This window comes from Lithobates pipiens, unplaced genomic scaffold (genome assembly GCF_037356315.1).
Source record: "Lithobates pipiens isolate NorthernLeopardFrog02 unplaced genomic scaffold, aLitPip1_a1.2 Scaffold_27, whole genome shotgun sequence".
Taxonomy (NCBI): domain Eukaryota; kingdom Metazoa; phylum Chordata; class Amphibia; order Anura; family Ranidae; genus Lithobates; species Lithobates pipiens.
The window spans coordinates 20,110,040-20,254,218 of NW_027507788.1; the positions used below are offsets into that span (position 1 = coordinate 20,110,040).

The 144,179-nt window shown below is 45.1% G+C and overlaps 1 protein-coding gene across 2 annotated transcripts in view; it reads right to left on the reverse strand.

Annotated features, from left to right (window-relative positions):
- The window catches only part of IGLON5 (IgLON family member 5), a 766,795-nt gene extending 764,158 nt beyond the window's left edge, over positions 1–2,637 (reverse strand). The window contains exon 1 of one of the 2 annotated variants that reach the window (XM_077456585.1): positions 2,271–2,637. In XM_077456585.1, the coding sequence (XP_077312711.1) occupies positions 2,271–2,334 (64 nt within the window). In that variant the 5' untranslated portion in view covers positions 2,335–2,637. The remainder of the gene's footprint in view (positions 1–2,270) is intronic. The other variant, XM_077456584.1, reaches the window with a different exon arrangement.
- Positions 2,638–144,179: the final 141,542 nt, after the last annotated feature.

Sequence of the window (144,179 nt, forward strand, 5' to 3'; positions counted from 1 at the left end):
ATTATTAATATTTATTTATTATTATTATTATTATTATTATTGCTATTTTTTATTATTTTTACTATTATTATTATTACTATTATTATGTATTATTATTATTATTATTATTATTAATTATTTTTATTGTTTTTATTATTAACATTATTGTTGATATTTTTATTATTTTCACAATTTTTATTATTGCTACTGTATTTTATATTTATTACACGTCTTCTTCTTGTCCATCTTCTTTTCTTTATTTTATTATTATTTTTATTATTATTATTATAACAATTATTATTATTATCATTACTATTTTTCTAGTTGTCACAATTCTTCTTCTTGTCTTTCATCTTCTTCTTCTTTTTATTTTCACTATTTTTATTATTACTACTATTCTTCTTCTTATTAGTTTTTATTAATAAACTACCAATGATCAACATGATCTATAAAGGGTTACAAGCCCAAAGAAGTATACATGGGAGGTCCCATAAAATATGTAAGTCTTGTCCAGCTTTGAGTCATCAACCTCTGTTTAAAAAAAATGTCCCCCTTCCCCGACCAAAAAAAAAAAAATCCCCCCCCCTTCCATTATCATCATCATCAGTAAATCTGGCATTTAAAGGGTCAGGCCCTGCAGCTCTTCGAACTACGCAGAATTGCTGATCTACACGCAACATTTTCTAATCACTTAGTATCCTCAGATTAACCCCTCGCTGTTGCAAATCAATGCCTTCCATATGCATGAAATCAGTTAAAGGATAAGAAAATATGAATCGGCACCCCGACATCAAATCCATCCAGATGCCAAGAGGCCATTGGAAACGCGTAGCCCTATGCAGGGGTGCACAGACACAACAAACACCAAACAAGCTGGATGGTAACGGGGCTGGATGTGTTGACATCCAAGCATGGGCTATAGGACCCTTTACTAGACAGGCCGTCCATTGTAGTCTACTCCATGTACAGGGTTGCAGAGACATCACTGTGAAAGCAGACAGCTGCAATAACTCAGTAGGATAGGGTAATGTATAGACACATATTGGAGTTGCAGATGGGAACTATACAGCTCTATAGATACGCCAGCCATTAATGTTCCCACTCCGGAACAGATGCTGTACACAGCAGGTCCTACATGCAGCTGCAATACATACATCCTATTAGGCATAACACCCCCCCACCCCCGCCAATCCATCCCCATCATCTCCTCCTCTGTCCCCCATCTAGGGTCTCTTAGCAGGATCAAAGGTCAGCGCAGACCCTGCCTATTTGTCTTCTGTCTCATTGATCCAACAGCATGTCATCAACACGGGGACTATGGAGGCATCACATTAACCCTTGCACCGCCTGGGGCCAAGGTACAGATCTGCAGGGAGAAAGGATAATTAGAATGTCAAGGAAGAGAAGAGGAGGGGACGGGGGGGGGGGGGGGGCTCAGTGATTGCAGAGGACCCCCCTTCCAAAGCCCCCCCCCCCCCCCAGTCCTTATGACTTCATTAATCCATTTATTTTATTTTAACCTTTGACTTATGATCAAACTGGTACGTGAGCTCTCCAAAACGCTTGACCCCCCCCCCTTCCCCCTCCAACCGCCCTCCCCAAAAGAAGGTACTTGGCAGAGGCTGTGTTGGAATCCCTACTGAGGCATCCCGGTGTTCACTGCATCAACTCCTCAAAGCCAACCATGTTATGGACCAAGAGACATTGACTCCTCAAAGCCAACCATGTTATGGACCACCAGACATTGACTCCTCAAACCCAACCATGTTATGGGCCATCAGACATTGACTCCTCAAAGCCAACCATGTTATGGACCATCAGACATTGACTCCTCAAAGCCAACCATGTTATGGACCACCAGACATTGACTCCTCAAACCCAACCATGTTATGGGCCATCAGACATTGACTCCTCAAAGCCAACCATGTTATGGACCATCAGACATTGACTCCTCAAACCCAACCATGTTATGGACCACCAGACATTGACTCCTCAAACCCAACCATGTTATGGACCATCAGAGTACCAACAAACCCCCCCCCCCCTCCCCACAATCATCACCCTCCTGCTCAACTTTCCAGCTAATGGCAAAAATGTGAATTGAAAAAAAAAATGGGGTCCCCCCCCCCTCCACCATCCGGAGATTTAACTACTGCCAGAAACTATTTCATTCACAAATCTAAAGGATGCCTGTGCCCGGGTCGTTGGACCGAGACAGGGGACGCCGCGGCGATAAATAAGCAACGCGGTCCCAAAAGCACTACATAAGAAGGGTCATTAAAATGTGGTACCTTCTGTCAGCATCACCGTGACCGCCAGGCTGGTCAGGATCGCTCGCAGGACTGTCGTCTTCATTTTTATTCCGCTTCTCCCTGTTCTCCGGCTGTCCTTCTTCTGTTCCCTGCTTTATTTTCGCTCTCTCTCCTTTTTTTTTTTTTTTAATAATTCGCTCCTCGTTAACCCAATCCCCCCTCCCCTCCCTCAATGTTCCAGTACGGTTGCTCTCAGCGATGGGAAGCGGCGAAGGACGGAGGAGAGTGCAAAGCCTCCGTGCAGGGATTGATGGAGGAGGATGGAAGGAATTGTAGACTGGGAATCTGTATCAAGCCCCCCCCCTTCCTTGCTCTCTCTCTCTCTCTCTCTCTCTCTCTCTTTTCCTCTGCTTCTCCTATTTTCCTCTCTCTCTCTCTCTCTCTCTCTCTGAAAGCCCCCTCCTCCGATTCCCCTTTCACCCCCCTTTAACACACACATACAAACAGACACACACACTCTTCCATTGCCTTCTGCAAACCATATGGGCTTTCTGACAGATGGAAGTTGAGTGGCAGGGCCAATGAGCCAATCAGGGCTTGCGTCGGACAGGGGCTTGCCTCTCCGATGGCAGTTGGTGGAACCAATGAGAAGGTGTTGAGGTTTTGGTTGGGAAAAAAAAAAAGAAAAAAAAGGGAAGTATGATTTGGTGGGCTTCCTGATGCTTTAACTTCATCCATCCACAAGGCTTTTGTTACTGCGGTACTGGAATGTGTAGGCTGCCCCCGGCCTCTCTCTCTCTTTTTTTTCTTTTTCTCTTTCTCCTTCCCTCTCTCCTCAGCATCTTATCCCCTCTCCATCCAATGCTGGAGACACAGCAGTGCTTCGCCTGCACAAAATCATAAAAGGTGATTTCTGTAGACGGATTGGAGTTTTGAGTTGCGAAGAACAAAGTTAAATTGCAACAATAATAAAGAAATACTATATGCTACTATTTTGCCATACTATATACAGTATATTTATATTTTAAATAAATATATATATATATATATATATATATATATATATATATATATATACATAAACACATACACATATATATATATATATATATATATATATATATATATATATATATATATATATATATATTTCATTTTCATTTCATTTTTGTCTTTTAACCACTTGCTTACTGGGCACTTAAACACCCTTCCTGCCCAGACCAATTTTCAGCTTTCGGTGCTCTCACACTTTGAATGACAATTACTCAGTCATGCAACACTGTACCCAAATGAATTTTGTGTCCTTTTTTTCCCACAAATAGAGCTTTCTTTTGGTGGTATTTGATCACCTCTGGGGTTTTTATTTTTTGCGCTATAAATGAAAAAAGACCGAAAATTTTGAAAAAAAACGCATATTTCTTTGTTTCTGTGACAGAATTATGCAAATTATTAATTTTTCTTCATAAATTTTGGCCACAATTTATACTGCTACATATCTTTGGTAAAAATAACCCAAATTAGTGGATATTATTTGGTCTTTGTGAAAGTTAGAGAGTCTACAAGGTGTGGTGCGAATCGCACAAAATTGATCACATCTGATGTACTGGTGGCCTATCTCGCTTCTTGTGACCCAAACAAGTCAGGAAAGTACAAATACCCCCCAAATGACCCCTTTTTGGAAAGTAGACATTCCAAGGTATTTAGTAAGAGGCATGGTGAGGTTTTTGATGTTGTCATTTTTTTCCCACAATTCTTTGCAAAATGAAGATTTTTCATTTTCTTTATTTTTCTCCACAAAATTGTCATTGTAATAGGTTATTTCTCTCACGTGGCATGTGTATACCACAAATGACACCCCCAAAAAATTCTGCTACTCCTCCTGAGTATTACAATACCACATGTGTGGGACTTTTTCGCAGCCTGGCCACATAGAGAGGCCCAACATGCAGGGAGCGCCATCACGTGTTCTAGGAGCATAAATTACACATTTAACTTGTTGACTACTTATTACACTTTTGAAATACCAGGACAATGACACGTGACACTGATGACAGATGGCACTGATACGTGGCAATGATGACACTTATACGTGGCACTGATGACACGTGGCACTGATGACAGATGACACTAATATGTGGCACTGATGACACGTGGCACTAATACGTGGCACTGATGACACGTGGCACTAATACGTGGCACTGATGACACGTGGCACTAATATGTGGCACTGATGACACGTGGCACTAATACGTGGCACTGATGACATGTGGCACTAATACGTGGCACTAATACGTGCCACCGGTGACAGATGGCACTAATACGTGGCACCAATGACACGTGACACTGATGACAGATGGCACTGATAAGTGGCATTGATGACACGTGACACTGACAACAGATGGCACGTGACACTGACAGGTGGCACTGATGACAAATGGCACTGATACGTGGCACTGATGACAGATGGCACTAATACGTGGCACTGATGACAGATGGCACTATGTGGCACTAATAACACGTGGCACTGATGACAGATGCCACTTATACGTGGCACTGATGACAGATGGCACTGGGGACAAATGGCACTGACAACAGGTGGCACTGGGGACAGATAGCACTGCGGGCAGGTGGCACTGGGGTGGGGTGGATTGCACTGGGGTGGATGGCACTGGGGCGGATGGCACTGGGGCGGATGGCACTGGGGCGGATGGCACTGGGGCAGGATGGCACTGGGGCGGATGGCACTGGGGCGGATGGCACTGGGGCAGGATGGCACTGGGGCAGGATGGCACTGGGGGGGGGGCATGGCACTGGGGGGGGGTGGCACTGGGGGAGGATGGCTCTGGGGGAGGATGGCACTTTTTATTAAACTTTTTTTTTACTTTTTTTTTTTTTTTTTTTCTTTTTTACACTGACGGCTGCTGCAGCCGTTCTTCTCTCCCCTCTCACACGCTGTCTGTGTGAGGAGGGAGAGCGGCGCTGAGAGATGATCTCATATGTTTACATATAAGATCATCTCCCATTGGACACGCCGATCACGCTGTAAACGGCCGCTGTGATTGGCCGTTTACAGCGATCTGTGTTTGCCTGTCCCCGGGGGACACGGCAAACACAGAACTTCCGCGATGCGCGCCCGCGGCGGCGCGCATTGCGGAAGTAAACACCAGGCCGTCCAGGGACGGCCAGGCACGGGAAGCCGCCCGCCCTAAGGCTGGCATTCGGCTATAGGGCGGGCAGGAAGCGGTTAAAGAGGATCTCCCACGTGAATTATATAGGTATTTATTTGCAATGTATATCAATTGACTGCTAACTATGTAACTATGCAATGTTTAATGTATATTCTGCTTACAGCAGACTATTTCTAGTACATTACAGTGCACTATGTATGGATATATATTCATGTTTGTCTTCCTTTTTATAATAGATAAATACCTTCTGAAGAAGACCCCCGAGAGGGTCGAAACGCGTAAAGGGTCCATATTATCCATTTTTTATTGCATCTACAGTTATATTAGGGTTTAAGTGTTATAATTGTACTCTGTTTGCATATGTAATATTATACATTTTTATTCACATAGTGGAGTCCAGTCCCTGACCATTGTGTCACCTGTTCAATCCTCTTTTTTTATTAATAAACATTTGTATTATTAATCCTCTGCTATATGTCAGCATTTATTTCAATTATATATACTTACTAGCCTCTACAGGTAATATATGCTGTCAAAAAACCCCACCTTGGGGATACTTTCTCTTTTTTTGTTTTCAATATATATATATATATATATATATATATATATATATATATATATATATATATATATATATATACACCGATCAGCCCAAACTTTTTGACCATGACCATCGACAGTTGACCATATGACCATCGACAGTTTAACTGAATAACATTATAGTGGTTCTAAAGGTAAATTATATACACTATATTGCCTTTACACGCACATGAACTGTAATGGCATCCCAGTCTTAGTCCGCAGGGTTCAATATTGAGTTGGCCCACCCTTTGCAGCTATAACAGCTTCAGATCTTCTAGGAAGGCTGTCCACAAGGTTTAGGAGTGTGTCTATGGGAATGTTTGACCATTCTTCCAAAAAATGCATTTGTGAGGTCAGGCACTGATGTTGGATGAGAAGGCCTGGTTCGCAGCCTCCTCTCTAATTAATCCTAACGGTGTTCTATTGTGTTGAGCCAGTCAAATTCCTCCACCCCAAACTCACTCATTTACACTATAGTGCCAAAAGTATTGGGCCACCCCTCCAAATCATTTGGTGGAGGGGGGATTATGGGGTGGGGTTGTTTTTCAGGGGTTGGGCTTAGATCCAGTGAAGGGAAATTTTAAGGTGTAAGCATACCAAGACATTTTGGACAATTACATGTGTAGGCCAGTCAAGTTCCTCCACTCCAAATTCGCTCATCCTTGTCTTTATGGACCTTACCTTGTGCACTGGTGTGCAGTCATGTTGGAACAGGAAGGGGCCATCCCCAAACCCACAAAGTTGGGAGAATGAAACTGTCCAAAATGTCTTGGTATGCTGTTGCCTTAAGAGTTTCCTTCACTGGAACTAAGGGGCCAAGGCCAACCCCTGAAAAACAACCCCCACACCATAATCCCCCCTCCATCAAATGATTTGGACCAGTGCACAAAGCAAGGTCCATAAAGACATGAATGAGCAAGTTTGGGGCTGTGATGTATTTAGGAAGCTATGTACTGCACCCTGCCGGCCCCTCCCAACAGCCAAGGTCTGCTTGCATTGCATAGAGAAGCACAGAGACCAGTGAAGACGTCAGTGGGTCTAAATCAAATAGATCAGATAGATTGTGTATGTATACATTTCTGCTTTTTTATGCACTTCACTCTCACTTTTTAAATTGATAACGCAAGCCCAAAATAAAATTCATTTATACAGTGCCTTTCAAAAGTATTCACCCCCCCCTCCCCCTTTGCCTTTTTACCTATATTGTTACATTACAGCCTTTAGTTCATGTTTTTTTTAATTTGAATTATATGTGATGGATCAGAACACAATAGTCTAAGTTGGTGAAGTAAAATTTGAAAAATATAAACATAAAACTATTTTTCAGAAATAAGAAACTGATAATTGGCATGTGTGTATGTATTCACCCCCTTTGTTATGAAGCCCATAAAAAGCTCAGGTGCCTCCAATTACCTTCAGAAGTCACATAATTAGTGAAATGATGTCCCCCCTGTGTGCAATTTAAGTGTCACATGATCTGTCGTTACATAGACACACCTTTTGAAAGGCCCCAGAGGCTGCAACACCTAAGCAAGAGGCACCACTAACCAAACACTGCCATGAAGACCAAGGAACTCTCCAAACAAGTAAGGGACAATGTTGTTGAGAAGTACAAGTCAGGGTTAGGTTATAAAAAAATTATCCAAATCTTTGATGATCCCTAGGAGCGCCATCACATATATCATAACCAAATGGAAAGAACATGGCACAACAGCAAACCTGCCAAGAGACGGCCGCACACCAAAACTCACGGAGCCGGCAAGGAGGGCATTAATCAGAGAGGAGCACAGAGACCTAAGGTAACCCTGGAGGAGCTGCAGAGTTACACAGCAGAGACTGGAGTATCTGTACATAGGAGGACAATAAGCCGTACGCTCCATAGAGTTGGGCTTTATGGCAGAGTGGCCAGAAGAAAGACATTACTTTCAGCAAAAAACAAAAAGGCACGTTTTGAGTTTGCGAAAAGGCATGTGGGAGACTCCCAAAATGTATGGAGGAAGGTGCTCTGGTCTGATGTATGGAGGAAAGTGCTCTGATCTGATGTATGGAGGAAAGTGCTCTGATCTGATGTATGGAGGAAGGAGCTGTGGTCTGATGTATGGAGGAAGGTGATCTGGTCTGATGAGACTAAAATTGAACTTTTTGGTCATCAAAGAAAATGCTGTCTGGTGCAAACCCAACACATCACATCACCCAAAGAACACCATCCCCACTGTGAAACATGGTGGTGGCAGCATCATGCTGTGGGGATGTTTTTCAGCAGTCGGGACTGGGAAACTGGTCAGAGTTGAGGGAAAGATGGATGGTGCTAAATACAGGGATATTCTTGAGCAAAACTTGTACCACTCTGTGTGCGATGAATCAGACTGGAATAGAAGTACAGTTAAATCACACTTGTTTAATAATAATAAAAAAAGGTAAACAGAGTAAACGTAGTCAAAACATAGACAGAGTTCAGGAACCGGAACGGATAATCAGACAAGCCAAAAATGTCAGGGAGCCAGAAATGAGAGTAGAACAGCAAGCAGGATCTGGAGCCAGAAGGGATGTCAGCCAAGCAAGTCTTTAACAGGCGAGCGTCTCTAGAGATGTGACCAGGGCGAAGGCAGAGATAATCTGGGCTGGGTGGCTTAAGTAGGCAGGACTGACGAGCAGGATATCATCAACAGGTGAATCACTGTGGAGAGATAGGAGCTGGCAATTAGCCAACAGCTGAGCGGCCAGTTCAGAGAAGGAAGGGCTGAGCCCAGCCCTGACAGTGCCATGTTGAACTTCCAGTGACCAGTAGTGATGGACGAACTTCCGACGGGACGTTTCGCGAACGCGAAATGCGAACGGACCCAAACGTTCGCGAAACAGAACGTTCGCCGCGGGCCCCATTGACTTCAATGGGAGGCGAACTTTGCAAACCTTCATGTCGAATTTGCGGCCACGTGGTAATTATTAGGGGGTAAAACGTAGTCCCACCATCTGGACAATGACATAATACATGTATGAGGTGAATTTGGGATCGATAACTACAAGCATTTTTATTTTATTTGGGAAATTGTTCTAACAATTCAGGACTATGGAGCTAATGAAGGCAATGGAGGAGAGGGAAGGTCAGGGACCAGGGTAGGCAAAGAAGAGGGTGCAGGAGATGATCACCAGCAGCGTGACATACCGGAATGACACATGCACCGTGATAGAGGCATCTGACAGCAGCACCGTAATACAGAGCACTGACAGCAGCACCGTGACATACAGCGCTGACAGCAGCACCGTGACATACAGCGCTGACAGCAGCACCGTGACATACAGCGCTGACAGCAGCACCGTGACATACAGCGCTGACAGCAGCACCGTGACATACAGCGCTGACAGCAGCACCGTGACATACAGCGCTGACAGCAGCACCGTGACATACAGCGCTGACAGCAGCACCGTGACATACAGCGCTGACAGCAGCACCGTGACATACAGCGCTGACAGCAGCACCGTGACATACAGCGCTGACAGCAGCACCGTGACATACAGCGCTGACAGCAGCACCGTGACATACAGCACTGACAGCAGCACCGTAAGCAGCCCCAGGAGGAAGTCAGCACAGCACAGGGATGGTGTGATCCCCTCATAATAAGAACCCCCAGGAGGAAGTCAGCACAGCACAGGGATAGTGTGATCCCTTCATAATAAGAACCCCCAGGAGGAAGTCAGCACAGCACAGGGATATCATAAGCAGCCCCAGTAGAAATATGACACCGCTCAACCTCTTCAAAGAGGAGGGTAGGGGCATATAGTACGGTGTGCTTTTTTGGGTCAAGGAAGTGAGCCAAATGAATTAAGAAGGTCTGTGTGCTTGATTAAAAAAATAGTTTATAGACATATACATGGTCTACTGGTCACATGTGTTGAATTCCTCCGAGATCCATGCCTCATTCATTTTTAGAAATGTGAGGTAGTTAACACTGTGGTGAGCTAGGCGAGTACGCTTATCGGTCACAATCCCCCCTGCTGCGCTGAACGTCCTTTCGGACAGGACACTGGATGAGGGGCAAGCCAACAGTTCGATTGCAAATTGGGCAAGCTCTGGCCAGAGGTCAAGCCTGCCCACCCAGTAGTCTAGGGGTTCATCACTCCTCAGAGCGTCCACATCGGCCGTTAACCCAATGTAGTCGGACACCTGACGGTCTAGGCGTTCCCTGATGCTGGATCCGGATGACACCTGTCGATGGGTCGGCTGAAAGAATGACCTCATATCCGAAGTCACCAACACATCTTCAAACCGGCCTCTTCTTGCAGGCGCTGTTGGATTGGTACCCGCAAATCCTTCTCTGGGAGTGGGAATTGCTCCTCTGCCAGCGCACGCAAAAGCAGAATGCAGCATTTCTCGAAGCAAGGCCTGGAAGTGCTGCATTCTGACAGCCCTCTGCGACGGCGGTAACATTTCCGCCATTTTGTGTTTGTACCGGGGGTCTAAGTACGTTGCCACCCAGTACTGGTCCTTGACCCTCATGCTTTTTATACGGGGGTCCCTATTAAAACACTGGAGCATGAAGGCCCCCATTTGCACTAAAGTGGAAGCGGTGTGGTGGCCTGGCTCCTGCTCATCATCCAGGATAATGTCGTCCTCTTCATTCTCCTCTCCCCATCCACGCACAACAGGGATCCCAGAAAGGTTTAAAGCATGCTCTTCTTGCTCCTGCTCATCCGCCCCGGCACCATCCTCCTCTGACTCCTCATCAGACTCCTGTTGTTGACTTGTCTCAGATAGAGTAGCCCCCCCTGGGAATTCATCCAGCATTGCGACTTCCTCATCTTCCCGCTCCTGCTCCTCCACAGCCTGATCAATGACACGACGCAATGCACGCTCCAGAAAGAAGGCATAAGGTACCATGTCACTGATGGCGCCATGGCTGCGACTGACCAGTTTGGTGATCTCCTCAAATGGCCGCAGAAGTCTGCATGTGTCGCGCATGAGCAGCCACTGGCGCGGTGAAAAAAAACCCAGCTCCCCAGAACCGTTTCTTTCGCAGAGTTCATACAGGTAGACGTTAACTGCACGTTTCTGCTGGAGCAGCCTATCAAGCATATAGAAGGTTGAGTTCCATCGCGTCGGGCAATCGCAAATAAGACGTCTGACCGGCAGATGGTGTCGCCGCTGAATGTCAGCAAGGCGAGCCATGGCCGTGTAAGATCTTCTGAAATGGGCCGAGATTTTCCTTGCCTGCCGCAAGATGTCCTGGACCCCAGGGTATTTGACAAGGAATCGCTGCACGACCAAGTTTAAGACGTGTGCCATGCACGGCACGTGCGTGATTTTGCCCTGTTTCAATGCGCTAAGCAGATTGGCACCGTTGTCACACACCACTTTACCAACTGTCAAATTGAGCGGTGTTAGCCACTCATCTGCCTGTGAACGCAAAGCTGAAAGGAGTGCCGGGCCAGTGTGGCTCTTTGCTTCCAGGCACAACAGACGCAGCACGGCATGGCAACGTCTCACCTGGCATGTGGAATAGGTTCTGGGGAGCTTGGGCGGTGCAGTGGAAGAGACGCTAGCAGCGGAAAAGGAGGAGGCAGCTGAGGAGGAGAGGGAGGAGGATGGAGTAGGAGGAGGAGAAGAAGAGTCAGGCCTGCATGCAATCCGTGGCGGTAAAACCAAATCTACACGGGTGCCACGGGTTACATGCTTGACGGCCGTCAGAAGGTTCACCCAGTGGGCAGTAAAACTGATATACCTTCCCTGCCCGTGTTTGCTAGACCACGTGTCTGTGGTCAGATGTATCTTGGCACCGACACTGTGTGCCAGAGATACATTCACTTGCCGCTGAACATGGCCATATAGCTCTGGGATGCCCTTCTCTGAGAAATACTTCCTTCCTGGGACCTTCCATTGTGGTGTTCCAATGGCCACAAATTTGCGAAAGGCCTCCGAGTCCACCAGTTTATATGGCAGTAGTTGGCGGGCTATGAGTTCTGACAAGCCAGCCGCCAACCGTTGGGCAAGAGGGTTATCCGGCATCATCATTTTTTTACGCTCAAACATTAGGCCCACGGAAGCCTGCCTTTTTGCAGAAAAATGTGAGCTTGGCGTGATGGAAGGTGGAGTGGAGGACAATTGTGAGGAGAGAGGAGAAGGAGAAGTAGAAGACGAGGCTGGACGGTGAGAGCCTGCAGTGTGGCTTTGTGTGTTCCGTTGCTCCCACTGGGCTCGGTGATGGCTGCTCATGTGCCTTCTTAAGGCGGTCGTCCCTAGGTGAGTATTGGGCTTACCGCGACTAACGCGTTGACTGCAAAGATTGCAGATGGCAACGCTATTGTCAGCAGCGGACACGTTAAAAAAAGCCCACACTGCGGAGCCATGTGCCGGTGTCCTGGGAGCGCCAGATGTGACCGTACATGGTCGATGACTCGCTCCTGATACATTTGCAGTCTGCTTTGTCCCTGCTGTGCAATGTAAGTCATTGCTGCTTCTCCTCCCTATCTGCTGGTCCATATCTCCCTCTGAACTCCCCTCCTCTTCCTCTCTTGTGGGCACCCACGTGACATCACTAGACACGTCATCATCAACGTCACCTTCCCCACCGCTATAAGTAGAGATCTCGGAGTAGGCAGCAACACCGGGGACCAACCTCCTCCTTGGGCTGATCTGGGTACTGGCGTCAGACTGCTGAGTAGCGCTTGTTGCTACCTCCTCTTCCTGATCCAATACCAAGAGTGGCTGCGCATCAGAAATGTCCTCTTGATATGGATCGGAAAATAATTCCAGTGACTCAAGCGGAAGGTATGTGGTGGTGGTGGTGGTGGTCGTGTTGTTGGTGGTAGTGTCTTTGGGGGTGCACATAGCAGAGAGTGAAGAAGAGGGTGCAGATCGAGAGGATGAGGAGGGTGCAGAAGAGTAAGGCTGAGCGAGCCACTCAACCAAGTCTGGTGCATCCTTTAAAGTAATTGAACGCACCTTCTGCAACTTCCCACTTTGGCTCAAGCCTGTTGCTCCTGCCCTACCCCTACCACCCCTGCGGAAGGGCCTGCCTCTTCCTCTGCATGTCATTTTTTAAATGACCCTGTGACAAAACTCTTAGTCCCTATACCGCTGAAGGACTGCTGCAGTATAGGTGAGCGGTCAGCAGTGGTGCACGTCAACCCTATCTATTGTGGACCTATAGCGGTCCTTACAGAACAGCAGACTGTACCGCACTCAAGCCTATGTACCGTAGCACCCTATACCAAGTTACCAGTCCTTATAAGAACTTTTGTGGACCAAGCAGGTTGTGTATTAGTGTTTAGCAGACTGTACGTCAGTCCCTATACCGCTGAAGGACTGCTGCAGTATAGGGCAGCGGTCAGCAGTGGTGCACGTCAACCCTATCTATTGTGGACCGATAGCGGTCCTTACAGAACAGCAGACTGTACCGCACTCAAGCCTATGTACCGTAGCACCCTATACCAAGTTACCAGTCCTTATAAGAACTTTTGTGGACCAAGCAGGTTGTGTATTAGTGTTTAGCAGACTGTACGTCAGTCCCTATACCGCTGAAGGACTGCTGCAGTATAGGGCAGCGGTCAGCAGTGGTGCACGTCAACCCTATCTATTGTGGACCGATAGCGGTCCTTACAGAACAGCAGACTGTACCGCACTCAAGCCTATGTACCGTAGCACCCTATACCAAGTTACCAGTCCTTATAAGAACTTTTGTGGACCAAGCAGGTTGTGTATTAGTGTTTAGCAGACTGTACGTCAGTCCCTATACCGCTGAAGGACTGCTGCAGTATAGGGCAGCGGTCAGCAGTGGTGCACGTCAACCCTATCTATTGTGGACCGATAGCGGTCCTTACAGAACAGCAGACTGTACCGCACTCAAGCCTATGTACCGTAGCACCCTATACCAAGTTACCAGTCCTTATAAGAACTTTTGTGGACCAAGCAGGTTGTGTATTAGTGTTTAGCAGACTGTACGTCAGTCCCTATACCGCTGAAGGACTGCTGCAGTATAGGGCAGCGGTCAGCAGTGGTGCACGTCAACCCTATCTATTGTGGACCGATAGCGGTCCTTACAGAACAGCAGACTGTACCGCACTCAAGCCTATGTACCGTAGCACCCTATACCAAGTTACCAGTCCTTATAAGAACTTTTGTGGACCAAGCAGGTTGTGTATTAGTGTTTAGCAGACTGTACGTCAGTCCCTATACCGCTGAAGGACTGCTGCAGTATAGGGCAGCGGTCAGCAGTGGTGCACGTCAACCCTATCTATTGTGGACCGATAGCGGTCCTTACAGAACAGCAGACTGTACCGCACTCAAGCCTATGTACCGTAGCACCCTATACCAAGTTACCAGTCCTTATAAGAACTTTTGTGGACCAAGCAGGTTGTGTATTAGTGTTTAGCAGACTGTACGTCAGTCCCTATACCGCTGAAGGACTGCTGCAGTATAGGGCAGCGGTCAGCAGTGGTGCACGTCAACCCTATCTATTGTGGACCGATAGCGGTCCTTACAGAACAGCAGACTGTACCGCACTCAAGCCTATGTACCGTAGCACCCTATACCAAGTTACCAGTCCTTATAAGAACTTTTGTGGACCAAGCAGGTTGTGTATTAGTGTTTAGCAGACTGTACGTCAGTCCCTATACCGCTGAAGGACTGCTGCAGTATAGGGCAGCGGTCAGCAGTGGTGCACGTCAACCCTATCTATTGTGGACCGATAGCGGTCCTTACAGAACAGCAGACTGTACCGCACTCAAGCCTATGTACCGTAGCACCCTATACCAAGTTACCAGTCCTTATAAGAACTTTTGTGGACCAAGCAGGTTGTGTATTAGTGTTTAGCAGACTGTACGTCAGTCCCTATACCGCTGAAGGACTGCTGCAGTATAGGGCAGCGGTCAGCAGTGGTGCACGTCAACCCTATCTATTGTGGACCGATAGCGGTCCTTACAGAACAGCAGACTGTACCGCACTCAAGCCTATGTACCGTAGCACCCTATACCAAGTTACCAGTCCTTATAAGAACTTTTGTGGAACAAGCAGGTTGTGTGTTAGTGATTAGCAGACTGTACGTCAGTCCCTATACCGCTGAAGGACTGCTGCAGTATAGGGCAGCGGTCAGCAGTGGTGCACGTCAACCCTATCTATTGTGGACCGATAGCGGTCCTTACAGAACAGCAGACTGTACCGCACTCAAGCCTATGTACCGTAGCACCCTATACCAAGTTACCAGTCCTTATAAGAACTTTTGTGGAACAAGCAGGTTGTGTGTTAGTGATTAGCAGACTGTACGTCAGTCCCTATACCGCTGAAGGACTGCTGCAGTATAGGTGAGCGGTCAGCAGTGGTGCACGTCAACCCTATCTATTGTGGACCTATAGCGGTCCTTACAGAACAGCAGACTGTACCGCACTCAAGCCTATGTACCGTAGCACCCTATACCAAGTTACCAGTCCTTATAAGAACTTTTGTGGACCAAGCAGGTTGTGTATTAGTGTTTAGCAGACTGTACGTCAGTCCCTATACCGCTGAAGGACTGCTGCAGTATAGGGCAGCGGTCAGCAGTGGTGCACGTCAACCCTATCTATTGTGGACCGATAGCGGTCCTTACAGAACAGCAGACTGTACCGCACTCAAGCCTATGTACCGTAGCACCCTATACCAAGTTACCAGTCCTTATAAGAACTTTTGTGGACCAAGCAGGTTGTGTATTAGTGTTTAGCAGACTGTACGTCAGTCCCTATACCGCTGAAGGACTGCTGCAGTATAGGGCAGCGGTCAGCAGTGGTGCACGTCAACCCTATCTATTGTGGACCGATAGCGGTCCTTACAGAACAGCAGACTGTACCGCACTCAAGCCTATGTACCGTAGCACCCTATACCAAGTTACCAGTCCTTATAAGAACTTTTGTGGACCAAGCAGGTTGTGTATTAGTGTTTAGCAGACTGTACGTCAGTCCCTATACCGCTGAAGGACTGCTGCAGTATAGGGCAGCGGTCAGCAGTGGTGCACGTCAACCCTATCTATTGTGGACCGATAGCGGTCCTTACAGAACAGCAGACTGTACCGCACTCAAGCCTATGTACCGTAGCACCCTATACCAAGTTACCAGTCCTTATAAGAACTTTTGTGGAACAAGCAGGTTGTGTGTTAGTGATTAGCAGACTGTACGTCAGTCCCTATACCGCTGAAGGACTGCTGCAGTATAGGGCAGCGGTCAGCAGTGGTGCACGTCAACCCTATCTATTGTGGACCGATAGCGGTCCTTACAGAACAGCAGACTGTACCGCACTCAAGCCTATGTACCGTAGCACCCTATACCAAGTTACCAGTCCTTATAAGAACTTTTGTGGAACAAGTGAGTTGTGAATGTTTAGCAGACTGCAGCAGAAGGGCAGCAGTCAAGTATAATATCCTTTCTATATTTGGAAGAAAGAATATTATACATGTACAAGCCTATTACTGTACCACTGATACCAGTCCTGAAAAGAACCTTTGTGGAACTAATAATAACAGCAAGTCTTTAAAATTACCCTCACTGCCTGACAACACTGCTTCCTTCCTGTCCCTATACAAATTGGCAAAAAAAGAGAACGATTAGTGGTTACTGGAACAGCTCTTTTGTGGACCTTGATAGTAACAGCTAATGATGATGATGATGATGATGATGATGAAAGACTAATCTGGCTGTCCCTGTAGCATACACCGTCCTTTCCCTTTCTCTAAACTAACAAAAGACACTCAGGCTGCTGCAAGAATCAGCAGCACAGCAAACCTATCAACACCTAACACCTATACCAGTCCTGAAAAGAACTTTTGTGTACCAAATAGCTAGTGGTTTATCTCTCCCTACTCCACACAGGAACCTGTCCCTATCGTAACAGAAGAAAGAATGTAAAATGGCCACCGGATCGGGTGTATTTATAGGTTAGGGGGAATGTACAAGTGTCCATGTGCTGTCATGTCTCAATTGGCTGTCCTGTATCACATGATAAACGTGTCACCAAAGGTTAAAGTTCTTGTATACATTAAACACGTAAGTCCGCCGCGGCGAACGACGGAAAAAGGCGTTCGAACGTGCGGACCGCGAATGTCGGAAATTCGCCGCGAAACGACCGCCGGGCGAACCGTTCGGCCATCACTAGTGACCAGTATGAGAGAGTGAGAGAGATAACACCAAATTTAACACACCTGCTCCCCATTCACACCTGAGAGCTTATAACACTAATAAGTCACATGACACCGGGGAGGGAAAATGGCTAGGGGTGTACTCACTTTTGTTGCCAGCGGTTTAGACATTAATGGCTGTGTGTTGAGTTATTTTGAGGGGACAAGCTGTACACTCACTACTTTACATTGTAGACAAGTGTCATTTCTTCAGTGTTGCCACATGAAAAGATACCGTATATACTCGAGTATAAGCCGAGATTTTCAGCCTCTTTTTTGAGGCTGAAAGTGCCCCCCTCGGCTTATACTCGAGTCATCGCCGTCTGACTGCTCGATCAGCGTATCGAGCAGACAGACGGCGGACATACTACAATTTGAAAGCCGCGCCTCCTTCTCCGCCTCCGCCTGTGATAGGCGGAACACTGAATTTCCCAGCAGCCTGTGTTCCGCCTATCACGGACATCGACTCATCCTCGTCCGTAGTACGAGGATGAGACGATATCGGTGATAGGCGGAACACAGGCTGCTGGGAAATTCAGTGTTCCGCCTATCACAGGCGGAGGCGGAGGCAGGGCTTTTGAATTTTAGAATGGCCGCCGAGGCGATCCTGGCAAGGCACGGGACGGAGGCAAGGCAAGGCACGGCACGGGACGGAGGCAAGGCACGACACGACACGGGACGGAGGCAAGGAGGCAAGGCACGGCACGGGACGGAGGCAAGGAGGCAAGGCACGGCATGGGACGGAGGCAAGGCACGGGACGGAGGCTCGGGACACAGGTAGGCTGGACACACACACACACACACACACACACACACACACACACACACACACACACACACACACACACACACACAGACACACACACATGGACACACACACACAGGGATGGATGGATGGAGACACACACACACAGGGATGGATGGATGGATGGAGACACACACACACAGGGATGGATGGATGGATGGAGACACACACACACAGGGATGGATGGATGGAGACACACACACACAGGGATGGATGGATGGATGGACACACACACACACAGGGATGGATGGATGGATGGACACACACACACACAGGGATGGATGGATGGATGGACACACACACACACAGGGATGGACGGACACACAGGGACGGACACACACACAGGGATGGACAGGCATGTCTCACCCTCGGCTTATACACGAGTCAATAAGTTTGCCAGTTTTTTTGGGGGTAAATTGGGGGCCTCGGCTTATATTCGGGTCGGCCTATACTCGAGAATATACGGTAGAATAAAATATTTACAAAAATGTGAGAGTGGTCCCGAACCTCGTCTTCTGGGATCCCCCGTTGGCTCTCGCAGCTCCTCCCCACATCAGATAACCCCCTAGGGGGGTTACCTTGGGGGCACGCTCCTGAGTCCATCATTCGGCGTCCATAGCCGCCAAATGTATGACTCGGCCCGCCCCCCAACACCCGCGTCATTGGATTTGATTGACAGCAGCAGGAGGCAATGGCTGCGCTGCTATCAGTCTATCCAATCAGGACATGAGACACCGGCCGGAGCTGGTGTGCTCATTCCCGTCATGCAAATTTCGGGGCTCAGGTAAGTATAAGGGGGGCTCGGGGGGGCTGCTGCATTAACAAATGTTTTTCACCTTAATGCATAGAATATACCTGCTCTAAAGAGTAAAAAATAAATAATCATATAATATTATATATAATTATGTTTCTTATTGCTAAAGGATCAGTGTCCAGTGCCTCCATTCTACTTTTCCTTAAGGCATCAGAATAAAGGCTTATTCACATTGGCAGATGAAGGGAGGTAAAACCCTGAAGCACGTTTTTACCGCCCTCCAACTGCTCCCACTTTAGCTGTATGGACAGCAGTTGGACTAGTGCATGTGCCGCAGCTGCAATGCTTTTCTCCACAACCACAGCAGGACTTATATCCGCTGTCCACTTTGCAAGCGCCCCGCAACCTTGTGCAATGCAATATTACGCCTTCCCACTTTCTGTCAAATGCTCTCTGAAGAACATTTCAAACACAGATCACTCACTCTTGAGAGATCAAAGCGGGGACATGTTGGACCTAGTGGTGGCTTGCCATAAGGGGCCCCCTTAGTGCTTGCGTCCGGCCCCTAATCTACATGCAGGGGCACAGGATACATGTATTCCAAATTGTTTTGCGCGTGATTGGAGCCAGAGGCTCTAATTGGCTTAAAAAAAGGGTGGGCTCGGGGTGCAGAGCAGAGTCCACCCAGTTGTGTGACAATAGCGAATTACTATATGCTATTGTCTTCCTGATTCTCCTCCCTGTCAATCAGGAAACGGGTCCTAAGACCCGATTGGATCGAAAAGGAGGAGGAGGAGAAGATGCAGAGGAAGCCTGATTCTCCTCCCGGCCAATCAGGAAACGAGTCCTGAGACCGGATTGGCCAAGGAGGAGGAGGAAAAGATGCAGGGGAAGCCTAATTCTCCTCCCTGCCAATCAAACGGGTCCTGAGACCTGATTGGATTGAGAAGGAGGAGGAGGAGAAGATGCAGGGAAAGCCTGATTCTCCTCCCGCTCAATCAGGAAACAGGTCCTGAGATCCGATTGGCCGAGGAGGAGGAGAAGATGCAGGAGAAGCCTGATTCTCCTCCCTGCCAATCAGGAAATGGGTGCTGAATCCCTATTGGCCAAGGAGGAGGGGGAGGAAGAGAAGATGCAGGGGAAGCCTGATTCTACTCCCAGCCAATTCAGGAAACGGGTGCTGAGACCCGATTGGCCGAGGAGGAGGAGAAGACGCATGGAAAGGCACTGTGAAGCCGAGGAGGAGGAGACACAGGGTGAAGCCAACAAGGAGGTAGCACTGCCCACAACCTAGATGGGGTAAGTGTGGGACTGGTGGGCTGATGATCATGGGACACACAGGGGGGGGGGGGTTCTGGTTTTGCCACCCCTCCCAAAAACAACGGAGCACCATTAGCCACTAGTTGTACCTTTGCAGAGAGACCACTACTTCCATGCAAGAATCCTACTCTGCATCATGCTGGCAGGGGTCAGGCTTTCTCTACTCAGGCTGTGGCTGCTTTCTAAAAAACAAAAAAAAAAAGCACCAAAACTGGAAGACTTTGCACTCCTTTTTGTTTTGATGTTCCTGTATTGTATTTAGCTTTAAACAGAATGTTCAGTTTGGGTTTTAAATCTGTGCCTTTAGATCTCCTTAAAAAAAAAAGAAAAAAAAAAAAAAAGAACAGAACGTATCTTTCAAATCAGTTTTTCTATTTTTTTTATTTATTTTTTTCCCTTTTCTTTTTAGCTCACCATTGTAGTCAGTGGAGCTATTTTAGGTCTGTACTCACAGATTACAAGTTTCATTACCTGTTTATGAGTCTCGCCGCTGACTTTACGAGATCCGACAACAAGCTCAATGTACTCCTTGCAAGATTATTAAAAAGGAACAATAACCAAAGACAGAGTAAATAGCTTTTTCAACTATATTTATTTATTTCTTTACTAATGCTTAGAAAAGGCTCCAGTCTCGTCCAGCAGCTGAAAGGAAAGAAGAGCTAAAACGCGTATACTTTTATATCTATTTTCATGGATACTTGCAGAGTATTTTTAGTGGAGGAAAAAAAACAATAGACAGGCACAGCTAGTGCTCAAACCAGTGCCTCTCGGAGGCTGCGATAATAGCGCTTAGATATAGAGGTGCGTAAAATCCAGAGGGCCACAGTGCTACATAAAAAAAAATATAAAATAATTGTAACTCAGCCTATTATCCTAACAGAAGCTAATTGATAATAGTCGCCAGGATCTGCTTCATTCTCAGTACAAAGTGCGAATACGGTCCCAGATAACGATGTGCACGACGGAAAAATGTGTTCCGATTAATTAGTTAAAGTGGAACTTCAGTCATTTTCGCAATCTTTCCATCTATTAAATCTTCTGCCCTCGTGGTTTTAACTTTGGCTAGTAAAACTTTTTTTTTTTTTGCCAGTAAATCCTTTATACAGCCCACTTCCTGTTTCTTGTCTGGTCATTAGCCTAGGCTTATGACATCATACACGGCTCTTTCTCTCACTCTTCTGAGAGTTTGCCAGGAAGCGAGGAGGGGATGAGTCATAAGAGGGCCAATGAGAGCTGGAGGTGTGTCTGTGTAAAACCAGGAAGTGAACAGGCAGCAGCTTCAGCTGCCCACAGTTAAAATGGCTGCAGCCAAACTCAGTGGAGGGAGATTTCTGCAGCATATTTGGCAAATACAGAATCAACAGTATGTATAAAATAATATGCAAAGTGGTTGGAGGGAAGCTTCAGAATGGCAAAGATGTTTTTATTACAAATTATGTGAGCAGACCGAAGTTCCTCTTTAAAGCGGAGTTCCACCAATTTTCTTTTTACATTTTTTATAAGCCTTTGGGTCCTTTCACACGGGGTGGATCAGTTCTGATCGGCCCCATGGATATCTGTTTGCTCAGCGGGGATCACTCCGTCGATCCCCGCTGAGCAGGGAAATGACAGGTCTGTCTCTGCACACTGCGCAGGGACGGATCTGTCACAGCGCCGCTCTCCCCTATGGGTGATCGGATGACGACGGGCCGCAGTGCCCGTCGTCACCCGATCCGATCCGCAGACGGATGGAAAAATAGCTTTTTCCTCCGTTACACTTTTTCGGATCGGAGCGGGTCGGATGTCAGCAGACATGTCACCGCTGACATCCGACGCTCCATAGAGCTCTATGGAGCATCCGTTCAGGTCCGTCTGAAAAATTGACAGGCGGGCCTGAACGGAACGTCAGTGTGAAAGGGGCCTAACTTTGGATCATGCCATACATTAATACCACTGACGATTTTAATAACATTCGCCCCTCTAATAAACATATTAGATTAAAAAATACCTTTTATTCCTTTGGCACCGGTACTCCTGATGAGTACCCGCTATGTATGTAAATTTAGTTTTTGCCCAAAACTGTAGTTGAGTTTTGGGGTTAATTGTGTGAAATTATGCTTTGGCATCAGTTTGGCTGGGCTGTATCAAGGTTCTGCTTGGTCCTAGGTGGGGTTCGCACCTGTGAGAGGCATTAGAATGCAGTCTGGTTGGATGCATTGGGTACCAATCTCTTTCTCGGAGCCAATCAGTGGGCGCGTTGGTTCCGCTGTGTATTCCGGGAGAGGGCACTTAAGGTGCTGAAGTCACGTGGTTCTGGGTTCCAGTCCAGAAGTTGTTGCTGACTCCATAGTCCTGGTCCTCCTGACCAGCCCCCAGAGGCCCTCATGGCCTGGGGTGTGTATCCATCCGTTTCCAGGCCTCGGAACTGGCTAGTCCGAGGTACAGTAACTGGAAGGGGGATTCTAAGGTGGTCTCTACAGTTACTGACCCATCAACCCTGGGAACCCCTAGACAAGAACGACGAGTTACGAGCTGGAGGAGGTAATCGGTAAGCCCAGAAAAATTTAAGCCGCTCCTTCTGGGGTCAGTGCTACATTCCACTTTGTTGTAAGTTCCCATTTTGCTTGTGGGCATGTGAAGCCCACAAGCATTGTCTTCCGGAATACGGTGCAGCTAAATGACCAGCATGCACCGCCCATTCTTGCACACACGCAGTAGGAAATTATCGCAGTGCTGTAAACTTTTGACGGTGCCATCACAACAGGCGTTGTCGGCGGGAGTGCCCGCCCCGTTGTGATGGCAACCCAAGCGGCGGCCATCCACACTGACTCCTGCAAAATAAGACACATCACTCCTAGGAGACAGTGCGGCGCCGGCTATGATGGACATATCCGCTGGTGGCAGAGGCTGGAAACTAGATAGAAAACACTGCTATCCAGGTAAGTTCTCATAAACAAAGAAAAAAATAATCCATTGCTTGATCTATATGCTGCAATATTGATTTTAAGAAATAGTTCTAAAAGTGGGTGGAACTCCGCTTTAAGTTAAACATTTTTTTTTGAATGATTCTTTCTAAATCAAAAAAAAAAAAAAATAATCCATTGCTTGATCTATATGCTGAAATAATTATTTTAAGAAATAGTGCTAAAAGTGGGTGGAACCATTCATTTTATCATAATCATTTTTTTTAGAATGATTAATTTTCATAATTTGTTTCGCATATTTGGATTCGTTTTATATGTTTGTTCTTCCGAATCGATTCGTATTTTCAGAAGTTTGTTTATTCTTTTGTTATCTCAGAAGATTGACTATATTCATTTTAACAAAAAAGGATAGAAAAACGAATTGTAGTTTCTCAAAACAACTTTCTTTCTTTCTTTCTTTCTTTCTTTCTTTCTTTCTTTCTTTCTTTCTTTCTTTCTTTCTTTCTTTCTCTTTCTTTTCCTCCTCTCTCCCTCCCTTTTACTTTTTTTCATTCTTTACTTCTTTCTCTCCCTCCCTTTCTTTTCTTCTTTCTTTCTTTCTTTCTTTCTTTCTTTCTTTCTTTCTTTCTTTCTTTCTTTTTTTCCTTCTTTCCTTCTCTCCCTCCCTTTTTCTTTCTTCCTTCCTGAGGGTTTGCCACCTCACCAAGGGATTCTGGGTTCCACAGGCCCCCCCGCCCAAAGTGACTCCTGTCACAAACGTGTATTCATTCGTTATGTTATTAAGTTGAGTTTATCTCATTATTCCCAACTGACTTTGTTTGTTGGGGCGCATGCATACAAATTAAAAGAATGGTCTTTCAAAATCACCACCAATACAAAAAAAATCTTATTAGAATATTCACACGATGCTCACTAGAATAAAAACAAATGTATTCAAATCACTTTGAATCATTCGTTATGTCGGTATGTTGTTTCAGGTCCTTCAAGCCAAAACAAAAGGCCCAAACTATTGCATCAAATCATCCAAATAAAACAAATAAATATGAATGAATTTGTTGTTTTTCTTATTATTATTATACAGGTTTTATATAGTGCCCACAATTTACACAGCGTTTGCAATATAAAGGGAGACAGTACAGTTACAACACCATAAAATACAAAAGGGTTAAGAGGGCCCCACACAAAAGAGCTTACAGCCCTTATCATTTATTTTTAGTTGAAATTAGTTACTATTTTGATTCATAGATTCAGATACATCTGAACCTCTGAATTGCACATGTCTAGTCCCAAAACAAGTAGCTATGAGGGGCTGAGGGACTTCTAGGATGTGGTGGTCCATGGGCAGGCATGTACTGGCCATTGGGACTACCGGGATTTTCCCGGTGGGCCGATGGCTCAGTGGGCTACTCTGATGTAAGGGGGCTGGTGATGGGCCACTCTGATGTAAAGGGGTGCTGATGGGACACTCTGATTTAAGGGGGTGCTGATGGGACACTCTGATGTAAGGGGGTGCTGATGGGACACTCTGATGTAAGGGGGTGCTGATGGGACACTCTGATGTAAGGGGGTGCTGATGGGACACTCTGATGTAAGGGGGTGCTGATGGGACACTCTGATGTAAGGGGGCTGGTAATGGGACACTCTGATGTAAGTGGGCCGGTCTGGATGAAGTCCAGGGCCAAATTTCTGTCACAGTCCAGCCCTGTCCATGGGAGTCCGAGGGGTTTGGCCGCAAGGGACTGGCTATTGGCCCAAGGGCCAACTCGGGGTGTCCAACCAGAAACAAAAAAGGTGAAGGTGGGAGGGCCCCCTATAATGTAGTAAGGAAGGGACTCAAATATTGTGATTAATTCAAAAGGTTTATCAATAGGACAAAAGAGAAAATGACTCACAACAGTTGAGGCTGTGGTCACCCTATCAGGATATAGACATGCAACCTTCCATAGACGCAGGCCGAGATAATGCAATCTCCATGCAGGATAAAAAAAGGTCATTCTCAATGCCAAAGGTGCCCCAATCCTGGATCCTCTGCTGGGTTCTCAGATAGGCCTTGAAATGTGTTATTTAGAAAAGGTCTAAAAAAGCCTGTTGGTATCGACAGAGGCACCTGTTGACATATGTCTAGGGATGGGTCGGAGTAATCTGGTTGAAAGAACATCAGCTTGCTTTATTTTACCAAAAACCATGTTATATGGATCTATTTATTGATTTATTTTTCAAGAATAAAGCAGTAATAAAGTAGTACAAACTTCCACATTCCCACAACCTCTACAGAGAGCAACCATGATGAGACCACCATAAGTTCCACAAGGAGCACCATAAGGTGACCAGCTCAAAAGAAATGAGTAACACATGAGAAGTCTATGCAAACAGGGAGAATGTGGGAGGGGGTGGGAGAGGGCGGAGGTGGGGAAGAGGGGAAGAGGGAGAAACAAGAGAGTAAGGGAAAGAACAATATGTAAATCATTATATGCAGTTCTCTCAGGAGCTCTGCATAATACAATAGTGGATGTATTGATGGCAGATTCTTTCTCCCATAGGAATCCTACAATAAAAATGGTTATAAAAGTTTGGAAAACAGCTAAAAAACTGCTGGAGTACACCAGGACACTTGAACACGCTCCCCTTTGGAACAATAAGAACCTCCAGGAATAGCTGCCAGGTTAAGGAAAGGTTAAAGAATGGAAAGAAATTGGTTGGTACAGCTATATGAAGGGAATAAATTAAAAACATTCCTGCAATTGAGAAGAGAATTTGATATACCACATCACTCATTTTATAGATACCTACAAATTAGACATGCCTTAGAAGCCTAATTTAGGACGCAAGCGTTACAATGGAATACAAACCCCCATTTTCAAAAGATTTTTACAGTGGATATAACCAAGGGGATTATTTCTGAGTTATATGAGCACTTGCGTAAAGCAGCCATTGCTAAAGCCATGGGCTAAAGCATGTTAATGAAAAGCAGAGATGGGAAGAGGATATAGGGGAAATAACGCAGGAACAATGGTGGAGGATATTGGAACTAGGGCCAAAGATATCAGTCTCCCCCTCGGAAAAAGTATCACACTCGATGCTGATACACAGAGCTTACTATACTCCTAAGAGGCTGTTTGTGTATAGCAGGAGACCAGACGCTTAGCCCTTGTACACACGGTCGGAGATTCGGATGGGATGTGTCCTATCGGACCATTTTGTTGGATAATCCAACTGTGTGTGGTCTCCATCGGACTGTTTCTGTCGGAATATCTAACGGACCAAGTTTTCCAACTTGTCTATAAAATTTTCCGACAACATGATCCGATCGGACATACTCCGATCATGTGTAGCCTATTCCGATGGACAAAGTGCCACGCGTGCTCAGATCAAATTCCTAGACCAAAGCTATTGGCTACTAGCCTGAACGTAGTCCCGTCGTAACGAAATAACGTCATCAGGTTATGTACAATCGGATTTTCTGACAACTTTGTCCGACCGTGTGTGTGCAACAGTTTCGGACAAAATCCGTCTGACAAAATCCAACGGATTTGGTTGTCAGAATGTCTGACCGTGTGTACAAGGGCTAACTGTCCTAGATGCCAGGAGACTGGAGATCTCATACATATGGTATGGAGATGCCCAAAGCTATTCCAATATTAAACAGGGGTCCTTGATACCATACATGGGATCTATTGAAAATCTCTGGAGATGGAGGTCAAGCCCTCTGTATTGGGATATAAACAAATAGCAGGAGAGGGGTTGAGTACCACAGTGGTGATGTTAAGATGTTTATTTCAAGCCAGGAAATTGATTGCGCGGAGATGGCAGTCAAGGACACCCCCTGCAGTGAGTGAATGGATTAGTATTATAAAAGAGACCATATGGAAAGAAAAAGTCATTTATACAAAAAAGAGGAAACCTTAGGGAATTTGAAAGGATGTGGAGACCATGGCTGGTAGAAATGGGATCCCCCCTTTAGAGGGAAGTATAAAGAAAAAGATCAGGGTTCCACCCAAGGACAGGGGATATATAGAATTTATACTCTGGCAAAGATATGCTTCAACATATTTTGTATAATAACTCCACAGTTGGAATGAGTTGTGAAGTAACAATAGAAGCGAAATAAGGAATAAAGTAGCTATTAAATAGAGGTATATGGTGTATATATATATATATATATATATATATATATATATATATATATATATATATATATATATATATATATATATATATATATATATATATATTGAGTAAGTACTGGAAGGGGGAATGGGAGGTGGAAAAAATGCTGAAAAAGAATATACATTGGATACATCTGTGAATGTAATGTTTAGTTTTTTAATATGAGATTTTGTATTGAAGAAAATAAGGAATAAAGAATAAATTAAAAAATAATAATAATAATAATAATTAAAAAATTATTATAAATAGAAAACATGTTATCAGGACATGTCCAGCCCTGGTCAGCAAGCCTCAAGAAGAGCGTAAGTAGTCCAACAAAATTGAATAAGTTATCAAGATCACAGCATTAATTGTTTATACAAGTCAGAGGATTGAAAATCTATCCATTTATAGAATTTAGGATAAGTGTTGGCACACTGATGATGTGTCATGGATTAAAATTTCCCCTTCTTCATTTCAGGGGACTGAATAAGTGGCAACTTAAAGTCACAAAATGCGATTTATAAAGCAAGTCAATGTTTTTTACCTGCTTTTGCTGACCAGCCGCCGCAGTTATACTGCGGCAGGTTGGCTTGGCTGCGCGAATAACCGTAGGTGTACATCGAATCATCGTTGGCACACTGATGATGTGTCATGGACTAAAATTTCCCCTTCTTCGTTTCAGGGGACTGAATAAGTGGCAACTTAAAGTCACAAAATGCGATTTCTAAAGCAAGTCGATGTTCTTTACCCGCTTTGCCGACCAGCCGCCGCAGTTATACTGCGGCAGGTTGGCCTGGCTGCGTGTATCACCGTAGGTGTACGTCGCTGTGCTCGTACACGGCATTCTGTGGGCACGTGCGCGGCCATTGACCAGTGGGGGGGGGGTCCCCACAGAGACAGAAAGGGGATCTGCCAAAGTAAACAAGGCAGTTCTGTGAGGGGGATGACACAGAGACCCTGTCGTTTTGCTTTGCAGGAAGATGTATCTGTGTGTTGTCCCAGGCAGCCCATCCCCCATACAGTTAGAAACACCCCCCCAGGGAACACATTTAACCCCTTGATCGCCCCTGATGTTAGCCCCTTTCAGTGTCAGTAGTGCATATTTTTAGCACTAATCACTGTAATAATGTCACTGGTTCCCAAAAGAGTGTCAAAAATGTCAGTTAGGTGTCTGATCTCTCCGCTGCAATGTCGAAGTCCTGCTTAAAATCACTGATCACCGCCATTAATAGTAATAAAAAAAAAAAATAATAAAAATGCCATAAACGTATCCCCTATTTTGTAGAGGCTATAACTTTTGCGCAAACCAATCAATATACGCTTGTTGTTTTTTGTTTTGTTTTTTATCAAAAATATGTAGCAGAATACAAATTGGCCTAAACTGATGAAGAAATTAGATTTTTTACATTTTTTTTATTGGGTGTGTTTTATAGCAGAAAATAAAAAAAAAAACATTGTTTTTTTTTTCAATATCGTTGGTCTTTTTTTGTTTATAGCACAAAAAATAAAAACCGCACAGGCGATCAAATACCACCAAAAGAAAGCTCCATTTGGTGGGGGGGGGGGGGGGCGAGAGGGCATCAATTTTATTTGGATACGACGTTGCATGACAACGCAACTGTTAGCTAAAGTAACGCAGTGCCGTATCGCATGAAATGGCCTGGTCATTAAGGGGGTAAATCCTTCTGGGACTGAAGTGATTAAACCAGATGATTCTGACCCATTCAGAGCCTGAACTTGGATCTTTTACTCATCAACACAGAAGATGGCTAGACTTAGTGACTAAACCTCGGCTGCTCTACCACCATGTCGGGGTCCTTCCAAGGTGCGATGTTTTCCCAAATCGAGAACTCCAAACAAAACCAACAAAAATGCGATTGAAAGTTGTCTCACGAGTCCATAATCATTTATAGCAGACTATACCAGGAAGATAAAAGGTATCCATTGTGTTTTGGAGACCAACAATCCCCCCTTCACCGAGGACTAAATGAATATGTGAATACGTCTTAAAGGACTCTGATCAAAAGACTCCTGAGTTTTGTTCTATATCTGTCATGATAGATATGTTCTAGTGGGAACTGTGCAGAACTGTGGGGCCAACGTGTATGCTACTTATCTGTAGGGATAAGTCAAATTTGGGGGGATTTTGATGAAATTTTGCCATTTCAGCAAAATAAACAAGGAAAGCAGGGGGAGAGGTAACTAGCCTCAACGGGACTTTTAACGATATCAAACATTACATATGAAAAAAATCGCATAGCAATCAAAAAAAGTTTTTTTTTAAAACAAATTTTCTTAGAGATTTATTATACAAAAACATAACAGATTTTGCTAAAACAGCACCATGAATACAGATATACATCCATACAATACATAGAGATCTGGAAGAATCATTTGTGAACTCAGTCAATGTAGTATGATGCTCGACATGTTTCACTCGTAAGCGAGTTTCTTCAGGAGCTTAGAGTATCATTGACAAGAATAGTACAAATATATATTTACACAATAGATCAAAATAATCCCGTATTGCAAAAAATGAAGAGGCTCAGTGGAAGATAAAGGGATGGGGAAACCATCCGGACCATATATGCTTGCAGGGATGTGCTTCAAAATAGCAGTTTAAATATATGCTGGTAGGATCAAGGTTAAAGAAACTGAACCCCCACATAGGGGTCAGGGGCTGCCATAGCTAGACCGCAATTTCCAAAATGGGCAGGGGAGATGTCCACCTAGCCGTTCTCATATAGGGTGAAATTGACTCAGTGTTATGCTGGGGCTTATCAAATCTAATTACACAGGTGTAACGAACTAGCACATACACAGTCCTCCACAGATCATTTCAGCAAAATGCATTGGAGTCAATTTAGAAGGCAAAATTAAAGCTTCACTCCAGCCTGCTGCTTCTCTACTATACTTGCAGTATTTCCTTTTGACCACTAGTTGTCGTCAGCCTTCCGGGTTCATTGATGCCTAGTCATTTAACCTGGAAGACAGAGGAATCTACCTCCAATGGTGCCCTTCACACACAATAATAAAGAGAGTTGTGCTGGCATCAAGTCAATGCTGCTCTCTGTATTATTGAGGAATGCCCAAAGCCAGGAGAAGAGGCAAAGAGGAAACAGTCATGTGACTGGCTTAAGGACATATGGAAAAGAAAAGTCACAAATGCTGAGTGGCCTCTTGGTGGACCACTCGTGGTGGAAGTGGTGAGCCTGAAGTCGGCTTTAAATTACAGACAGCTCTGACCCCTGCACTCAATGTCCCAACGTCTAAGTAACCTTATGCCCCATAAACAGGATCAGAAATTCTGCCAGTAAAAGTCGGATGTGAGCTGTTGGTCAGAAATTCCAACCGTGTGTATGCTACATCAGACTTTTGCTGGCAGAATTCCAGCCAGCAAAAGATTGAGAGCAGGTTCTCTATTTTTCGGTCGAAAATCACGCATGCTCGGAAACAATTTGACGCATGCTCAGAAGCTTTGAACTTCATTTTCTCAGCTCATCTTAGTGTTGTACATCACCGCATTCTTGGCTGTCGAAGGTTCAGAGAACTTTTGTGTGACCATGTGTATGAAAGCCAAGCTTGAGTGGAATTCCGTCGGAAAAACCTTCCAAGTTTTTTTGGACGGAATTTCTGAATGTGTGTATGGGGCATGAGAGACCAGGATTTCTCAACCAGGGTTCCATGGAATCCTAGGGTTCCTCCAGGTTTCTAGGGGTTCCTTTTAGCAATGAGCAATTTCTGCATCTCAGATAAGTTCCTACTGACAGCATTAATCTTTTTATCTATCTGTAAAGGGGTAATTCTTCCTAATGCCACGTACACACGAGCGGATTGTATGGCGTACTTAGTCCGTCGAAACACATTTCAGTGGACAATCCACTCGTGTGTGGGCTTCAGCGGACTTTTTCAGCGTGCAGTCCGGAGTACTAAGAATTTCGTTTTTTTCGAAATTCTGTCCGTCGTACTTTGGTTTCAGCGGACAATACGGTCGTCAGTATGCTAGTTCGACGGACTAAGAATGGCGCATGCCCAGAAAGGATTTACACGGTGGAAGGGTGCTTTGCTGTGTCTTGGACTTCCTATTTCTAGTCCCGTCGTACGTGCTGTACACGTCATCGCGCAAGCTTTCGACGGACTGTTTGTGCATCCGTGTGTGGTCAAGTCCGTTCAGTGGAAAGTACGACGGACTGTCCGTCGGATTGTATGACGAACTAAGTACGCCATACAGTCCGCTCGTGTGTACGCGGCATAATGAACACTAGCGTGAGGAATATTCTTCCCACTGACCATCACACTAATTTATCATGAGTTGTATGTATAGTAACTTTTAGCAGAGGTTCCCTGAAACCAGAAAGTTCTTTCAAGGGTTCCTCTGTGCTGAAAATATTGAGAAAGGCTACAATAGACCCTGCCTTTTTGTCAAGCCACACTCCCTTCCTGAATCAGATGGACCCCTGCCCGCTAAGTTTGTCACGTACCCTCCAGGAAGGTACCTCGTTCATGTCACAATACACTTTTTCAAAGAAATGTTTGAACCACATTCTCCATTTGCAAATACCAGGCAACCAAGCCTAAGTTAGTGCTTTCCTGCCAAACATCACATATGCCGGGCCAAAGTTTTTTTACTCCAAACTTTTTTTTATTACATTACGACATGCCTCAGGCATAACGCTTTATGGTAAATATGTTCATTTTCTAGGTTTGATGCCACTTTTGACTGTCTACAAAGCCTTCAGAAACAAATCTATCTGTGATGGCTTAAAGTTAAGCAGGTAATGTAGCAAAGCGGGCCAGAAACTCAGCATGATTCTGCTATATAAAATGGGTTATTAGCGGTAGGCAGCGAGAGAAAAGCTTGTAACTCCGCTTTATAGATCACTGGTGAGATCTCGCCTGGAATATTGTGTTCTGTATGAAGACCGGGAGGGATATTAAAACTTTGCCAGGTATAAAGATTTGCAGCCTGTCACATTAAAAAGATCACATTAACAAATAAAAATGCCTTTCTCTAATAGTTTGTCTCAGTTTCTCTCGACTTTGTCGGTAGCAAATAAAAGTGACACAAATTAGCTTACGTATTCTGACAAATACTCATCGGATTTAAACTCACACGCAATGCGTCGGCAAAGAATACTTGTTCGGTTTGTTTAGTTTCAATGCAGACATTCATCTTCTGTCCCTGACTGCTCCAATAATAGACATATTCATATCTTTATCATTCAACAGGCTTATGTTGGTGGCTAACACTTTAGCCTTGAGGTACAACGTTCTTGATTTGATACCCCCTTAGAATACCAACCTCGGTTATAATGGTTGGGTTTGGGCTCCACGATAGGAGTCGGAGATTGGATACTTGAAGTAGAGAAAAAGTAAAAGCCAAAGTTGGGTTTAGAGGTGAATCTGATCAGCCAACTGTATGTGTGACAAGGTTCAATGCTTTCTAACAAGACAGGCAATGAATGGAACCATGGACAACACTTGAGAAGACTGGAATGTAATTAAAGCTATAAGGAGGAGAGCGCCAGTCATTTCTAACCTGAGTAGTTATGTTGGTTGTAAAATTAAGCATTACTCTTATTTGATCTTTGCAAGACAAAATGTGCATCCAGTATCACCTAGAGATTTGTTGGGTTTTATCAAGGGAGCTGGCTAGGTTTGCTTATCCAATCCCCATCCCAAAACCTCACCCAAAGATTGAATCTGAGACATTCTCAAGGGAACTGCAATGATGTATCGTGCTGCAAACATTTGGCCAAAGTCCTGCTAGCACACACATCAACAACAGAGTCTGTTGGGCCCCAGGATTACAGAAATGCGGGTGCGGAGTGTGAGACCCCAAACACCCCGCACAATCGGGTGTCACTGGTGCCCGCTCTAGCGCACTCCTGCCAGGCAAGTCACTGTAGCCAACTGGCAACAATTGTTTTTCGGCACTGGGCTCTGCTTGGAATTTAGCATTGATTCACTGAGACTCCGGGACTTACATTAAATCCCGGCACAGTGAATGAATGAGTGAACCCCACCAATGGGGGCATGGACAGCAACAAAAGCCAACCAGTGGTGTTATCTTTCCCTGTCCTATCCAATGTTAAAAATCTTATATTATGAATACTAATTTGCCCACTAGTTATCAAGGTAAAGATGATGTCTAACTTCTAATTTTGTTGATGCACTCTGTTCCCCAGAGGATAAACTACATGCAGTATGTTGTCCCATCTTCAAAGGTGCTGTCTAAGGTTAGCTGTAAAGTCAGACAGGGCAACCTTGTGGCATCCTCAGCCACCTGACAATACAACTATCAAGGAGATGGCTGCTTTGACAAACAGAACTTTTATCCACCTCTAATCACTTGTCGGGACAATCATCCCATAATTAATTCAAGGTTATGACGGCTTACCAAACTAAATCTTTAAGGCAAGTGGGCAAGTGCTTGGAGACATAGAAAAGTGCTGCCTATCAAAGCATCTCCTTGCCAGCTGCATCTTTGTACGGCCATGGAGGGAGGAGGGATGCCCTGTCTGACCTTACAGCTAGCATGCTACTTGCTAATAGGGTCATTATGGCACCTATCTCATTCTCTAATCATCTGTTGCTCGTACTGCAAGTTTAGATAAGTAGGCAAGTTCAGCAGAGGCAGGTCTCTAATTAGGCAAATTAGGCAGTCGTCTAAGGCCTTTCACTCACACAGGCTTCACGGCCTCCTAAGTTACACATTATGCCAGTTTTTAGGGATGGGGACCTTAACTTTGCTGTGTTCAGGCAGCGTTAAGAGCCCTGTCTTACTTAAGCAGACCTCACAGTGCCAGAAAAACTGATTTGCAGAGTGACTTTATTTTAGAGGTGACAGGACACCTTACCACTGCTGCGTTAACCGTTAAGAGCACTGTCAAGTAACCTAAGACTTCTGGAGCATCCGTGTTATGTCACCCCTCCCATCCACTGCACAAGGATCGCAAGCTGGGAAGGCCTACTGAGTATCTCAATCTGGGAAGGCCTGTTACGTAACTGACAGACGGACGGGTAGACGGATGTTAAGTAAAGGGTTTTTTTATGTTAATTTTCAAAAGGCTTCTATATATATATATATATATATATATATATATATATATATATATATATATATATATACACATAATTAATTACTTTAATTATTTTTCCCATTGGGGGTGTGAGTGCAACCTCATGTCTAAGTTTTGCCTACGGCCTCACAAAACTTACAGCTGCCTCTGAGGTTCAGTATCTCATCTGTCCGCTCCATCTACCTCTCCTAGATGAGCAGTTGAAGTACACTTGTTGTGCACCATGAGCCCATGGAATGGAGCGTTTGTCAGTGACCGAAGAAATTTGCTGGTCACATAAAAGGTGGATCAAACTCTATTTTATCTTAGTCTACTGATTAAAAGTAGAATGTAAAAATGTTACCCCTTCCAGCCTTTTACAACTACAAAGGTGTACTGTAAGGCATAATACTCATAATAAGAAGAAGATCCTTTGATTTTCCCTCTAATATCTTTTTCTTAATATAATTTTGTTAATTTTTTTTTTGTTAAATCAACCTCAACCTGTCTGTGTTCATAGAACGCTAATTTTGATCAGGTATCTAGACGTATTAGAGGTACTCTACCGGGGTGTATAATTAACCAATCTTCCAAGCGATGTAAAAAGTTATTTTAGGAAAACCAGTGGGTTCATCACATTTAGCTATTAAAAATGTTCAGAAAGGTAGAATACAGTTTAATATGTATGGTGTGAGCGTGGGGTGCTGAAAACTCACCTCCGGGTGCAGAAGGTCTACAAGGCCTGTTTAAAATATCTAAAAAATTCTGGATTTTGATGATAAACTCAGTCTGTAATTCTCAGCATAGCACGGCCCAATTTTACACCTATTAATAAAGTGCGGAAATCGTGCATGGAGAAATCAAATCTGATTGTGAAAGTCAGACAGGAAATCACCTAGAAAAGCAGGCTTCAGGGAACATAAGCTGTAATTTTAATGGCTTTTTGCCAATTTTTGGCACTGCTCTATTAATTAACAGGAGCAGTGCCTTCTGTATGGGAACAATAATGTAGCCCTTCCCCCATAAGATAACAGCCTAGAGCACCAAGTATATGGCCTAGTATATGGCTTGCTGTATTTGGATGACAGTGAATGTAACAGTAGGGTTTCTCAAGGTGTACAGTGACACTAGGGTTCCTCAAGGTGTACAGTGACACTAGGGTCCTCCAGGTGTACAATGACACTAGGGTGCTTCGAGGTATACAGTGACACCAGTGTTCCTCAAGGTGTACAGTGACACTAGGGTTCCTCAAGGTGTACAATGACACTAGGGTTCTTTTTGGTATACTGTGACATCAGGGTTCCTCAAGGTGTACCGTGACACTAGGATTACTCAAGATGTACAATAACACTAGGGTTATTTGAGGTATACAGTGACACTAGGGTTCTCCAAGATATACAGTGACATTAGGGTTCTTCAAAGTGTACAGTGACACTAGAATTCCACAAGGCTTACACTGATACTAGGGTTCTTCAAGGTATACAGTGACACTAGGGTCCTCAAGTTGTACAATGATACTAGGGTTCTTCGAGGTATACAGTGACACTAGGGTTTATCATGGTGTACAGTAACACTAGGGTTACTCAAGTTGTACATTACAGTGACACTAGGGTCAAGATATGCAGTGACACTAGGGTTCCTCAAGCTGTACAGTGACACTAGGGTTCCTCAAGGTGTACAGTGACACCAGGGTTCCTCAAGGTGTACAGTGACACTAGGGTTCCTCAAGGTGTACAGTGACACTAGGGTTCTTCGAGGTGTACAGTGACAATAGGGTTCCTCAAGGTGTACAGTGACACTAGGGTACTCAAGGTGTACAGTGACACTAGGGTTCCTCATGGTGCATAGTGACACTAGGGTTCCTCAAGGTGTACAGTGACATTAGGTTTTCTCAAAATGTACAGTGACAGAGTTCCTCAAGATGTACAGTGACACTAGGATTAATCAAGGTGTACAGTGACACTAGTGTGTATAGTGACACTAGGGTTCTTCAAGGTGTACAGAGATACTGTGGGTTTCTCAAGGTGTACACTGACACTAGGGTTCCTCAAGCTGTACATTGACACTAGCTTTCCTCAAGGCATACCGTGGTACTATGGGTTTCTCAAGGTGTATAGTGACATTAGGGTTCATCAAGGTGTACAGTGACACTAGAATTACTCAAGGTGTACAGTGACACTAACGTTTCTCAAGGTGTGCAGTCACAATAGGGTTCCTCCAGATTTAGAGTGGCACTAGGGTTCCTCAAGGTGTGACACTAGGGTACTTCTAGGCATACAGTGATACTAAGGTTCCTCAAGGTGTACATTGACACAAGGATTATTCATGGTGTACAGTTGGGCTAGGATTACTCAAGGTTTACAGTGAGACTAGGATTCTTCGAGGTATACAGTGATACTAGGGTTCCTCAAGGTGTACAGTGACAATAGGGTTTCTTAATGAGTACAGTGACACTAGGGTTCCTCAAGATGTACAGTGACACAAGAGTTTCTGAAGGTGTACAGTGGCATAAGGTTTCTTCAAGGTGTACAGCGACACTAGGGTTCCTTGAGATGTACGGTGACACTAGGGTTCCTCAAGGTGCACAGTGACACTAGTGTTCCTCAAGATATACATTGATACTGAGGTTCCTCAACATGTACAGTGACACTAGAGTTCCTCAAGATGTACAGTGACACTAGGGTTCCCCAAGATGTACAGTGACGCCGGGGTTTCTCCAGGTGTACAGTGACACTAGGGTTCCTCAAGGTGTACAGAGACACTAGGGTTCCTAAAAGGAGATCTCCTAGAAAACAGGATGAGTCTTTTTGCTTTGCAATCACATGATGGAACTTGTTCTTCCTCTTGAAGACAATCACATAAAGGATGTAAACCTAAATTGTAAATTTAGTTTGCTAAAGTACTGTGAATCACAATTTTCAGTTCATTTTCATTATTTGATGCATCACACCATTTCTGATCTCCAGCTTCCTCTTTGCGGCCACTTTCTTTCTGCCTGCACCCTAGCGATGGAATTTCTCAAGAAGACGAGTTTCCTGATGATGACAACAGTAGACCATGCCTGTGCAATATGGATCCAAAAGGTCACTTGCGGTCTCCAATGCAAGCCCATGTGACAGGGTGGCAACACCAGAGCACTATTGCGAGTGTTGACAAGGCGTTGTCCCCATAAAAGGGGAAAGGCATGCACAGGGACCTTCATGGCAGGATCAACAGGAATAATTTTCAAAAACCTTCAGATTGAAAAGTATTAACAAGAACTTCTGAAATTGCATTACCATGTTAAAGAGGAAGTAAACCCTGATGGGTTTACTTCCTCTTTTTTTCCCTGCAAAGGTAAAGCATAATGGACTACTATGCATCGCATAGTAGCTCATTATGTGTCACTTACCTGACACAGGAGCCAGCGAAGTCGCCGCTGTCCCCTGTAGTCCGCCGCATCCATGTTGCAGGTGGCGTCTCGCAGCTCCGACGAATCACAGCGGCGCAGCCGCGATGACGTCACTCCCGCGCATGCGCACGGGAGTCGCGTCTCGCAGCTCCGCCGCTGCCATACGGCGAAGCCGCGATGACGTCACTCCCGCGCGTGCGCACGGGAGTCGACAAATTAGGCAAATCCATTCTTGGATTTGCCGCATTTAGTGCGCCTGCGCGCCGCTGTCTACGGCGCATGCGCCGTAGACAGCGGTGCCCATTTTCGGGCAAATATCTCCTAAACCATATAGGTTTAGGAGATATTGCTTGGACCTACAGGTAAGCCTTAATCTAGGCTTACCTATAGGTCCAAGTTGTTTGGAAGGGTTTACTTCCTCTTTAAAATGTATAAGAGATTTTAGTAGTTGGGTTTACATGTACTTGAAAATTAGAGCACGAATGATCTTTATTTACTGCTAAGTTAAAACAACCCAATTACACCAGTTACTGTAAATAATAAATAAATAAAAAATAAGTAAAAAAAAATAAAATATATATATATATATATATATATATATATATATATATATATATATATATATATATATTGTATCTACAATATATAGATATATAAAATGAATGGCCTTATAGTATAGTCAAGGGCAACACATCTGCAATTGTACCCTTCTGCCATTCAGCATTGGGCTTTAAAGGTACCACTGATCAGAATTACATTATCAAAAAGAATGTTTTAAAAATCCAGTCTTTAATCCCAGTTGACATTGGGTTAGTATTAAAATCACATTACACATGATTGCGTGCAATTACAAAATTTTATTTTACTCTATACACATGTATCCCAAAATACAATCACCTCCCACTGTCTCTATACCTCATGTTCGGCTCGTATAAGTTCTATATAAATTATATGTACTTGTTGGTACCAAGTATTCAATTATCATTCAATTTTCCAATCAAAACTTATAGAAGCATGAGACCACTTAATATCAGGGAAACGCATTGAGAAGTAGTCCCATCCCTCCGCAAATATTGACCAGAAAATCAAATGATAATTGAAGATTTGATATTAACAAGTAAAGTAGATGCCATTTATGTATGCTGAACAGGAGGTTTTGGGCCAGTAGGAGGTTATTGTACTTGGAGAAAAAGAGAATTTTGTAATTGCATGCAATCTTGTGTAATGTAATTTTAATAATAACCTAATGTGAACAGGAATAAAAGTCAGTCGATTTAAAAATATTTTTTGGGGTTTTTGTACGTCTGATCTTTGATACCTTTTAAAGTCCCATGTTTTGAATGGCATGCTTGTGGAACTGTGCTATACAGACAGGGAAAGATTTGGAGAGAGATTTGGATAGAGAGAGAGGAGAAGGGTTAACATTCCTTAACCTTTTTATCCCAGGGGAACACTTGAAATAATATTCAGGTCTCAGGAACTGCTAAAATGAATTCATCAGGAGTCAGTGGGAAGAATGACCCTTTATGGTGTTGTTCAAAATGATGTACCCCTTGCAGTGGTAGACACTGAAAAGAATGCCCCCCTCCTTATGGTGTTGGTCAGAATACCCCTCTTACAGTGTTGTTCAGTGAAGAGAATGCCCCTTTACAATGATGTTCTTACAGCGGTGGTCACTGAAAAGAACGTCCCCCTTACTATATTGGCCAAAATGCCCTCCCTTACATTGGTGGACACCAAAGGAATGTTCCCTTACAATGTTGGTCAAAATCTCCCCCACATCTTACAGTGGGGGGTCACTAAAAAGAATGTCCCCCTTACAATACTGGTTAAAATTGCCCATTGCAGTGGTGAAAGTTGAAAAGAATGCCCCCCTCCTTACGATGTTGGTTAAAATGCCCCCTAACAGTGGTGGTCACTGAAAAGAAGCCCCATCCCCTTATGATGTTGGTCAAAATGCCCCTTTAGAGTAGTGGTCAGTGAGGAGAATGCCCTTTTACAAAGGTGATCTTAATGCACCCCTAAAGCCCCATACACACTATCAGTTTTTCTGCTGAGTTTTTCCTTCAGATTTACGAAAACCATATAATATGAGGTCAAACCTTAGGAGTTTCAATTTGTATGCAGTCAGCCAGGTCCTTGCACTACATGGTTTTGGTAAACCTGAATAAAAACTCAGCAGAAAAATTAATAGTGTGTATGGGGCTCTACAGTGGTCGTCACTGAAAAGAATGCCCCTCCCCTTTATAATGTTTGTCAAAATGCCCCTGTACAGCGGCAGTCATTGAAAAGAATGCTCCCCCTCCCCCTTGCGATGTTGGTCAAAAAACCGTGGTGGTCACTAAAAAGAATGTCCCCCTTACAATACTGGTTAAAATTCCCTGTTTAGGGTAAAGAATAGTGTAGCGCTTCAACAATGGTGAATGTGATGAACACACACATAAAATCAAAAAAATAAAGAAATGGTCACATAGGAAGGTCCATAATCACATGGAAGGAGTCCAATTAAAATGGATGAAAACCTCCGTAATGTGACTGGTGCAGGGGTGATCGGACCTCTTCAAGGGAAGTAAGGGTCTTGTTAGTCAGGTACACCCGAGTATATCAGCTTGTCTGCAGATATCAGTGAAATAGGTAAATACTCTTACCGACTGTGTTGGACTCACACGGTCTTACAACGGTTGAGTCGGGAAGGCTTGTGGTCCTGACCTAGGACCAAAGGATGGATCAGTGAGGGTCCGTCAAGATGGTAGGGAAGCTCCACACAGCTGTAGACCATACGGTGTATCTCACAAAGGGATCGCCAGGGTGGTTTCTTGTCCAACTCAGACGTGACTCGATTGACAGATGCAACCCCAAATAAGGGGTGGAAAATGGTATGGGTTTTAAGCCAAAAAAAGAAAAGGAAAAAGAAAGCTCCACATGGTGCGGGTCAGACGGTCTTAACCGGCAAATTTATTTAAAAGTCAAATAATTAGATAAAAATTATGACTTGGTGATCACATAAAGGCTGAATAAAATAATAGTAATAAAAGCAATGTGGGGTGCCAGTGGTGGAAGCTGAAAAGAATGACCCCCCCTTATGATGTTGGTCAAAATGACCCTTTAGAGTAGTGGTCAGTGAAGAAAATGCCCCTTTACAATGGTGTTTCTAATGTACTCCTTACAGTGGTGGTCAGTGAAAAGAAGGCCCCCCCCCCATTATGACGTTGGTCAAAATGCCTCCTTACAGTGGTGGTCACTAAAAAGAATGCCCCCCTTACAATACTGGTTAAAATTCCCTGTTGCAGTGATGCAAGCTGAAAAGAATGGCCCCCTCTTACGATGTTGGTGAAAATGCTCCCTCTAAAGTGACAGCCATCATAGAGAAGGACCCTTTACAATGGTGCTCCTAATGCACTGAAAAGAATGTGCCCTCCCCCATTACAATGTTGGACAAAATGCCCTCTTACAGTGGTGGCCACTGAAAAGAATGCGCCCACCCTCCTTATAATGTTGGTCAAAATGCCCTCTTACAGTTATAGTCACTGTTGGAATGCCCCCCTTACGATGTTGGTCAAAATCCCCCCTTACCGTGTTGGTCACTGAAAAGCATGCCTCCCTTACAATGTTGGTCAAAATGATCCCCTTACAGTGGTGGTCAGTGAAAAGAATGCCCCTTTACAGTGGTGGTCAGAATGCCCCCCTTACAGTTGTGGGCACTAGTGGTTGGAATGCCAGCCTTCCAGACAGCTAAAATGATCATTGATGTCATACTTCTGGCTCTACCAAATTCTTCTGGATGCAAAAATATGAAGGCACCATGACATTGGAGGTCAATAAGCCACAGCACAAGGAACCCCTAAGAACATCTAAAGGAAGCCTCCTCCTTATTACCAGAGCCACCTCCTGACTTCCATTATCAGCACTGGGCTTATGTCAGGAGTCTGTAAGAGCTCCTGTTCTTTAAAAGCTGCTGGTCTCATTTCCAGCATCCTGGTTTTGGCTATGATGCATCCCTGTCAATCTGTCCACCTGCGAGGTGATTGATGTGGCCAGTCTCTGAGTGGAGGCCAAACCTTATTTAAGCCAGCCAAGCCTACAGTCTCATGTGATAGCGTGTGTAATACGTCCTCAAGCGCTCTGTCTGTCTGTCCTGTTCAGCTGCTTGAATTCCCCTGTTTATGACCTTGAATCAGATATCGACTATTCTCTAAACTCTGCCTGGGCTGACCCGCTTCTTGATTGGCTAGGAGGAAAATTTAGAGTTACAATAGCGAATATTTATTCGCTTTTGTAATATTGTAATACACCTGGGTGGGCTCGGTTCGCAGTGCTTGCGCCCCGAGCCCACCCTATTTTGAAGCCTACTAGAGCCATTAATCAGGTGCTTCAAACCCCCCCCCCCCCATTGGAATCCATGCATCCGGCATCCTGCATGGATAGGGGGGGCGGCGCCTGTGCGCCCACTTAATGATTGGGCCGCCCCTGCTTTTGACTATGGACTGGACCCTGATTACTCTGAACCTTGCCAGCCTTGCAACTGGACTGCTTGGTTTTTGCCTGCCCCGGCATGGTGGCCAAGCACTATAGCACTGCATATATGACCTGGGGGCAACTGAGCACCGATGGGCCTGCTTGCTTTATGGGAAATGGGGCTGAAATAGGTGAAGAACACAGAAGCTACAGTAGCTATAGTGTCCGACCAACCGCGTTAGGGGTAGGCATGACAGCTAACACAGTGAGGCAGAAGTAGCAGGTATTTTTGACTCCTCCCACTTGAATAATGTTCAAAGGTTAGTAGTCCAAAGGTTAGTGGGTTGTTGTTAGCATTGGGTGAAGTCCCTGTACATAGGACAATACAGCCAATGGCAATAAAAGTCCATATTTTTTTGACATGTTCAATAAACAAAAGCTATCCACATAGAGGACTCACATGGGCTTCTCTGCGCTAAAAAAAGAGCTTGTTTGGTGGCTGGAAACGTGGCATTTTTTTTTTATGGAGGATAATGCACTTTAGCTTGTTGTTGCTTATCTGCTTTGCATTTTAATAAATAGCTATAAGGACCGAGAATTACAGAGAATTATAAATCATCTCTGCAAGTGACCTGTTTTATTCAAGAAACATTTGCCCATGTCATGCCATTAGGCTGTCATCTCTTTGCACAAGGCATCTGATACAAAGTGGATTGGAGTGCGCTTCATTGTATAATAGATATTTCTGATGTCAGGGCCCCCGGTATCTGTTTGAATGAAGGCCGTACTATTTGTTTTTATTTATTTTGTGTTACCTTTTTTTTTTTTTTTAGTCTAAGTAGCAATGTTTCATTTCATTACACAAGCAGTGTAGATACTTGAGTATATATCAACTGAAAATAATAGATGTACCTGGGCTAGAGTGGTGGAAAAAATGTTGAAATGTCAAAGATGAGAATGGATAAAATGTACTTTTTACTGTTCAATTTAAAAAAAACAAAAATAAAAAAACAAAATAGGATTAGGGAAATGGAAATCAAAATAATAATTGGTCATGAAAAGCAGAACAGTCCTTTAGTAATCAAACAACAATTTATAAAAAAAAAGAAAAACACACAAAAAAAACCCTCCCCAAAACAAAACAAAAAAGAAAAACACAGTGGCTTAAATTCATCAACTTAACAGAATTAGTTGTTCCAGTGGACCTCTCTTCATTGCATTGCCCAACATCACAAATTATTAAACCGCAGGGAAGGTGGGAGCGCTTGGTAATGGTCATGGCAGTTGTGCAGATAGTGAAACTCAAGCACAGAGATCTTGGCACCAGAATGTGCACACTTCAGCACAGAGATCTTGGCACCAGAATGTGCACACTTCAGCACAGAGATCTTGGCACCAGAATGTGCACACTTCAGCACAGAGATCTTGGCACCAGAATGTGCACACTTCAGCACAGAGATCTTGGTACAGTGGGTGTGCAAGACTTGGAAACCTGGTGCAGGGATGGTGGGAACCCCTCATAATGGGTAAAGCAAGTGTACTGAACTGGGAAATTAGTGCAGGGATGGTGGGAACCTCTCATAACATGTACAGAAGGCTTGCAGAACCATAAACTCAGCACAGGGATGGTTGAATCCCTGTAATGAGTCAACATGGATACACTGGATGTGTAGACCCTGGAACTAAATTCAGGGAGGGTGCGAACACTCATAATGGGCACAGTAGATGTGCACACTGGGAACAGGTATGGTGGGAACTCTTTATAATGAAAACAGCAGGTGTGCAGACCTAAGAGCTCAACACAGTGATGGTGGGAACTCCTCAAAATGGGCACAACAGGCATGTAGGCCCAGGAACTCAACACAGGGATGGTGGGAACCCTCATAATGGGCACAGCAGGCGTGTAGGCCCAGGAACTCAACACAGGGATGGTGGGAACCCTCATAATGGGCACAGCAGGCGTGTAGGCCCAGGAACTCAACACAGGGATGGTGGGAACCCTCATAATGGGCACAGCAGGCGTGTAGGCCCAGGAACTCAACACAGGGATGGTGGGAACCCTCATAATGGGCACAGCAGATGTGCAGACATAGGAACTCAACACAGGGATGGTGGGAACCCCTCATAATGGGCACAGCAGGCGTGTAGGCCCAGGAACTTGACACAGGGATTGTGGGAACCCTCATAATGGGAACAGGAGGTGTGCAGACCTCGGAACTAAACTCTGGGATGGTGGGAACCCCTTATTTATAATGGGCATGGCAAATTTGCAACCGGGAACTAAGCACAGAGATGGTGGGAACCCTTTATAATGGGCACAGCAAGTGTTCAGACCTGGGAACTCAGAACAGGGATGGTGGGTAGTGATGGACGAACTTCCGACGGGACGTTTCGCGAACGCGAAACGCGAACGGACACAAACGTTCGCGAAAACGACCGTTCGCCGCGGGCTCCATTGACTTCAATGGGAGGCGAATTTCGCAAACCTTTAGGTCGAATTTGCGGCCACGGGGTAATTATTAGGGGGTAGCACGTAGTCCCACCACCTGGACAATAGCATAATACATGTATGAGGTGAATTTGGGATCGATAACTACAAGCATTTTTTTTTTATTTGGGAAATTGTTCTGACAATTCAGGACTATGGAGCTAATGAAGGCAATGGAGGAGAGGGAAGGTCAGGGACCAGGGTAGGCAAACAAGAGGGTGCAGGAGATACAGAGCACTGACAGCAGCACCGTAATACAGAGCACTGACATCAGCACCGTGACATACAGCGCTGACAGCAGCTCCGTGACATACAGCGCTGACAGCAGCTCCGTGACATACAGCGCTGACAGCAGCTCCGTGACATACAGCGCTGACAGCAGCTCCGTGACATACAGCGCTGACAGCAGCTCCGTGACATACAGCGCTGACAGCAGCACCGTGACATACAGCGCTGACAGCAGCTCCGTGACATACAGCGCTGACAGCAGCTCCGTGACATACAGCGCTGACAGCAGCTCCGTGACATACAGCACTGACAGCAGCTCCGTGACATACAGCGCTGACAGCAGCTCCGTGACATACAGCGCTGACAGCAGCACCGTGACATACAGCGCTGACAGCAGCTCCGTGACATACAGCGCTGACAGCAGCTCCGTGACATACAGCGCTGACAGCAGCTCCGTGACATACAGCACTGACAGCAGCTCCGTGACATACAGCGCTGACAGCAGCTCCGTGACATACAGCGCTGACAGCAGCACCGTGACATACAGCGCTGACAGCAGCTCCGTGACATACAGCGCTGACAGCAGCTCCGTGACATACAGCGCTGACAGCAGCTCCGTGACATACAGCGCTGACAGCAGCTCCGTGACATACAGCGCTGACAGCAGCTCCGTGACATACAGCGCTGACAGCAGCTCCGTGACATACAGCGCTGACAGCAGCACCGTAAGCAGCCCCAGGAGGAAGTCAGCACAGCACAGGGATGGTGTGATCCCCTCATAATAAGAACCCCCAGGAGGAAGTCAGCACAGCACAGGGATGGTGGGAGCCCCTCATAATAAGAACACCCAGGAGGAAGTCAGCACAGCACAGGGATGGTGGGAACCCCTCATAATAAGCAGCCCCAGTAGAAATATGACACCGCTCAACCTCTTCAAAGAGGAGGGTAGGGGCATATAGTACGGTGTGCTTTTTTGGGTCAGGGAAGTGAGCCAAATGAATTAAGAAGGTCTGTGTGCTTGATTCCAAAAATTGTTTATAGACATATACATGGTCTACTGATCACATGTGTTGAATTCCTCCGAGATCCATGCCTCATTCATTTTTAGAAATGTGAGGTAGTTAACACTGTCGTGAGCTAGGCGAGTACGCTTATCGGTCACAATCCCCCCTGCTGCGCTGAACGTCCTTTCGGACAGGACACTGGATGAGGGGCAAGCCAACAGTTCGATTGCAAATTGGGCAAGCTCTGGCCAGAGGTCAAGCCTGCCCACCCAGTAGTCTAGGGGTTCATCACTCCTCAGAGCGTCCACATCGGCCGTTAACCCAATGTAGTCGGACACCTGACGGTCTAGGCGTTCCCTGATGCTGGATCCGGATGACACCTGTCGATGGGTCGGCTGAAAGAATGACCTCATATCCGAAGTCACCAACACATCTTCAAACCGGCCTCTTCTTGCAGGCGCTGTTGGATTGGTACCCGCAAATCCTTCTCTGGGAGTGGGAATTGCTCCTCTGCCAGCGCACGCAAAAGCAGAATGCAGCATTTCTCGAAGCAAGGCCTGGAAGTGCTGCATTCTGACAGCCCTCTGCGACGGCGGTAACATTTCCGCCATTTTGTGTTTGTACCGGGGATCTAAGTACGTTGCCACCCAGTACTGGTCCTTGACCCTCATGCTTTTTATACGGGGGTCCCTATTAAAACACTGGAGCATGAAGGCCCCCATTTGCACTCAAGCGGAAGGTATGTGGTGGTGGTGGTGTTGTTGGTGGTAGTGTCTTTGGGGGTGCACATAGCAGAGAGTGAAGAAGAGGGTGCAGATCGAGAGGATGAGGAGGGTGCAGAAGAATAAGGCTGAGTGAGCCACTCAACCAAGTCTGGTGCGTCCTTTAAAGTAATTGAACGCACCTTCTGCAACTTCCCACTTTGGCTCAAGGCTGTTGCTCCTGCCCTACCCCTACCACCCCTGCGGAAGGGCCTGCCTCTTCCTCTGCCTGTCATTTTTTAAATCACCCTGTGACAAAACTCTTAGTCCCTATACCGCTGAAGGACTGCTGCAGTATAGGGCAGCGGTCAGCAGTAGTGCACGTCAACCCTATGTATTGTGGACCGATAGCGGTCCTTACAGAACAGCAGACTGTACTGCACTCAGGCCTATGTACCGTAGCACCCTATACCAAGTTACCAGTCCTTATAAAAACTTTTGTGGACCAAGCAGGTTGTGTGTTAGTGTTTAGCAGACTGTGCGTCAGTCCCTATACCGCTGAAGGACTGCTGCAGTATAGGGCAGCGGTCAGCAGTAGTGCACGGCAACCCTATGTATTGTGGACCGATAGCGGTCCTTACAGAACAGCAGACTGTAACGCACTCAGGCCTATGTACCGTAGCACCCTATACCAAGTTACCAGTCCTTATAAGAACTTTTGTGGACCAAGCAGGTTGTGTGTTAGTGATTAGCAGACTGTACGTCAGTCCCTATACCAATGAAGGACTGCTGCAGTATAGGGCAGCGGTCAGCAGTAGTGCACGGCAACCCTATGTATTGTGGACCGATAGCGGTCCTTACAGAACAGCAGACTGTACTGCACTCAGGCCTATGTACCGTAGCACCCTATACCAAGTTACCAGTCCTTATAAAAACTTTTGTGGACCAAGCAGGTTGTGTGTTAGTGTTTAGCAGACTGTGCGTCAGTCCCTATACCGCTGAAGGACTGCTGCAGTATAGGGCAGCGGTCAGCAGTAGTGCACGGCAACCCTATGTATTGTGGACCGATAGCGGTCCTTACAGAACAGCAGACTGTAACGCACTCAGGCCTATGTACCGTAGCACCCTATACCAAGTTACCAGTCCTTATAAGAACTTTTGTGGACCAAGCAGGTTGTGTGTTAGTGATTAGCAGACTGTACGTCAGTCCCTATACCAATGAAGGACTGCTGCAGTATAGGGCAGCGGTCAGCAGTAGTGCACGGCAACCCTATGTATTGTGGACCGATAGCGGTCCTTACAGAACAGCAGACTGTACTGCACTCAGGCCTATGTACCGTAGCACCCTATACCAAGTTACCAGTCCTTATAAGAACTTTTGTGGACCAAGCAGGTTGTGTATTAGTGTTTAGCAGACTGTGCGTCAGTCCCTATACCGCTGAAGGACTGCTGCAGTATAGGGCAGCGGTCAGCAGTAGTGCACGGCAACCCTATGTATTGTGGACCGATAGCAGTCCTTACAGAACAGCAGACTGTACTGCACTCAGGCCTATGTACCGTAGCACCCTATACCAAGTTACCAGTCCTTATAAGAACTTTTGTGGACCAAGCAGGTTGTGTGTTAGTGTTTAGCAGACTGTGCGTCAGTCCCTATACCGCTGAAGGACTGCTGCAGTATAGGGCAGCGGTCAGCAGTAGTGCACGTCAACCCTATGTATTGTGGACCGATAGCGGTCCTTACAGAACAGCAGACTGTAACGCACTCAGGCCTATGTACCGTAGCACCCTATACCAAGTTACCAGTCCTTATAAGAACTTTTGTGGACCAAGCAGGTTGTGTATTAGTGTTTAGCAGACTGTGCGTCAGTCCCTATACCGCTGAAGGACTGCTGCAGTATAGGGCAGCGGTCAGCAGTAGTGCACGGCAACCCTATGTATTGTGGACCGATAGCGGTCCTTACAGAACAGCAGACTGTACCGCACCCAAGCCTATGTACCGTAGCACCCTAGACAGACCAAGTTACCAGTCCTGATAAAGAGCTTTGTGGAACAAGTGAGTTGTGAATGATTAGCAGACTGCAGCAGAAGGGCAGCAGTCAAGTATAATATTCTTTCTATATTTGGAAGAAAGAATATTATACGTGTACAAGCCTATTACCGTACCACTGATACCAGTCCTGAAAAGAACCTTTGTGGAACTAATAGTAACAGCAAGTCTTTAAAATTATCCTCACTGCCTGACACACTGCTTCCTGCCTGTCCCTATACAAATTGGCAAAAAAGAGTAGGCTGGAACGATTAGCTGGAACAGCTCTTTTGTGGACCTGATAGTAACAGCTAATGATGATGATGATGATGATGATGAAGAAAGACTAATCTGGCTGAGCTGTCCCTAAAATAGCAGCATACAGCGCTCTGTCCCTTTATCTAAACTGACAAAAGAAACTCAGGCTGCTGACCTAACACCTATACCAGTCCTGAAAAGAACTTTTGTGTACCAAATAGCTAGCGTTTTCTCTGTCCCTACTCCACACAGGATCCTTTCCCTACAGTGACAGAAGAAAGAATGTAAAATGGCCACCGGATCGGGTGTATTTATAGGTTAGGGGGAATGTCCAAGTGTCCATGAGCTGTCATGTCTCAATTGGTTGTCCTGTAACACATGATAAACGTGTCACGAAAGGTTAAAGTTCTTGTATACATTAAACACGTAAGTCCGCCGGGGCGAACGACGGAAAAAGGCGTTCGAACCCGCGGACGGCGAAAGTCGGAAATTCGCCGCGAAACGACCGCCGGGCGAAACGTTCGTCCATCACTAATGGTGGGAACCTCTCATAATAGGCACAGCAGGTGTTCAGAGCCAGAAGTTCAGTACCGGGATGGTGGGAGCCTCGCATAATGGGGACAGCAGATGTGCAGCAGGAAATTTAGTGTAAAGATTTTACAAATAGAGTCTCTGAGAGATACGGTAGGTAAGACTGAATGTTTCCTGAGGATCTCCGGATAACCTGATCTGTTAATCCGCTCAGTAAACTGGTAATATGGTCCTTTGAACATCATGAATGTTTTGTCCAACCTTCGTAACCAGAATATTACCTCATTCACTGAAGGTTAGAGGCCACAGAAGGGGTCCCTCGCTCTAGAAAAAGAATATGGGCTGTAAAAGTGAACTAAAAGCACGGATGGACATAGAGTTTGTACAGACCATCCACCGTCATGTTGACCTTTACATGTCTTATTTCCCCCCAAACACCCCACCACACCATGTGACCACACTACCACCACACCCAAAAAAAAAACATGTCTTACTTCTAAGACTGCTGAGAAGCAGGAAGCATTCTTCACGATGTCCCAACCGTCTCCTGGATTATTACGTCCAAATGCGTTTCCGGGCAAATGCCTTAAAACCCATACAGCCCTAAACACAAATACAACTTGATCAATGATTAGCTGTGTACAGTCTTAGCCCACGTACACACGGTCGGAGATTTTGCCAACCAAATCCATCGGATTTTGCCCGTCGGATTTAGTCCGACGGATTGTGTCCGAAACTGTTGCATACACACGGTTGGGCCAAGTTGGCGAAAAATCCGATCTTTCAGAACGTGATGACGTAATTTCGTTACGATGGGACTACATTCAGGCTAGTAGCCAATAGCTTTGATGTAGGAATTTGATCTGAGCATGCGTGACACTTGGTCCAATCAAAATGCTCTACACATGATCGGATTAGGTCCGTCCGGCCCAGTTGGTCGGGAAATATTTCCAACATGTTGGAAAATTGGGTGGGACGGAAATTCGGACGGAATCAGTCCGATGCATACCACACACAGTCGGATTATCTGACGACGCGGTCCAATAAGACTCATTCCGACAGATTCTCCAACCGTGTGTACAAGGGCTAAGTCCGTAGGGTTCAAACCTGAGTTGGCCGACCCTTTACAGCTATAAGACCCCTTTTACACCAGGGTGTTTTGCAGGCGCTATAGCGTTAGAAATAGCGCCTGCAAAATGCCCTAAAGAAGCTGCACCATTGTCTGTAGTGTGAAAGCCCGAGGGCTTTCACACTACAGCGGTGCGCTGGCAGGAGGTCAGAAAAAAGTCCTGCCAGCAGCTTCTTTGGAGCGGTGAAGGAGCGGTGTGTTTACCGCCTCTCCACCACTGCTCCCCATTGAAATCAATGGGGCAGCGCTGTAATACCGCCGGCAAAACGCCACTATTGCGTCGTATTGCCGGCGGTTTTAACCCTTTCGTGGCCATACCTTTATGCATCTACTTACAGTGGTGTGAAAAAGTGTTTGCCCCCTTCCTCATTTCCTGTTCCTTTGCATGTTTGTCACACTTAAGTGTTTTGGAACATCAAACCAATTTAAACAATAGTCAAGGACAACACAAGTAAACACAAAATGCAATTTGTAAATGAAGGCGTTTATTATTAAAGGTGAAAAAAAATCCAAACCATCATGGCCCTGTGTGAAAAAGTGATTGCCCCCTAAACCTAATAACTGGTTGGGCCACCCTTAGCAGCAACAACTGCAACCAAGCGTTTGCGATAACGTGCAATGAGGCTTTTACAGCGTCCTGGAGGAATTTTGGCCCACTCATCTTTGCAGAATTGTCCTAATTCAGTTACATTAGAGGGTTTTCGAGCATGAACTGCCTTTTTAAGGTCATACCACAACATCTCAATAGGATTCAGGTCAGGACTTTGGCTAGGCCACTCCAAAGTCTTCATTTTGTTTTTCTTCAGCCATTCGGTGGTGGACTTGCTGGTGTGTTTAGGATCATTGTCCTGCTGCAGAACCCAAGTTCGTTTCAGCTTGAGTACACGAACAGATGGTCGGACATTCTCCTTCAGGATCTCTTGGTAGACAGCAGAATTCATAGTTCCTTTTATCACGGCAAGTCTTCCAGGTCCTGAAGCAGCAAAACAGCCCCAGACCATCACACTACCACCACCATATTTTACTGTTGGTATAATGTTCTTTTTATGAAATGCAGTGTTCCTTCTACGCCAGATATACTTGGACACACACCTTCCAAAGAGTTCCACTTTTGTCTCATCGGTCCACAGAATGTTGTCCCAAAAGTCTTGGGGATCATCAAGATGTGTTGTGGAGAAATTGAGACGAGCTTTGATGTTCTTTTTGCTCAGCAGTGGTTTTCTCCTTGGAACTCTGCCATGCAGGCCATTTTTGCCCAGTCTTTTCCTGATGGTGGAGGCATGAACGCTGACCTTAACTGAGGCAAGTGAGGCCTGCAGTTCCTTGGACGTTGTTGTGGGGTCTTTTGTGACCTCTTGGATGAGTCGTCGCTGCGCTCTTGGGGTAATTTTGGGCGGCCGGCCACTCCTGGGAAGGTTCACCACTGTTCCATGTGTTCGCCATTTGTGGATAATGGCTCTCACTGTGGTTCGCTGGATTTCCAAAGCTTTGGAAATGCCTTTATAACCCTTTCCAGACTGATAGATCTCAATTACTTTCTTTCTCAATTGTTCCTGAATTTCTTTGGGTCTCGGCATGATGTGTAGCTTTTAAGGATCTTCTGGTGGACCTTACTGTGTCAAGCAGCTCCTATTTAAGTGATGCCTTGATTGTGAACAGGTGTGGCAATAATCAGGCCTGGGTGTGGCTAGAGAAATTGAACTCAGGTGTGGACAACCACAGTTATAGTATGTTTTAACAAGGGGGGCAATCACTTTTTCACACAGGGCCATGATGGTTTGGATTTTTTTTCACCTTTAATAATAAACACCTTCATTTACAAATTGCATTTTGTGTTTACTTGTGTTGTCCTTGACTATTGTTTAAATTGGTTTGATGTTCCGAAACACTTAAGTGTGACAAACATGCAAAGGAACAGGAAATGAGGAAGGGGGCAAACACTTTTTCACACCACTGTATATTTATATAATTATATCTTTATCTAGTATATTGGTAATTTATTTTCCTCTTTTTTCTCAGTTTTTAACAAAAGCTGCATTATCCTGAAGAAGCTCAAGTGAGCGAAACATGTTGAAATTAGCAGCAATTTGTCGTGTATAGGATTGGTAATACCTTGTGGTCATATGATCTGTACCTCTTCTGTATACACTTAATGAATTCATGTTTTGAGGTTTACATGTCTATTGTTTTAAAGCGGGAGTTTAAAATAGTGACACTTACCTGTCCAGCGCGCCCGCAATGTCGGCACCCGAAGCCGATCTCTAGATCGTCACTCGAGTGCTGCCGCCGCCATCTTGGGTATGGGAATCAGGAAATGGAGCCTTTCGGCTTCATTTCCCAGTTCCCTACTGCGCATTCGCGAGCCGCGCTGCGCAATGAGGACGGTCCCCGCTGCCTCTGGGATCTGTGTGTTTCCCAGCAGGCAGCGGGGCACTTGCGGAAGGGGGAGGGCACTTGCGGAAAGGGGCGTAATCTACGCCCCTTTCCGCAGAGAGCTAGCCCGGAAGTGGGTGCAGTTACCTGGATTATCCAGGTAACTGCACCCCCCTCCCCCCTGAAAGGTGCCAATTGTGGCGCCGGAGGGGGGGAGGATTCCGATGAGCGGAAGGTCCATTTTAGGGTGGACCTCCGCTTTAAGCTTTGTTACATGAATAATAAAATTATTGTCTATTTTTATATGGGTATTTTCTCTGTTTGCCTCTATCTGGGTACCGTTTAAAAGTCCCAGGGGTTGGTTACCCTCCAGCCCCGTTCCGATTTCCCTTTCTTTCCAATTTTTGTAACTAAGGACATGGATTACTGGAACCAAGTCCTGTGGTCTGATGAGACCAAGATAAACTTATTTGGTTCAAATGTGTCAACCGTGTGTGGGGTACAAAGGTGAGGAGGACAAAGACAAGTGTGTCTTGCCTACAGTCACGCATGGTGGTGGGAGTGTCATGGTCTGGGGCTGCATGAGTGCTGCCGGCACTGGGGAGCTACAGTTCATTGAGGGAACCATGAATGCCAACATGTACTGTGACATACTGAAGCAGAGCATGACCCCCTCCCTTCCAACATGATAACAACCCCAAACACACCTCCAAGTTGACCACTGCCTTGCTAAAAAAGCATGTCTCCAGACCTAAACCCTATTGAGCATCTGTGGGACATCCTCAAACGGAAGGTAGAGGAGCGCAAGGTCTCTAACATCCGCCAGCTCCGTCACGGAGGAGTGGAAGAGGAATCTAGTGGCAACCTGTAAAGTTCTGGTGAACTCCATGCCCAAGAGGGTTAAGGCAGTGCTGGAAAATAATGGTGTCCACACAAAATATTGAAACTTTGGCCCAATTTAGACATTTTCACTTAGGGGTGTACTCACTTTTATTGCCAGCAGTTTAGACATTTATGGCTGTGTGTTGAGTTATTTTGAGGGGACAGCAAATTTACACTGTTATACAAGTCTGTATACTTACTACTTATTTCTTCATACTAGCCCATTCTGCTTTCAATTTGAAGACCTTGCGGGGAGCAAAAGAGGAAGTAAAACCCATCGGGGTTTACGTTCTCTTTAACTGCTTGCCGTTTCACATATACTGCAGCAGAAAGGCACGTACAGGCAGAATCACGTACCTGTACGTTGTCCTGTAAGAATTGGCTTGCGGGTGCACGCGCCCGCCGCAAACTATATGAGTGTGATAGTGGGTCCCGCGGACTCGATGTCCACGGGTATGCCCGCGGTCGTCTCACGGAGAGGGTGCTTACATCAGAATTTCCCCGTTCTGCCTAATGACACAGACATGGATCACAACTCCCTGTAAAATCGGGAGCGGCGATCAGTGTCGTGTCACGCACAGCCCTCCCACAGTTAGAATCACTCCCTAGGACACACTTAACCCCTACAGCGCCACCTAGTGGTTAACCCCCTTCACTGCCAGTCACATTTACACAGTAATCAGTGCATTTTTAAGTTTAATCACTTTTGTGCAAACCAATCAAAAAACGCTTATTGCATTTTTTTTTTTTTACCAAAAATATGTAGAAGAATACGTATCGGCTTAAACTGAGGAAAACATTTTTTTCTAGAGATTTTTTATAGCAAAAAGTAAAAAAAAAATAATGCACTTTTTTTCAAAATTGTCGCTATTTTTTTTTTGTTGTTGTTTATAGCAAAAAAATTGAAAACCGCAGAGGTGATCAAATACCACCAAAAGAAAGCTCTATTTCGGGGGGGAAAAAATTTTGTTTGGGAGCCAGGCCGTACGACCACGCAATTGTCAGTTAAAGCGACGCAGTGCCTAATCGCAAAAAGTGCTTCGGTCTTTGGCCAGCCAAATGGTCCGGGGTTTAAGGTGGCGGTAGTAAGAATTACCTGAATTTGTTGCATATGGTCGGTATGTTACTGAAACTGACGCAAATGTTTACCTGGATTAGGTGCAGGTAGTTCTTGAGGAAACTACTGACAGAAAATTGTCTTTATATCTTTAGGCTCCATGCACACTGGGCATCAAAACCGCCTCATTTAAGGGCATTTGACGTTTTTTCTATGCCTCTAAATGCCCCCTCCCTGTTATATTAGGTATTAATGCATGCATAGATGTTTAGAGGCTGTAAAAAAATAAAAATAAATCACTTGTGCATTCAGGAGAGGAGCATTTCAGAAGAAAAAATGGCCGACGTGCTTAATGGCACCTAAACACTAAGCGTGTTTTCAATGGCCAAAATAAACGTAATTGAATGCCCAAATGCCTGACATGCCTAAACACGTCTAAACGTGTTTGCAAAACGCGGCATTGGGCATGTTTTTTTACACTGCCTTTCTCCTGCCACAGGAAAATGTGTTTAAACTCTCAGTGTGGATGAGGCCTTTACTAAATCCCCTTCACAGCCATGTCTGTGAGGCTCAGTCGGGACAACATGGCCGCCCAGCGCTCTCTCTATAAAAACAGTCAGTCACAGCATTAGTACCACAATCTTCAACACAGCGGGTTCACTCACAGTTTGTACGCAGCTATGGGCCCTCCATCCAGTCACAGAATCTGTCACCCAGACCAGGCCATGCTCTGTTCTCCTTCAGGCCTAAAACAACTTTATTGTTCACGTTCCATCATGAACACTGACCCTCCAACCTACTCCTTCCACTCACACGTTTCACCCCCTAAGGCCTTGTTCACAAGAGGCGTACTAAAGCATACGCCCCATGGAGGGCCATGATGTTTACATGCGCATTTAAACGTGACCCTCCACAGGCATACATTTTAGTTCACCTCATGTGAATATGAGGCCTAGGAGAGCTTCAAGAGGAGTTCCACTGACATGTTTTTTTATTTTTATTTTAGGCTGGGTTCACACTGGAGCGATGCGGGAACGCCGCAAATCCGCGGTGTTTTCCCGCATCGCATGCCTCCCGCCCGCAGTTCACACTGCCCTATGCGGACTGCTGGGAGTGTCAGTGAAACCTTAATGACACCCCCAGATCAGTTCGCATATCGCAGTGCAATCTGCAAACTCACACAGAGATCGGATGTGATTTGCACTGCAGTGCGGTGTGAATCACATCCGGTTCTCGTAGCCGCTCCAGTGTGAACCCAGCCTTAAAGCCAAACTTTGGATCCTAACATACATTAATGCTACTCACGTTTTAAAGAAAATTTACCACTCTAATGCCCTGTACACACGATCGAACTTTCCGTCGACAAACGGCCCAAACTTGTCTTGCATACACATGGTCGCACAAAGTTGTTGGAAAATCCGGTCGTTCTGAACGCGGTGATGTAGAACACGTATGACGGCACTATAAACGGGCCAGTAGCCAACAGCTTTCATCTCGTCATTTATTCTGAGCATGCATGGAACTTTGTGCGTCAGAATTGTCTACACACAGTCGGAATTTAAACGATCGGATTTTGTTGTAGGAAAATTTTAGATCCTGATCTCAAACTTTGTGTGTCGGAAATTCTGACGGAAAAAGTCATATGGAGCCCACACACGATCGGAATTTCCGACAACACAGTCCGATCATACATTTTCCATCGGAAACTCCGACCGTGTGTACAGGGCATAAGAGCCCTCTCACACTGAAAGCACCCGGGCGACGGCTTAACTGTCATTTTAGCGCCGATATTCTGCTAAAACCGCCCCGCTAGTGGCCGAAAAAGGGTTAAAACCACCCGCAAATTACTGCTGCAGCGGCGGTTTTCCGGCAGTACGGGGGCGCTGCCCATTCATTTCAATGGGCAGGGGAGCGCTATAGGTGTATTCACTGCTTCTACGGGGGGCTGCAAAGAAGCTGCTCGCAAGACTTTTTGTCACGCCCTGCCAGTGCAGGGCGTCGGAATTTCTGACGGAAAAAGTCCGATAGAGCCCACACACGAGTGGATTTTCCGACAACATAATCCATTCAGACTTTTTCCATCGGAATTTCCGACCGTGTGTACAGGGCATAAGGGCCGGTTCACAGTGGTGCGATGTCAGAGATCGGATGTGATTCGCATCGCACTGCAGTGAAAATCGCATGCGATCTCTGTGCGATGCAATTTCAACCATAAAGATCATATGGCTGAATTCACATCAAACTCGCACAGGATGCTTTTTTTTGTCCGCAGCACTATCCTTCACACCCATGCGATCCGATTCCTGTCCGATTTGGGGGGAGGGTGTCATTAAATTTTACCTGACACTCCCAGCACTTCGCATAGAGCAGTGTGAACTGCCACCGCGAAACATGTGATGTGGGAACCCGCAGTGGATTCGCAGGGTTCCCGCATCGCAGTAGTGTGAACCGGCCCTGAAAATGTTGGTTATATTCTTTCTATTCTATTCTATTTTTTTCTATTCTTTTATTTTGTATTCTGTTCTGTTTCACTCTATTATATTCTATTCTTTTATCTTCTATTCTATTATTTTCTATTCTGTTCTATTCCTTTATTTTCTATTCTATTTTATTCTCTTCGGGAATTCGAATTTGTTTTGAAAACAATTAAAATTTCGATTCAGAAACTATTTGAATTTGAATTTTATCTGAAATTTTGATTCGTTATTTCAGATTTGTTTAAATTCGTTATTGTAATTTGGAAATTCAGATACATCAGTCTTCCCATATAAAAGAAAAATTAGTCTGAATTTCAATTTGTAACGAAACGCACCGCACATGTCTAATTACCATTCATAGGACCGACGCACCCCATGGCGTTTAAACATTTTTCATTGTTCGTTTATCCCACCACCGTCATTCAAAATCGATTGAATGGCTACTAGGAGTGTTTCTTCTGCGCATACGATCATTGCTAGGCACAGCTTTGCCGAACAGAAAATGACAGAATCGTTCGGCCACCGGCTTTACACAGTGACGGTTTGAATGGCACAGATTTCGGAATCAGGCGGAAGGATTGACCCGCTCTTCGTTATCATCATCGCATTCGGTGATGCATTATTAATCATCTAATTAGGCAGGTAACCGGTGTTTCTGTTGTTGTATGAAACAGCGCATTAGTATTAACGCAAAAGCGTTTCGCGAAATAAACGGATGGTTTCCGATTAGAACTGTAAAAGATAATTAGCACCTTTTGTTGTGTCACCGATTTGGTAAATATTGGAACTTTCACACGTGAACATGTGTTCCCATCAAACAAGGCTCCTTGTTAGATTTGTGTATAGAGAATATAAAGTATACGGGAATAAATAAAGACATACATCATCCAGATACCACCAGACCTCGAATCCACGATCGGAAACATGGGGCCTTCATGGCTGGCAATAAGCATGGCAACTTTCTAACACTGGGTTATAACACTGGCCAAGATTGCCCACTCTCCATTACCAGCAGAGATCATACTCCATTTAACCTCTTGCTTACCGGGCACTCAAAACATGTAACCAGTAAAAAAAAATTAAAGCGTCGCCTATGGGGGTTTTTAAGTACCAAAGTTTGGCGCCATTCCACGAGCGTATGCAATTTTGAAGCGTGACATGTTAGGTATCTATTTAGTCGGCGCAACTTCAGCTTTCACATTATGTAAAAAAATTTAGCTAACTTTACTGTTTTTTTTTTTGTTTTTTTTAAAGCATGAAACTTTTTTTTTTCCAAATTTGAAAAATTGCTGTGCAAATACCGTGCGAGATAAAAATTTGCAATGACTGCTATTGTATTCTCTGCTAAAAAAAACATATATAATGTTTGGGGGTTCTATATAATTTTCTATTAAAAAAATATGATGATTTTTACATGTAGGAGAGAAATGTCAGAATTGGCCTGGTGGACAAGTGGTTAAAAATAAATAACTAAATAAATAATAAAAAAAAAGAGCAAATACAATTAGTTTCAGCTGGCCCCCAAAATCGACTTTTGTCAACCCCCCCGCCTCCCCTCAGAATGTCCCAAAAATATCTTCCGCCGGCTCCGTAGTAAAACTCTTCTTATTAGACCATTTTCCCCGGCGCAGTCAATAAATAAACAGGGCACGGTCTGTTCCATCTAATCGCTTGCGTTTTAAAGTGCATTAAAAAATGAGCTCGTTACTCCTGGGGTGTAAATTGCAAAAGAAACAGCAAATTACCCAAACAAACCATAAAGCAGAATGACAGGAATGTCATATATAACTGCAGGAACTGTCACACAAAACCTCTCCCTCCCCATAGACCGGTCTGAGCCTTTTATATCAGCCGCAGTGGCGGCGGTGGCAGTCGTGCTGCTGAGCCTCCATCTGCCCTTGGGGGGGGGGGGGAGGATTGGATGAACAAGGGGTGAGTGGGGGTTGGGGAGGATGCTGAAGGCTCAACCACTAAACTGGACCACTGGATTGGAAAAAATGACAATAAGTTCAAGGCAGGCGAGGAAGAATTAATAGATCAGGTCCCTTGGCGATTTAAGATGTCGCTGGGATTGCGCAATTTTTCAAACCCCTCCCCCCACTTCCTTCCGCTAAAATGCATGAGATATGTATAAAAAGCTGAACTCAAAATGTAAGTGTTATTGCATAGTTACATTGATCCAATATACATAAGGTGGTGGCTGGTGCTCAATATTTTTTTTGTTGAGGGGGGGACAGTAAACCAACGCCACCCCCTTTCCACATGGAAATTGAGATGAGAAGGCAGCGATCCCACCCCCCCTATGGGTGTACATCAGTGACGGCTGGTGCTAAATATTTTTATGGCATTTTTATTAATATTATTTTTTTTTATTAGTAATGGCGGCGATCAGCAATTTTTATCATGGCTGCGACATTATGGGGGACACATTGGACAGGTTTGGCGCTATTTTGGGACCATTCACATTTATACAGAGATCAGTGTAATTAAAAATGCCTTGATCACTGTGTAAATGTTCTCCAAAGGCATCACGGCGGAAGTGGCTTCCGTTTCCTCCCGTTCCGTTTCCTCCCTCCTCCTTGGCGGGCAATCAGTATGCCTATCCTTTCGGCCAATCCAGAAAGAGGTCTCAGACCTGCTTCCTGATTGGCCAGGAGGAGGATCAGTGTTTCAATAGCGAAAATTTATTCGCTATAGTAACACATCTGGGTGGACTCGTATTTGAAGCCTATTAGAGCCTCTAATCAGGTGCTTCTAAAAAAACACCCCCACCCCTGTTGGAATTCATGCATCAAGCATCCTGAAAGGGCCGGACGCATGGATAGGGGGGCGGCTGTGGATGGGGGGGGAGGCGGTGCCCGAGCGCCCCTAAAGGTCACATGCATGTCCCAAACCTGGAGGAAAGGCCATGACTTACAAGTACGTTGCCCCAGCCTGAAGATGCCACCCCGCGCCCGCTCGCAGTATAACTACGGTGGCCAGGTGGGAAGTAGTTAAAGCTCTACTGAACCTTCAGTTTAAAAAAAATCAAATACATTGCAGCTTTTAACCCTTTTAGAAAAAAATATATCAGCAGGATTTGGGGTTTACACAGCTCCTTACAGCAGAGGGCATATAGAGGGCATACTATTGAATGGAGTGGCATTATGTGTAATGGTTATCGTGCTGTCCAGCACCCCGCCCTGCAGAAAAATGCTATCGGAGACTGGATTCCTTTCCTGCTCCAGGCCAATTTTTTATTTTATTTTTACCCTCCAGGCAGTGCATTAGGATGAAACGCACAGGAGCACCACTTCTGATTCGAGATATCTAGAAATGCAGTTTTTGCAGAGTTCTCCCTTTAATACATTTTTAAAGGGGGCTATTTTAAAATTCTAATCAATAACCTTCCTCGGTTCTACAAGACCCCTGCAGTGCTATCTAATAGATTCCCATTCTCTCATAGAGATTTTTTTATTTATTTTTTTGAGCTAAATTGCTGCAGGGAACCTCCGTGGGAGGGAAGCCAGGACAACATCACGGTCATTTGTATTTAACAATGCATTTATCAACAATGGTCAATAAAGGCTAAAGGGTTGATGAATGAAAGATCAAGAGTACAAGAGTACAGAATTTTATTCTTTGTAGTGTTTCTGATACACTATATGAGCAAAAGTATGTGGAGACCACTACAAATGATTGAGTTCAGGGGTTCCCGGTGAAGTGTACTGTTATTGCTACAACATACAAAGACATTGTGAGTTTCCAACCATGTGGCAAAAATTTGGTAAAGGACCTTTTATTGCTCCAGCATGACTGTGTACAAAGCAGGGGCGGATCCAGAGTCTAGTCTCGGGAGGGGCACTTCTATAAAATATGTTTTTTGGGGGGCAATTTATATGGGAAATGGCTGGTATTGGCACTTCAATCATTACGGCACCATGGCTGTTATGGTGTCAGGATGATTGAAACGCATTATTTCTATTAATACATTGTAATATAAAATTAAATGGTTCAACTCACCATAATGCAGAATCAGTGGGAGCCCTGAGGGTGTCTTTCGCCATGTCGCCTGTCACCAAACGTGGATTGTCACTTTCCACGTCACTTGTCACCAAATGCGGATTGTTACTTGCCATGTCACCTGCCACACATTGCGGATTGCCACTTGCCACGTCACTTGTCACCAAATGCGGATTGTTACTTGCCACGTAGCCTGCCACACATTGCGGATTGTCACTTGCCACGTCACCTGTCACACATTGCGGATTGTCACTTGCCACATAGCCTGCCACACATTGTGGATTGTCACTTGCCACGTCACCTGCCACACATTGCTGATTGTCACTAGCCACGTCACCTGCCACACATTGCTGATTGTCACTTGCCATGTCGCCTGCCACACATTGCGGATTGTCACTTGCCACGTCGCCTGCCACACATTGCGGATTGTCACTTGCCACGTCGCCTGCCACACATTGCGGATTGCCACTTGCCACGTCACCTGCCACACATTGCGGATCGTCACTTGCCACGTCACCTGCCACACATTGCGGATTGCCACTTGCCACGTAGTCTGCCACACATTGCGGATTGCCACTTGCCACGTCACCTGCCACACATTGCGGATTGCCACTTGCCACGTAGTCTGCCACACATTGCGGATTGTCACTTGCCACGTAGTCTGCCACACATTGCGGATTGCCACTTGCCACGTAGTCTGCCACACATTGCGGATTGTCACTTGCCACGTCACCTGCCACACATTGCGGATTGTCACCTACTGTGTCACTTTTCTGCTAAGGTGTTCTTTTGTTGAGTCCAGAGTGAAGATAGGCAGCAGAGAGATGATGTAATCTCTCTGCTGCACACAGCTTCCTGCACAGTGAGGGCGGAACTGGAGGGATGCAGAGCAGTGAGAGATGATGTCATCTCTCTGCTCCCCTGCCTGCTGGCTTCCTGATTGGCCAGCAGCCCTCCTAAGCCACCCAGCTGCCCCCCCTCACCCGTCCACTCAGCGCAGCCAGTCACCAGCGGAACCGGCCGCGCTGGCACCCGCGGAACCGGCCGCACTGGCACCCGCGGAACCAGCTGTGGGTACCCGCGGAACCGGCCGCGCTGGTACCCGCGGAACCGGCCGCGCTGGCACCGCGGAACTGGCCGCGGTACCGGTCGCGCTGGCACCCACTGGCCATATTCTCAGAGGGGGCAATTGCCCCGTTGCCCCCCCCTGGATCCGCCGCTGGTACAAAGCCAGCTCCATAAAGACATGGTTTGATGAGTTTGGCATGGAGAAACTGGAGTGGCCCACATGGAGCCCTGACCTCAACCCTATTGTCAGGTCACCTGAGGCCAGGTGACAGATGCACACCGCTGGGGTCAGGAGCGGACTGCTAAACTTGTGGACCCTTCGGCTGAGTGCTGCAGATGGAGCTCTGGGTGGTTCAGGAAAGCAGCTCCACCTGAGTACTGACATGGATTGAACAGAGAGCAAGAGCATAAGCTTTCCCAGGCCCCGGAGTCTAAGAGTAGAGCTAAGAGTAGAGCTTAATCGTTAAATCGATTAATCGTTAAAAAAACACGATCTCGATTCACTCCCCTGATGATCTCTCCAGCTGAGAGTAGGCGATTCTTTCATATAAACAAGTGGAGAGATTATCTGCTCACTCAGCTGTCAAAAGAAAGCATCCTGGGCAATCTGCCAAGTTTAGAACTTGAAACATTGTAAGTAACTTACTTCTTAGATCAAAGGGATAGAACTTCTTGTGTAAACAAATAATCTGGGCAGTCTGCCAAGCTGTGTGTAAATGCAGGAAGTTTAACCACTTAAAGTCTAAATCTTTTTCTGACACTTCTTTCTTAAAGTGGTGTTGCCACCAAAAAATAAAAAAATTGTTTAAAATTCTTAAAAAAAATGTAAAAAAAATAATTGGAATTTTTTTTTAATTTATTCACCTCTAAATACCTGTTGCTAGGGGGTCCCTCGTAGTCTACCTTCTTCCTTGCCTGGTGACATCACTTCCCCTCGTGCTGCACAGTCACCTGGGACCTGTCACGTGTCCCAAGATTCACAGCGCCCATGCGCAGTGGGTGCCAGGCTGTGAAGCCACAGCCCGGTGCCTGCAGTACGAATGATGGCGCCGCGAGCGGAGCGGGGAACGAGGGGGGGCTTTGTTCCCGCCGCATCGCTGGACTGGAATGTCCGATTATTAAAAGTCAGCAGCTGCATTATTTGTAGCTGCTGACTTTTAATTTTTTTTTTTAAGGGGTACCCCACTTTAAGTTAAAATCAATATTTTTTGCTAGACAATTACTTGGAACCCCCAAACATTATATATATAAATATAAATATATATATATATATATATATATATATATATATATATATATATATATATATATATATATATATATATATATATATATATATATATATATATATATATAATTTTAGCAGAGACCCTAGGGCAGTGATGGCGAACCTTGGCACTCCAGATGTTTTGGAACTACATTTCCCATGATGCTCATGCACTCTGCAGTGTAGCCGAGCATCATGGGAAATGTAGTTCCAAAACACCTGGGGTGCCAAGGTTCGCCATCACTGCCCTAGGGAATAAAATGGCAATTGCTGCAATATTTTATGTCACACTGTGTTTGCCCAGCAGTCTTTCAAATGCACTTGTTTGGGAAAAAATACAGTTCAATAAATTAAAAAAAACGAAAAGTTAGCACAATATTTTTTTTTGTTTTAATATGAAAGATGATGTTACGCCGCGAGAATCGGGAGAGAATCGTGATCTATCTTCTATGCAAAAAAATAATGATTCTCATTTTAGCCAGAATCGTGCAGCTCTATCTAAAAGCCAGCAGATTTTCACTATAGCCTCTGATGATGAGGATAGACTTCACTGCAGCTGACTCCAGGTCGTGGCTCCCAGGGTCTCTCAGCTCATGCTCATGGCAGGCTCTGGTGGATGGAGAGGAAGCAGCCATGCAGAGCAACAAGGAATAGTCAGAAGGACAAACCAAGGGTTAGGGTAACAACCAGATAAGGATAGTCAGGGGAACACGCCAAAGGTCAGGGCTACAAGCAGACAGGGATAGTCAGGAGAACAAGCCAAAGTCAGTACACGGAATCAAACGCAGAGCACACGGCAAGAAGCACACAGGGGAGCCTAAACACACTATTACTCGGACAAGGCTAGCTTGCAGTGCACAGTGTTAAATAGGGTTTCTTTTTAGAGGCTTGGGTGGAGCCATGCTGAGATAAGATTAGGATTACTTAATCATGCAGGTGCGAGTTTGTGGTCCCTAAACTGATACACAGACCAAAGGTAAGCAGACAGACAGGGCATGAAACATGACTGCAGATTCATTACACCTACTGAACATCTTTGGGATAAATTGGAATGAGCTAGGTCTGCTCAGCCAACATCTCCATAAAGACATGGTTTGATGAGTTTGGTGTGGAGGAATCCAAGTGGCAAGCATGGAGCCCTGACCGCAACCCTACTGAACACCTTTGGGACAAATTGGAATGAGCTAGGTCTTCTTTCAGCCATCTCCATAAAGACATGGTTTGATGAGTTTGGTGTGGAGGCACTCGAGTTGCTGGCATGGAGCCCTCACCCCAACCCTACTGAACACCTTTGGGATTGGAGAGAGCCAGATCTTCTCAACCAACATCTCCATAAAGATATGGTTCGATGAGTTTGGTGTGGAGGCACTCGAGTTGCTGGCATGGAGTCCTGACCCCAACCCTACTGAACAACTTTGGGATTGGAGAGAGCTAGATCTTCTCAACCAACATCTCCATAAAGATATGGTTCGATGAATTTGGTGTGGAGGCACTCGAGTTGCTGGCAATGGCATTGAGCCCAAACCTCAACCCTACTGAACACCTTTGGTATAAACTGAAATGCCAAATGCGAGCCAGGTCTTTTCATTCAACATCTGTTTCTGACCTCACAAATGCTCCCTTGGTTGAATTGCCACAAACTTCCATAGACACCCTTCAAAATCTTGTGGAAAGATGTCCCAGAAGAATGAGAGGTGCTGTAGCAGTAAGGTGGGGTAATTCCATATTAATATCCATGGTTTTGGAATGGGATGTTCAACAATCTCATATAAGTGTGAAGGTCAGGACTCCACAAACTTTAGTCATATAGTGTTTTAACCTTTGTGAAGAGGGCAGTTATGCCACTGAAAAGAACCTACTGAGATAGATAAATTACTTTCAGTGTGGAAATTTGGTGCTGCTAGTTTTAGTCACTAGACTTGTGTGGTTTCATCCATACCTTATTCTTTGCGTTTATTTCAGAGTTAGATTACTTTTAGGTTTTGGATCAAGAGTTAGGGTAAGGCAAAGGTCAAGGTTATTATTACTGTTCAAAAGGTAAAAAAAAAATATTGTTAAAACCCAATTTCAGTTTTACTTAAAAAATCTATTGCCCAGCACTTTGTAAAATAACAAAGGCACCATCACTGCAACGTCATCCAATCTGTCTTCCATGAGCTCAATGTTCTGAGGTCCAAAGTTGGTCCTCTTCGAGGTTGACTGACTCCCGTAATTACTTAACCTACTTTGTGTGAGACTAGTGCATCAAAGACCCCTTGTTCACCACCAATCCTAAATAAAAAGTTTTGGCTGGAGTTTGGTTTTACATTAAGGTTAGGACGAATATTATGGTTAGAGTTAAGTGTTAGAACCAAATATTAGGGCTCGTGTAAAGGTTTAATTCAAGATTATTTGGGAGTCCAGTCCAAACAGTTTTTGTTTGGTAGAGTTGGAAAAGATTAGGACTTCTATCAAGCTGAATTTTGAATTTGAATTTTTATCCATGAGGGTTTCCCCCATTTTTGCATATGAAAACGGTGCATGATACCATTACATGATCATAGCTCACAGCTTGTCCCTTATTTGAAGCAATAGTTCATCTTTGGGAACCAAAGCTCTCTTTTGCTCTTTCTTCCTGAGTTGTCCCTGTTTTTGGTGTGATGAATAGGCCACTATAAAATCTATCAAAAGTGTTATACTGCATTATGGAATCATCCAACCTCTAATATATTGCATTTCTAATTTTAAAAGCCACAATAAAGGGTGAAAAAGGCACTTTTGGGCTTAAGTACTAGTTTTTCTGTAATTGTGCTTCATAGTCCACATAGTTAGGGGGGTGAGGCAGAGGGATATCCTTTAACTACATACTTTGGGCTAAAAGATGCCTCTCTTGCTTATCCCCTAAAGTTGGGAAGTCTGTCTGCTGAATGAATGGTCTGGAAATGAGGCAGTTAAATGACCTCCATTTTTATTTTCTTCGAAGAGTCTATCGGATTTGCCATAAAGTAAAAGCGTTCAGCCATGCAGGACCTTGTCTAGCATGTTTAACTTGTGCTTAATAATTTAGCATGTATTTAAAAGGCAGGCCGAGAAAACCTAACAAGATGTTTGTTAGAGAACATTTAGGCCGTTTCATCGAGAGCAAAGCGGCTGTATGAGACACCTATCAGCAGAGCCTGTGATATATAGTCCTTTCTGCGGTATCACCGGCGTGGAAAGAATGCGTTAATGGAAAAGACGTTCTATGGAAAGAGACACAAGGAAATGCTGGGCCTTATTTATCAACATGTTTCAAGAGCTGCTTTTGCTGCAAACAGTAACCTGTTAAAGGGCTAGTCTACCCAAGAATGATACTGCAGTTTTTGGTAGTTGATGAAAAGTTAAACCATTGCAATGGGATTGCTAAATTTCTAAGTCTGCCATGGCAACTCAAAGGGGTTCTCCATGGGGGTTGGGAACACCTCAAGGTGAATGCAAAAACCTAAACGTCCCTCACTAGGGTCTATGGGAATGCAACCTGAGATACCCAAAGGAACACTCTTCTGTTAAGTTCTTCTAAAATCTTAAGAACGTTGTCTTGATTTACTGGCCCTAAACAAGCTTAGAATATTTTATAAATGTTTTAATAAGTTGATATTAGAGGATTTGTATTTCTACTACTGATAGGAAGATTAGTGGCCAAAAATGATGTGGGCAAAAGCATCCCTTTTTCAGATACTTCCCTATAGACCCAGGCTTCCTGTGGTTATTAAAAAAATATGCCACTTGGCCCAATTAGGGCAAAGTTAAAGGTTCTCATGAAAGAATCCCCAACCTTCAACTCCCACCCAGCACTCCCCACTCTTCTCACTTTCAGAGATGTTGGCAAATTCCTGGTGTTTACAGGCATGGGAGGGCAAGTCATTTCTTCTCAGAATGAAGTGCTTGGTCTAACACCACTTACATCCATGACAGAGTTTGAAACCAAGAAGCTGGGGGGGGGGGCGGGGGTTGGTAAGTAACAGTGGGTGGGTGGTTTTTCCTTCAAGAGCAGTGATCTTTAAACTGCAGTCCGCTGGCCGCATATGGCCCTTTGCTTGCCTTTTATTTGCTTCCATTGACACCAACCATATGGCACCATTCCTTCCACTGACATGAACATTGGGGCATAATTCCTCCCACTGATATAAACTACGGAACACTAATACTCCCACTAATACCAAAGATGGGACAATTTGCCTCCCACTGATGCCATAGATAGGGCACCATTCCTTCCACTGACATGTATGTTGGGGCACTATTCATTCCATTGGCACCAATGATACGGCACAATTCCCCCCACTGACACCAACCATAGGGCACTATTCCTCCCACTGACACCAATGATGGAGCACTATTTTTCCCACTGAAACCAACAGTGGGGCACTATTGCTTCCACTTACATCATCAATGGGATGGTATTGCCTGCAATGACAGCAACAATGGAGTACTATTTCTGGTGCATTTTCTACTCCCACTAGTCACAGTCTGGCCCTCCTAAAGTCTGATGACCAGTAAAGTGGCTCTTTGTTTAGAAAGTTTGGAGACTCATGTTTTAGAGAATTTGTTTTAGTATCTTTTTAACAAAAAAATCCAGCATTAGAGGCTGTTGAAGGTAATGCACCTGGGGAGAGATTTGAACAGAGGATGCTAAATAACAGGCATATCCAGGGCAGATGCCACCTGTTATGGACAATTCAGGCTCAGTGCCACCCCCCACCCTGCTGCCATGAGTGCTTTCTGAGGCAGCCTGCTCAGTTGTCCTCATGGGCAGCATGACCCTGTATGCGTTAATCTACAGTATTTTCTAAGTCTCTTGGATGAGCCAGCCTGCACCAAGACTGCCCAGAAAAATAGTAATTTTAGCTTTAGCTCATCATTCTTCTTTAATCGCTTTTTTTAAGTGTTCTATACTATATTAACAAAAGTATCGGGGTGCCTGCCTTTACACGAACATGAAGTTTATTAGCCTCCCAGTCTTAGTCTATAGGGCTCAATATTGGGTTGGCCCAACCTTTGCAGCTATAACAGCTTCAACTCTTCTGAGAAGACTTTCCACAAGGTTTAGGAGTGTGTCTATGGATATGTTTAACAATTCTTCCAGAAGCGCATTTGTGAGGTCAGGTACTGATGTTGGGCGAGAAGGCCTGGCCTCGCAGTCTCTGCTCTAAATCACCCTGATAGTGTTTTATTGGGTTGAGGTCAGGCAGGCCAGTCAAGTTCCTCTACTCCAAACTCACTTATTCATGTCTTTATGGACCTTGCTTTGTGCACTGGTTCAAATCATTAGTTAAGGGGGGGGGGGGGTTGTAGTGTGGGGTTATTTTTCAGAAGCTGGGCTTGGCCTCTTAGTTCTAGTGAAGGGAACGCTTAAGGCGTCAGCATACCAAGGCATTTTGGACAATTGTATGCTTCCAACATTGTGAGAACAGTTTGGGAATGGTCCCTTTCTGTTCCAACATGACTGCATACCAGTGCAAAAAGCAAGGTCCATAAAGACAAGAATGAGTGAGTTTGGGGTGGAGGAACTTGATTGGTCTCCACAGAGTCCTGACCTAAACCCGATAGAACACCTTTGGGATAAAATAGAGCGGAGACTGCTAGCCAGGCAATCTCGTCCACATGCCTGACCTCACAATGCGCTTCTGGAAGAATGGCCAAACATTCCCATAGACACACTCCTAAACCTTGTGGACGGCCTTCACCGGAAGAGTTGAAGCTGTTATAGTTGCAACAGGTGGGCCAACACAATATTGAACCCTTTGGACTAAGACTGCAATGGTATTTAAAGTTCATGTGCGTGTAAAGGCAGGTGTCACAATATTTTTGAAAATATAGTGTATATCTGAGCTTGCTTCTTATTTGCTCCTTATGTTCAGGAGAACCTGAATGAACAAAGTGACAGGGTCTCCTGAATGATAAAACCAGCCCTCTAAGAATGTAACAGAGCCAGGAACAAAGGCAGGAAAATCTCAGAAGGTATTAGGCTGGGTTCACACTGAAGCGATGCGGGAACGCCGCGAATCCGCGGCGGGTTCCCGCATCGCATGCCTCCCGGCGGCAGTTCACACTGCCCTATGCGAACTGCTGGGAGTGTCAGTGAAACGTTAATGACACCCCCAGATCAGTTCGCATATCGCAGTGCGATCTGCAAACTCGGACAGGAATCGGATCGCATGGTGTGAACACCCATGCGATCTGATTCTGCTGCGGACCAAAAAAAGGGTCCTGTGCGAGTTTGGGGCGGGTGCGATGCGAATTCAGCCATACTATCTGTATGGCTGAACTCGCATCGCACAGAGATCGGATGTGATTTGCACTGCAGTGCGGTGCGAATCACATCCGGGTCTCCTAGCTGCAGCAGTGTGAACCCAGCCTTAGAAGTCAGCAGGTGACCAGGTAACTCAACCCACCAATGTCTAGAATACCATTATTGGGTTTACCGACCTTTTAAATTCATGCTGTACTCTAATGCCGCGTACACACGACCGGACTTTTTGACAGCAAAGGTCCGACGGAACGAGTCCGTCAGACAATTCGATCGTGTGTGGGCTCCATCAGACCTCTGCTTGGCAAAAATCTGTCGGACTTTGGAAATAGAACATGCTTTAAATTTTTTGCACCAGAACTCTGCCGGACCGAGAAATCCGTTGTTGTGTATGCTAGTCCAACGGACAAAAACCGACGTAAGGGCAACTATTGGCTACTGGCTATGAACTTTCTCATTCCAGTCCGGTCGTACGTCATCACTTTCGAATACATTGGACTTTGGTGTGATTGTATGTGGCCAAGTCCGTTCATTCGGAAAGTCCGTCGGAACTTCGCCGGAAAGACCGTGGGACCTAGTCCCTCAAAAAGTCCAGTCGTGTGTACGCAGCATAAGAATGAACAGGAGAATATGATTGGTTCGGTTGCCTTGGATAACAAGAACAGTTTTTCCTTCAGACACTTGTATTTGGTGTCATATATAGAAAGGGAAATGTCTACTGTATGTCTTCAGAATTTAGGTTCCACCAGTTATTTTTCTAGTACAGAAAAAAATAAACAGGTATTTGCAGCCTTTCAGCTCAGGCACACTTTTCCCTTCAGTTTTAAAACTCCTGTGTTGTGACAGCTGTCGCTAGCGCTGTCCATACACTGCCTTTTATGTTAAAAACATACATTCTGGCAGTATAAAAAGGCATTGCTTGCTCAGTTAAGGAAAGTGAAAAACCTAACAATGAAACTTTACGTAATTTTTTAGTACCAAGTCAGGTCATTTCACATAACTGGCGCTAAGACAAGACTGAACTGGTATGAGCTCCTTGTGGCTGACCACTAGAGTGTAGTAATGCTTGCCTGCCAGTTGTCTGTTGCTAACTCATTGACCTGACTACTCTCTCATGTGCCACCGGTCACTTGCCTCAACTCCTGCAAGGACCTGATCACTTTCTTGTCTGCGGCCGGGCAACTAGTCCCTGCACCATAGTCTCTCCGATCCAACTACCCCCTCCGAGGGCCGTGAATTGGTGTCAGTGTGTGGCAAAGTAAAGCAAGACCACTGGGGTTCCCGGCCCATCTCCTTCATCAGGAGAACTGGTGAAGACCAAATGCTATTTCACGCCTCTAGTGAGACCACATAATCTAAGAGCTGAAGATCCCAGGAGCCACACACATCTGAACAAGACCAGCTGTGTGTAGACAAGTGCCAGTCTCAGCCTGGACCCCCCCCGCCAGGCCACGTCCCCAACGTGTATCACTCACTGGAGTGCCCACTGGAGCTTACTGTCAGAAACCATGAAATCAGACCAAGACAAAAGTACAGTTAAATCAAACTTGTTTAGTAATAAAAGTAAAAAAAAAAACAAGCGTAGTCAAGTTATAGCCAAAGTTCAGTAACTGGAACAGATAGTCAGCCAAGCCAGAAGTCAGGGACCAAAGTAGTGAAACAGCAAGCAGGATCTGGAGCCAGAAGGGATGTCAGCAAAGCCAGTCTTTAAAAAGGAATGCAAGAGATGTTTCTTGTGATGTTGACCAAGGCGAAGGCAGAGCTCCTCTGGACTGGATGGCTTAAGCAGGCAGGACTGACGAGCAGGATATCATCAACAGCTTAGTACTGTAACTGTGGAGAGAGATGGGAGCTGGTAATTAGCTGACAGCTGAGCGGCCAGCTCAGAGAAGGAAGGGCTGAGCCCAGCCCTGACACTTACTCATGGGACCACGTCACCTGCCAGGGGCCACTGTAACACTGTATATTGGTGTTATCTGTGTAGTGCTCCCCATTACACTAATGTGTGTGATGAAATTACCCCATAGCATTGGAATTGGTGGTGACATGCCCCTCAGGCTTGGTTGTCAATGGAAATAAGAAAAGTACATAACAGCTGTGGTCGGTAGGTGGAGGAATAGTGCCAATTGTTAGTGGAAGGGGTTTTGCCCCTTTGTTGATGTCAGTGGGAGAAATAACAGCCCATCGTTGGTGTCAATGGAAGGAATATTGCCCCTTTGATGGTGTGAGTGGAACATAGAACACTCCATCGTTTGTGTCAATGGAAGGAATTGTGCCCCTTTGATAGTGTCAGTGGTACAGAAAACACCCCACAATCCCCAACCATAGCAGGAAAGTGATACAGCAAATGACAATCCGCAACTTTTGGCAGGTGACGTGGCAAGTGACAATCAGCAACGTGTGGCAGGTTACGTGGCAAGTGACCATCAGCAACGTGTGGCAGGTGACGTGGCAAGTGACAATCAGCAACGTGTGGCAGGTGACGTGGCAAGTGACCATCCACAACGTGTAGCAACTGACGTGGCAAGTGACAATCAGTATCTGGTGGCAAGTGACATGCTCTGGGCTCCCACTGATTCTGCATTAGGGTGAGTTGAACCATTTCATTTTATATAACAATGTAATAGTAGAAATAATGCACGTCAATCATCCTGACACCAAATCAACCATGGTGCCTTAATGATTGAAACGCCAACATCAGCCATTTCCCCAAAAAAAAGCCTGCCAAAAAAAAGTATTTTCTGGCAGTGCCCACATGAAGAATGGTGTCCCAATGGCAAGATAAATACAAGCAAGGGGCCACATCTGGCCCTTGCCATAGTATGGAGACCACTGCATTAAAGTAATAAAAAAAAAACAACAGTGATAGTATGAAAACCCGCATCCTGCACCTTTTTGACTTGAACTATAATGCCACGTACACACGATCGGAATTCTCATCAGAAAAAGCTCTGATGGTTTTCGCGTCGGAATTACGATGGAATTCCGTTCAAACTGTCTTGCCTACACACGGTCACACCAAATTCCGACCGCCAAGAACGCGGTGACATACAACACCAATGACGGGACTAGAAAAAGGAAGTTCAACACCCAGTAGCCAATAGCTTCCATCTCGTAGTTGAATCTGAGCATGCGTGAGTTTTTGCGCGTCAGTATTACATACACACGATCGGAATTTCCGATAGAAAGTTTTTCCACCGGGAAAATTGAGAACATGCTCTCAAATTTTTGCTGGCGGGAACTCGGACAGCTAAATTCCAATGGAGCGTACACACGGTCGCATTTTCCCGATGAAAAGCTCTCATCTGTCTTTTGCTGGCCGAAATTCCGATCGTGTGTCAAGCAGTTAATAAAATCGCAGCGTTAACAGGCAGGTGAAGTACAGAACCCCTTTAACTTTGCATTTTCAAAGACTTTTTTTTTTTTTTTTTAAGCCTGATGCGGCCCGACTCGGAAAGCCGTGCCCTTTTCCGCATTTTAATGAAGAGTAAACAGAAATGTTGTTGGGGAAGTTTTATCGCTGCCTTTCCTACACACTGATTAGCGATGCAGGGATTAACTGTCAAAGCAAATCCTCAACGCTGAAAACGCGGCAGGATTTTCCCACTGAGCTTAAGAGCAACGGCCCAATCAGGAGGGGCAGAGAACGCGTTCAGGGGGGGTCCTTGGTGGAACTGGGTTTTAATTATATCCTCAAGCAACCCTTGACCTTTCACTAGCAAAGCCCCCTTCATGCTATGGTGCTTCCGCCACTTAATTCTACCCTACAACTATTGCCGCTATTCCATTAGTGGCCTCGGAACAAACACATGGCTCAATTATTGCGCACACATCTCATTCCCTCTTTCTTTGTATTAACCTCCCTTGTTCATGCAGAACGGCCGCCCAGCCCCCCCCCCCTCACCCCCCGCCATGTACGAGCCGCAATATAAACACACAATGTCGCATCGCTCGCTTCTTTCAAGGAGAAAAACTTAGCATGAATCAAGTGGTGCCGCGTAGAACCAAGATAGCAACTGTCGCTGGTGGCGAGGTCATCCCCGTCCTTCCAGTTAATTAAAAAAACCTCTACGAGACAGGTAGACCACCATTGTTGTCTCGTCTTAAAGCGGAGGTCCACCCTAAAGTGGACCTCCGCTCATTGGAACCCTCCCCCCCTCCGGCGCCACAATTGGCACCTTTCAGGGGGGAGGGGGGTGCAGATACCTGTACAGTACAGGTATTCTGCACCCACTTCCGGGATAGCTCTCTGCGGAAAGGGGCGTAGATTACGCCCCTTTCCGCAAGTGCCCGCCCCTTTCCGCAAGTGCCCCGCTGCCTGCTGGGAAACACACAGATCCCAGAGGCAGCGGGGACCGTCCTTATTGCGCAGCGCGATTCGCGCATGCGCAGTAGGGAACCGGGAAATGAAGCCGAAAGGCTCCACTTCCTGATTCCCATACCCAAGATGGCGGCGGCAGCACCCGACAAGACGATCTAGAGATCGGCTTCGGGTGCCGACATCGCGGGTGCGCTGGACAGGTAAGTGTCACTATTTTAAAAGTCAGCAGCTGCAGTATTTGTAGCTGCTGGCTTTTAAAAAAAAAAAAACGCGGAGTCCCGGCGGACTCCCGCTTTAACACTAACCCTAACCTTAACATTAATCCTAACCTTAACACTAACCCTAACCTTAACACTAGCCCTAACCTTAACATTAATCCTAACCTTAACACTAATCCTAACCTTAACACTAACCCTAACCTTAACGTTAATCCTAACCTTAACACTAACCCTAACCTTAACATTAATCCTAACTTAACACTAACCCTAACCTTAACATTAATCCTAACCTTAACACTAACCCTAACCTTAACACTAACCCTAACCTTAACACTAATCCTAACCTTAACACTAACCCTAACCTTAACACTAACCCTAACCTTAACACTAACCCTAACCTTAACACTAACCCTAACCTTAACCACTTCAGCCCCGGACCATTTGGCTGGCCAAGAACCAGAGCACTTTTTGCGATTCGCTACTGCGTCACTTTAACTGACAATTGCGCGGTCGTGCGACGTGGCTCCCAAACAAAATTGCCGTCCTTTTTTTCCCACAAATAGAGCTTTCTTTTGGTGGTATTTAATCGCTCCTGCGTTTTTTGTTTTTTGCGCTATAAATTAAAAAATGAGCGATAATTTTGAAAAAAAAAAACGCATTATTTTTTACTTTTTGCTATAATAAATATGCCCAAAAAAATATTAAACTTTTTTTTTTTCCTCAGTTTAGGGCGATACGTATTCTTCTATATATTTTTGGGTAAAAAAAAAACTTAATACGCATATAGTTACATAGTAAGGTTGAATAAAGACACCAGTCCATCCTGAGTGAGTGTCTACAATTGTCCCTATCCCTGTACATTGCACACTCACATCCGTCCCTACCTTCAAGGAGCCCACAATCCAAGGTCCCCATTCATATACTAGGGCCAATTTTTTGACAGAAGCCAATTAACCTACCTGCATGTCTTTGGAGTGTTGGAGGAAACCAGAGGACCCGGAGGAAACCCACGCAGGCACAGGGAGAACATGCAAACTCCAGGCAGATAGTGTCACGGTTGGGATTTGAACCAGTGACCCTTATTACTGCTAGGAGAGAGTGCTACCCGGTACACCACTGTGCTACCCAATTGGTTTGTCCAAAAGTTATAGCGTCTACAAAATAGGGGATAGTTTTATGGCATTTTTAGTAATCATTTTTTTTTTTTTTTTACTAGTAATGACGGCGATCAGTGATTTTTATCATGACTGCGACATTATGGCGGACACATCGGACAATCTTGACACATTTTTTGGGACCATTCACATTTATACAGCGATCAGTGCGATTAAAAATGCATTGATTACTGTGTAAATGTGACTGGCAGTGAAGGGGTTAACAACTATGGGGAGCTGTAGGGATTAAGTGTGTCCTAGGGAGTGATTCTAACTGTGGGGGGGGGAGGGGCTACGTGTGACATGACACTGATCACCGCCCCCCGATTCCATAAAAATGGAAAGGAATGTTGATTGGTTTGGGGGGGAGGGGTGATCAACGTCACTAGGCAGAACAGGGAAATGCTTGTTTACATCAGTATCTTCCCGTTCTTCCTCGGGAAGTGCGCGCGGTGTGCGATGGCGCGTTGTCAAATTCAAAGGGACGTACAGGTACGCCCATTTGCACAGCCGTGCCATTCTGTCAACATAAATATACAGGCAGCGGTCGGCAAGCGATTAAAGAGGAACTGCGTTCTGCTCACATAATTGGTAATAAAAACATCTTTGCTGTTCTGAAGCTTCCCTCCAAATACTTTGCATATTATTTTATACATACTGCGATTCTATACTTGCCGAATATGCTGCAGAAATCCCCTTACACTGAGTCTGGCTGCAGCCATTTTAACTGTGGGCAGCTGCTGCTTAAATGAAGCTGCTGCCTGTTCACTTCCTGGATTTACACAGATACACAGAAGCACACCTCCAGCTCTGCAGCTCTGATTGGTCCTCTTATGACTCCCCCCCCCCCCCCTTCCAGAGTGAGAGAGAGAGCTGGGCATGATGTCATAAGCCTAGGCGAATGACCAGACAATAAACAGGAAATGGGCTGTATGAGGGATTTACTGGCAGAAAAAAAAAAATGTTTTACTATCCAAAGTTAAAACAACAAGGGCAGAAGATTTAATAGATGGAAAGATTTAAAAAAATGTAATGCTAACCATAACCCTAATTATAATCCTAACACTAACCCTAATACTGGCATTAATGGTAACACTAAACTTAACCCTAATGTTAACCCTAATTCTCATGCTAACCTTAACACTAATGCTAAGCCTAATACCAACCTTAATTATAATGCTAATTGCAATACTAACACCAACACTCTCCTAAGCTAAATCTAATTCTAATGCCAACTGTAACACTAACATCAACCCTAACACTAACCCAAATTCTAATACCAGCCTTAGCACTAATGCTAAGCCTAACACTAAACCTAATTATAATGCTAATAGAAATACTAACACTAATGCCCTGTACACACGGTCGTACTTTCAAACGGAAAATGTGCGATCGGATCTTGTTGACAGAAACTCCGATCGTGCGTGGGCTCCATCTGACTTTTTCCATCGGAATTTCCGACACACAAAGATTGAGAGCTGGATCTAAAATTTTCCCAGAACGAAATCCGATCGTTTAAATTCCGGTCGTGTGTAGACAATTCCAACGGACAAAGTGCCACGCATGCTCAGAATAAATTAAGAGACGAAAGCTATTGGCTACTGGCCCGTTTATGGTCCTGTCGTACGTGTTGTACGTCACCGCATTCAGAACGATCGGATTTTCCGTCAACTTTGTGCGACCAGCGCCCATAAAATGTAGCCTCACCAGCACCCATCAAATGCAGCCTCATCAGTGCCCATCAAATGCAGCCTCACCAGCGCCCATATAAAGTACCCTCACCAACGCCCATCAAATGCAGCCTCACTAGTGCCCATCAATGCAGCCTCACCAGCACCCATCAAATGCAGCCTCACCAGCACCCATCAAATGCAGCCTCACCAGTGCTCATTAAATGCAGCCTCACCAGCGCCCATCAAATGTAGCCTCACCAGCACCCATCAATGCAGCCTCACCATTGCCCATCAATGTAGCCTACTTGTGCCCATCAATAAATATTTGCTTGCTTCCATTAATTCGGGAGTCGGGACACAGACACAGTCCTCTGCCATCCCTGCGCCTCTGACACTATGTGCGAACGGAGCTGCAGCAGCCTGCTGATGCTGAGACATAGATGCTTGTTGCACAGAGAAGGGAGTTGCCGGGCCTCCCTAGGCAGCAGTGTGCCCTAGGCGGCTGCCTAGTTTGCCTAGTGGTAACACCGGCCCTGGAGGCTGGGTGCTGTGATGTGTTCAGAAAGCCAAATATAGCATACTTCCGGCCCCTCCCACCAGCCATACTCTGCCTGCCTTGCATAGAGAAGCACATAGACCCAGTAGGTCTAATATAAGCTATGTCATTAAAATGGAAAGGAATGTTAATTGGTTTGGGGGGGGGAGGGGGGGGGGGGCAGGGAAGGCAAAATATAAGCAGATTAAACTTCAGCCTTAAAAAACAATGGCCAATGGCAGGTCTCATCGTCCAATCAGATTTCACCACATTTTCCTTCTGTTTATTTTCTACAATGTGAATCTGCAGCAGGCTCGGGGGTGGGGGTGGGGAAGGGTCGACACGCTGTCCTATGCCAATGAAAATTCTAGAACAAAATTGTCGTTTGCCGTTCTTCAAATGTGCATCGAATGTAAGCCAGAACGAGTGGCGGGGATTCTATAGGGAATCAATGGCAAATCACTGATAAAATCAACACTCACCATTTGGAACCGGCGTGCCTTTCAAAGCGATCGGTGGAGGCAAAGGGAACAGTACGCCAAATGTTACTGAGACCTCCATTTCCCAATAGCTGAAAGAACGGAACTCCGACCAGATATAAAAGGCACGACAAATGCAGGTCTGGAATCATCGACACTTCATCATGTTTATTTAACCCCTTCAATACCGGCCACTTCCCCCCCCCCCTTCCTGCCCAGGTCAGTATTCAGCTTTTAGCGCTGTCACACTTTGAATGACAATTACGCGGTCGTACAACGCAGTACCCATATGACATTTTTATCATTTTTTTCCCCCCACAAATAGATCTTTATTTTGGTGATATTTAATCACCACTGGGGTTTTTTTTATAATTTTTTTCCTAAACAAACCAAAAAGACCGAAAATTTTGAAAAAACAAACATTTTTGATAGTTTGTTATAAAATGTTGCAATTAGGTAATTTTTCCCCTTTACTGATGAGCACTGATAGGCTGCACTGATGGGTACTGGTGAGGTGGCACTGATAGGTGGCACTGATGAGGTGGCACTGATAGGCAGGACTCATAGGTGACACTGAGGATGAGGCACTGATGGGTACTGATTGGCAGTACTGATGGGCACTGAAAGGGTGGCACTGGTGGTTGCTGATTAGCAGTACTGATGGGCACTGATAGGTGGCACTAGTGGGCACTGATTAGCAGTACTGATGGGCACTGATTGGTGGCATTGGTGGGTACTGATGAGTACCTTGTCAAAATCACTGCCGCCGTCACTACTCCTGTCAGCCCTGTAACAGAAGGAAGGCGCCCCCATCTCTACTGTAAACCAGTGCGCCCAAGGCACCCGCTCCCCTCATGCCCACCCCTTGCCCCAGCCCGCTTCTCCAGACTGACACCCAACCATCAAGGCATTTTGATCTTTGTATAACTCCTCCCACTGCTTGCATCAGGACTGAGGGCTCTGGAGAGGAGTACTGCAATAGTAGACAGGGTGTTGTAATAATTTTCAGGAAGCTATATACAGCACTCTGCTGGCCCCTCCCACCAGCCACGGTCTGCCTGCCTGGCATACAAAAGCACAGAGACCCAACGATGACATCTCTGGGATTAAAATAAGGTATGTAATGAAAACAGATAGGTTTTATTTAATATATTTACTAGAATGTCAATGGGTATGGGGGGAGGGAGGAATTAGGGAAGGCAAATATTAGCAGCTTAAACTTCTCCTTTAACTTGTTCAGATTCGCGCTATAGCCAAATGACGGCTACAGCGCGGATCTGCTTTGCCGGGACCCCTTTGCACGCTAGCCACACACCCCTGAGGGCCATGCACGCTGTGATCATCCGAGTCAATTTGACTCGGGTGACCACAGATCGGAGTAAGGGGCCGATCCTGACCCCTTACCACATGATCAGCTGTCAGCCAATGACAGCTGATCATGTGATGTAAACAGAAGATCGGTAATCGTATTTTTTATTCTTTTCACGCTGACAGTGTCAGGAGTAAAAAAAGCCGAACATCTGGGACATCGGTCCCAAAGAGGAAGAGGCAAAGCCGCTTCATATATGTGCCCACCAGTACCACCTGCCAGTGCCACGAATCAGTGCCTACCAATCAGTGCCCACAGTGCCCACAAATCAGTGCTCACCAGTACATAAGTGACAGCAATCAATGCCTATGAGTACCACCTATCAATGAGTACCACCTATCAATTGCCACCAGTGGTGCCAATCAGTACCTCATCAGTGCCACCTAGCAATGCTGCCTATCAGTGTCACCTACCAGTGCCAATCAGTGCCCATCACTCCCACCCATCAGTGCCAGCTATCAGTGCCACCTAACAATGCCCTTCAGTGCTGCCCATCAGTGCCAACTCTCAGTGCCCACCAATGCCACCTATCAGAACCCACCAGTGGTGCCAATCAGTACCTCATCAGTGCCACCCAGCAGTGCTGCCTATCAGTGTCACCTACCAGTGCCGATCAGTGCCCATCACTCCCACCCATCAGTGCCAGCTATCAGTGCCACCTATCAATGCCCTTCAGTGCCGCCCATCAGTGCCACCCATCAGTGCCACCTCTCAGTGCCCACCAATGCCACCTATCAGAACCCACCAGTGCCACCTCATCAGTGCCCACCATTGCTGCCTAATTAGTGCCCATCAGTGCCGCCTTATCAGTTACCATCAATGTAGCCAATCGGGGCCCATCAGCACAGCCTATCAGTGCCTATCATTGCCCATCAGTGCAGCCTCATCAGGGTACATCAGTGAAGACGAAAAATTACCTGTTTGCAAAATTTATTAACAAAATATATAACGGTTTTTGTCTTTTTTAATTTGTTTAACAAAAAATTAAAAACCCAGAGGCGATCAAATGCCACCAAAAGAAAGCTCTATTTGTAAGGAAAAAAATGATAAAAACTTAATTTGGGTACAGTGTTGTATGACCGCGTAATTGTCGTTCAAAGAGTGACAGCGCTAAAAGCTGAAAATTGTTCTGGGCAGGAGGGGGGTTTAGGTGCCCGGTAAGCAAGTGGTTAAGCTGAAGAATGCATTTTGCAAGTCTTATGGTAAAAAATAAAAATGTAAAAAAAAAACAATCGATGTTCTTTAAATATGCGTTTCATTTCTATTGTCCTCCATATTCTGCTATTTCTCATTTATTGAGGATTTAGAGGTAGGGTCAGAGTGATATTATATCCACTCTGACCCCCCCCCCACCCCACCCGTATTGACTTACATTACAGCAAAGCATTGACGCACTCCTCTATCCATTCCCAGCACAAGACCCCTCTATTATTTACTGCTCAATCCTACCCGGTGACAAGCCGGGCTTTTCCTCACCACATCTGTCTTGAGCGTAATTAAAAGGAATGACACAATGACTTAAGTAAATCATGGAGGGAGCGAGGTCTGGATATTCCGCTGTCAAGTCAAAGGCGAGCGATGGACATTGACCACTGGCTCCCTCCCGAGGTCAGCCAGAAGGGTAATGGCTTATTTTGCAGGGGAGGCCTTCCTCTTCCTCCAACAATGAATCCTTATTAGGAAGAGTATAGATATGGCAACTACGGCGTCCCGGATAAATTGCGAATAGGCCATGATGGAGACGATGGCCAAGACTAATGATAAGCCTTTGTATTGGCTCGGTATACACAACGCTAATAACATGGGGGGCAGAGGTCATTTAGATGAAGGGTCTTTTACACACAACTGTCATCGCTTCGGTTGGATTAGATGAAGGTCCTGAATTACATGGTTAGCTCAGATAAGCTGGTTGGTTGGAAAGCCGGTTAAATGGAGAATCATTTTTTCTGCTAAGAATCTGAATTGTGATTGTCTGGAGTTCTCAGTAGTGAGAAGGTAGATGTGCAAATATTCAAAAATAGAGGTCTCCAAACTTTTCAGTGCGAGAGCAGCATTGTACAGTGCGTTGAAAAAGTATTCATACCCCTTGACATTTTCAACATTTTGACATGTTACAACCATAAATGTAAATGTATTTTATTGGGATTTTATGTGATAGATCAACACAAAGTGTCACATATTTGTGAAGTGGAAGGAAAATGATAAATGGTTTTCAATATTTTTTACAAATAAAAATCTTAAAAGTGTGGCGTACATTTGTACTCATCCCCCTTTATGCTGATACCCCTAACTAAAATCTAATGGAACCAATTGCCTTCAGAAGCCACATAATTATTAAATAGAGTCCACCTGTGTGTAATTTAATCTCAGTGATATAGCACCCTGGAGTTTAGGCAGGGTTGTTCCTCACAAATTTACTTGCCAGGAGTAGTTATCCTTGTTGATTGGTAGTGATCTATTGATTTCTCCTTAAGTTTGGCCTTGTCGAACTTCTCTCTTCTACCACTAGGTGGCCGGGTGGTAATAGATATGAGAAGGGCAATGCAAGGTCAGGTTATAGGTATATGGGGCATCTCAGCCAATGGGCAGGGGTTTTCTTGGATCCCTTGGCCTGCTGGGAGAGCCTATATATTTCGGGTTGAGTCAAGTGATCTACCCTGTTTCCCCGAAAATAAGACCTAGCGTGATTGTCGGTGATGGCTGCAATATAAGCCCTACCCCCCCAAATAAGCCCTACCCTATTTCCCCAAAAATAATCCCTACTCCGAAAATAAGACATGCAATGACTTTAACTAAGGCTTATTTGGGGGGCAGGGCTTATATCACAGCCATCACCGACAATCACGCTAGGTCTTATTTTCAGGGAAACAGGGTATATTCTGTGCCACCTGGACGGCTATCTCGGTGGATGTGTGTTGTATTGCCCGGGTTGCTAGATTGGGCCTATCCCGGCACATCTGGCTGCTAGGCTGTCTGAGGGCCTATCCAGAAGCAAGAGAGCAGCGCAGGGTTGGGATTGCGGCTTGCAGTCCAACCAGAAGTGACGGTTCTGCCGGCCAGAGAACCTATCGTGGTCAGAGGTAGAGGGAAAGCTGTCGCCAGTAAGGGACTATCTGCCTATCTACCAGGGACCACTGTGAGTAACTGAAGCAAGTACTGGTGCAGCATTTTCACCAACCGGGCACGGTGAAGAATCAGGAAACTTCAGTGAAAATGAAGCCGGGGACCCAGCCATCGGAGGTGGCGCTTGCAGAGCAGCCTTGTGTGTCAAGCCAGGGACTGAGCAGGCCAGCTGGGGTGAAGCTTGAGAGGTATCTAGAGTGCCAAGCTAGGGACCCAGCAGAGAAGTGGGGGTGACGCTTGAGGAAGATACCACTATGAAGATTGGAGGAGCTCAAGGGATTCAGTGGCAGTGAATCAGTGGATCTAGTGAAAGACCGGGAGCTCAGTGGGCTGAAGAACTACAAGGAGTGATTGTAGTGAAGGTGAAAGAACTGTTACATTTGTGTTAGGAACTGTTAAAGACTGTTAATATAGGAGAATGCATCCCTGCATATGCAGATGTGGCATATTGCTGGATACCTTTCCCTACATGGCTGTCCTCCTATTGAAGTCTTGGAGTCTGCCAATTAATCTTGCAACTACCCAAGGGTGTCCTGGTCCTAACTCTCTTTCCCCCAAAAAGATTGTTAAGAGAAATAAACTTTATTTTGCATTCAACAAGTGTCTGACGCCCAGTAAGTCTAACTACTCTGCACCCACCATGCCTCACAACCCACCACATTACAAAAGGATGTCAGTTATCTCTGGCTCTGGAGGTTCTCATTAGATCAAAGGAGGCTTGGGACCTTGCTACAGTATAAATACAGCTATTCGGTGAAGCCCTCCGAGATTTGTTAGAGAACCTTACTGAAAAAACAGCATCATGAAGGCCAAGGAACAAACCAGACAGGTCAGAAGTAATGTTGTGGAGAAGTTTAAAGCATGGTTAGGCTATAAAAAAATATCCAAGCTTTGAACATCTCACGGAGCTCTGTTCAATCCATCATTCGAAAATGGAAAGAGTATGGCACAACTGCAAACCTATCAAGACATGGCCGTCCACCTAAACTGACAGGTCAAGCAAGGAGAGAATTAAGAGAAGCAGCCAAGAGGTCCATGGTAACTCTGGAGGAGCTGCAGAGATCCACAGCTCAGGTGGGAGAATCTGTCCACGGGACAACTATTAGTTGTGCTCTCCACAAATTTGTGCTTTATGGAAGAGTGACAAGAAGAAAGACATTGTTGAAAGAAAGCCATAAGAAGTCCTGTTTGCAGTTAGCGATAAGTCATGTGGGGGACGCAACAAACATGTGGAAGAAGGTGCTCTGGTCAGAGGAGACCAAAATTAAACTTTTTTGGCCTAAAAGCAAAACGCTATGTGTGGCGGAAAACTAACACTGCACATCACCCTGAACCCGCCATCCCCACCATCCCCACTGTGAAACATGGTGGTGGCAGAATCATGGTGTGGGGATGCCTTTCTTCAGCAGGGACAGGGAAGCTGGTTAGAGTTCATGAGAAGATGGATGGAGCCAAATACAGGGCAATCTTATGACAGCAAAGGTCCGACGGAACAAACCCGCCGGACAATTCGATCGTGTGATCAGACGGACTTTAGAAATAGAACATGTTTGAAATCTTTCTGCCGGAACTCCGCCGGGAACCAGTTCCTATCGAGAAATTTGTTCATTTGTATGCTAGTCAGACGGACGAAAACTGGCGTTAGGGCAGCTATTGGCTACTGGCTATGAACTTCCTTATTCTAGTCCGGTCGTACGTCCTCACGTTCAAATCCGTCAGACTTTGGTGTGATTGTGTGTGGCCAAGTCCGGTCTTTCGGAAAGCCCCGCCGGAACTCCACCAAAAGTCAGTCGGGAAGACCGTCAGACCTAGTCTGCCGGAAAGCCCGGTCGTGTGTACGCGGCATTAGAAGTCTGCAAAAGGCTTGAGACTGGGTTTGAGGTTCACCTTCCAGCAGGACAATGACTCTAAACATACAGCCAGAGCTACAATGGAATGAATGGTTTAGATCAAAGCATAATTATGTGTTAGAATGGCCCAGTCAAAGTCCAGAACTTAATCCAATTGAGAATCTGTGGCAAGACTTCAAAATTGCTGTTCACAGACGCTCTCCATCCAATCTGACAGAGCTCGAGCTATCTTGCAAAGATGTGCAAAGCTGATAGAGACATCCCCAAAAAGACTTGCAGCTGTAATTGCAGTGAAAGGTGGTTCTACAAAGTATTGTGAAGTTGGTGTGTGTCCCTTCCCTTCAATCAGCTCTCAGAGCTCTCATCCCCGTGATTTTTAGAGCTGAGAGATCCTGTGTAAATCCCGCACTTTAAATGGATGTAGGGGAAAGACTGCTGTAGATAAACAGGTACAGCTTACATAGGAGGATTTGTTTAATCTCTGTGTATCACCTGAGGCCAGTCACTTCACAGGGTATATGTAAGGGTTTACAACCAGTTTAAATGAAAGTCCCCTTACATCAGGGTCCTTATTTTTCAAACCTTACAAAGCCCCCCCCCCCCTTATATTAGGGTTCCCATCAGACTTCCTCCTTACTTCAGAGTCTGCTTTAAGATTCCCCCTTACATTAGGATCACCATAAGGGCCCTGATTACATTGGGTTCTCCATCAGAGTCACCCCTATATCAGAGCCAGCCTTAAGATTCCCCTCTTACAACCAGGTCGGACAGGTCTCCATCACAGTCTGCGCCCCGACCAGGGTATTCTTTGACCCCCTTACATCAAGGTCCCCATCAGAGTCTGCCCTTACAATACGGTCCCCATCACAACCCCCCATTACATCAGAAGTGGAGACCATAAAAAGCCTCTGCTGATCCTAATCCTCAATCAGTGCACATTGAGGATGTGCCACTAACTCTAGCTGCAGGCTGGATAGAAAATTGTCCCGGGCTGTATCATAGTTTTGAGATCCCTGTTTGAAAGCATCAAAAGGCAATGAACTGGTGACTATCCTGATATGTCCATCATTAGAGATGAGCTTGGGTTCTCTCTTCGGGAGAGCCCCTAACCTAGTACTCAGTGGTCAGCTATGGTTAGCCACAAGGAGATGAGTCCTCCAGGCTTTCCAGCCATCTGGATCAGAGTGCCCTTGCCCCTGCCAGGAGTCTTGTGCCTCGGGGAGTGAGAAAAGAACCTTCTTCTTTTTGGAGGGGATCAATAGAACACCCTGTGCATTTTTGTGTGTGTTTCACATGAACTTTTTTTTGGTTCAAATTCCTTTTTTTTCTCCATGGTCCCACTGTATGTAACAATGTAGCTACCCTCCCTTGCTTGAACTATGGCCTATGGACCTGCTAGAGGGTGGCTATGCTCGTTCTCCATGGTCCAACTGTATGTAGCAATGTAGCCACCCTCCCTTCCTTGAACTATGGACTATATAGACCTATTAGGGGATGGCTACAGTATATTCCTTCTCCATGGTCCCACTGTAAATAGGAATTTAGCCACTCTCCCTTGCGTGTACTATAGTCTATGGACCTATTATGGGTGGCTACATATATTCTCCATATTCCCAGTGCATGTACTGTAGGAATGTAGCCACCCTCCCTTGCTCAAACTATGGACTTATTATGTGTAACTACATTTGTTCTCCATTTTCCCACACTATGTAGCAATGTAGCCACCCTTTCTTCCTTGAACTATGGTTTATAGTCCTATTAGAGGATGGCTACAGTATGTTCCTTCTCCATGGTCCCACAGTATGTCGGAATGTAGCCACTCTCCCTTGTTCATACTATAAGCTATGGACCTATAATGGGTGGATACATATGTTCTCCATGGTCCTAATGTATGTACTGTAAGAATGTAGTTACCCTTCCTTGCTCAAACTCAAAATGGACTTGTTATGTATACTAGCTACATTTGTTTTCCATTTTCCCACACTATGTAGCAATGTAGTCACCCTCCCTTGCTTGAACTATGGAACTTTTAGCGGGTGGCTACATTCTTTCTCCATATAGGAATGTAGCCAACCTCCTTTGCTCAAACTGTGGGCTATGGACCTGTTAAAGGGTAGCTACACTAATTCTCCATGATCCTACTGTATGTAGGAATGTAGCCAATCCTCTCTTTCTTGAACTATGGACTATAGACCTGTTAGAGGGTGGATATGTCCCTTCTCCATGGTCCCACTGTATGAAGGAATGTAGCCACCCTCCCTTGCTCAAACGATGGACTATAGACCTGCTATGTGTAGTTGCATATGCTCTCCATGATCCCACCATGTAGCAATGTAGCCACCCTCCTTTGCTTAAAATATGGAATATGGACCTGTTAAAGGGTTACTACTTTCATTCCCCATGACCTCACAGTATGTAGGAATGTAGCCACCCTCCCTTGCTTGAATGATAGATAGACTATGCAATGTGTAGTGTGCATAGAGCATTGCATATGACTGAAGCTAATGTTCACTGCTCATTAAAAACAAATGGAAGTGGGAAAAACGAGGTTTGGGAGCTCAGGGGGGATGTTACAAGGAGACAGAAAAACACTGAAGCAGTTTCATAAAGAACATATTACAGGGCCATTAAGTAGTGGATATGTATGGAGTAATTTTTGAAAATCTATCTTTTATGCCCCGTACACGCGATCGGACTATCCGGCGGACTTAGTCCTGCAGACAATCCACTGAACTTTCCAGTGGAGGTCCGCCGGACTTTCTGAACAAGCGGACTTGACCACACACGAACTGACTTTTCCGGCGGACAATCCGCCAGACTTTAGGCGGAGGTCCAGAAGAAGGACGTCCAGAAGTAGGAAGTCAGAAGAAGACCCCCAGAGCTGCCAAATAAATTACTTTAAAAACCTGTGTTGTGTGTTTTTATTTATTGACTTTTCCCCTCAGGTGAATGGGTAGGGGGTATGATGTACCCCATACTCATTCACATAGGGTGGGGGGCCGGGATCTGGGCCCCCCCTTATTAAAGGGGGATCCCAGATTCCAATAAGCCCCCTGCCCGTAGACCCCGACAACTAATGCCCAGGGTTGTCGGGAAGAGGCCCTTTTCCTCATCAACATGGGGACAAGGTGCTTTGGGGTGGGGGGGCCTTCCCCAAAGCACCCACCCCCCCATGTTGAGGGCACGCGGCCTGGTAAGGTTCAGGAGGGGGAGGCGATTGCTCGTCCTCACCCACTTTCCTGACCGGCTGGGCTGTGTGTAGATAAGGGTCGGCTATGGACTTTGAGGGGACCCCCATGCTGTTTTTCGGCATAGGGATTACTCTTAAAACCCATACCAGGTGATGGGGCTCGCAAGGTCTCAATCTCGCCGATGAAAGCGGCGACATTGATTTCCTTCTCTAGTCCCATCATACCTGAAGTCACGTTCAAAATGAACGGACTTTAGTCCGTGTGTGGGCTAGTCTGTTCATTTGGAAAGTCCGGCGGACTAGCACACAGACGAGCGGATTGTCCGCCGGAAAGCCAAGTCCGGCAGACAATTTTGAGTCAAGTCTCCTTTCAAAGTTCATCAGACTTTTGGGAAGAAAAAGTCAGCCGGAGCCCACACACGGTCAAATTTTTCCGGCGGACCAGATAGTCCGATCGTATGTACGCGCCATTAGTGTCACCTAAATTTTTCAGGTACAAGTGAGATTTCACAGGTGCTATATTCCTTGTTCCTGCCAGTAGAGGGAGCAGTCCTCTGCCTCCTGTGTCACCTTGATGCAGGAGTTAAAACAGCACTTGAGCAGGTTACATAAATACTTGCAAGTCAGATCTAATAGCACATGTAAAGTGTTTTATCTCCCAAATACGGAGATATCATGCAGAGTGTTTTCTCCGATCCCGGGCTCTGTATCGGAGACGAAATCTCTCTCTCTGTACTCAATCAATCAGGCTAATGGCACGGCCTTGTACGTGGTCCTCTCTCCTCCTCCTATCGATGGAGTACATCAGGAGTCTGTACCGGATGATTATGATTCTCTTCATTTCTGGTATTTGCAATTTTCATGTCATCCTGGGAATTATACATCCATTTATTTCATCTATTAAAGGACAAGTCCACTTTGCCACGAGCCGAGTCTGTAAAACATCAAAGACGCAGAAACATTATTATAAAACCCAACAGGACATTTCTTTGGAGTAGAAAGGCAAAAGAAATATGCAATTTAGATATACGTTTGCGATAAAAAAATTAAAGCAGATATAAACCCTAGATGCTATTTTTCATCCTTCTTTGGTGCTGATCTCCTGCAGCCTGTTTCAGACGTTTCCTGTCTACATGCACTGTCTACATGCACTTCCCCCAGCATTGTCTGCACATAACTGCTCTAGACCGGTGTCCTATCAGATAGTGTCCCCCATCACATAGTGTTCACCCTGTATTGCGTTTGCGCAGTACGGGGGACAAGGAGAAGCCGAAGATAAGCGGCGCCTGTGCAGTGAGTCCAGATTCAAGCCCCACCATCCAAGTGGACATAGAGTTAGAATATAAAATAGCCGAATGAAGCGAGGCCGTGCCCGAAGCATGTCGAGCGAAGCTAGCAGAAGAGGGGGCCTGTTAATATGAGCAACCGTATGTCCACTTGGATGGTGGGGCTTCAACCTGGACTCAGTGCACAGGCGCCGTTCTTCTTCTGAGACTTTCGGAGTCTCCTTGTCCTCCGTACTGCGCAAGCGCTGCGTCTGCGCAGTAGGGGCCGGACACTATTCAATAGGCGGACACTTTGTGTCAGAACACCGGTTCTTGTCTTCAAGCGGAACTCCAGTCTGCCTATTATGGTGGCTCCACACCCTCCCCGGGCACCAAAAATATGGCACACGTGTAAGGTGCTGATTCTAAAGGCTTGATCCTAGGAATTATCTTAAATAAAAGAATATTCTCAAGAGGCTTTTTCCAATGGAGGACCAATGCTCTCACCATCAGACTTCCAATTATGTTTGAGACCAAGGATGCAGCAATGATGTCCCCACAGTAAGACCATGGAGCTAAGCTCTCAAGCCACCAGACTCACTCCAAGGAAGGCATCAGTTAAAGGCAAAAATGAAGACGCCTCATCGTGCAATATTTGTAAACAATGTTTAAATGTTTTTTTGCTCTTACATATTGAAGAAATTAAACAAGTGTTAAAACATTCCAGAGTACACAGTAATGGGACCTGCCAGCGCACACATGCGTGAAGAAGTCACCCATCTAGCTCCACTCTACACGTTTCTCCATAATAGGTATCCTCTGGCATAGGATTTCCTTGCTAGCAGTCTTTGCATGTGCATGAGAAACTTGGCAAGTGTGTGGGTGGCCAGAGATACCAGTGTATGTGCCTCAGGGCTCTCTTTGGACCTGAGCCCTGCAATACACTTCCCCCAACACATCTTTGCCTAGGCAAAAAGTTCCCCCAGACAAGGGAACTTTTTGCCTAGGCAAGAAAAATCAGCACAAATAAACTACTTTGCTAAAAAGAACTGTCCATTCATAAGGCTCCATTCACATCTGTGCATTTCGGGAATGGGTGCAGAAACACACGTGTCCATGCACATTCCTGGAACTTCTTCAACATGGCATTAACATGTTAAAACTGTAGATAATATCATGACCATATATGGGCATTGACATTACCACCCTACTGGACAGTGGACAATGATGTCGTCACGGAGAGCTGTCATTCGGCTTTTGGTAACGTCAGGATTGGGTGTGTCTACCAGGTCATCAGGTTTTGCCCGTGGGAGATTCCCCGCCCCACAAAGGCATTGGGATACTCATAACCTCATTGACCACCTGGCTGAAATAAGTCAATGTCCTCACAGGCCCAGCTTATGGGTTTTGACCAAACCCAAGCTGCATCCCTGCTGAGTTCATTGGAGTCTTCAGCTTTAGATTCAATGGCAGCAGTAACACCTCATAGATTTCTATCCTCACCGGCTGAAAATGAAAACTGACAAACACATTATGATGAATTATCTATGTGTGCAACAACGGGTAGTAGAGCAGAGCCTTTCTAAATAAAAACTTTATTTTATTGCCATTGCTTCCATCATAAATCCAAAACTACGGGTTAGTCTTCATTTAGGCAGATTGAGTCGTTGAAATCATTCTTTTATGTCCTGTTGGCCAACTGGATGTTCAGGAATGCAGGTTTATAAAACAAATACAACCTAAAATAGACCAATGAAGGCAGCTGTGTCAGGCTTGTTGGCCATCATCAGTGTAACAACTGGATACATTGGCCTCTATGGAAAATAACTGGTAGATCAATGATGTCACCATCCTACTGGACAAAGATGTCACCACCCTACTGGATAATGAAGGGACCTTCGGGGAGCTGTCATTTGGCTTTTAGTACCATCAGGATTGGTTGGGTATACCAGTTCATCAGGTTTTGCGAGTGGGAGATTCCCAACCCCACAAAGGCATGGGGATGCTCGTGACATCATTAATCTAATATGGGCACCTGGCTGAAATAAGTCAATGTCCTCATGGGCCCAACTGGTTCTGACCAAACCCAAGCTAATCCCTACAGAGTGCATTGGAGTCTTCAGCTTTAGAAACAACGGCAGCAGTAACACCTCATAGATTTCTATCCTCACTGGCTGAAAATGAAAACTGACAAACACATTATGATGAATTATCTATATGTGCAACAAGGGGTAGTAGAGCAGAGCCTTTCTAAATCAAAACTTTATTTTATTGCCATCGCTTCCATCGTAAATCCAAAACTATGGCTTAGTCTTCATTTAGGCAGATGGATTAATTGAAATCATTCCTTTATGTCCTGTTGGCCAACTGAATGTTCAGGAATGCAGGTTTATAGAACAAATACAACCTAAAATAGACCCATGAAGGCAGCTGTGTCAGGCTTGTTGGCCATCATCAGTGTAACAACTGGATACACTGGCCTCTATGGAAAATAACTGGTAGACCAATGATGTCACCACCTTACTAGACAATGATGTTACTTTGGGGAGCTGTCATTCGGCTTTTGGTACCATCAAGGTCGGTTGGGTGTACCAGTTCATCGGGTTTTGCGACTGAGAGATTCCCAACCCCACAAAGGCATGGGGATGCTCGTGACATCATTCATCTAATGTGGACACCTGGCTGAAATAAGTCAATGTCCTCGTGGGCCCAGCTTATGGGTTCTGACCAAACCCAAGCTTATCCCTACCAAGTGCACTGGAGTCTTGAGCTTTAGAAACAATGGCAGCAGTAACACCTCATAAATTTCTATCCTCACCGGCTGAAAATGAAAACTGACAAAAACATTATGATGAATTATCTATGTGTTCAACAACGGGTAGTAGAGTAGAGCCTTTCTAAATCTAAACTTTATTTTATTGCCATCACTTCCATCGTAAATCCAAAACTACGGGTTAGTCTTCATTTAGGCAGATGGAGTCGTTGAAATCATTCCTTTATGTCCTGTTGGCCAACTGGATGTTCAGGAATGCAGGTTTATAGAACTAAAGAATTTACAACCTAAAATAGACCAATGAAGGCAGCTGTGTCGGGTTTGTTGTAAATTAAAAATGGATACATTGGCCTCTATAGAAAACAACTGGTGGACCTTCATGAGAGTGTAGCCAATAAGGTTTTGGTGAGGTTGGCCAATGGAAACTTAAATTCCTTCCTTGAAAGACCAATATAAAAGAAGTCTTTTTTAAGTTTTCCCAGAATGTCCAGAAACGCACTCTTCTGCACATGATCCTGGAATGCGCAGATGCGAATAGGGCCTACATTGGCCCTAGTATGCGTGTGCACATTGGCTATGCACATGTGTACTCTCAATCCAAGCCCATGCAAATGGAAAGGGTTGAGGAAAGGCCTTGCTATCAACCTTGAATCAACTGTATAGTCTGATCACTGAGGGAGTGGAGACTGAGGAAATGCTTCCTTCTGCCTGCAGCAGACTGACGACATCATTTCAACCTAGGCAAAGTCACTTGCCTGCTCTAAGACAGCTTTTTTAACAATGGAAGATATAGACTTTGTTTTTAATCACACAGGTGTGACGTGTCAACTGTTTAATCACGCAGATCCATAATGGTAATGAAAGGTCCACTTTAACCACTTCCTGCCGGCGCTATAGCTGAAAGCGTGGGCTTGGTTTGCCGGGAGGGCATCCATGGACGTTCTTACATGATCTGCGATTGCAGACACGCTCTGTGATTTCCCTGAGAGTCCCTGCTGAACACAGATCAAGGTAAAGGGCCAATCACAGTGGCCCTATACCACATGATCAGCTGTGTCCAATGACAGCTGATCACAGGCTGTACACACAAGCCAGTTATCAGCTTTTCACGCTGAGAGCGCGAGGAGAGAAGAAGAGAACCAAAACCCATCTTGTATTAAAGGGATATCAGCACTGATAATCAGGGCACTGATTGTCAGTGTCTTGATTATCAGTGCAGTCCCAACAGTGCCCACTCGTGCTGCCAAACAGTGCCCACCAGTGCTGCCAATCAGTGCTCACCAGTGCTGCCAATCAGTGCCACCTTTCAGTGCCCATGAGTGCTGCCAATCAGTGCCCATCAGTGCCTGCGCATCAGTGTCACCTATCAATGCTGCCTATCAGTACCCATCAGTGCCACCTATCAGTGTCCATCAATGCTGCCTATCAGTGCCCTTCAGTTCCACCTATCAGTGCCGCCTATCAGTGCATTCTCATCAGTGCCCACCAGTGCCACCTATCAGTGCCCATTAGTGCCACCCCATCAGTGCCCACCAGCGGCACCTATCAGTGCCCATCAGTGCCACCTGTCAGTGTCCATCAGTGCAGTCTCATCAGCTCACATCAGCGAAGGAAAAAAATTACCTATTTGCAAAATTTTATACCAATTTTAGTTTTTTTTTTTTCAAAACGTTCGATCTTTTTTGGTTTGTTTAGCAAAAAATAGCCAGTGGTGATTAAATACCACCAAAAGAAAGCTGTATTTGTGTGAAAAAAACAATAACAATTTCATATGGGTACAGTGTTACATGACCGCGCAATTGTCATTCAAAGTGTGAGAGCGCTGAAAGCTGAAATTTGGCCTGGGCAGGAAGGGGGCGAAAATGCCCGGCAGGCAAGTGGTTATGTAGGTCCCAATGTAGACAATTCTTATCTGGGAGATGCTAGCGATTATGTCCCAGTGCAACCTTCGCCCACATATCATCTTTATATCAATCATATACATTTTGATATTTTTCTCGTTGAGTTATCACTTTATGTAACATCTTCCTGAAATCATCACAAAATCAATAAAAAAAAAAAAAAAAAAATACCTTTAATTATTGTAAGTGATTATATGGCAATAAGGAAATGTCACCGACTGTCAGCCACAACTGTAAAGTAAAAAAAAAAAAAAAAAAGAAAAAAATTGAGCAGCCACCACAATATGTTCTCTTGTAGATAAGTGGAGCGCTGTAGGTGTTTGATATGAACTTATAGGTGCTGCGTAAAGATTTATTAGAGTCCAATTTAATTCTCAGAAGCATAACATAAAAGCGATGAGCTAATCAGATATAAATGTTTATGACCTCCTTATGTCATAAATCCGATTAGGCCGAGGAAAAGTTAAGTATAAAATATTTTATACTGATGTTTTTCTGCTCGTTACCACTTCTTTATATGCCTTTGTTCCTTTTTTATTTCCTGTTTTACATAATTATAGAGAATCTATTGTGTTTTTTTTAATTGGGTTAACCCTTTCATGCCCAAACGTGGCCAATGGCTAAATGGCAAGATTTAATTTAGCAGGATCAGCATGCATCAGTTAACAAAATATGTAAACTTAATAACTAAAATATATTTAACGGGAGCGGTCGGGGGGGGAGTGGTAAAAAGCAGGTTATTGAGTCATGGTTGCCCCCTGACCATCCACCTAAGGCCAAAGCGTGCCGTTTACAGTCCATGGCCGCCATGCTTTGCACCACAGTAGTGGCAAAATTTAATGCGACATGCCAAGTCAGCTGGGGGCCCCGCTTGTCAAACTTGCCCATTCGAGTCAATGGAGATGAGCCGCAACCATGAGCAAGCCAAACACTTGGCTTGCGGTTGCTACTTATTAGCCCCATAGGCGTGCACAGGGGGTGTGCCAGGTGTGCCTGGGCACACCCTAATAACTCTGTGTGGTGGCATTTCCCCCCTACTGCCTGGGTTTCCCCCCATGTTAACAGACCTCCCCCCTGCAGAGCTGCTGGTTTGCCTCCTCTCCTCTTCCCTGGGAAGTGGGGGGAAGAGCTATTCAATATGTAATTTACTGGCCCCTTCCTTTTCTAAATGAACACACTCACTCACTGTGTTCATTCATAACTGAAGTATAGTAAATATAGTTCACTATGCTTCATTTTTGGAATGAAGTGGAAGCTGCTCAGCACAGAGCACTTCCCATTCATTTACAGTTCAGTGCAGCTGAGGCTGCAGAGAAAGGCGTATGTGTTTGAGCTTCGGGATATACACCCTAATCCAGTGATGGCGAACCTTGGCACCCTAGATGTTTTGGAACTACATTTCCCATAATGCTCTTGCACTATGCAGTATCATTGGGCATCATGGGAAATGTAGTTCCAAAACATCTGGGGTGCCAAGGTTTGCCATCACTGCCCTAATCCAATAGGCTGCTCACACCTATGATTAGCCCCATTATAAACTTCCATTCGGTGGAAAAAGGGCATTCAGGAAGTGACAGGATTGCCTCTGGAACTCCTGGCAGCGGATGCTCAGCTACACTCTAAACCCAGCCTAAGAAATTTTCCACATGGACTACCAATGGAGCCACGGTTGCACCGCTCCTGGCCACCCACTTAAAGTCTACAATACAGCCAGAAATGGAATGCCAAGGCAATAGCAAGACTGCATGTTGAGTTGAAAGGCAGCTCCGCCTGTCAAACTTGGCCATTCAGGTCAATAGGGTCATGCCCCAACCGCAAGGAAATCACTTGAAATAAGTCCCATATAACATTTCCAAGAAAAAAAAGAAGCTGCTTAGCCACATACAGTAGAGCAATTCACCAGAGATCGCTTTACCGAGAATAGGCAAGTGTGAACTTAGCCTTATTCAGAGTGGTGTTAATCTTGAGTTTGATACTTTGATCTTAGCTTTATGCCCCATACACACGGTCGGACATTTCAACCACAAAATCCGTCTGATTTTTTCCAAGGGATTTTGGCCAAAACTTGTCTTGCATACACACGGTCGCACAAAATTGTAGGAAAATCCAATCGTTCGGAATGAAGGTGACGTACAAAACGTACGACTGGACTACGTAGAGGCCAGCAGCCAATAGTTTTCATCTCCAAATTTTTTCTGAGCATGCGTGGCACTTTGTGCATTGGAATTCTTTACACACGATCGGAAAAAGTCTGAAATTTTGGATCCAGCTCTCAAACTCTTTCCGATAGAGCCCACACACGATCGGATTTTCTGACAACATAATCCGATCGGACTTTTTCTGTCTGAATTTCTGACCATGTGTATGGGGCATTGCTGTATGCAATTTTGATGTTCCCTTTGCATGCATCCTTCATGGGACATTAATAGATGGATTGCTGACACAAAGAGGTTAATTTTTGTATGTGAAATTGATTGATCCCAAATATACAAATAAATATACTTTAACAGATAAATAGATGCAGCGGTGGTCATTTACTATAGTGCCATGGCGCCAATCACTGCAAATTAGCGCTGATTAGTGCTAATCGCGCTAATTAGCACTAAAACAGTATTCACTATAGAGCTGTTAAAAAAATATTACCAAAATAAAATTTACTATAGTTCCCTGAAAACAGCGAACAAAACCTTATGCCCCGTACACACGATCGGACTTTCCGACAACAAAACCGTGGATTTTTGTTCGATGGTTGATGGCTCCAACTTGTCTTGCATACACACGGTCACACAAATGTTGGCCAACAATTACGAATTTAGTGATGTACAAGACGAACGTGATATCTCCATTACGAACACTAGTTTTACAAAACCGGATGGTTCCGGCTCGTACTTGATTCCGAGCATACGTGGACTTGTGTCCGATGGACTTGTGTACACACGATCGGAAGGTCTGTCAACAAACATTAGTTAGTGGAAAATTTGAGAACCTGCTAGCTAACATTTGTTGGCGGAAAGTTCAACAACAAATGTTCAATGGAGCATACACACGGTCAGACTTTCCGCCAACAAGCTCACATCCAACATTTGTTGTCAGAAATTCTGATCGTGTGTACGGGGCATTACTCTGCTAAAACCTGGAGAATTGCATGAAATATTGTTTAGAGCATGATATTCAGTAATTGCCTAAATGGTACTGAAATATGAGGTATATTATTTCAAGATAATCGGCTTTTAAACTGTGAAAAAGTGATTTCTACACTGAAATATCTTTAAAAGTCTGAGAAGAGATAAATTCCCCCGTTTTTGTAAAACTTGGTGCCAACACAACTGAGCATGCTCAGACCTGCAAATAGCTCTCATTTTAGCTCCAATGTCCTTTTTACAGTGCGCTATAGTAAATACCAAAATGAGCGCTGTGTTTTTACTGTTGAGATGAAATGTATCTTTCTCTGAAATAAATTTTACTTTGCAACATTGTTGCTTCTCCTTAGGGCCGGTTCACACAGGGGGCGACACGAGGCGACATGACTTGCCGTGCCGCGACCTAACAAGTCGCCCCCGTTCTGTACTACGGAACCGTTCTAAGAGGAGCGACTCGAGTCGCTCCGACTTAGAAAAAAGGTTCCTGTACTACTTTTGGGCGACCTCGGGCGACTTGCATTGACTTCTATACAGATGTCATTTGCAAGTCGCCGCTGAGGTCGCGGCAGGTCGTGGGACGACAAGTCGTGTCGCCTCGTGTCGCTCCCTGTGTGAACCGGCCCTTAATCTATTTTGTTTTTAAGAATGCTGGAATGTGGAATGTTTTGATGTTTTGGTAAAATATATTTTTCTCTGTCACTTTCACTTGTTACTCTCCATTTCACAACAATATTTACCCAAACTCACACAGGTGTCTTTACAATCCACAAACAATACCATTGTTGATGCACATTTAAAATGAGTCGCACATTTTTGTGCTTTTTATTATTTCCAAATAATCATAATTTGAGCACAAAAATTTGATATCTGTACCAATATCAGAAATCAAAATGTAATTTCCAAAAAATTTAGGGTAATCTCGCTATTCTACACTGACCCACATAGAACCACCAAATATCACAGAATAAATCAAGGCGAGTAACTCTTGTGTAATGTAATTCCATCACCTGAAATGCAGTATTTATACGTATTTATGTGTAGGAGGTTTTCACACGTAGCAGCTCTGTGGCTTAGAAGTTAGAACATCTGCTTAGCATCCCTAAGTATCTGGGTTTGAATCCGAAACATGCTGCTTCATGTAGAGAAGTTATCTCATCTTCCAGCTCCTAAAACTATGTCTAAATGTAGTATTTATGTGTAGGAGGGTTCCACCACCATTGTAAATCTTACCAAATACACTATCTAGCCAAAAGTATTGGGAAGCCTGCCTTTACACACACATAAACTTTAATGGCAGCCCAATCTTAGTTTGTAGGGTTAAAATTTGATTTGGTCCACCCTTTGTAGCTAGAGCAGCTTCTGAGAAGGCTGGGAAGGCTGTCCACAAGGTTTAGTTTATCTATGGGAATGTTTGGCCATTCTTCCAGAATTGCATTTGTGAGGCCAGGTACCCAGTCTCTGCTCTAATTCAGCAAAAATTTGTTCTATCGGGTTGAAGTCAGGACTCTGTGCAAGCCAGTCAAGTTCTTCCATCCCAAACTCACTCATCCATGTCTTTATGGACCTTGCTTTGTACACTGGTGCGCAGTCATTTTGGAACAGGAAGGGGCCATCCCCAAACTGTTCCCACAAAGTTGGGAGCATGAAGTTGTCCAAAATGTCTTGGTATGCTGATGCCTTAAGAGTTTCCTTCATTGGAACTAAGATGGCAAGCCCAATCCCTGAAAAACAACCTCACATCACAATCCCCCCTCCACCAAATTATTTGGACCAGTGCACAAAGCAAGGTCCATAAAGACATATATGAGTGAGTTTGGGGTGGAGGAACTTTACTGGCCTGCAAAGAGTCCTGACCTCAACACAACAGAACACCTTTGGGATGAATTCGAGTGGAGACTGTAAGCCAGGCCTTCTCGTTCCACATAAGATTGGCCTGATGAAAGAGCGTGGTCGTCTCTCCACCTCGACCCGAACGCTCAGGAAACGCGTCGCCCGCCGTGACGTCACAACCCCGCGACCCGCGTGTCACCGCTAACCAAGCCTCGCTTTGGAAACACATCCTCTGCGTCCACCAAGCCGGCATTTCTTAACAACAAACTCATGGTAACGCCAGGAGAGGACAACATGACACCCGCGGACCTGGATCCTATGTGACGGACGAATCAGATGAAAAAACCGCCCCCCTTGTATTCTACATGCTTTTTTATGCCTTGGAAAATGTGAGTGCATCATCTGTTTGTTTTACCTGTGAATAAATTGGCTTTTAAAAATCTACACCCAGAGGCGCCCCCTTCTTCTTCTCTTTTCCTGCATCGTTCCACATAAGTGCCTGACCTCATAAATGCACTTGGAAGAATGGTCAAACATTCCCATAGACACACTCCTAAATCTTGTGGACGGCCTTCTTGTGGACGTCTTGTGGACGGCCTATAATCTGTTATAGCTCCAAAGGGTGGGCCAAATTAATTTTAAACCCTACAGACTAAGACTGGGAAGCCCTTACAGTTCATGTGCGTTCAAATGGGAAAGATACCGCGTTAAACCTACAAGAATATAAACTAGTAAAAAGAAAAGAAAAATAGCTGAAGCTCAATTGTGAGATATGCACAAAACAGGTGAGTAAGTTAGAAACAGGAGCTGCGCAAAAACAAAATAAAAGTGAGTGAATGATTGTGGTACAAAGAAAGCCTGTCTATGCACCACTGAAAACAATAATCGTGACAAAGTCTTAAATGAGTGATTAAGAACAGTCCAATGATATATATATATATATATATATATATATATATATATATATATATATATATATAGGTAAAATTAATTCCTTGACACAGAAAGACCACCAGCTGATGTGAACCTCCACCACATAGTTTACACGCTTAACGGAGGGCAAGCTTTAGTAAGCCTGTATTATTGATCACTGTCTGGACATCCAGTAGCAGCAGCTCTCTGAGGTTAAACCAAAAGCAAGCCAGGTGACCTCACATCAACGAGTATACAGGGCAAGGCATCGGTCAGGAACCTGCCCAGCCCAGTTTGACAGGGACGGGTGCACAGAACTGGACATAGAGCCAATGGGGTTGATTAAGGCTGGCTTCACAGTAGTGGGTAGCAATTCTGTCTAGCAGCACTAGGGTTGCTGGTTCAATTCCCCAACATGATAATGCTTGTGTTGAAGTTTATATAGTCTCCCTGTGTGGGTTTCTCACCACAACCCAAAGACATGCTGGCATTTTATTTGTTTCCTGTTGAAATAGTCTCTGAATTAAGAAAGTTGGTTTTGGACTTTATATTGGAAGCTCATTGCAGCCAGGACCTGATGTTAATGTTTGTTAGCACTAATCATGCCCAGGGACTTCGACATTTAAAATTGTAGAGTTTATACTGCACAGGTACATATGCTTAGAAAACTGTTGCTTTGTTTAAGTGCAACCAAATGGACTTTGATCATTGTCCTGTACTTGGAGATTTGATGCACATAGCCAAGGGCTAACACAGTTCCAAATAGTATTATGTTTTCCTGCTCATCAGGTGCAATCACTTTAGACATACATGAACAGAGAGATTGAAAAATACTGGTAGGTGTGTACTTCTATTAGGCGCCTGTTAGTGTGCTAACAATACAACATATCTTATATAAAGGGTTGCAGTAGTGGGGGTTTGTTTGGCCTGAGAAGGCCAGTTTTTTTTGCTGTGATTTGTGGGGGAGAAGGAATGATATTGTGCATATTGACAAACGCCCAACTAGGGCTGTTTGCTGAAATTCTTGTGCATTTTTTCAATCAAAAGTGGGTTTATGTGGCCATGCTGTCAATGTAAACATGGTTTGGGAGCATATCCTGACCTACTCTTTGATCTCATTGCTTAATCATGTACACATAAATGCAGCTTCCAGCAGAACATACTCACCAATGTATGTGGAATGTGGGCTGGTGGTTGGTGTTCTATTTCGAATATATGCCTTTTTAATATTATGTTGGAATGCTTTGTAAGAATAATGACTGTTAAGTATGTTTCTATAATCTTGCAGGTAAAAATGTGATGTGTTGCCCATTATACACTGAAAGTAAACCTGTGTCCACTCTAAGGTTTAGACACATTTTTAGATTGCAAGCTCCTATGAGCAGGGCCCTTAAAACCCAATTTCTAACTGTTTTGCTAAAAGTAGCACTATATATCCTGTAGAAATGTTTTTGAAGATAGTAAATGATTGTACATAATTTTTTTTCTGCTGGCAAAATAAAAGTACATTATTGAGCTTGTTTTTTTTCCCCTCTTTTCTTTCTTCTTTTTAATTAGTTTTGGGGGTGGTGGTTTTGGTGAAGTGCAATATGTTTTATATCTTATAATTTCTATATGTATTTGTGTACCACAAAAACGAATTTCTTTAGCACCCCTGCAAGTAAATGATAAAAGTGGAATCTTTATATATAACTGCTGTGGAGAATTGCAGGTAATGAATTCAACTGGTGGATAGGCAGTGTTGTATGTATCAGCCTTGGTTCACATTGGTGCGATTTGACGTGTCAAATCAGTGGCAATTGCACCGTTCTAATTGGTGCGGCACCGCAATTACCAAAAGTAGTTTCTGTACTACTTTTTGGTGACTTCGGGGTGCGATTTTTATTGACATTGGTGCAGAACCCCACGCTGATGTCTCTGAAATTCCCCCCGCAGTTGGGACTAACATGCGGGAATGAAATTGCGAGAGTTCGGATGAACTTGCATGATTTCCTCCCGCTGTCGGTGTGAACCAGGGCTCAACCTGGGCCATAATTCAGCTTCTGCTATCCCAGGGACACCATTTCTTATCAAACTCCCTTAAGTTTACCTTTAAATATCATTATATGTTGACATACAGATTTGCATATCTGCAAATAAACAAAGATAAAAAAATTCTAATTGTGGTTGCAATCAAAAGAGCGTGGTTTAACCTTCTGACCCAGGAATGAGTCAATGTAATCACCTGGAAGTTCCTGTGCTGGTCATGAAAGGAATTTTGGATCTGGACAACCACCCTTGGTTAACTTTGGCAGACCACTGTGACCCCTGGTACCGTGAGAGACCCAATGAAACACGTGAAACAATAAGTGACTTCAAAGGATGTCTGCCTTTTAATGCAGCTTATATGAAGTATAGATCGGGGGGGGGGGGGGGTGTTGGTTAGTTGAATGCCTAGTGTCTAGGGTTAAAACAGTTTGTTACTTTGATGTGTGTATCTATAAACAGTTAGATAAGACATCTGGTCATTTAGTCACATATCCTAACTGATTACCTAAGGCTAAACAGGATATACATTCTTCAAAAGACTTGACCATAGTTAGCACAATAGGGGGTATGTTGCAGTACAAACATTCCCGCATACTCATACGCAAACAAAAACCTACACAATAAGAGACTTCACATAAGATGGTAGGGGCACACAAAATGGAGTAATGATGGTTCATTCATATTATTACAGTCAGGATCTCCATCTAGGTGGACATGGCGAGGTCCCTCTTTAGCAAAGAGGAGGTGTTGCTCATTTCCCGGGTAAGTGTAGGATGTGTACTTGTTCTTACTCAATGTGGGGATGGACGTGGTCGTTAGATTTGGTGTGGGTGGGGTTTATTGCTTTGTTTGGCATCACCACACATTTGATTCTGGCCCATGTGCACACATCACTTCCTACATTTGTTCTGCTGATGTAAATCAGTAAGGACTATGCAAATATAAAGGAGAGCTCCTTTCTATTAAAATATATATAACTTGTTTAACCGGTGACTTCTCCAGCAAATTTGGACCTCCAATTTGCATGAAAAGTTGTACCCCATGGTTCTCAATGATAACTATTCATATCTGTGCTGCTTCAAGTTGCAACAACTTCATAGTAGTCCCTGTACTACTTTGGTGTGGCTTTCATGTGACTTGAGGTGACTTTAGGGCGCAATATTACACAGGCATTCCCAGAAGTTGGGGCCAAGTTGCAGCAGCAAAGTGGCAGCAAAATAGTGTGACTTTCAGGTCGCAGCAGTGTGAATGAGATTCATGGATAATACCTTTGAATTAGGCCCTATTCTCACTTATGCATCCTGCAAGTGGGTCCAATTCGTCCCTGCACTATTTTGGTTTGACTTTAATGCGACTTGAGGTCCATATCATTACACACCAAACCGCAGTCTTCGATCAGCCAACAAAAACCTCCTCCTCGTGCCCAAAGCCCGGTATAAATCCAAGGGGGATCGGAGATTCGCTGTCCAAGGGCCTCGGCTATGGAATGCTCTACCAATCAACATCCGCCTGGAAGAAAATCACCTGGCTTTTAGGAAAAAACTCAAGACCTTCCTCTTTTAGCAGATGATCAAAGCTCGCCACAGCGCCTAGAGGCGATTCAGTTCGCATTGTGCGCTATATAAGTATTTCATTCATTCATTCATTCATATAAAACAAGATAACAAAGGCATTGGTCGCACAAGTGCAAATGGGGCTTAATTCAAAGGTGTTATCAATCAATCTATTAGGTTCCTTTCACACTTGGCCAACTTTTCATACAACTTGACACACTTCAGACTTGTGTGACCTGAAAGTCCTGTGATTTTGCAGCGCTTTTTGCCACAAATTTGATGTGATTTGAAGCCATGCCAGTGTAATCTTGAGGTCTATGGATGCAGGAGTCACAGGACACGTCTCACAAGTGTAAGGAAAGGGGCCTTAGGGCCGTTTTTCACTGTTGTGCTGTCCGACGTCGGATGTGATTTATCCCGCACTGCAAATCACATGCGATGTCTGTGTGATGCAAACTCAGCCATACCGATTGTATGGTTAAATTTGCATCGCATTCGGACCAAACTCGCACAGGATCCTCTTTTAGTCTGCAGCAGAATCAGATTGCATGGGTGTTGTCTGAATTTTCAGTTAGCTGTGATATGCAAACTGATTTGGGGGTGTCATTAGCTTTCTACTGACACTCCCAGCAGTTCGCATATGAAATGCAACTGTTGCATTTGTGATTGCGATTTTTGCTGTGTTTTGGGGTTATTATTTTAACATTGTTTATAGCTGGTTGCTAACTGGGGGGGGGGGGGGGGGGGGGGGCAGGAAGCCAGCTGCCGCATCCTTAACAACCAATGAGTCATCAGCTGTCAGCGGCTTCCCCACTGAAAGTAAAAAAAAAATGCCAGCCAAAAAAAAACACAAAAAAACTGCATGGGATCACCCCAGGTCTATACCAGGCCCTTTGGGTCTAGTATGGACCCGGAGGGGACCCCCCATGCCAAAAGTTAGAAAAAATGGCATGGGGTCCCCCCAAAATCCATACCAGTCCCTTATCCAAGCATGCAACCTGGCAGGCCGCAGGAAAAGAGGATCCCCCCAAAACACCTTGTTTCCCATATTGATGGGGACAAGGGCCTCATCTCCACAACCATTGCCCAGTGGTTGTGGGGGTCTGCGAGAGGGGAGGCTTAGTTTCAGGGTCTTGGCAATCTTATAGCCTAGGCCAGTGATGGCGAACCTTGGCACCCCAGATGTTTTGGAACTACATTTCCCATGATGCTCATGCACTCTTCAGTGTAGTGAAGCATCATGGGAAATGTAGTTCCAAAACATCTGGGGTGCCAAGGTTCGCCATCACTGGCCTAGGCCATCTTTATGTAGAGCAACAATTCTTAGAGCGATAACACCAAATTTAACACACCTGCTCCCCATTCACACTTGAGACCTTGTAACACTAACGATTCAAATGAGGGAAAATGGCTAATTGGGCCCAATTTGGACATTTTCACTTAGGGGTGTACTCACTTTTGTTGGCAGCGGTTTAGACATTAATGGCTGTGTGTTGAGTTATTTTGAGGGGACAGCAAATTTACACTGTTATAGAAGCTGTACACTCACTACTTTACATTGTAGACAAGAGTCATTTCTTCAGTGTTGTCACATGAAAAGATAGAAGAAAATATTTACAAAAATGTGAGGGGTGTACTCAATTTTCTGAGATACTGTGTATATATATATATATATATATATATATATATATATATATATATATATATATATATCTTCTTTTTTTGTATTTATTTTCCCACCACTTTGTGTAGTATATATCTTATTACACACCAGAGACCTTTTGCTGCAGTTATCAGCTGCCTCAGGCTCTGACCACCAGCCCAACCTTACCCCATCTCATCACTCACAGCCAGATAACAGGTCCTGAAGCCATAAAATGCTCCCCATAGTGATTTATGACAGGTCTGTGAGCACTCGCAGGCTAGTAATTAGCAGGAACAATGTAGAAATGGCCAATGATTTGTTACTGTTCTAGACTCAAGCTTCCTGTCCACTACTCTGTCTAAAAAATATATGCAAAGTAGTAGATCATGATGAGTTATAGCAGAAAAAACAGAAGTCCTGTACAAATGTGTGTTTGGTAACAAGCAACAGGTTACAAAAAAATAAATAAAAAATAGATAAGAAAAAATGCATGGGTGTAGTAAAAATAAATAAATAAAAGAAAACCCTTTAAAAGACCCCTATCATAATAAATATTATATTATTAAATTAAATTAATATATTACATTTAATTATTATAAATTATTATTAAGTTACATGTATTCAATATTATTAAATATTATATTATATATTTATAAAATAAAATAACATTTATATTATACAATTATAATTATTTTTAAATGAAAACTGGCATAATATATAATATCTTGTGACTGATATTTGATACTGTAAGCATAATTGTAGTATAAATATTGGACTCCCCTTTTTAATGTCATTAATGTTTTTATTTTATTTTTGTAAAGAAAACTTTATTTAATTAAAAAGAAAATATAAAATGTTTGTTAAAAAAAAAAAAAAAAATGGTTAAGTTATTATTTTTATACTTTTTTTTTTTTTATATATTATATTATATAACTATAGTATGTGCTTTTTACTGCATTTACTGGCTTTTGACTGGTGAAATTTAGAAATAGACATTTGCATACAGTATAAATAAAGCTCTCCAATGTGCTGAGCATCTGATGTCATCTAAGCTGCTGTATGGAGCACAGCCATCTCTCTCCATGATGCTGAACTGGTTACAGCAACACACAATTCAATCCCCCATCGTCTGACTTGGTGGAGATGGAAGGCCCTAGAAAGGATTGAACTAGGAGATTATTCAGACCGCTGTGACCAGCATGGATGTCATTGCTTTCTGTCCCTCCTAAGATTAACCTTGCTCTCCCATCACTTGTCTGGCCTAAAACAATTCCATGTAACTGATAATGATTTCACCATGTGGGTGAACGCATGAGCTGAAGACAAAGTGGAAGCTGGTCTTGCTCTACTTTTCCAAGCGGAATTTTTTATATATATATATTAGGGCTGCAGAAATAAACGATTAATTCCTCGATTAATCGTTAATTTTTTGGCCCAAAGCCTGCCCTGGGGCCGCTTTGGGCCAAGCTGTGGCTGCAGCGCAGCGCTCCGCTCCCTCCTCCTCCTCCTCCACTATATGTCATACATAGTCTCCCACTGTGTGTCTCCGAGTTGAGTGTGAAAAGTTTGGCCACACTGTGAAAAAAATCCCGCCCTCCTCCTAGATCAGCTCGTGTGATAGATGCAGTTTTCTGTCTATCACACGAGCTGATCTAGAAGGAGGGCGGGATTTTTCTTACAGCGCGGCCAAAGTTTTCACACTCAGCTCGGAGACCACACAGCGGGAGATGCCCGCAGACTGTGTAATCCAGGCCCAGGCACTGACTACAGTGATTCTGCGATTATGGGCATGGTGAAACTGCATTATGGGCATGGTGAGGCTGCCATTATAGGCAAGGCTGCGATTATGGGCACAGTGAGACAGAATTATGGGCACGGTGAGACAGAATTATGTGCACGGTGAGACAGAATTATGGGCACGGTGAGACAGAATTATGGGCACGGTGAGACAGCATTATGGGAACGGTGAGGCTGCGATTATGGGTACGGTGAGGCTGCGATTATGGGCATGGTGAGGCTGTGATTATGGGCACGGTGAGGCCGAGATTATGGGCACAGCAAAGCTGAGATTATGGGCACGGCGAGGCAGAGATTATGGGCACGGCGAGGCTGAGATTATGGGCACGGTGAGACTGAGTTTATGACGTGTGACGTCCTACCCATGCCCCGCTATGTCCGGCTTCGGCCGTTGCCATAACAACGGTGCTAAATCAGCTAAAAGTAATTGGGACGCCTGCCTTTACACACTTGAACTTTAAAGGTATCCCAGTCTTAGTCCGCAGGGTAGGCCATCCAAAATGTTTAGGAGTGTGTCTATGGGAATGTTTGACCATTCTTCCAGAAATGCATTTGTGAAGTCAGGCACTGATGTGGATGGTAAGGCCTGGCTCGCAGTCTCCGCTCTAATTCGTCCCAAAGATATTCTACCTGGTTGAGGTCGGGACTCTGTGCAGGCCAGTCAAGTTCCTCCACCCCAAACTCGCTCATCCATATTTTTATGGCCCTTGCTTTGTGCACTGGTCTAAATCATTTGGTGGAGTGGAGGATTATGGTGTGGGGTTGTTTTTCAGGGGTTGGGCTTGACCCCCTATGCCACGTACACATCAACTGACTTTCCAGCAGACTTGTTCCGACCGGAATCCGTCTGACCATTCGATTGTGTGTGGGCTCCAGCTGACTTTTTTTTCCCCAAATGTCAGAATGTCATGGACCTAGAAATAAAACATGTTTCAAATATATCCGATGGACTAAAAATCGTGAAAACCGTTCATCTGTGTGCTGGTCCAACAGACCAAATACGACGCAAGGGCAGCTATTGGCTACTGGCTATTGAACTTCCTTGTTTAGTCCCGTTTATGTCATCATGTTCAAAACTAACAGACTCTCAAATGGACTTAGGCCGCGTACACACGGGCGGACTGTCCGCCCAACTAGGTTCGTCAAACAGTTTGACAAACAGTCCGTTCAAAATTAGCATGAACGGACTTGACCACACACGACGAACGAACAGTCCGCTGAAAACTTGCGCAATGACGTGAACGGCACGTACGACGGGACAAGAAATTCGACGTCCAATACACTGCAATGCAACCTTCGCCGTGTAAATTCTTTCTGAGCATGCGCGAGACTTAGTTTGTCGAACAAGCCTACACACGAGCGGACTGTCCGCTCAAACCAAGTTTCAGCGGACAGTCTTACGGAAATTCCGAAAAACTTTGTTCGTCAGACTGTCCGCTGAAACTGTCCGCTGAAACTGTCCGCTGAAGCCCACACACGAGCGGACTGTCCGCCGAAACACTGTTCAGCGGACAAAGTTGGGCGAACAGTCCGCTCGTGTGTACGCGGCCTTAGTCTGTTCGTGTGTGGCCAAGTCCATTTCGTTCAGAAAGTCCATCGGACCTCCGCCGAAAGTCCGTCGGGAAGACCGTCGGACCTAGTCCGTTGACAAGTCTGGTCGTGTGTATGCGGCATTAGTTTCAGTGAAGGGAACTCTTAAGGTGTCAGCATACCAAGACATTTTAGACAATTTCATGCTTCCAACTTTGCGGGACGGCCCCTTCCTGTTCCAACATGACTGTGCACCAGTGCAAAAAGTAAGGTCCATAAAGACATGGATGAGCAAATTTGGGGTGGAGGAACTTTACTGGCCTACACAGAGTCCTGACCTCAACCTGATAGAACACTTTTGGGAGTGGAGACTGTGAGCCAGGCCTTCTCGTTCCAACATCGGTGCCTGACCTCACAAATGTGCTTCTGGAAGAATGGTCAAACATTCCCATAGACACACTCCTAAACCTTGTGGACGGCCTTCCCAGAAGAGTTAAAGCTAAATCAGTGATTTTTACAACTGTCTTTAAATATCAGGGGCTGATAATTTGTCATGATGTGTTGACCTTTTAGGTGTAAACCAGGTCAATTACCTGTTCTGCTTATACTCAGTATTTCTATATTGTTTTTATACTGTTTTAATATCAATTGTCTTTGTTTTTAATAGGAGCGCTGTAATTTTTTCAGGTTGGCTGTGCTACGTCAGTAAATTTTTTCATGTTTTGTCAGTAAAAAAATGCAGCGGGAGGTTGGCAACGCTGCCAGAAGATGATGTTATACATGTCGATTTTGGGGACATTGCTCACAGGGGGGGATCAGGAAGTTAATGTTCCCCCGATCACCTTCTGCTTTCTTGAATGTCACAGTTTACCATGGTCATGGGCCCCCTATAGAACTGGGAGAGTCCGGGAACCACCACTGGCGCCGATGGAGGGGAGGAGGGGGTGTTGGCACCTCTGGAGCCCAGTAAAAGGGATTGGGCAACTCCAAAGTTGTCCAGATCACTTCAACCTTAAAGCCCCTTGTCAGCTGTAAAGATCTATACCAAGTTCACGGCTGCATTGTATCTTGGTAGACAAGCGGTTAATGGAGTTACTACTTTCTTGACATTTTATGTCTAATGGACATACTGCAGCACACTTGAAGTTTATGGCTATTGATTCTATAAGTTGTGGAGGGGGAGTGATTGTAAGTTGGTATTAAAATAATAGAAGGTGAAATGGATCCAGGGGCTTAACACAATACACCCTAAGGGGCTTAAAGTGACACCAAAACAATAACCTCAATCTCCAAAAATAATCAATACACATCCACTACTTAATGGCCTGTATCTATTTTTCAGTAAATTGTTTCTTACTGTCTTTTTTCTGCCTCCTTGTATCATACTGAATCTCTCCTTTTCCCTCTTCCATTTGGAACAGACAGTACACGTTAGTTATGGTCATGTACACTGGTCTATGCACAATACATCCCATAGTCCATCTCAGGAGCCAGCAAGAGAGGGTGGTTGTGTTCCTACATACACGTTGGAACACATGCTGATGGAAGTGACGTTGGTGTGGTGGTAAGGGGGGTTCAGAAAGAAGAGGCAGTGGTGAGGGGGGGGGGGGGGTTCAGACAGAGACAGCAGTGATGGTGGTGGTGGGGGGGGGGGAGGGGTTCAGGGAGAGGCAGATGTGGTGGTGGCGTTCAGACAGAGGCAGATTTGGTGGTGGGGAGGGGGTTTAGTCAGAGGCAGCGGTGGTGGGGGGGGTTTCAGACAGAGGCAGATGTGGTGGTGGGGGGGGGGGGGGGGTTCAGTCAGAGGCAGATGTGGTGGTGGGGGGGGGGGGGGTTTAGTCAGAGGCAGATGTGGTGGTGGTGGGGGGGGGATTTAGTCAGATGCAGCGATGGTGACTTCAGACAGGGGCAGATGTGGTGGTGGGGAGGGGGGATTTAGTCAGAGGCAGCGGTGGTGGTGGGGGGGTTCAGTCAGAGCCAGATGTGGTGGTGGGGGGTTTAGTCAGATGCAGCGGTGGTGGGTTCAGACAGGGGCAGATGTGGTGGTGGGGAGGGGGGATTTTGTCAGAGGCAGCGGTGGTGGTGGGGGGGTTCAGTCAGAGCCAGATGTGGTGGTGGGGGGTTTAGTCAGATGCAGCGGTGGTGGGTTCAGACAGGGGCAGATGTGGTGGTGGTTGTGGGGGGGTTCAGTCAGAGGTAGATGTGGTGGTGGGGGGGGGGTTTAGTCAGATGCAGCAATGGTGACTTCAGACAGGGGCAGATGTGGTGGTGGGGGGGGGGGGTTAGTCAGATGCAGCGATGGTGACTTCAGACAGGAGCAGATGTGATGGTGGGGGGGGGGGTTTAGTCAGATGCAGCGATGGTGACCACAGACAGGGGCAGATGTGGTGGTGGGGGGTTTAGTCAGATGCAGCGATGGTGACTTCAGACAGGGGCAGATGTGGGGGTGGGGAGGTGGAGATTGTCAGAGGCAGATGTGGTGGTGGGGATGGGATCTGCTGGCACTTACTTGCCTTACTTTCGTGCCTCCAGTGATGCCTTTTCCAACATGGGGTCTCTGATTACAGCAAAAAGCTCCTCTCCTTCACACTGTTGGCTGTCAGCTAGACAGCTGACTTTCTCCTGCAGTTTCTGCCTCTTGTCCAGAGATGGCATTTGTCTACAGCAATGGGGGGGAGCCACAGAGAGGATGGTCCACTGTGTGGGTATGGCAGCGAGTGCTCTGCCCAGGGCTGCGCTGGGACAAAAATATGGCCCTGGACTTCATCCAGACCGGCCCGCTTTACTCCAAACACCTGGTGTTGGCACTTCAATCATCCCAGCACCATGGTTGTTATGGTGTCAGGATGATTGAAGCACATTATTTCTATTATTACATTGTAATATAAAATTAAATTGTTCACCATGATACAGACTCAGTGGCAGCCCTTAGCGTGTCACTTGCCACTGTCGCCTGCCACCAGATGCAGCTTGTCACTTGCCATGCCACTTGTCAGCAGATGCAGTGTGTCCCTTGCCACTGTCTCCTGCCATCAGATGCAACTTTTCACGTCACTTGTCAACGGATGCAGCGTGTCACTTGCCATGTCACTTGTCAGCAGATGCAGCTTTTTACTTGCTACTTCACTTGTCAGCAGATGCAGTGTGTCACTTGCCACGTCACTTGTCAGTGGATGCAGCTTGTCACTTGCCACGTCACTTTTTAGCAGATGCAGTGTGTCATTTGCCATGTCACTCGTCTGCATCTGCAGCATGTCACTTACCACTGTCTCCTGCCACCAGATGCAACTTGTCACATCACTTTTCAGCGGATGCAATGTGTTACATGCCACGTCACTTTTCAGTGGATGCAGTATGTCACGTGCCATGTCACTTTTCAGTGGATGCAGCATGTCACTTGCCATGTCACTTTTCAGTGGATGCAGCATGTCACTTGCCATGTCACTTTTCAGTGGATGCAGTGTGTCACTTACCACGTCACTTGTCAGTGGATGCAGTGTGTCACTTACCACGTCACTTGTCAGTGGATGCAGTGTGTCACTTGCCATGTCACTTTTCAGTGGATGCAATGTGTCACTTGCCACGTCACTTTTCAGTGGATGCAGCATGTCACTTGCCACGTCACTTTTCAGTGGATGCAGCATGTCACTTGCCACGTCACATTTCAGTGGATGCAGCTTGTCACTTGCCATGTCACTTTTCAGTGGATGCAGTGTGTCACTTGCCATGTCACTTTTCAGTGGATGCAGCATGTCACTTGCCACGTCACTTGTCAGCAGATGCAGCGTGTCACTTGCCATGTCGCTTTTCAGTGGATGCAGTGTGTCACTTGCCATGTCACTTTTCAGTGGATGCAGCGTGTCACTTGCCATGTCACTTTTCAGTGGATGCAGTGTGTCACTTGCCATGCCACTTTTCAGTGGATGCAGTGTGTCACTTGCCATGCCACTTTTCAGTGGATGCAGCATGTCACTTGCCACGTCACTTGTCAGCAGATGCAGCGTGTCACTAGCCATGTCACTTTTCAGTGGATGCAGCGTGTCACTTGCCATGTCACTTTTCAGTGGATGCAGTGTGTCACTTGCCATGCCACTTTTCAGTGGATGCAGCATGTCACTTGCCACGTCACTTGTCAGCAGATGCAGCGTGTCACTAGCCATGTCACTTTTCAGTGGATGCAGCGTGTCACTTGCCATGTCACTTTTCAGTGGATGCAGTGTGTCACTTGCCATGTCACTTTTCAGTGGATGCAGTGTGTCACTTGCCATGTCACTTTTCAGTGGATGCAGCATGTCACTTGCCATGTCACTTGTCAGCAGATGCAGCGTGTCACTTGCCATGTCACTTTTCAGTGGATGCAGTGTGTCACTTGCCATGTCACTTTTCAGTGGATGCAGTGTGTCACTTGCCATGTCACTTTTCAGTGGATGCAGTGTGTCATTCAAAGTGCATCAGCACCAAAAGCTGAAAATTGGTCTGGATCGGAGGGGGGTTTAAGTTCCCAGTAAGCAAGTGGTTAAAAATAACGAACATGTCCGCCCTAGGCGACTGCCTACTTTGCCTAGTGGTAGCACTGGCCCTGGAAGGGTTAGTTACAGACAGCTGAGACTCTAGTGCAACATTGTTGGATGAAGATGGGGCTTGGGTAAGTATTAGGGGAAATGAGGGAGGGGGGGGGGGCTGCTGCACACTGAAGTTTTTTTTTTATCTTAATGCAAAGAATGCATTAACGTGAAACACCTTCTGACTTTAGAACTACTTTAACTGGCCATTTGCCTGTCCTTAAATAACTCTCTATCAACTTCAAGTCCTATTCAAATGGGGAATTCCTTTACTGCATAATAAAACTGCATAATGTTTAATGACTAGAAAGGGACATGGATTTATGAGAGCATCATATCACCTATTGTCCTTGTCCATTGCTATAGGGCCAGATATGAAAATGCTGCTTAATGCAAATATCCATTGCTTTAAAAATAATGACACCCCACTCCTCTCACCCCCCACCAGACCCCTCCCTATTCCTTTCTTAATTGGCATTGTATTGTATAGTACTCTTAGCCTCTGGATTACTTGCCAATTGTGTCTGTAGTCTTTCCTTTGAGTTTATTTTTGTCATCGTAACTTGGAAAACCCAATAAAGTATCTTAAAATAAAATAAAATAAAATAATGACATTTACTTTTACACACAGCTAATATAAGTTCCTGAATCTGTTTTGGTTTGAAACTCCTATTCCTCCCCGAGTAGCAGGACTGGGAGAGGGAGGAGCAAAGCTAGGAACCAACCAGATTCTGCCACATACACATGTGCTGAGTTGATGACTTATCATTGTGCTGCTTCTCCTTCATTGTCCAATCAGCAGCCTGTGGGCGAGCAGCTGATCCCATTGTAATTCGTTAATGCTGACCTACGCCCATTAGATGCACTAGACAGCATTTCACATCTAGTGTCCACCTCCCCAACAATGTAAAAAAAATGTTTGTGTTCTTACACTTGTTTAGTCTTGTTCTCCTAGATAGGTTACTAGGATGTTATGTAAATGATATTCTTTTTGGCTCCCCAGTAGTCATTGGAGCGGCTATTGATTGCTTTGGGCTGTTTTGGATCTCCCAGGCTGCAGTTTTGATTGTTTCCCTCTGCATTCGAGATGTTTCTAGAACATATTTGGCTGAAAAGTCAAATGAGCAATCTGAATATTTACAGTATTGCACTTCGGCCACTCCCGGGGGGGGGGGGGGGTTGTTGATTCTAGCTGTCCTGGGGCATTGTGGGCATTAACTTCTCCCTCACTGAAGAGTTTCCACTGGATACTGGGAGGCAGCTTCTCTCTATCTTGTGGCATTGTGAGTATGAACCTGAGCTGAAGGCCCTAGTGCTGGTGTCCTTTGGGTTAGAGTGCCAGTGGTGACTCTAGCTGAGACAGTCCTTGCGGTTCTGGCCAGTGCCGTGACAAGGTCATCCAAATGCAAGGGGTGAAGATGGAGATTTGTGCCTCCCCCCACCAGGTGGAGTCCCCAGTATAGACCCCCTGTACATCAGGTGTCCCCAATAGTTGCGCCCCTTTACATCAAGTGTCTCAAATAAAGTCTACCTTTAAATCAAGTGTCCCCATGCTTTCCAGTTGTTACCCCCATTTCCCCTTTTCAATATGGAAGAAAGTGGCTGAACATCAACATATCCAAAGTCCTGTTTATTACATAATCTCAATAGAAACAACCCTTGCAAGGTCTTGGTTCAGGCCAAGGTTGGCACAAGGTTATCCAAATGTAAGGGCGAAGATGGAGAATTGTGCCTCTCTCCTCGCCAGGTTTAGTCCCCAGTAAAGACTTCCTGTACATCAGGTATCCCCAATAGTGTGCTCTTTACATCAGGTGCCTCAAATAGCATCTACCTTTAAATCAAGTGTCCTCATGCTTTTGAGTTGTTGCCCCCCCTTTCCCCTTTAATGTGGAAGAAAGTGGCTGCACAACGACATATCGAAAGTCCTCTTTATGGCATAATCCCAATAGAATATGTGACACACATCACAGGAGCAATAGCTGGTACAAGGTTGACACGTTTCACACAGTTACATTGTACTAAGTACAGCATCACAGGAGCAATAGCCAAGACAAAGGTTGACACATTTCACACAGTTACAGTTTGACAATGTAACCTTGTGAAACGCGTCAACCTCTGTACCGGCTATTAATCCTGCTATGTGTGTCATATATTCTATTGGGATTGTGCAATAAAAAGGACTTTCGATGTGTCGGTGTGCAGCCACTTTTTTCACATCGATATGGCATGGCTGGTGAGCCAAGACGTGCACCCGTGAGAGGAGTCCCACCCATTCAATTTTACTTGGATCTACTCACCTGGATCAGCGGTTCCTTTGCTTTCCCCTTTCCCCTTTGTCCACCCTCCTTCCTCAGCAGCATAGTGCTGAGACTGAGGACAGTTCTGTCTTAAAGCTGGCTCTTTTCCACCCCATGCAGGCTAGAGGGAGGAAAAAACTGAATCCTCCCTCCAGCAGCAGCTATCAGCCACTGCTCTTTCTGACAGGAGTGACCCTGCAGTCACTTCTGGCAATAAGGAGATGGACAAGCGGCCAACTCTGCAGCACCCCCTCCCCCTCAACATAGTGCCTGGGGCAGGTTCCCGCTCGGCCCCTTCAGCAAAAAAAACAAATTGTCCCTCCAGCAGCAGCTATCAGCAGCTGCTCCTTCTGACAGGAGTGACCCTGCAGTCACTTCTGGCAGTAAGGAGAAGGACAAGTGGCCAATTCGGCAGCAACCCTCCCCCTCAACACAGCGCCTGGGGCAGGTGCCCGCTCGGCCCCTTCAGCAAAAAAAAAAAAGAATCGTCCCTCCAGCAGCAGCTATCAGCAGCTGCTCCTTCTGTCCACCCTCCTTCCTCAGCAGCATAGTGCTGAGACTGAGGACAGTTCTGTCTCAGAGCTGGCTATTTTCAACCCCATGCAGGCTAGAGGGAAGGAGGACAAGCGGCCAACTCGGCAGCACCCCCTCCCCCTCAACACAGCATCTGGGGTAGGTGCCCGCTCGGCCCCTTCAGCTACTTCTTGCTTTAAGACTGGCAGCCCACTAGTGTACAGCTTATCTTCATGGACTACCTTGATGATCTACATAGGCCATGAACCCTTTATTGTGGACACTGGTGTGTGGATATACGTATAACCCACACAAATAAATCTATATACGTATGATATATAGATACAACTCATATATATATATATATATAGCGCCATATTACCCTACTCCTTGCTGTGTTACTCCTCAACTCCCCACTCGGCCCCTTCAGCAAAAAAAAAACCTAATTATCCCTCCAGCAGCAGCTATCAGCAGCTGCTCCTTCTGACAGGAGTGACAATTCAATCACTCCTGTCAGTAAGGAGCAGGACAAGCGGCCAACTCGGCAGTACCCCCCCTCTCAACACCGCATCTGAGGCAGGTGCCCGCCCGGCCCCCCTAGTCCCGGCCCTAGTTCTGGCTATCTTACTTTGATTCTGGTGTAAAGACTGTTCATAGAAGCTTAGCACAGTGTAGTGTCTCCTCCTGTTCCTATGAAGTATAATATCACCCTACATCCTCTTCAAGTTCATTAAGCAATAAATACAAAAAAAAGACATCCCCTAGACTGTTTATTGAGCACAAATGTATGGACTGTTGTTGTGTACCTAGCTTCCTCTATACTGTTTTGGGAAAGAACCAGGTAAACTACAGTGGCCCCTTTGAGGGTAGCTCTACACTTTGTATTAGCTTATTCATTTGAAGTCCTTCTTTAAATTTTATGCCAACCCGTGACCACAAAAACAAAACCCATCCACCGGTAAGTCGTTCATTTCACATACATTGAATTTTCTGTCTTCCTGCAGTTCTCATTTAATCCTTCCTGGGCTCACTATAAAAGTAAACTGCCATCTCCCCTCCCCCCTCCTCTCCCTCCTCCGCCACCCTGTACGTCTGGGGCGTTTTTTCCAAGCCGAATCGAACGTGCGGTTAATTTACGTCAATACGGTAATGATGTATACAAATGTCAGGATAATTTTACTCCCAGTAAAGGTCTACGCTTCCCGCTGCCATCGCTTGGGCAGCATCAATATAGCGAATCTCATAATTTCTCCGACTGCACCATGCAAATGCTATGTCATCCGAACTCACATTGTTTGCCGGTTTTAAGGGCAAAAATCTGAAAAAACATGGAGCTGTGAGCTCAGAAGGCAATGTGACATTTTCCCCCCTCTTTGCTTTTTTTTTTTTTTTTTTCCTCTATCCTCCTTGCGTTTATCTCTCTCTCCCCCTGCAGTCATAGACATGGTGAAGGTTGTAGTTTATCTGGAGCTGTGAGTAACACTGACACCTCTCCGTATCAGTGAGTGAGAAGGCGCCTGATTACGGCGGAGCCTTGACAGCGCTTACCGCGTGGTCATTCATATCTGAGACACACATCAGTGCAAGCAGCACCTTTGCCACCTTCTATCTTTGTCTCCCTTCATTTCACCGCCTGTCTCTTTCTCAGCAAAGTTAACTCGGTGCTTGCCAAATGCTGTGAGAATAGGATAGCTTATAGTAGCAAACTGGTTCACCCAAAGATTGGGCCCAGAAGGAGCAAGTTGGCTGGTGGCCTGATATTTGCAAATCCCAATTGATCCAATATTAGGTCAAGCCAAAACCTTTATTTTTCCATTCTGGGCAAAGTTAGGAAGCATTAAAAGTCCTGTCTGATCCAGATTCATTTATGCGGCAATGACAATGGCTTCACTAGACAGGAACTAAAAGAAAGCCCATAATCCCATCTATTGCAAGGGTTGAAGCTTTTTTTATCTCTAGGCACCAGTCTCCAAATTATGGCCTGCAGACCACATCCAGCAAAGATTGGGCCCAGAAGGAACAGGTTGGCTGGTCACCAGATATTTGTACATCCAATGTTAAAGTGTAGGTCAAACCAAAACCTTTATTTTATTTTTTTACTGGTAGACAGAGTTGGGGATCATTAGAACTCATGTAAGGTTTTTACCAGGCCCCAGGGACCATGGTTTTTCCAGACAGGGACTAAAAGAAGGCCCATCAACCCCTCTAAGTTTTGAATGCTCCCCAACTCTGTCCAAAAATAATAAAATAAAGGTTTTGGCTTGACCTACACTTTTTCTTTTGGACAGTGTTGGGGAGCAGTTAGAACTCCTGTCTGGTTCTTACCAGGGCTCACATATGTCCCATGACAATGGTTTTACCAGAGAGGAACTAAATATAGGCCCATCAAGCCTTCTATTGCAAAGGCTGAATGCTTGTCTTGTCTAGGGAAGGGGTCTCCAAACTATGGCCTGCAGACCACATCCAGCTTGTTAAGGTCCACAAAGATCTTCAGACTCAGTGCACAGGGTTCAGATATGTTTGTCTGTGCTTCTTCAGCCCCCACCCACAGTCTCTAGCACAGGTATCTACCATATCCCCTTCCACTTCCATTGTCCAGACCTCCTCTGCCTCCCATCTCCCACCCTACTGGCACACAGATAAAGTCAAATTGTGTAAGCTCTTCTGGCAACACTGATATAAGGGAGGATTCTTATGGGCACACTGATATAAGGGAGACTTTTGATGAGGACTCTGATGGAAGGGGGGCTCTGATGGGGATACACATGTGAGGGAGGACTCTGATGGGACACTGATGTGAGGGGATCCTAAAATAAGGGGGTACTGTGGTGGGGACATTGACGCAAGGGGGGACTATGATGGGGCACTGATGTAAGGGGGGGACTGTGATTGTGAAACTGATGTACCCTAAATTAAGGGAGGACATTAATGTAGACCCTGATAAGAAATGAACTCTGATGAGAAAGGTGCAGACTGAATGTATTTTTGTTTGACCTTTATTAATAGTTGAAGTTTATTTGGAACTTCTTTGCTTTGTTCAACTGAAGTTCCTTCTCTCTTGTTTTGAATAATTTCATACAGATTACAAACAAGCCCCAAGTAAAACATATTCATTCATTCAAATGTTATTCATTCATTTATAAAACTGACTTTTTTTTGGCCTTCAAATACTTGGCCCTTGTACTGGAAGTTTGGAATTCCCTGATTTAAAGGAGATAGAAAGAAGTTTTTACATTACTTCTCTTTTCTCTGGTAGCCGGTGCTTAGCCCTCTGACACCCTCAGGATGAGGACAGACCGTCTGCATCCTATCATACAGTGCAGGACAGCTGCAACTGAACTTAGTGGAAGAGGAAACCTGAAAAAATTAAGAATAAAGTAAATATTTCCTCTTGTTCCTAGCCCCCTAGATATGTAACTCCTGCAAAGGTAATCTTTTCTGCTGCCCACCATTGGGCTTTAATTGTAGTGAGTAATAGTGATGGACGAACGTTTCGCCCGGCGGTCGTTTCGCGGCGAATTTCCGACATTCGCGGTCCGCACGTTCGAACGCCTTTTTCCGTCGTTCGCCGCGGCGGACTTACGTGTTTAATGTATACAAGAACTTTAACCTTTGGTGACACGTTTATCATGTGATACAGGACAGCCAATTGAGACATGACAGCACATGGACACTTGGACATTCCCCCTAACCTATAAATACACCCGATCCGGTGGCCATTTTACATTCTTTCTTCTGTTACGATAGGGACAGGTTCCTGTGTGGAGTAGGGAGAGATAAACCACTAGCTATTTGGTACACAAAAGTTCTTTTCAGGACTGGTATAGGTGTTAGGTGTTGATAGGTTTGCTGTGCTGCTGATTCTTGCAGCAGCCTGAGTGTCTTTTGTTAGTTTAGAGAAAGGGAAAGGACGGTGTATGCTACAGGGACAGCCAGATTAGTCTTTCATCATCATCATCATCATCATCATCATTAGCTGTTACTATCAAGGTCCACAAAAGAGCTGTTCCAGTAACCACTAATCGTTCTCTTTTTTTGCCAATTTGTATAGGGACAGGAAGGAAGCAGTGTTGTCAGGCAGTGAGGGTAATTTTAAAGACTTGCTGTTATTATTAGTTCCACAAAGGTTCTTTTCAGGACTGGTATCAGTGGTACAGTAATAGGCTTGTACATGTATAATATTCTTTCTTCCAAATATAGAAAGGATATTATACTTGACTGCTGCCCTTCTGCTGCAGTCTGCTAAACATTCACAACTCACTTGTTCCACAAAAGTTCTTATAAGGACTGGTAACTTGGTATAGGGTGCTACGGTACATAGGCTTGAGTGCGGTACAGTCTGCTGTTCTGTAAGGACCGCTATCGGTCCACAATAGATAGGGTTGACGTGCACCACTGCTGACCGCTGCCCTATACTGCAGCAGTCCTTCAGCGGTATAGGGACTGACGTACAGTCTGCTAATCACTAACACACAACCTGCTTGTTCCACAAAAGTTCTTATAAGGACTGGTAACTTGGTATAGGGTGCTACGGTACATAGGCTTGAGTGCGGTACAGTCTGCTGTTCTGTAAGGACCGCTATCGGTCCACAATAGATAGGGTTGACGTGCACCACTGCTGACCGCTGCCCTATACTGCAGCAGTCCTTCAGCGGTATAGGGACTGACGTACAGTCTGCTAAACACTAATACACAACCTGCTTGGTCCACAAAAGTTCTTATAAGGACTGGTAACTTGGTATAGGGTGCTACGGTACATAGGCTTGAGTGCGGTACAGTCTGCTGTTCTGTAAGGACCGCTATCGGTCCACAATAGATAGGGTTGACGTGCACCACTGCTGACCGCTGCCCTATACTGCAGCAGTCCTTCAGCGGTATAGGGACTGACGTACAGTCTGCTAAACACTAATACACAACCTGCTTGGTCCACAAAAGTTCTTATAAGGACTGGTAACTTGGTATAGGGTGCTACGGTACATAGGCTTGAGTGCGGTACAGTCTGCTGTTCTGTAAGGACCGCTATAGGTCCACAATAGATAGGGTTGACGTGCACCACTGCTGACCGCTGCCCTATACTGCAGCAGTCCTTCAGCGGTATAGGGACTGACGTACAGTCTGCTCACTTCCTTGACCCAAAAAAGCACACCGTACTATATGCCCCTACCCTCCTCTTTGAAGAGGTTGAGCGGTGTCATATTTCTACTGGGGCTGCTTATGATATCCCTGTGCTGTGCTGACTTCCTCCTGGGGGTTCTTATTATGAAGGGATCACACTATCCCTGTGCTGTGCTGACTTCCTCCTGGGGGTTCTTATTATGAGGGGATCACACCATCCCTGTGCTGTGCTGACTTCCTCCTGGGGCTGCTTACGGTGCTGCTGTCAGTGCTGTATGTCACGGTGCTGCTGTCAGTGCTCTGTATTACGGTGCTGCTGTCAGATGCCTCTATCACGGTGCATGTGTCATTCCGGTATGTCACGCTGCTGGTGATCATCTCCTGCACCCTCTTCTTTGCCTACCCTGGTCCCTGACCTTCCCTCTCCTCCATTGCCTTCATTAGCTCCATAGTCCTGAATTGTTAGAACAATTTCCCAAATAAAATAAAAATGCTTGTAGTTATCGATCCCAAATTCACCTCATACATGTATTATGTCATTGTCCAGATGGTGGGACTACGTTTTACCCCCTAATAATTACCACGTGGCCGCAAATTCGACATGAAGGTTTGCAAAGTTCGCCTCCCATTGAAGTCAATGGGGCCCGCGGCGAACGTTCGGTTTCGCGAACGTTTGGGTCCGTTCGCATTTCGCTTTCGCGAAACGTCCCGTCGGAAGTTCGTCCATCACTAGTGAGTAATTGTGCTCAGACGGAGACCTGGAATGCTTAATAAAAAATACAGGTGCTTAGTAGAAGACTCAGCATGCTTAGTCCAAGCCAGGTGTTTAGTAAAAGACCCAGGATACCCATTAGACTATCTGGACACTCAGTAGAAGACCTAGGATGCTTGGTTGAAGTTTAAGCACTTACTAGAAGATCCATGATTTTTATTAGAAGATCCAAACACTCAGTAAAAACTAGGGAGGCTCCAGGCACTCAGTTGAAGGACTAGAATGCTTAGTAGAAGATTCAGACACTCGGTATCAGTGCCGGGACAAGGTCATCCAGTGCCCAGGGCAAAGATGCCAAACTGCATCCCCCTTTCCCTTAGGGTTAAGGTCAGGGTGCCCCCTACCCCTGCAATAAACCATTGTGCCAGGGGCAGCCACCCCCCTGCCCTCCCCTTTCCGCGGCCCTGCTCGGTATGCTGAGTGCTCCGCAGAAGACACATAACACTCAGTAGAAGGTCTGTAACACTAGTAGAAAAATAAGCACCTATACAAATATTCAGGAGGCTTAGTGTAAGATTAAGGCAACCGGTAGAAGCTCAAGGATGCTTCATAGAATATTTGGTCTCAGAAAAACCCCAAAGATGTTTAGTGCAAGACCCAGACTCAGTAGAAGTAGAAGGACCAGGTTATATAGCAAAAGGCATGGAACGCTTGGTAGAAAACTAAGCACTTAATAAAAATAACCAGGCTTAGTGGACAATTTAAACAATCAGTAGAAGAGCCAGGATGCTTAGTAGAAGATCTAGTTGCTTAGTAGAAGACCCAGGACACTACATAGAAGACCTTGAACTCTTAGGCCGCGTACACACGGGCGGACTGTTCGCCCAACTTAGTTTGTCAAACAATCCGACAAACAGTCCGCTCAAAACTTGCATGAGCGGACTTGACCACACACAATGAACGAACAGTCCGCTGAAAGCGTGCGCGATGACGTGAACGGCACATACGACGGGACTAGAAAAACGACGTCCTATACACTGCAATGCAACCTTCGGCGTGTAAATCCTTTCTGAGCATGCGCGGAACTTAGTTTGACGAACAAGCCTACACACGAGCGGACTGTCCGCTTAAACCAAGTTTCAGCGGACTGTCTTACGGGAATTCCGAAAAACTTTGTTCGTCAGACTGTCCGCTGAAACTGTCCGCTGAAGCCCACACACGAGCGGACTGTCCGCTGAAACACTGTTCAGCGGACAAAGTTGGGCGAACAGTCCGCCCGTGTGTACGCGGCCTTAGTAGTACTCTGTAAAAGACCTCAGTTTTTAGGAAAAGAACAAAGATACTTCATAAAAAGCTTGGTCTCAGAAAAAGCCCAATGATGCTTAGGGCATGACCCAGATACTCAGTAGAAGGCCCGGCATATGTACTAGAATACCTGGAACACTCGGTAGAAAACAAAGCACTCTACTGCATACTAAAAATACCCAGGAGGCTTAGTGGAACATTCAAACAATCAATAGAAGACCCAGAATGCTTCGTAGAAGATCTAGGTGCTTAGTAGCAGACCCAAGACACTAAGTAGAAGACCTGGAACTCTTAAGGCCCGTACACACGGTCGGACTTTTTGACAACAAACATGCAAATTAGCTGTTTTGGAGCAACATCCGACTGTGTGTACGCTCCATCGGACAAACTTTTTCTGTTTTCATCGGACTTTTGTTGGCTCTGCGAACGGACAAACTTTTTGACAACAGAAGTCCGATGGAGCAAAGTCCGACCGTGTGTATGCAAAAGCATCGGACTTTTGTACAAGGTACAAACACGCATGCTCAGAACCATTGCAAACGATCAGACTACAATACAGAAGTTGACCAAAGGTGGCGCTGGAGTCATTGAACGTCCTCTTTTGAAGTGGCGTCCGTACGTTGTGACGTCACCACGTTCGTGTTTGTTGTCAAAAAGTCCGACCGTGTGTATGCAATACAAACTTGTGGACAACACACTTTGTACAAAAGTCCACGGAAAAGTTTGTACAAGTCCGACCGTGTGTATGGGGCTTTAGTAGTCCCCCGTAAAAGATCTCAGTTTTTAGTAGAAGACCAAAGATGCTTCATAGAAAGTTTTGTCACAGAAAAAGCCCAAGGACATGACCTAGGTACTCAGTAGAAGGCCCGGTTTATGTAGTAGAAGACCTGGAACACATAATAGTAAACTAAGCAATCTACAGCATACTAAAAAAATACCCAGGAGGCTTAGTGGAAGATTCAGACAATCAGTAGAAGACCCAGGATGCTTAGTAGAAGATCTAGGTTCTTAGTAGAAAACCCAAGACACTTACTAAAATACCCCAAAAATGTAAGAGAGTACCCAGCAGGAGACCTCAGTTGCTTATTGAAATACCTGGGTTTTCAGAAGACCCAGGAAGCTTACTAGAAGATTTGTGTACCCTGTAAAAAAACAGGGGTGCTTAGTAGAAGACATAGGATACTTGGGAGAAGATCAAAGTTCTTACATACAATTTGTATTAGAACATTTGGGCCTCTGTAGAAGATCCAAAATGATTAGTAGGTGATCCAAGTGCCAAAAAAAAGATGCTAATAGATACTCAGTAGAAGACCTGGAGTATGTGTCCTGGGTGCCAGGGTCTAGAAACACCTCTTCTTTTTGCTTTTAGACCTAGTCTCCTGTCTCTTTTGAAGCATACAGTTGGAGTAGTTTGCTATTCAGGTCCAGATGCCTCCACACAAGTGTTAATTTGTTATTTTTTTGATCCCTCGTGCTCCTTTAAGCTGTTTTGCACAGGAAGGTATTTTGAAGGGGATTACAGGCCCCACGGGCATCTGCGAGGAGCTTGGATTTTTTAAACACTACAAAGTAAAAAATTAGTCGGTATTATTAGAAATTTCTGTAATCAGTTTATTAGATAATTAGCAAGAAAAACCTCACTTGCTAACCAGCCCGGAATTAATAATGCTACGGCACTTATAAAACATTTTTAGTATATCTCAAAGGATCGGCAGCACAGCTGTCAAACTAATATTTCAGGGAAAGGCTGAAACATTTCAGAGGCCTGAACGGGAGAGAAGCGTGTGTGATCAGACTGAAATGGGAAAAAAGCAATTTATGTGGAAGTGCCTGTGAACTGGATGTGCTGGACGGGATTAAAGGGTATAGATGGCAGCTGGGGGGGGGGGGGGGGGACTGGGGTTGGGAGGGGTTGGCAGGCACAATATGTGAAAACAGTGCGCTAGTTCAAAGAACAAAATATCACCAAATAAAAACAGCTTTATGGGAATCCAACTCGTATCCAGCCTACTGAATGAGATTGAGAGTTTCTTTTATGATGCAACATCGGTACCCAACGTTTCTACTCTTGCCACTCATGCATGTTGTTGAGAGATAGATTTTTTTGCTGTGAAAAGGGGCTTCATATAAAGGGATGGGGGGGGGGGGGGGGGCACATATGGGCTGTGCAGACTATGCAGTCTCACAAGTACCCTCTGGGACTTACAAGCCTATTTTTATTAGATGTGGGTCTAGGTACTGGAACCCCTTCCACTGTCATACAGAACTGGACATGGTTCTCTTCTATCTAGTTGTCAATCAATACACATTGAATATGTCTTGGCTAGTAGTTGAATAGGGGTCCAAAAACTGATTTTGCACAGGTACCCCAGTTGTGATTTTTTCACATTTAAAGAGACCCTGTTATTGAGTACAAAGCCTCCCTTAAAGGGGCATAACTACAGGAGTCACGATTACGACCCAGCCCCATGCACCAGGGGACCCGTGTGGCCCACCTGTACACCTGGAGAGGAGCGGCTGTGGGGGCAGCATATAGAGAAACCAATCCCTTCAATTTCCCCCATGAAAAGCCACCTTCTCCTCCTCTCCTTCCCGCAGTTCATCAGCAGCTGCAGGAGAAAATTGGAGGGGATTGGTTTCTTTATATGGCGCCCCTCCTGTCCAGGTTCTGCTGCCCTCTCCCATCACTCTTCTGCCCCCCCCCCCCTCCCACTCTCTTGCACCGTGCATTAGCTAAGACTGCAAAATCCTCAGCAGAGATTCCCTCCAGCTTCTAAACTGACACTGGCTCTTCTACAAGTTCTAATGCAGGTACAAATGACAGACAAATATGGAATAATAAACAAACAACACACAATTAATTTCTCTACATTATGTAGAGTGTTGTGATGTGGACAATTCTAGAGCAAAGGTTTCATCACTTACCAAACAGTTATTCCACTCTATGTTGGTCTGCCACATTACACAGACTTTCTTTTGTTTTCCAAGGCTCTGATGAAGAGGGAACCCCTTGAAACATGTCAGCCAACCTTTGAGCACTTTCCCTTGCATGGGCATGTCTAAATTGTTAATGTATATTTTTTAACCTATTTTTTATGAATACATAGTAACTTTTGTTTGTATTTATCCACTTTGTATAAGAATAAACTGTATTATCTTGATTCAAGCGTTAGATCGCGTGCCTTTTACCCCCCTTTTTTTTACTCAGTAATCAGTACCAACCACTGACTCTGTTGTCCATTCCTAACGGAAGCATTGTTTACTATGCTTCAGTTTGTGAATGAACCCGAAGTGCTGTACAGAGCTATTCCGGTCCATTCATTCTGGGATGTGTCTTCAATCTCCTTTCTCTGTCTCAAAGGTGAAACATCAGAGGTCTGTTTACACCCCTGGTATTTCACCAAAGCCCCCCTACAGAGTTTAAAAAAGAAAATTGTAAAAATAAAAAATAAAAAAATAAATAAATAAATAAATGTCAGGGCTGGCTCAGCCCTTCCTTCTCTGAGCTGGCCGCTCAGCTGTCAGCTAATTGCCAGTCTCATCTCTCTCCACAGTTACCCATCTGTTCCTGATCATGCTCGTCTGACCTGCCTACTTAAAGCTGTCCAGCTCACTTCATCTCTGCCTTCGACTTGGTCACATCACAAGAAAACATTTCCTGTGTTCCTGTTTAAAGACTGGCTTTGCTGCCATGCCTTCTGGCTCCTTATCCTACTTGCTGTTCCTCTACTTGGATCCCTCCCTGACTTCTGGCCTGGGTGATTACCCAATCTGATTACTGAACTCTGGCTTGGCTGATTACCCGATCTGGTTACTGAACTCTAGCTTGGCTGACTACCCTATCCGGTTACTGAACTCTGGCCTGGCTGACTACCCGATCTGGTTACTGGACTCTGGCTAGGCTTTGACTACATTTACTCTATTTACCTTTTTAGTTTTGATTAATAAACAAGTGTGATTTTACTGTACTTCTCTCTCGGTCTGGTTCATGGTTTCTGACAATAACAAAAATAAAATAACTGCTGACACCAGTGGTGGAACTACCAGGGTCGCAAAGGTCGTAATTTGCAACCGAGCCTTGGCGTTCCACCACCAGCCTAGGAGAGAAGGGCCCTGGCAAGGGGGCCCATCATGGTCTCTTGCACCAGAGCCTTGAAGGTTCTAGTTACACCTCTGCTCCCTTGTGAGAATGTTTGCTTCAATTGCTGCTGTCTTGGATGTGATGTCAGTATCCCCAGCAGACTAAAGTAACACACTATAGTATTATCTTCACTTTTCCCTGGGCAGCTACTTAAAAGGTTATGTAGGGGTGTGAGGTGTGGGGTGAAGGAGCTGGGCCAGGGCAGACAGTAATTAGTCATACCCAGAAAAGAAAAGTGCTATAACATGCGATGGGGCTGTGCTAGGGAATTCAGAAGTCACATTTTCAAGCAACTTCAAAGTTCACAAAGCACGGCAATGAAAAATAATATACGGAAAGGAAAAACTGTATTATTAAGAATTTGAAAAACTTGCTTTTTCTGTGATTTTTTTTTACCTGCAATATTTTTAGATTAGTGGCAGGGTCTCATCAAGAAATCTTGCTTGATATCAGGTTGAGTAGGGTGATTTAGGTTCTCCCTTATTCCAAGGTGCAACACAACCACGAATGAGGAAATTGAATAGGAAAAAACCTGTCCTCCGATTGGTGATGCCATGCCATAGCCGCGGTACAGATATTATTTTTATGCATTTGGAGTGCGCATAAACCTGGCACCGAAGGAGGAAATTCTGACACCTGCTCGGAATTATTTGCTGGCAAGCAGTGTGTGATGATGGCAGAAGCTGGTCGTTAGAGACGGCATCTAGAAATCTAGAAAGGTGTAACTGCCATGGGTCAAAAAAACCAAAGGCTTTGATAAATAAAGAAGACCATGGACATGACAATCAGGTTGTACAAGGTCCTTTAGATTGACCCAGAACATGCAAAGCAAGGTCCCACTGGGATTGATACAATGTAAATAGATTGTTTTGGTAGGAAAATATAATATATAGCTTTAGTAGATCTTAAGGACGTTGAACAGAGATAATACAATCAACCTGTAAAAGTGGCTGTGAGGCCACCATGGATGCATTTAGACTGCACATGCAGAAACTTCTGCCCTGCACTACCACCTACCTTCGTTCAATAAGACTTACAATGAGTTCGCTGTATTAAAGCTGAACTCTTAGTATGGATTTTATTGAATAATTACATTGTTCCAGGTTGAAGCAATGTAAGTACAGTGCCTTGAAAAAGTATTCACACCCCTTAAAATATACCCCTGACCTCTGAGGGCTTCACAGAACAGCTGTATTGATACTGAGATTAAATTACACACAGGTGGACTCTATTTACTAATTATCTGACTTCTGAAGGAAATTGGTTCCACTCAATTTTAGTTAGGGGTATCATAGTGAAGAGGGGCTGAATACAAATGCACGCCACACTATTCAGATATTTATTTGTAAAAAAAATTGAAAACCATTTATCATTTTCCTTCCACTTCACAATTACGTACCACTTTGTGTTGGTCTATCACATACAATCCCAATAAAATAAATGTAAGTTTTTGGTTGTAACATGACAAAATATGTAAAATATCAAGGGGTATGAATACTTTTTCAAGGAACTGTATATATATTTCATACCTGTGAGACTGGTGTGGAAGTAGAAAACCAGCGTAGTAGTCGTCGCTATGACAGTGATCGCTATTTTTCAGGTCCTGTGTAGCTGCTGCATAGTAACCACAAAATGTCACTCGCTTGGCTCGGGTTTCATTCACTGAAGGCCTTGAATTTTTCCTCATTTATTGCAAGGCTTTCTCTGGTTGAACGAGGTGAAGAGATGGGTTGGTGATGTTACGGTCTCAGATTTGTCCAGTTGCACTAATTTAGAATAATGTAAGGCTTTCTGTAAACGACGGCCATATTAAATGAATAAGAAGTAGTTCTGGACAGCCGCACTCTGAAAAAAATTGCCTTTTATTCAAAAAATCTAATCAAAATCAAAGGTACATGCTACAGCAGACGGGGAATCTGACGCGTTTCCCACTAACAGCAGTGCTTATTCATAGCTGAGCGAAACGCGTCAACTCCCCTGTCTGCTGTGGCATGTACCTTTGATTTTGATTTGATTTTTTCAATAAAAGGCATTTTTTTTCAGAGTGCGGCTGTCTAAAACTACTTCCTATTTATTGCTACATGCAATTGCCAGCACCCGTGGCTTCTAAACTGGTGAAGAGGTTTACTATCGTTTGACCTCCTGGAGAGGTGATATCTTCCCTTCCCTATCCTGATTTCTGGACTTTGCGGCCATATTAAATGAACGGCACCCTGTGGTTACTATGCAGCAAGGCACTTGTTTGGCACGGGACCGAGAAGCGAGACTACTACTGCAGTGATTCTCAGTTTCTGCAGCAGTCCCTCGGGTATGGCATGTGCATACTTACACCATGAATATGCACTGGCATATGCATATGCAATTTTCTCAACTGAATGTGAGGCATTCTCTGATTAGGTGGGCTGGAAACCTTGGCGTCACCATCCCACCTCTCCACCTTGTCCAATAAAAAAAACCCTTGCATATAATGCAATAAAATCAATACCTGGTTTTAAGCTCTAAAGCTAAACTCCAGGAAAACACATAAATGTACATAAAAAATACATAAAAGCCAACTGTTTTACTAATAATTTGCATTTTGTTCTCCCAGTCTTAAAATACAGCTCAACTGATTGGCTCGTTAAGTTGTTTCTTCCTCTCCCAATCTGAGCTCTACTGCATAGGAACCATGTTGAATTCACCTACTTACACTGCTTGCGTTAAAAAAAAAATTAGATGATTTAATAATGCATAGAGAGCTGAATTATTGTATATTTTAAATCTGGAGATCAGCTTTCAATGGCCATTGTTCACTACGGAACTTGCACAAAGCCTCATAAATGTAAGAATAGCACCATCTGCAAGCAATGTTGAATTATAATACAAACTAACTGGGTTGTATTCCATAGCATAGCCATAGCTGTTTTTTCTTATTCAAGATGAGTATTTCAAGTGTGGGTTCCTCAAGAAGAGGGAAAATAAGGTGCAGTTGAGGTTGAGGGGTTAGAATATATTCCTGTGAAACAACACTCAGTCGGACGGTAGGGATAAATAGAGATATTTATTCCTTCTGCTCCATAAAACAGAACATTATTGGAAGGGTTTAATTTCCCATTGTGATTACAGCTTGACTTTTACATTGCTTTTTCTTGAGTCTTTGTTACCATTGTCTCATTTTCTTTGGCTAGTGCTATATATTTCACTGAACTCTGGATGGCGTTCTTACTTTTTTGTGCCCCTCATATATTAAAGCGGAGGTCCACCCTAAAGTGGAACTTCCGCTCATTGGAACCCTCCCCCCCTCCGGCGCCACAATTGGCACCTTTCAGGGGGGAGGGGGGTGCAGGTACCTGTACAGTACAGGTATCTGCACCCACTTCTGGCATGGATATATGCAGAATCTACGCCCCTTTCCGCAGAATCTACGCCCCTTTCCGCAGGTCCCCCGCTGTCTGCTGGGAAACACACGGATCCCAAAGACAGCGGGGACCATCCTTATTGCGCAGCGCGACTCGCGCATGCACAGTAGGGAACCGGGAAACCAAGGCTCCACTTCCTGATTCCCATAGCCAAGATGGCGGCGGCAGCACCCGAGAAATGATTGAGAGATCGGCTTCGGGTGCCGACATCGCGGGCGCGCTGGGCGGGTAAGTGGCCTTATTTTAAAAGTCAGCAGCTGCAGTATTTGTAGCTGCTGGCTTTAAAAAAAAAAAAAACGGCGGAACTCCCGCTTTAAGACTAGAGGCCATCATAAAAGTCTGATTACATACAATTACATAAATTTGGATGTCCTAAGCCGCATCCCAGTTTTAATGTTATTATTCGCAGTTTGGATTCCCAAAAGGATTCTGGTTGAAAGAGACCAAAGACTGACCAATTGGTTGTTTGTCATGGTCACTGTTCAGGTTTGGAGACCAGTAGCTATAGCAGTAGAAAGGCTCCCACTGATGAGCAGGAAAGGTATGCAAGCAGCTCAACCTGGCGAATGATGCAGCTGTTTCTTAGTACCGGGTCATGGTCCTCAGGATCGCCCCACCAGGAGGTGAGCAAGGCGGAGTCCGGTTGCAGATGTAGCAGGTAGGAATCAAACAGAAGTGTAAACAGTGAACAAGCCAAAGGTCAGTAACACGTGGTTACAGGTTGGGACCAAGTGGAAGCGTAGTCAAGGTGCAAGCCAAAGGTCGGTAACAAGTGATGTTGAAGATACGAATGGCAGCAGGAGTGACAAGGATGAGATATTGGCTGGAGATTACCAAAGTTCCTGAAATGTCCTGTCTACGTCCTTTGGCACTTTGAGAATAAGGTAACTATTCTACAGAAGTTCTTCCTTCCATGGTGTGCAACCAAGCATAAGTGTAGTCGAGGAACAAACCAAAGTTCGGTAACACGTGGTTACAGTTTGGGATCAAGTGGAAGCATAGTCAAGGAACAAGCCAAAGGTCGGTAATGAGCGATGCTGAAGATATGAATGGCCACACGAGTGACAAGGATGAAATATTGGCTGGAGATTACCAATGTCCTGAAATGTCCTGTCTATGTCCTTTGGCACTTTGAGAATAAGGTAACTATTCTATAGAAGTTCTTCCTTCCATGGTGTGCGACCAATCTTCTTTTTCTTCAGTTACTATTGGCGGTGGTGAGCCGGGGGCCAGCACCCATGAGAAAAACTTTATCCACGGTCTGAGCGGTGTTACACTCTTTCTGGGCTTGGCTGGAGAGAGCACAATAATCTGGCAAACGGGATGTGCAAGGGCATCAATAAAACAGGAAGTTCCTGGGAAGAACAAACAGTTCAAGGTTCAAGAGAAACAAGACACAAGGCGCGGTTTTCTGAGGGATCACGTAAGTAGCTGTACAGCATCTCAGGTGGCTCAGCAAGAAGAGACACTGCGAGGTACATCAGAGGTTGTAGGCTCAGATCTGAGTCCTGACATATATCTGCTTTTGGTGGTCCTTGAGCACCCTTAGTTTGAAGGTGAATGAATGTTGATATGACCCCACTAATCATTAGAAACATAAACATTTTCAAATCAAATTCTACTGGCCAGGTTTAGGAGACATAAGTGGCATAATAAAAAGCGTAAGTCTAGGCAAAGCAAAAACACCCTGCCTCCATTCTCTCCCACCCTACTGTAGCTGATCCTTATAATAATAATATTACTCATAACTATTAATAATAAAACACCCTATTTACATACCTGAAGCCATGGTCTTGTGATGTTCAGGCCCTAAGGCTCGGTTCACACAGGGGCGACTTGTCCAGGCGACTTCGCCGCCTGACAAGTCGCGCTCCGTTCTGTACTACGGAACCGTTCTAGTCGCTCCGACTTAGAAAAAAGGTTCCTGTACTACTTTTGCGGCGACTTCGAGCGACTTGCATTGACTTCTATACAGAAGTCGTTTTGCAAGTCGCCGCTGATCGTGTGCAGGTCGCGGCAGGTCGCGGCGCTGCAAGTCGTGCCGCCCGCTGTGTGAACCGAGCCTTAGCCTTCTCTCCTCTTTTTTTTACGTTTGTAGGGTCTTTTTTACTGTTGTTCCCGTCACTTGGGCACTTCCTATTGGCAGAGGTGCAAGTTTGGGGTCCTATCTCACGGTCTTTGGAGGCAGACGAACTACAGGGAGCAGCAAGGAAATGTTCCCCAAAAAGATAATGAGCGTTCAAAACCATTTGGTCGGTGGGGCAGGAAAAAAAACGATTTTCAGACCAAGGAAGAAGTGTGTATTGATGCCTCCATCTTGTTATATATAGTTAACACTTCAGTTTGCTTGAGAAAGTTGCTTCCTATCGCAAGGAAACACATAAAAAAAAAAGTTTTAGTATGTAGAGGGTTCTAAGCACTTACACTATATTACCTAAAGTATTGGGACGCCTGCCTTTACACGCATATAAACTTGAATGGCATCCCAGTCTTAGTCCGTAGGGTTCAATATTGAGTTGGCCCACTTGCATCTATAACAGCTTCAGCTCTTCTGGGAAGGCTGTCCACAAGGTTTAGGAGTGTGTCTATGGGAATGTTTGACCATTCAGAAGTGCATTTAAGAGGCCAGGCATTGATGTTGGATGAGAAGACCTGGCTTGCAGTCTCCACTCTAATTCATCCCAAAGGTGTTTTGTCGGGTTGAGATCAGGACTCAGTGCAGGCCAGTCAAGTTCCTCCACCCCAAACTTGCTCATCCATGCCTTTATGGACCTTGCTTTGTGCACTGGTGTGCAGTAATGTTGGAACAGGAAGGGACCATCCCCAAACTGTTCCCACAAAGTTGGGAAGCATGAAATTGCCCAAAATGTCTTGGTATGCTGGCGCCTTAAAATTTCCCTTCACTGGAACTAAGGGGCCAAGCCCAACCCCTGAAAAATAACCCCACACCATAATCCCCCTCCTCCAAATGGTTTGGAAGGGTAGCCCAATACTTTTGGACATATATAGTGTGGATGAGTGAGTTTGGGGTGGAGGAACTTGACTGACCTGCACCCGATAGAACACCTTTGAGATAAATTAGAGTGGAGACTGCAAGCCAGGCCTTCTCATCCAACATCAGTGCCTGACCTCACAAATACGCTTCTGGAAGAATGGTCAAACTTTCCCAAAGGCACACTCCTAAACCTTGTGGACGGCCTTCCCAGATGAGTTGAAGCTGTTATAGCTGCAAAGGTTGGGCCAACTCAATATTGAACCCTACGGACTAAGACTGGGATGCCAGTCTTAATGCAGGCATCCCAATACAATTTGTAATATAGTGGATCTGTGGATCTTCAATCAATTTTTTGAATGCATGGTCTTGGATTTTTGTTTTGAAATTTTGCAGTATGCATAGTTATATATTTATTTTATTTCATAATGTATGGAGGGCCACCTGAAGCACTTTTTATACGTAGTATTTACTATTTTTTTTATTTCTTTTTTTTCCCTTTCTGTTGCAATACAATATAAGCAACTCTTAAAAAACAAATAGAAATAAATGTGATATTGTTGTTACAAAATCGCCAATAATTTGCATTAAAAAATTGAAACTGGAAACCTCTGCCATTACTTTGATGTTTCAAAGCCTTGGCGGGGATGAGCTCACATAGAAGCCGGCATAATTGAACTCTCGCTCCATCCTGCTCCTTGTACAACTTCCTTTCCTCTCTCCGCAGTTTCTCGCTGCAGTCAAGCCGGCACTTGATCAAGCACAACCCCGAGTATGTCTTCCACTTCCAACATTTTATTGCGCCTTTTACGGTTTTGTCATTGTCTCCCTGCGCCCCTGATTTTCTGCCTGTCATTTTGTTTGTGCATGTCATGGGGAGATAACGCGGCTGATTGGCAGGAAGTAAGAGCGGCGAGGAGAACACAGGACGGAGTTGTATGAGATCACAATAAAAGCTAAAATGATGTTTGGTGGTTGTCAGAGAGAGCCAAGCTGTAAAGAGTCGTGTAGATCACAGTAGGACAATGTCAGACGGAGAGACAGCTGTGGCTGTGGGGAAACGGTAGATGACTCTGAGAGAGCTGTGTGTGCGTGTCACCACAAGAGTCATAGATAATTGCCTCTGAAAAAATGAAAAAGAAAAAATACCACAAGAAAAAAAAGGCAATAAAAAAAATAAAAAAAATAAATAAAAAATATATATATATATAAATAAATATATATATATATATATATATATATATATATATATATATATATATATATATATATATATATATATATATATACACAGTCAGGACATCTAAAGGGAACAAGATAGCTGAGCATCTTTCAGGTTGTAAAGATCTCTAGGCCTTATTTAAGAAACTAGTTACATATGTAGCTACCTCCTAGATTAGTGCAGGTCGTTAGGTAAATTTAGTCTAGCTCCTCTGTAAGCGGTGGAGCAGGGGTTGATTGTTCTGGCTTGCTGAGTGTCTCACAGGCCTCTGCTCTGATTACTTCTCCCTGTACTCTAGAGTATTCTAGAATTATAGTGGGAGAAAGAATAGAGGAGGCAGCCTGAATATTTATGGAGATCCAGCCAGTCCCTGGGGAGGTAAGTGGTTGGAGTGGTCCAGTCTTGCTGCAGAAGGCCCCTGGGTTGGGAGTGCTATCTAGAAGACTTTGAGGTCCCAACTGAAGCTTTAGGTCTAGTCCTGGCATCTGGGTCTGGAGAACCCAGCTAGAAGACATTGAGGTCCCAGCTGAAGCTTTAGCTGTGAGGCCTATTTGCAAAGCCTAGTCCTGGAGTCTGTTTGGGTCTAGAGAAGTTCGCTGGAGAGTACCAGGTGGAAGTTGGGGGAAAGGTGTCCAGCTGTCCTATGGTGGTGTGAGGAAAGTGGAAAGATAGCACTGGACTCATAAGTTTATTTTAATGTTATTGTTATCTTAAAGCGGGAGTAAACCCAGTTTAAAAAAACACTTACATTCCCGGCATGCCGGAAATGCTAACGTTCACATTGGTTGTGCTCTCAACCAATCTTTCAAACCATCCAATAGCTGGTGTCATAACTGATCACATGTGCAGCATTATGGCAGTTGAAGAATTATTAGAGGCCAAGATGGTGGCTTCCTTGACTGAAAACGATAGAAGGGTTTACTTCCATTTTAAGGTATTAATGTTGGTGTAAAGGATTTGGTTCCTGGGTAGGAGGCTTCTACACCCCAGAGGTTCTCCACACTCTCATTGGCTTGTAGTTTAATGTAAGAAGGGTTGGAATTTATGCGCCACGCCACTGCTAAGAGGTCCAGATACAACTTTACTCCATTAAAGGTCAAGGGTACAGATCAAGAAATAGCCAATAGGTCAAGTCCTGCTGCAGGAAACCCCTGGGACAGGAATACTAGAGGTTTCATCTAGAAGACATTGAGGTTCCAGCTAAAGCTTTAGCTGGGGGGCTTATTAGCAAGACCTAGTTCTGGTATCTGTTGGGGTCTGGAGAAGCCAGCTAGAAGACATTGAGGTCAAAGATGAAACTTTAGCTGGGAGGCCTATATGCAAATCCTAGTCCTGGAGTCTGTTTGGGTCTAGAGAAGTTCACTGGAGAGTACCAGGTGGAAGTTGGGAGGAAGGTGTCCAACTGTCCTATGGTGGTGTGAGGAATGTGGAAAGATAGAACTGGACCCATAGCTTTATTTTACTGTTATTTTTACCTTAAGGTATTAATGTTGTTGTAAATAACCGGGTTCCTGGGCAAGCAGCTTCTACACCCTAGAGGTTCTCTGCACTCTCATTGGCTTGTAGTGTAATGTAGGAAGGGTTGGCATTTATGTGCCACGCCACTGCTAAGAGCTGGGGGACTTATTTGCAAGGCCTAGCCCTGGCATCTGTTTGGGTCTGAAGAAGCCAGCTAGAAGACATCAAGGTCCCAGCTGAAGCTTTAGCTAGGAGGCCTATTTGCAAAGCCTAGTCCTGGAGTCTGTTTGGTCCGGAGAAGTTCACTGGAGAGTATCATGTAAAGGTTGGGGGAAAGGTGGCCAGCTGTCCTATGGTGGTGTGTAGTGAGTCTGAATCTACCTCACTGGAGAGTGCTCAGTGGATATCGGTAGAAGACGACAAATGAGCCTCTGGCTGTGCAAGTAGATGACCCCGGTGCTGGCAGTTAATGACTGGGTGCAGATTTTTGTCTTTTGGGAAAAAAAGTCCTAGTCACTTGTCAGCATTAGAGACTCTGTGGGATATTCTGTGCAGTTCAGCAAGATAGAGAAGAGTCCTCAAATAGTGCAGTTCACTAATTTTGGCGTATCCCATGCTCCCTTCACCTAATCCAAACTCACTGTTACAATAAAACCCTAAAAAGACATCCCTGGACTGTTAATTTGAGCCAGAGGGGGAGTGGAGAAAAAGCTGTGTGCCTGGGTATGTGCACATTAACCGGGTAAAAGGCATGAAATTCACTAGCAGCTTAAACATAGATTGCCAATATTCTTATGGCTCTTCAAGGGTTAGTCCATGATCCATACTTGATATTTCAGTGCTGAAAAAATAAACCACCTCAAAGACTCTTCTGTATAGATCTCTGTGCTGAGTTTCCAGGTTTCCATGCCTGCTGTGCCAATTAGGAAGGGTTCCCACCATCCCTGTTGGATGTTTTCTTTATTTTTTATTACAGAGGATTTAACTGGAGAACACAAAGGCACACCTAAAACTACCAAGTAGGCAGGGGTCTGGAATTATGGTAGGGAAATGTTGGGGTGTCCAAGACAGGTAAGGCCTCAGGCACACTGGACATTTAGCCCTTATGCATGAACTTGTTTTTGTGCAGGCAGAAGGCACAGGTGCCACCATCCAGTTATGCTGCCATCTGTCTGGAAAACCCTATGAGGGGCTGAAAGCTGCTATGGCTAGACAGGGCTGGATGGTGCACCAAGTGGTACTAACGTTTAGGGCAGTATGTGCCCAGGGACAAATGCCCGGGAATGCCAGAAGTCTGCATTTCAGGCATTCATCTTTGCACATGTGGCCCTGAAGGTTAGTACCACTCGGTACAGCATTGAGCCCCATCAAGACAGAGTCTGCCGTATATTTAAGAACTCCTACCAGGCTTCATTTAAAACTAAAATAACACTTTTTGAAGGGATGACCATTTAGGTATCCCGACTATCCCCCATATTCCCTTTTAAGCCCACAAACGTCCTATATATCAGGGACTTCTATGAACTTTTATTATTTAAATATTAATGTCAAGCAAGAAGTTGAAGGTTTGGAGCTGTCTGCTCTTCCCAATAGGTTATTGCCAATAGTCATCATGTCCATTACAGTAATGGGCCAGTAGGGAACAAGGAGGACAGGAGGCACTTGTCTCTGGAGCCAATGGTCCCAATGCTGCCTTAAAAGAAACTGATATGACCTGGGAGTATCTGGTATTCCTCCAAAGATCTCATTCATTAAGGTACACAGCGGTCTCTAAGAAAAACAGAATAGTATGTAAACCTTTAAAACCCCCAGCACTAGTTACAAGGCGTTTTCCATATAGCTTTTGCACACCATAAACTAGCTATATCATCTACTGGGGATAAGCATGGTCCATTCACATAGGCTAAGATATAGGGGAAGCCAGATTTTATGGATTTCTAAATGACTCTGACTTTAAAGTAATGATTAACAAGGAAGCCACAGCAGTTTTCTTTGTTTTAATTCCTTCATTCTTCAAAGACTGTTAAGCCTCGTACACACGATCAGATTGTTGGCCAACAGAGCGTCTGATTTTTATCCAAAGGGTGTGTGCCATGAACTTGTCTTGCATACTAACGGTACACAATTGTTGGCCAACAAACATGAACATAGTACGATGAATTTCAGCTCTTGAGCGCCACCCTTTGGGCCCCTTCTGCTAATTTTGTGTTTGGTGAGCACTGATTCCGAGCATGCATGTTTGTACTTTCAACTTTTGTGTGATGGACTTATGTACTGACGATACGAAAATCAGACAACAGACCGTTGTCCACTGAAAATTTACTAGCCAGCTATCCAACATTTGTTGGCCGAAAGTTGGATAGCAATTGTCAAAAGGAGCGTACTAACGGTCAGATTTTAGGACAACAGTCTGTCAACAGACAATCCCCCTGCCAATGATCTGATCGTGTGTAGGAGGCTTAAGAGTTTTCACATTGAGAAAATTGTTGTTCCTCTGCAATTGGATACCTTCTGGGGTCTTTAATAATTTCATCTAGATGGGAGACAACACTGTGCCAGCAACAGGGTCAACGATGGTCTCATTAGAGATTCTCTGGACACCGGCCCTGGCTGCAAGCTCCTGTGTGTAACCACCTCAGCCATTACCATCGGAAATCAATGCACCAATTTATAACGTCATTGATTCCAAGCGGGCTGAAAGTTTTCTGTCTTGCGATGGACGCTGGGTTTGAGGATACGATCAATCCCCATCCAGTCTGCTTAACCCTCTGGCCTGGATTACCTTTAAGAAATGGGGACAGACACGCAGGCAGAGAATGCAGTTTATAGATTTTGTTTTGTATTGTATCTCTTTTCCTGTTTATACAATTATCTTATTACAATGCACTTCTTTCTTATTCCAGTAAGCCAAGCTTGTCTGCATGCAGATTGCTCAAAATCACAAGGACCCGTTGACTTGAAGATAAGAAAAAAAAAATTAAAGCTGGCGAAATATGATGCAGTATTGGTTTTAGACAACGCTTACTGCGCTTTGTTTTTTTAATAGATTTTTTTGTCCTTAAAGAGCTAATCCATCTAACTCCTGTGAAGTTGGGTAGGCAGTACAGGGCAGGAGGTGAATGTACAGTAAAAATGGCACTCATATTTCTGCCCTTTAACCTTCCATTTAAAGATTCAATTAGGGAGTACTGTATGTCCAGGAGTGTTCCTTCCTCTCTTACAGAGTTACCACCTTCTTGATCTCTATGTGACTGCCACCTAGTGTAGGAACATTGCATTGCATTGTAGGCTTAAATAATTCAAACTGTAAGCGTTGCGCATTTGGTGTTGAGTGTAACTTGCACATGAGGTTATCGTGTCTTCTCAACCTTTAAAGCTTATCTAAATCCAAAAACTAAAATTGATACTATTGCCGCTTGTAGGCAGGTGCCAATTGCATTTATTATGTACTGTGTTTGTAAGTTGTTGTTGGTGTCGTTGGGGTTTACGTGCTGTGGTGTATCTGTCATTTTACCTGTGGAGCTCCCCAGAGTAGGGATTTTTAATCGTGAGGGGACGTGTCCCACAAGCCCTTCTTTGGAGATTGATTATGGGACAGAGAGGGACCAAACTGTACTAAAGTCATCCCTTGATGGGACCCTGAAATGGGACTGTAATGAGCAAACCACCCATATGATGGAAAGTACACTATATTGTCAAAAGTATTGGGCCACCTACCTTTACATGCACATGAACTTTAATGGCATCCCAGTCTTAGTCCGTAGGGTTCAATATTGAGTTGGCCCATCCTTTGCAGCTATCACAGATTTAACTCTTCTGGGAAGGCTGTCCACAAGGTTTAGGAGCAGTGGTGGCCGCTCCATAAGGGATGCACCCCCTAATCTCCATGCAGGGCATGGACGCATGGATTTACATTTTTCCATTTTTTTCTAATTGGCTTCAAAAAGGGTGAGCTCTGATCCCACCCACTTGTGTGACATTAGCAAAATAATATTTGCTATTGTCTTCCTGCTTCTTCTCCCAGCCAATCAGGAAGCTGGTCTTAAGACCGGATTGGCCGGAAGTTGAAGCCACCGGATGGGATTTCTGAAGGTTGAAGAAGCTCCATCACAAGGAGGACTATACCTCTTCACCAGACCAGAACATATACCAGGATAAGGACAAAGCTGACTCTACCTACATGGCCCTGGACACATACAAGGTGCTTATGGTCTCCGGCGGGACCCTTCCCAGAACCAAAAAGGTAGAACATTGCGCTCATAGAAGTGATTAATCATAGAAGGGGACCCCATACTGGGCTCTATTGATGTGAGGAACATGTCTGCAGAGCTTCCCTGTGTTGTCATAGCATTGTCCCCAGAGGAGAAGCAACACACAGAGACGGGGGATGTGAGCCCATTGTTGAGGAAGTCCTATTGTCTGTATGGGTTTTCTCAGGACCAGTGTGACTGCTCAGTGCTGGGGTCTGCTGAATGCAGGGAGAAAACTGTGCACTTCATTGATCACCTGAGATTACTGATCTGTGATGTGATTACCTGAGAACATTGATCTTCTATTGCTATTATCACTGATGATCACCTGAGTTCACTGATCTTCAATGCCTGATAAATCACTTGAGATTATCAAAGATTACTGTACTCCTAGCTATGATGACCGGACCTCCCTGACCCCCCTACCTCTATGATATGGGATCATTGATGAATCTAGTGTGTCACTTATTGACATCCTGATGTAAGGTCATGTCAGAGCACATATACAAAAGATAAAAATAAAATGCTGTGTGAGAAATCACACCACCAATGCATGTACTAAAGAGCTAGATGCACTGTATAATACTAGTGTGAGAAGTTAGAGGTTATCGAAATGTGTATGGCCAGTATATGGGGTTGGATGGCGGGCGAGCGAGCAGGTGAGCAAGTAACGCGGGGGCAGGGGGTTGGGGTTTGTTTTGTTTGCTGCCATTCAAAAAAAGGGGCACCAGCTGCCACGGTTTAGGAGTGTGTCTATAGGAATGTTTAACCATTCTTCTTGGACGAGAAGACCTGGTTTGCAGTCTCTGTTCTAATTCATCCCAAAGGTGTTCAGTTGGGTTGAGGTCATGACTCTGTGCAGGCCAGTCCAGTCCCTCCAGCCAAAACTCACTCATCCATGTCTTTATGGACCTTGCTTTGTGCATTGGTGCGCAGTCATGTTGGAACAGGAAGGGGCCATCGCCAAACTGTTCCCATAAAGTTGGGACCATGAAATTGTCCAAAATATCTTAGTATGCTGATGCCTTAAGAGTTCCCTTCACTGGAACAAGTCCGAACCCTGAAAAAACAACCCCATACCATAATCCCCCCTCCACCAAATGATTTGGCCAGTGCACAAAGTGACGTCCATAAAGAAATGGGCGAGTGAGTTTGGGGTGGAGGAACTTGACTGGCCTGCACAGAGTCCTAATCTCAACCAGATAGAGCACCTTCAGAATTAAAGTGGCCAGGCCTTTTCATCCAAAATCAGAGCCTGACCTCACAAATGCGCTTCTGAAAAAAATTATCAAACATAGACACACTCCTAAACCTTGTGGATGGCCTTCCCAGAAGAGTTGAGGCTGTTATAGCTGCAAAGGGTGGACCAACTCAATATTGAACCCTACGGACTAGGACTGGGACACCATTAAAGTTCATGTGCATGTAAAGGTTGAAAAGACAAGTCGAAGGTATGAGACACTACAGCATAGCCCTAAAGACTGTTATTCTTTATGTTAAAGGGGGGCATTATTCATCTATAGCCTGTTGCACTGCCATATGAAGGTTGGAAAGAACTGGAAAAGGGAACAGAGTGTAACTCTTGTGTAATCCTCTGGGGCACGGAAATTGGCAATAACATAAGGAAGGAGAAGCAACCAGTTTGGGAGAGGAGGCAGTGGTGGCCAGTGATGGAGGTCTTGTCAGAGGGGTGGATTTGTGGCTGTATGGTCTACCTCTCTTAGCGGTAGAGACCCTTAGTTGGGGGCTGCTGCTCAACAGAACCCTCCTATTGAAATCAGCATTAACATTTTCAACAATTTAGGCTACAGTAGCTTTTCTATTGGATGGAACTACACCTTCCCTCCCCACGTGCATCAATGAACCTTGGCCACCCACGACCCAGTTGCTGGTTCACCAGTTTTCCTTCCTTCAAACACTTTTGGTAGGCCCTTCTCAGTGCAAGTGGGGAACATCCCACAAGTGCTGCAGTTTTGGAGATGTTCTGACCCAGTCGTCTAGCCATTACAATTTAGTCCTTGTCAAAGTTGCTCAAATCCTTATGCTTGCCCATTTTTTTCTGCTTTCACACAGCAACTTGAGGGACAACATGATCACGTGTTGCTTCATATATACCACTCACTTATAGGTGCCATTGTAAAAAAATAATCAATGGTATATACTGTTATGGCTGATCAGTGTATACTTAACTTATATCTCTGCTTCCGCCTGAAACAAGGGTGACGTCACATGTCTTTCAGGAAGATTCTTTTGAAACTGAGAATCCTAAATCTTCCAAAGAGCACTCTAATGTATCACGGGATGTGGTGTTCTAAAGAGTAAGCAGACATTACAATTTGGCTTTAGTTACACTTTAAGGCAGAAAAGTTAACCTATTAAACACCCATCCAAGTTTCATTAGGCTGCTGGCAGAATGTAGACCACAAGCTCTGAAACAGGGCTGGGACAGACTCGCACAGTTTACAGAGTGAAGATGCAAAACTGTGCCCCCCTCCCCCACTGCAAATGCATGACATACAGTAGATGGGCATGCTGTACTGCGTGCTAAGCATGCCCATTCTCCTAATCCCTCTGAGCTCTAGCTGCCATTGGTTGGCATGGAGGATGCACTGGGCATGCATGATCATTCACTTGCTTTCTAGAAACTAGTGGTGGGTGGTTGCACATGCACAGTGGGTTTTTTTTTGTCAGCTGTGGGCATTTGGGGCAAGGGGGATGGAGAGTGGACATGCTGGAGCATGGTGTGACAGCAGTAGCTTTCAGAGCAGATAGAAGCCCACAGTCCAGTAGAAAGGAGGCCCTAATCTGCTAGGTGTCCACCACTGACCCGGAGCATGCAAGTGGTGCTTTGTTACCAATGAAAGCGCTAAGTCTGGGGGCTGCCTCTCCTGCCAAGCCCCATATTCCCCCTGGGCCAGCCTTGCTCAGAAGTGAGACTGACTGGCCTCTTCCTTCAAAGTTACAACATTAAAGAGGGATTACACTGTGAAAAAAATTATTAAAAGCCAGCAGCTACAAATACTGCAGCTGCTGACTTTTAATAAATGGACACTCACCTGTCCCAGGATCCAGCGATGTCGGCAGCCGAGGCCGATCGATTGCTCGGCTCTCGGCTGCTGCCGACGCTATTCTAGGCGAGGGAATCAGGGAGTGAAGCGCTGCGGCTTCACTTACCGGTTCCCTACTGCACATGCGTGAGTCGCGCAGCGCAATAGGAATTGTCCACGCTGTCTCTGGGACCCGTGTGTGTCCCAGCAGACAGCGCACAGGGACATGAAGATGCATAGACTCCTGTGGGAGTCTATGCCCGGAAGTGGGTGCAAATATCTGTCTTAGACAGGTATCTGCACCCCCCTGAAAAGTGGCAACTGTGACACCGGAGGGGGGGGGGGGGTTCCGATGAGCGGAAGTTCCACTTTAGGGTTTAAAGCGGGATTCCACCCTAAAGTGGAACCTCCGCTGATCGGATTCCTCCCCCCCTCCGGTGTCACAATTGACACCTTTCAGGGGGGGGGGGGGGGGGGGGTGGAGATACCTGTCAAAGACAGGTATTTTCACCCACTTCCGGGCATAGACTCCCCTGGGAGTCTACGCCATTTCCTGCCCTGCCGCGCTGTCTGCTGGGACACACACGGGTCCCAGTAACAGCGCGGAGATTTCCTATTGCGCGGCGCGGCTCGCGCATGCGCAGTAGGGAACCGGGAAGTGAAGCCGATTCGCTTCACTTCCTGATTCCCTCACCTAGAATGGTCGCGGCAGCAGCCGAGAGCCGAGCGATCGATCGGCCTCGGCTGCCGGCATCGCTGGAACCCGGGACAGGTGAGTGTCCATTTATTAAAAGTCAGCAGCTGTAGTATTTATAGCTGCTGGCTTTTAATATTTTTTTTTTTTTGGTGGAATCCCTCTTTAATGTGCTGGGGGGGAAATGTTGAATCACCATGTACAGATGTAGTTCTTTGGTGATTGCTAATAAATGAAAGGGTGTCAAAAATCAGTGTTGTCCCACTGAAAGAAAAAGTGGATTATGAGCACTTTTATTGGCAGGAGCAACGAGGTATGAATGTTGCTAAGGAATGGGGATTCCAGGGATATTACTGAAATGAACCAAACTGAAAACGTTTAATTTATTCTTGGGTAGATTGGAGGTGGGTTAGAACCTCTATCAAGTTTTTTTACTGTCTGTGTCCCCACTGGGGAGAGT